This window comes from Panthera pardus, unplaced genomic scaffold, assembly GCF_024362965.1.
Source record: "Panthera pardus isolate Hobbes unplaced genomic scaffold, ASM2436296v1 HiC_scaffold_6, whole genome shotgun sequence".
Lineage (NCBI taxonomy): Eukaryota > Metazoa > Chordata > Mammalia > Carnivora > Felidae > Panthera > Panthera pardus.
Window position 1 is genome coordinate 61,277,788 of NW_026526991.1, and position 108,842 is coordinate 61,386,629.

The following is a 108,842-nucleotide window of genomic DNA, read 5'->3' on the forward strand; positions in this document are numbered from 1 at the left end:
GGCTTTGGGCAAATCAGCGAACCTCTCCAAGCCTCAGGATCCTCATCTGTAAAACGAGGATCCCTAACTCATGCGGTTGGTGTGGGGATTAAGTGAGGGAACACTTGAAAGTGGCTTGCGTAGTGCCAGGCAGGTGGGTGCTTGTTAATCTCGATTTCTTGCCTCTTGGGTGGGGCATCGCTATATCACACTACAGCGGGAGCTCCCGCGCTCTGCAGACCTTGCTGGGTGAAGGGCAGATTCTTGCCCTGCCAGAGATGGACCAGTCACTTCATGAAACCCCCAGCCTGTGATTTTTAGTCTAAGCATGAAAAGCTCCTAAACCCTTTTGTGTGGTCCTTTTTTTATTTTTTCCCTCCTGCATATGAGTCCAAAGTGGTGGTTTAGATTTTCCCTTCTCTTACCTCTTCACTGTTTGCAAAGGGTTCTCATGGGTATCTGGGAAGAGATGTAAACAGGTCTCTGATTGCCTCACCAGAGCTTAAGGGTCTCTGTCAGGGGTTCGTCTGCTACTCAGGGCCCCGGGGGAGCAGGCAGTGAGTGGGCGGATGGGAGCACGGTATCTCCACCTAACTCATCTCTTCTGTCTGCTGGCTGGCATGCCCCTTTAGGAGGACTGGGAAGGTGAGTCAGTTTGGGAATAGGATGGGTCTTGAGGCCATCTTAATGACGAACACACTGGTTGGACTCCCATCTCCTGGGACAGGGCATCTCCGGCTTTCAAAATTAATAAGATTTTTACTATAGGGGAACCTGGCTGGCTCGGTCAGAGGACCATGTGACTCATGATCGCGGGGTTGTGAGTTGGAGTCCCATGTAAGGTGTAGAGATTACTGAAAAAAATATACATATAAAATAAACTTTAAGAAACGTGAGGTTTTTGTATAATAAAGACTTTTTTTTTGGTATACTAAAGAATTTGGCTGTTGTCCTTGGGTCTTGGGAGGGAGTCTCTCAGTCCTTGGAATTTCCCAAGTAATAGGAGTGTCTTTGTTATTCATGGAGTGCCCCTCAACCACACCAGAGGCTATGCGGAAATTGACTCTGGATGAGGGCTGACTGTGCCAGAAAGGCCAACCATTTGATTAGAGGGTTGGGGCTATGAGCTAGGTGATACCAGCCTGACCTGGGTGGGGGGAGGTTGGAGTGAGGGCTGGAGATTGAATTTAACCAAACGGTCCATGATTTCGATTGATAATATCTCCGGAAGGGCGCCTGGGTGGCTCAGTGGGTTGAGCATCTGACTTTGGCTCAGGTCATGATCTCACAGCTCGTGAGGTCAAGCCCCACATTGGGCTCTGTGCTGACAGCTCGGAGCCTGGAGCCTGCTTCGGATTCTGTGTCTCCGTCTGTCTCTGCCCCTAACCTACTCTCATTCTGTCTCTGTCTCTCTCAAAAATAAATAAACATTAAAAAAAAAAAAAGATAATACCTATGTAATGAGACCCTAAGGAAAACTCAGGACACAGGTTTTGGTGAGCTCCCTGGCTGGTGAACACATGGATGCAACAGCAGGGTGATGTGTCCTGATTCTGTGGGGAAAGTACATAGAAGCTGTGTTTGTGATTCACTCAGACCTTGCCTTATATATCTGTCCACTTGGCTGGTCCTAATTCGTATCCTGTATAATAAAACTTGTTATAAGCAAGTGCTTTCCCGAGTTCTGTGAGTCATTCTAATGAATTATTTGAACCTGAGGGGGTCATGGGAACCCCTGAATTTGTAGCCAGTTAGAAGTGTACTTTTTTTTTTTTTTAATGTTTATTTGTGAGAGTCAGCGGGGGCGGGGGGCAGAGAGAGGGGGACAGAGGATCCAAAGTGGGCTCCGCACTGACAGCAGTGAGCCCAATGCGGGGCTCGAACTTGAGAACCGTGAGACCAGGACCTGAGCCAAAGTCTGACACTTAACCGACTGAGCCACCCAGACACCTCCAGAAGTGTACTGACCTGTGGCCTGGAAGTACAGGTCTCCTGGGGACCCCTGAACTTACAGCTGGCATCTGAAGTGAGGGCAGTCTTGCTGGGGACTTGGCCTTAAGCCTGTGGAGTATGTGCTCCCTCTGGGTAGTTAGCATCTGAATTGCATTGCACTTTTGCACCCCCTCATGCCTCTGACTCCTTTCCTCTGGGCTGTCAGTACCGTGGTGCTGAGTAGTTATCACCACATGTGGCAGAGCACTAGATTAGACACGGAAATAAGCGCACAGAGATTGTTCCCTTATGTGTGTAGCTGAGGTAGTCAGAGAAAGCCTTCTGGAGGAGGTGGCACATCACATGGCCTGAGAGACTGGGAGTTTCGGAGAGCATCGTTGTTATGTTCAAGGGGTAGCAGGTAGATTAGTGCGGACTTGACCTTGTTGGGAGAAGCAGCTGGAGAGGTAAACTGAAGCCATCTTGTGAAGGGTCTCGAATGCTAGACTCATCTTTGAGTATTTGAAGTCCAGTGCGGAAAGACATGCACAGAACACTCACATTTAAAAATATCCAATAGGGGCACCCGCGTGGCTCAGTCGGTTAAGCGTCCGTCTGTTGATTTCAGCTCAGGTCATGATCTCACGGTTTGTGAGGTCGAGCCGCCTTCCTCGGGTTCTGTGCTGACCGTGAGGAGCCTACTTGGGATCCTCTCTCTACCCCTCGTCTTTCGGCCCCTCTCCCACTCGTTCTTTCTCCTCCCTGCAAAAAATTAAAAAAAAGTTAAAAATCCCCAACAGATAGGGATGAAGGGGCAGGCCCTGTATAGGAGGCAGTGTCAGTGCAATGGGGTCAGAAAGGGAAAGGGGAGGGGGATTATAGGGAAGGTGTCCTCGTGGGACAGCAGAGGCTAGGTGGAAGTCTAGAATTAGCGATGGGAATCATGAAATGGGGTAGGGGTGGGCAGTGTGTAGGGACACTAGAACAGTAATGACCAGGATGATGGCTTGAAGACAGATGTGGCAGAGTCACTGCTGGATCTGCCTTCTAGTAGGGCTGCTGTTCCTCAATTCTTGGGCACGTCTTGTCAGCAAGAGACTGATTAGGGACCTGGGCCTACTTTTCTTAAGGACACTGTATCAGTTGGCCAGGGCTGCCATCGCAAAAATACCACAGCCTGGGTAGCTTAAACAACACATTTATTTTCTCACCGTTCTCGAGGCTTGGAGTCCAAGCTGCCAATGGCAGCGGGTTTGTTTTCTCCCGAGGCCTCTCTCCTTGGCTTGCAGACGGCTGCCTTCTCACTGCGTCCTCCCGTGGCCTGTTCTCTGTGTGTGTGTGCCTCCTGGTATCTCTTTTCTTATATTCCACCAGTATATTGGATTAGGGTTTTACCCTTAGGATCTCACATAACCTCAATTACCTCTTCAAAGGCCCTTTCTCCAAATCCGGTCATGTTAGGAGTTCTGTTTTTAACGTGTGAATTTGAGGGGCATGGGAGACACAATTTGGCCCATAACAGGCATCTAAAGTCATGTCCCTGCTTTTCCTGTCCCCTACCAATATCAACCTCTAATAAAAGAGGATACTCAGGAGTGCCTTCCTCTAGTCTGGGGTAGAGTGGTATAGTGGCTTAGCTACCCAATAGGGCTGAATCCATCAGACCAGCCCCTACTCCCTCAATTCATTCTAGAGTAGTTTTTTCAGTGCAAATCAGAGTGTCCTTAGGGAGCAGAAGCTACTGGGCCAAAGGGAAGGGAGACTGGAGCAGCTACACAACAATATTCTGAGAAGTATTTAAAAAATTTTTTAACATTTATTATTGAGAGAGCATGAGCATGGGAGGGGCAGAGAGAGGGGGAGACACAGAATCCGAAGCAGGCTCCGGGCTCTGAGCTGTCAGCACAGAGCCCGACGTGGAGCTCGAACTCACTGTGAGATCACGACCTGAGCCAAAGTCAGACGTCAACCAACTGAGCCACCCAGGGGCCCCTTGTGAGAAGTATTTAAAAGCCGCATTGAAGTGATTTGGGATCATCTAGAGTTTGGGCTGATATAGTAGCCACTAGCCACGTGTGGCTGTTTACGTCAATGAAGTAAAATTAAAAATTCAGTTTCTCCATCACTAGCCATGTTTCAGGTGCTCAACAGCCACACATACACCACAGATATGGAATATTTCATCATTTCAGACAGTTCTGGATAGCAGTGATCAAGAGATCAGTAGCGTGGTGCACAAGGGTGGCTCGGTTGGTTAAGCATCCGACTCTTGATTTGGGCTGTCAGTTTGTGGGATCAAGTCCCGCATGGGCTCTGCGCTGACAGCGCGGAGCCTGCTTGGGATTCTGTCTCTCCCTCTCTTGCTGTCCCTTCCTGGCTCATGCTCTCTCTCAAAAATAAATAAATTAAAAAAAAAAAAAAGATTCTCCCTCTGCTCTGCTCCCGTTCTCTCTCTCTTCGTTAAAAAAAAAAAAAAAAAAATCAGTCACTTACAACTCTGCCTGTGAATCAGAATTCGCCTGTGGAGGTTTAAAAAAGGCCCAGGGGGGCGCCTGGGTGGCGCAGTTGGTTAAGCGTCCGACTTCAGCCAGGTCACGATCTCGCGGTCCGTGGGTTCGAGCCCCGCGTCAGGCTCTGGGCTGATGGCTCAGAGCCTGGAGCCTGCTTCCGATTCTGTGTCTCCCTCTCTCTCTGCCCCTCCCCCGTTCATGCTCTGTCTCTCTCTGTCCCAAAAATAAATAAAAAACGTTGAAAAAAAAATTTAAAAAAAAAAATAATAAAAAAATAAAAAAGGCCCAGGTCTGAGCTACACTTTAAGAGCTTTTGATTTGAGAGGTCTGCAGTGCAGCCTGGAATTTGTTTTTCTCTTTGTGCTACAGATGTGCGGCCAAGGTTAGGCAGGATTGTACTAGGTGCCCTGAAGGCAAGGAGAGGGTCTCTTATATTCCATACCCCAGTAGGTAACCCAACACCAGGCACAAAGTGGGTGTTCAGGACAAATATGCAAGTAATGTGCAAATCTGGCTTTGGAGATCCACCCCCAAGGTGCCCATCCAAGTAACGTGTGTCCCCAGAGTTTGTTGCTTTTGCCCAGTGACGGTGACTGAAATTCTGGTTCAGAGGAGTGATGGAGGCTTAGAAGTCCCATTCCAACACATGCACATGCATACGCACACTCGGTGGTAAAGGCCGAGCTGTGCTTGGGGTCGCGGTGCTTCTGAGACTGAAGGGTGGAGCGTGTTGAGGAAGAAAAAGACTCTTCCTACTGTTTTTATTTGTATTTTTTTTCTTACTGAAACAGGATGGTGTAAAGGAAGATTGAGTCTTGCGTTTGACTGCTGTGTGATCCTTCACTTTCGTTTCTTAATTTGTCAAGCATTTATTAACTCGTCCGCTGTGTGCCATTCCCTGTGCTAGTCACCGTAGGGAGTGATAGAGGTGAATTACATGATTCTTTGCTGCCACGTTGCTCACTGTCCGGTGCTGGGAGATACAGGCATATAATTATAGTATCAATCAATGCGAAAATGTGTTGGGAACAACTTCTAAACCCAGCGCCCTGGGCGCACTGACTGTGGAAGTGATTAGCCCTTGGAGTGTAGGCAGCAGGTGCGTGTGCCTGTAAGAGAGGGTGGTGACTGCAGAGCTCCCTCATCACTTGCTGTCTTGCCACCTCCACTGAGTTCCTGTTCGAAAAAGGGGACCCCTGTGGCAGATCTCCAAGAATTTCTCAGCCCCAAACCACAAGGGGATAGGAAACAGGATGAGGGGAGTGGCTGGGGGCAAGGGATTGGCACAGCTAACGGCTGGGGGGGGGGTGCTCTGTGGGACACTCAAGAGGGGCTTCCTCTTTGATCTCTTGCTCTTGGAAAACTGGGTGTTTGGGTGGAAAACTGCAGCAGGTTGGGTCAGGGGGTGTCCAGGTGCGGGAGCAAAAAAGACCAGAACCCCAGCCTGGGCACAGCTGGGCAGAGAACATCAGTGGAATGAAGGGAATAACAATTGTGGCCCAGTCCAGACTAAGTCTCTACTCCTCAAATATTCTGGTTTAGGAGGAGGTAGGCCAGGTGTTTTGCTTTCTCTTTTTTTTTCCTAATGCCCCAAAGAAGGAAACAATTTCAGTTGGAGTATGAGACACTGAGGTTAGACAAATGGATAAACTTCCCAGCTATGACCATCAGGTGATGCAGAATTAAAGAGTTTTGGGGGAAGCCGAATTGCTTTCTTCTTCAGGAGCCTTAATGCCAGCCTGGCCTCAGCCCAAGCTTACCGGTCAAGGTTGAATTATAATGTATTCGGGGAAACTTTCCCTCCCTTCCTGTTTTGACCCTTATTCTGTCCAAAACAAAACAACTGCAATAGAATGTTCCTGCATATCTTCTTGCTCATTCTTCTGCCCCTACATCCTGCTCAAGGATCTCAGCCCGATGCCAGTCTCTAGGCCCAGCTTGCAGAGGGGGTGGCTGAGAGCCCAGAACAGTCCTTCACAGCGTCCTGTGCCAAGCCGGGTTGCCATTTCCATTTTCATTAATTGAAGCAGCTTGACCCTGATCATTTCAGGCCAGCAATTTCCTGTCTGCCGGTTGGGAGTGTGCGGAGGACATGCTCGGCAGGTCATTCTGTCCTTCCATCTACCTTGATGATGCTAACTCCTAGTCCAGGCTGCAAAAATCGGTCTCCCACTGATAGGGCAGAAGCCCAGCCTCACACACATGCCCAGCCTCCCCTCTTGGGATCTCAAACCTTCTGTTTTTAGGAAGGCCTTCCCAGTGTCTACCCTGAAGCCCACCTGTTGTAACTTGGGCTCAGGTTTGTTTGTGTCTTTGTTCAGTGGTAAGAAATTTGATGCCCGGTGCAATCGCCTCTCAGGACCCCATCTGATGATGCTTTCTGCTGTGGCTTGGGAGAACAAGATGTTTCTGGAGGAAGAGTGTACCTTCCAACCTGGAAAGGCACACAGTCAGGTGATTGGGGGCGTCATGGCCTTGCTCTGAGTGTGAGAGTGAATGTGTGTTTGGCTCTTTACCTAGCTTTAAGGAAGGTCTGTGTGTCACCCCGGGAGGCCACTGAGTCAGCATGATCTTGTTCCCATGTGTGGTACTGTCTGTCACTTTGTAAGAACCATTCCAAGGGGTAGGGTGATGTGTTTCTTCTGGAGGGTAGGTCCCCAGTGTATTCCCACATTTGCGGACTTTTGTGATCCACTGGATCGTTCTCGTCTCTTCACTTTTCACCTTCCAGATGGACACTTGTGTAATTTAGTGTGACCCATTTTTTTTTTTGCTGCTCTCGTGGCTTTGTGTGTCTGCGTTTCCGTGCGTCTTCAGGGGACTTGTTGTGTCTTTCTGAGTGTCCTCTGGCTCCGTTCGGGCGCGGGTGTGTGTGTGTGTGTGTGTGTGTGTGTGTGTGTGTGTGTGTGCGCGCGCGCGCGTGGGGAACAGGAGAGGGAGCCCAGACGCGCAGGGGAGCCGTCGGGGCGGGGTGGGGGGGGGGGAAGCGTGCGGGGAGGGGGCGAGCTGCAATCTGTGACTCGGAAAACAGATTTGCGGAGGAGGCGAGCAGCCCGGGCGTGCGGCGCGTGCGGGGCGGGGGCGGGGGGCCGCTCTGGCCCCCAGCTCCTCCGCAATCCAATTAAATAACATTTAAATGCATAACCAGCCCGCGCGGCGATGAGGCTGGAGATTGGAGCGGGCGCGGCGGCGGGCCGCGCGGGCGGCGTTTTGTGGAGCTCAGCGATTCTGGCGGCAATTTCCCCGCTCGGCGCGGCTTTTACGAGCCGGCTCCCGGCGCCCGCCCCGCCCCGCTGCGCCCGCCCGCGCCCGCGCCGCCGCCTCCGCTCGCTCCCCCGCCCCCTCGCCCGCGCCGCGGCCCTTCTGCTCCGTCCGTGCGCGCGGCTCCCTTCCGCGGCGCCCCTCGGCCCCGCGCGCCTCCCTTTGTCTCGCTGGTCCCTGCCCCCCGCCCGCCCTCCGGGGCCAGCCGCCTCCGTCTCCCCCGTCGCTCTTCGCCGCTCTGCCTCTGCCTCCCCGCTCTGCCCCGCCGCCGTCAGCCGGTGTCTGGCTCTCTGTGGCACCTCCTGTCTCCGGCTCGTGCCATCTGGCACCTTTTGCTTCTCTCCCCGTTTCTGCCTCTGTGACCCCCCCCCCCCGCCCTTTTCCTGGCCGGTGCCCTCTCGGCTTCTCTCGGGATGGCCAGCTCCTCAAGGGCCTGGTGTCACTGCCTCTGTGACCTCCCACAGCCTTCCCCTGGAGCTCACTGGCCCTCCCCGCGACTCGGGCGTGGGGCTGGGCCCTCTGGCCTCACCCCTCAGCCTGCCTCCACACGGGAGCTCATGGGGGTTGATGACCGGGAGCAACAAGGAGGGGCAGAGGAGGGAAGGGGAGTGGGGTGGACTGGTTGGGCCAGGCCCTCCTGGTCGTTGGTGGAAATAAGTAGTCATGAGTGAGTGACCAAGGAGACCGTTCTTCCTACCCCCTGTAGGAGCGCAGCAGGGAGGACCGCCACACTGGGCATCAGGCGGAGCATCAGGCATCAGGCCCATGGAGTCCTGGAGGGAGGTGATGTCGTGGGGCCTGCGGTTCTCCTGAGGGTCAGCAGAGAGTGGGGTCCTTCCCGAGGAACCAGAGAGGGGCCAGACCCCTCCGAGGAGGCAGACAGAGCGTGCGAGACAAGCCATTTTGTGTCTTGTGCGGAACCAGACTCGTTGTCTCCTCTTCCTCTTCACTCCCGTTCTCATTCCTGCTCAGGCCCCTCAGCATATGGATCCTGCCATGTACCAGGTGCTACGTACCCGTGCAGATTTCGGGGGGAAGAGCATTCCTGACCCAGGAGCAGCAAGGGCAGAGGCCCTGATGGGAGCCTGTGTGGCATGTTGGAGGAACAGCTAGGAGGCTGACGCGGCCGGAGCAGAGATAGTAAGAAAAGAGAATAGGTGACGGGCCTGAGAGGTAATGGGAGTCAGACCAAGATCTACCAAGCCGGTGCAGGGACTCATGAGTCACAGGGAGGCCTGGCTTTCGTGCTGAGTAAGGCGGGGAGTCACTGGAGGGTTTTGAGCAGGAGAGTGACATGACCCACCTTGTATTTTTACAGAAAATCCTTACTGCTCTGTTGAGACTAGGTTGAGAAAACAAGGGCAGGGAGCCCCATTAACAGCCTTCTGCAGCATCAGGTAAGAGATGATGGTGGCCTGGACCACAGGGGTGACAGCGGAGGTGGGGACAAGTAGTCACGTTCTGGATATATATCTCTTGCAGAGAGAGCCAAGGAATTTGCTGATGGGCCATATGGAGGGTGTGAGACAGAGAATGGAGTCTGGAGGAGGCTGGGGATTTGGCCTGAATGACCAAAGCCATGGAGTCCCCATGAAGTGACATGGAGACAACCTCAGCAGGAGCTGGTTTTCCGAGGGGATCAGTTTGGGACCTGTTAGGTTTGAGGTTCCTGTCCAGGCAGAGGTGTTGAGTAGGCGGATGGATTCACAGCTGTGGAGGTCAGTAGTGAAGGTCAGGCTGGAGACACAAGTTTGGGGGTCATCAGTGACACTGAATGAGATCCCTGAGGAGTGAGCACAGAAAACAGAGGACACCCAATGACTAAGACCAGGCATTTCAATATTTAGACGTGGAGTGGCAAAAACCAAAACAAAAATACCCCCTAAATGCTGAGACATCACGGCAGGAAAGATTGGGGGATGGGGTGGGTGGTGGCTCTTGGCTTCGTCATTTTTCATCATTCCCGGCCACCCTGGTGGGCAGCCCCTCCCTGGCCTGTATCTGCATAGTCCCAGTTCACTTACTGGGCCTCGGCTTCCTTCCCCTCCAAACTCCACACTCCGGCTGGACTGACCACCTCATGCCACCCCTGCTCTAGAACTGACCAGAGCTCCGGAGAGCTCAGCGTTCTGGTTTCAGGGCCAGGGAAAGAGAAACTGGAGTGAGAAAGGACTTGATCTTGGTTTGCCTTTATTGCTTTGCCAGTAGGGAAACAGTGTCTTGTCTAAGGTCCCTGTGTCAGTAGGTGGCCAGGGCCCCCAAGACGTAGTCGGGTGCACTTTATATCACCCTGTGCTGCTTTTTGGACCACTTCTCAACAAGCACCAAATGTTTACTGAGTACCTGGTTACACCTGCTCTGTGCAGGACCCCGAGGGCCCCGGTAGAAACAGATGATGCAATTCATGCCCTCAAGAAGCTTGAACGAAGCCCCCCTGAATAATTTCCCCATTTTTTCCCCGTCTCTTCCCTTTCGTTTCTTGTGACTCCTGGGCACCTAGGTTTGAAGCATTCCCCAGTTTTATCTCCAATGCCTAGCCCAGCACTTCGCACCCAGTGGGTGCTTATTAAATATTTATTGAAAGGATAAAGGAATGAATGAATGAATGTCTTAAGCGTCCAGCTTCCCTGTTGGGCCCCTGGCCTGGCCTTTTGCTTTCAAACTTTAATGTGTGTATGAACCATCTGGGGATCTTGTTAACCTGGAGAAGTGGATGGACCAGATCCCGACTGGGGCCTGAAAGTTTGAATTACTAGCACGTTTCCAGGGATGCTGATGCTGCTGGTTCTCAGATCACATTTTGAGTAACAAGGCTCTGAGGGGAGGTGTCTCTCAGACGGAAGGAACATTCCATCTAAAATTGAAAAAGAGAATGATGAAGATGGAGAGAGTGAAAGAGGAACCAGAAAGAAAGGAAGCCCACCACCACTGGCTTATGGGCTCCAAAGCCTCTCAGAAGCCCTCATCCCGATGGTCTCAGGAAGCCCAGAAGCACCTGCAGCATCTCCTGAAGCCTCTGTCTCCGAGTGGCCCCAGCCCTGACTTGGGGGAAGGGGACTCCGGTGACAGTTGCCAGCCCCGCGTTGGGCGGGGGCGGGGTGTGTGTGTCTCAGTGGGGTTCTCCCACTTCTGAGAACCCTGTGAGTCACAGAAAAGAAAGCTGGGTAGAGAGCAGGTTTGGAATTTTTGTTGACTTCCACAAACATTACCCAGACTACCTCGCGGCACCAGGCACACAAGGTGAACAAGACCTGGGAGACGCAGCTAGTGGGGAGGGAGACAGCTTGCGTGAGTGAAAGCAGCTGAATTGACTTTGACCTTGGAGGAAGATGGGGAGAGCTTTGATGAGCATCTGGGAGCCCCAGGGGCTGGTGGAGAGGGCACTCCGGGCAAAATGGGCTGGAAGGAGGACGGTTCGGGGCATGTTCCTTGAGAAGAAGTTGTAGGGGCTCTTCTGGGTCTGCACGAAGGAGGGCTCTAAATGCCAACTTGAGGAATCAGTACTTGGACGTGAATGCAGGTTTATTCTGGATACGTTAGGGAGCCATGGAAGGGAGCTCCATGAGATGTGTGTATTGGAAGAGAGGCTTCCAGGAAAGACTTTGCCTTCTGTTGGTTTCCCTGCCCTACCAGGGAGGGACCCTTCTCTGTGTGTCCTCTTGTTAGTCTGTCTGCGCTCACTGGAGGCTTGGTCAGGCTTTGAAGCTGACAGGGTGGCGCCTGGGTTTGGGAGGAACTGGGTGTTTCCCCCACCCCCACTGCTGGGAAGAGCTAATTTTGTTATGTGGGAAGTTTTATGAACTTCTGCCGTAATCCCAGGTTCTTTTGTTTTGTTTTGTTTTTAATGTTTATTTAATTTTGAGAGAGAGACGGAGCAGGAGTTGGGGAGGGACAGAGAGAGAGAGAGAGAGAGAGAGAGACAGATTCCGAAGCAGGCTCCAGTTTCTGAGCTGTCAGCAGGGCTTGATGTGGGGCTCAAACCTACGAACTGCAAGATCATGATCCGAGCTGAAGTCAGACGCTTAACCAACTGAGCCACCCAGGCGCCCCTCTTTTTTTTTTTTTTTTTTTTTAATGTTTGTTTATTTTAGAGAGAGAGAGAGAGACAGAGACAGAGCATGAGCAGTGGAGGGGCAGAGAGAGAGAGAGAGGGAATCCGAAGCAGGCTCCAGGCTCTGAGCTGTCAGCACAGAGCTTGATGGGGGGCTCAAACTCACAAACTGTGAGGTCATGATCTGAGCCGAAGTCAGATGCTCAAGCTCAACCGACTGAGCCACCCAGGCACCCCTGGGTTCTTTTAAGCAGGAGCCCCTGATGAGGACACGATCTGCTTCAGGAAAGGGACAGGGAGGGAAAGATAAGGTCAGTTTTTCACGGTGGCTGAGCAGGTAACAGCAAGGCTGGTCTGTGCTGGTGAATGCTTGAATGCACCAACTCGTCCAGGAGTGTGCTGCCATCTGTCTCACCAACCGCTCGGACCCCCCTCAGAGTGTTTCACGGCCTTGGAGTGGGTGCCCCTGGGCATGTTGCCGGTGCCACATGCTTAGAGGCTTTCCTGCTTAGGAACCTCCAGCACTGGCCAGGCCAGGCGCCAGCCTTCCTAAGAACCAGCTTTTACGTTTAACATGTGTGTATTTCATACACAGGCACAGATTGGGGTTCCCCAGGCCCTTTTCTTGCTGGCTGCTGGGGCAGGGGGAGCATTTTTGTGATTGTGGGAGGGAGCCCCACCCCTGCCAATCTGGAGTTTTCCCTAACAGGGATCCATGTCTCTCCTCTCTGTATGTCCCTGTCCTCTGTCACTCTCTTCTAACTTGTGCTCGTTCCTTCATCAGCTAGAAATTATGCCAGCAGGGAGGGCAGATTTTGTTTCCCTGGGAGAGCCCGGCATATCATTTTCCTCTGATGATCCCCATGCTGATGTGCTAATGAGCAGAAGCAGCCAAAGGCAGCCATCTCCAGCATTGCATGGAAGGTGGGTAGCTAGACGGGCAGGCAGGGACTTTGTCTCAAATAGGCCACTTAGGAGTGGGAGGGGGGCTGAAAGGGCTGTGGGGAGAGGGCAGGGAACCCGTTCGAGATCTGTCACAGACACACCTCAGCTGGGTCTCAGCTCTGGGACAACTTTGCGTGGGCCTTGCCTCTCCCTGCGTCCCATGGCCTCTGACTTTTATGTTCCTCTCTGCCCTCCAGCTCTTTCGGCTGAGTCCTGCCAGTTCTATAGCAGACGTGTCCAGAAAGGTCTGTGTCCTCGGTATGGGTCCCATCGTTGACCACGCATGATCCATGGATGCTCAGTATGATCAATGAACACGTGAAGGGGCTTCCGGGGTAGGGGAGGAGGGGTTTAGGCCACTACCCAGCCTCATTTATTGCCGGCCTTAGAACCCTTAGAATGCTGATAGCTAAGTTTTAGGTTCCTCTGTGGCAACTCTCCATCCTTCCGGCAACTCATCCCTCCTGGGGAACATTTTCTCACCCTCACTTGTTTCTCCCTTCTATTTCATGGGTGTTTTGATGGTTCCACTCTATCTGTTTCTTACCTGGTAGATCATCTCAGATCTTTGGGGGGAGGAAAGCGGGGGAAAAACAGCATCTCTGAAGATAGTCATATTTCTCTCCACCCTGTTTTCTTTTTGTTCTGGTGGGTCCCCAAATGAAGGGGCTGTCCATCAAATGCAGTCACACCAGGTCTCCTGCTGGTCACAGGGCGAGGCGGGGTGGGGGGAATGCCTAGAGAGTGTACAAACATCCAATTTGAAGTTTGGCGAGGAAGCATGATGGGAAGAGGGGCGTCAAGGGAGGACAAGAGAAGATGAGAGAATTAGAAAGAGGGTCACGCAAAAAAACGGGAGATCAGAGATGAGGCAAAGGCAGAGGGGCATAGGATCTAGACCTCAGCTTGTCATCTGTAAAATGGGGTTAATAGGGCTGTTGTCAGAAATAAGAGAGTTAACACAGGTGAAGTGCTTAGCGGGTAGTGAGCATTATAGAATTGCTTGACGATAATGATAATAATAAATGGGGCGATATTGCCTACATCACCGAGGCTGTTGTGAGACTCAGGGCTTGCACAACACTTGTGAGCTGCAAATTGTGAATGCTGTAGCTGCTATTATTATTATTCCACTCTTGCAATTCTTTCCACTGATGAGGGGGAGCCACCAGAAGGAGGCGAGGACCCCTGGGTTCTGTTCTGCTTTGGGGACTGTCTCCTTCCTCACTTTCTCGCCCCCTGGTGAGCAGAGTCCAAGCCCCTCACCCTCCCTGCAGCCTCATCTGCCCTGGGGCACAGTGCGGAGGAGGTAGAGGCTGGCAGGAGGGATATGGGAGGGGGGCGGAGGGGGGGAAGCCAAGCTGAAAATGAAAGCAGGGAGGGGGCAGCGGAGCTGCGTGGAATCATGTTTGCGTGACAAGCTGCACCAGCTCTGGCTTGCTGCTTTTCCACACAGAGCTCTTTCTCCTTTGTCTCTCCGCCTGCGCTCTGGTCTCCTTCCTTCTCTCTCCTCTCCAAGCCACGGCTCCTCATTTTCCTTGCCCCACGGTACTCCCTGCAGCCCCCTGCCCCCTGCCTCTTCCCTTGACTCCTGCCCTGAGGCTCCGGTTGGATAGGATAGTCGATAGTCGATAGTCGTTGTCCCTCCTGGTCTGATCCTGTGCCTCCCTATCTGCCATCTATTCCTCTCCCTGTAGGGTCTCCCCCCATCACCCAGCTCGCTCTTTTCTCTCAGCCTCCAGGTCTCCAGGTCTTACCTGCCTGCTTATTCCTTCCTCTTCCATAGACTGGCTCCCTTTCGCCTTAGGGACCCCTCTGCCCCCACCTCCAGCATTCACCCATGCCCTCCCCTCTTTCCCTGTCTGCTTTACTGCTTGGATTTAGGGTTCACTGTGTGGCCCTCGTTCACTTGCTGAAATGATGGTAAACAGCAATTCTAAAATGGACTGGGTGCTTCCTACGAGCAAGGCGATTTATGTATGAATTTGTCTCTCATGTAACCCTCTCAGTAACCCTGTGAGGTATTATTATCATCCCCATTTTACAGATGAGGACAGTTGGGCCTAGAGAAGTTAAATAACTTGCTGAAGGTCTCACGGGTAATAAGTGGTGGAACTTGAATGCAAACCTGACTGACTAGGGAGCCTGTGAGTTTAACCCCAGGAATCCATGCTGGCCCTGGACAATGCTGCTGTCACTTTCTCTCCAGTGAGCCTGAGAGCCCTCTGTCTTGGGGCGCCTGGGTGGCTTAGTTGGTTAAGCGTCTGACTTTGGCTCGGGTCACGATCTCATGGTTTGTGGGTTCGAGCCCCACATCGGGCTCTGCCCTGCCGGTGCGGAGTCTGCTTGGGATTCTCTCTCTCTCCCTTGCTCTCTGCCTTTCCTCCACGCACACATGCGCTCTCACTCCCTCTCAAAACAAACACATAAACTTAAAAAAGAAAAAGAGCCCTCTTTCTTGAAACATCATCTCAGCATCCCCAGATTCCTCCAAAGGTCATCTGGCCCCTTCTCCTTTCTCTGCACAAGACCAGATCTAACCTAGCCTCAAGAGCTTCTTCTCTGTGACAGCGAACAGTCCACATCACCTCATGTAATTGCCATAACCGCACGGTAGCTGCCCTCCTCATCCACGTTTCACTCTCGAAGAAACTGAGGCATGGGGAAGTAAGTGACTTGCCCACAGTCACACAGTTACTAAGTGGCAGAACCAGGATTGGAACGCAGGCATTTGGCTCCGGAGACCCTCCCTAACCCGTGACCCTGCTTCGCCCGGCTCTTGGGACGGCAGGTTTTGGTCTCTCCCCACGGTTCGCAGGCCAGCTGTTTGAGAGGCTCTTCCGTGCCTCCCATCCCTGGGCCGCAGCTGAGGTCCGTGGGCACTGCCCACTGCGGTGCATTCTGTGCCAGCAGCACCGACAGCCCTCAAGATTTGGTCAGGCCTCTAGCCCTAATCGGTGCCTGAGGGGATTTATTGGCTGCTGCCCCCAGGGAGCGGGGACAAGTGTTTTCCTCTCCAGCCCTGCTGTGCCGCTGCCCGGCCTGACAGCTCCCTCGTTCCGGCCCATCGCGGCGGCTGATTTACCTCGGTGGCTGGGGGATTTAGCTGCTGTCCTGGCTCCTACTATAAATCCCCAGGCAAATAACCGAGCTCTGCATCAAACCGGCCGACAGGGGAGCGAGTGGGAGCAGATGGCCGCTTTGGCTGTGGGGTGTAGAGGGCAGGGGTGGGCAGGGAAGTCTCCGAGGCTCTCTTGTCCACCCCTGGCCACGAGGCCAGGTTGCACCTTGCTCAGGCCCACAGGGCTCCCCCTTAACTGTCCAAGGATGTAACTGCCCTATCCTGGCATCTATCCACCCTCAACACCAGTAGGTTCTGGTTGATGTTGGGTCTTATGCCCACTGCCCCATCTGAGGTCTGTTTGCCTGACATCATGGGTGCTGGTGAGAACTGACTACCATCCCTGGGGTTGACGAGACTTCAAAGAGTTGAACATTGTTTGGCGTTCTGGGGCCCTGTTTGGCACATATTGGATGTAGGTTCTAGCCTCCCGGGAGAGAGGCTCAAACTGAAACAGGCAGGGGTAAGAACTTCCCAGTGGGAAGGGGGAAAAGGTCCCAGATGGTAGGTGACCTGACTGGCACTGATGGAGACCTCCAGAAAATAGGCTGAAGTAGATTGGGTGAACCCCAAAGGGTAGAGATACTTCGTAAAAGTGAAGGAGGGAGGGTTGTGGTAGCCATGGTCGGGACCCCCAAACCTTCCACACTGCGATCTGGACTCAGGAGGACAATATGGCTGCTCGGGGGTCCACACTGGAACTGGGGATGGTGGGACCGGGTAGGGGCATCCCTCCATCAGTGCCCCCTTTTTTCCCCCTGGTTTCCTTCTGACCCCTCTTTGATTCCACCAACATCTCTCTGCTGCTCCTGCCTGGTCCCCTCTGCTCCTTCCTATTTGCCTTATCTTTCCCATGGCGCCGTCTCTGTACCCGGAAAGCACTTTTCACTTGACTGACCAGCCAGCGCTGGTGGGGTTGGGGCTGAACCTTGGGGCTCTGGTCCCACTCCCCAGAACCTCTCTCAGCCTGGAGCCTGTCCCTGGTGTCCGTGCCATTTTGTTCTTCTACTCCTCATCCATCTTCACTGTCCCCCTCCCCGCCCCCCTGCCACGGCTGCCTCCGCCTGGGAGATTACAGACCCTGAATCAGCAGCCAGCTCCAGCGTTCTGCTGACAGGGGACTTTCTGCCTCTGAGGGCTCCTTGGTGGGATCAGGGCCCACTCCTGGAGCCCGGGGACTTGGGGTGAAGGGAGGCAGGGCTGGGGAGAACAGTGGGTGGAGAGGGAGAGGTGAAGGGCAGAGGGTAAAGGAAAAAGGAAGGAGGATGGAGAGATGGAGGGAATGGTGGAAAGAAGAACAGTTTGGAAGGAAAAGAAAAATCTAAGAAAGATGAAAATCCAGTGAGGGAAGTAGAAAGAGAAGCAGAGGGGGGGAAAGAGGGTGAAAGGGGGAGGGCTGGAGGGTATGGCAGCTCAGTGGGGGGTGAGCTCTGTTCACCAGCCTGCAAGCCTAGGCCCAGCTCTGCTCTCTCCTCCCCCACAGGCACCCACCCAGGCAGGACCCGTGGAGGCCCAAGTTCACTGGGACTGGGCTGCAGGGTGCAGGCTGGAGCCCACGGGCCCTGGGTCTGGGGCTCTGCCTTGCGCCTCCCTCTCTCCCTCTCACGTGGTGGTTTGTACTTCATCTTGTTTGTGGGGCGGCTGGGCCTGCTCTCGGGGTTTAATGATCTGTGCCATTATTTATAGCTTTGCGCGCCGAGAAACACACTGAATTTATCGCTTGCTTCTATAAATAACCCTGGCAAACGGGTGCCCAGGGAGGAGGGCGGGAAGGGGAGGGAGAAGCAAAGAAAGGAGAGGTGGGGGGGTAGGGCAGGGGAGGTCTCTGTGGACTGTGTCCCCAAAATGGGGTGACGTGTGCTCAAGGACAGCAGAGGCTTGCAGGACTGCTGAAGTGTGGGTGTGTGTCTAAGAGCAGGTTGATATAAACAGGACAGTGTGTGTCCCAGTGATGAGGAGAGTGATCATTTGGATGTTTCTGAGGGTGTGTGTGAATGGACTGTGCGTGCGTCTGCGTTTGTCTCTGGTGCCGTGTTGGTGGCAGTGAGGTTGAAAAAGCACAAGGCAGCCCCAAGGAACGGCTGCTCTATAAAAGGATGTCCAATGGGCTGAGAGGCAGCAGTGGCTGGAATCAGGCTCCTTTCTCTATGGTTGAGGTGACAGAAAAAGACCACAATGAGACTGTTTTTCCCAGAGAGGCAGCAGAAGGGAGAACGGAGGGTCTAGGAAGCGGGCTGTGTAGAAGTCTGTCTATGTCAGGCGGCATCAGTAGCGTCCTATGGAGCAGGTGCCAGGGTCACCTGCTCCAAGATCCAGAGGTCGCCAGGCTCTTGGGCTTGGTGGGTGGAGAGGTGGCAGTGCGGGATGTACACCTATCTACAGCATTCCTCAAAGGACCCAACTGGCAAGGCCTGATCCAAGGGGGGTGCTGCCCACCCAGATGAAGCCAAGGGCCAGAGCTGTGGTCTGCTGATTCTGCTGTGCCTGCACGTGGCCTTCACTCTTACCGTGGGCTCACCCCTACCTCACCCCACCCCCACCCCTGCTCAGGACCACCCAGGACCAGCCCTGGGGAATGAGGGCCCTGGCACCGCTCAGCCAGAGGGCAGTGGTCCTGCCACCACCCTCTCCCCCAGCCCGCAGTCTCCTTCTGCTCGGCATCCCCACACAGACAAGGCTGCAGCAGCCATTAGCTCCGGGAAGCGCTCTGCATCTCTAATGAGGGCATTTGCATATATAACGAAGAACCTTCACAGGTGTTGGCGAAGCTGCCCCTCCTCTTTTCCCTTTCTTCTCTCCTGCCAGCTGCCACCCTGACCTGTGGTCCTAGGGGTGGGGGTGGGGGTGGGGGTTCCTGCCACTCAGCTGGGAGACATGCTGAGGGGTCCCAGGCACAGGTGGGTTGTGGGGTTCCCCTCTTTGGGTCGGAAACAGGCAAGGTGAAAGCCCATTGTGTCAGTGTGCTTGGTACCAACTAAGTGAACATGAGCCTCCGCACACACAGAAAGAAGGCCAAGGTCAACATGCCCATCTCTGCCCAAGTGTATACTGCAGCATACCCAGGTTAGTGCAAGTATGCAAAACACGTCCCAGGCTGCCCCCCATCCCCACCCCCGCGAGATGCGCCATGCACACGGCTGCCAACACACCCTCCACATTCACACCCTGGCGCCGAAGCCGGCAATTAGAGAAAAACGCACCTGCACCCACACTTCTGCCATCCAAACACAGCCCCCCCTCCCTCCCTCTGTTTCTCCCTTCGAACCCTAACCTTACCGCGGTGTTTCTCATGGAGTCACCAGCCCCTATTCGGGCCAGAAATCGACTCCCTACCCCCACGTGCTCATTGGGACTTATTAAGCACACAGAAGGCCATTTTCCTTTGTAAAAAAATGAGTAAGAGGGGCCCTTGCACCCTAGAGAAGGGGCTTTGAAGGGAGAGAGAAAATGGCAAGGTGAGGGCTACTGGTGGGCTGTGGGTTAGGAACTGGGGGAGGGTAGAGGGGGGTCTAGGGAGGAGCAGAGACTGGGGGCTAAAGTCCCCACAAGGTCATTTTCGGGTTATCCCCTACAGCCCTCTACTCTCCGTCTGCAGACCAGCCAATCCCCTGCTCCACGGCCTCCCCCAGCCCTGCCGTTGGTCCTGCCTAGCCACGTGACCCTCCCCCTCTCTGGCAGCTGCCCCGATGATGGATGCAGGTGCTCAGCTGTACCTGTTGGGGGACAGGGACCGCACAGCTCCTAATTACCTCCTTCTCTAGTCTGGGCTGGGGGCTGGGCTGTACGACAGTTCCCCCTTTGCTCTGCTGGGGTCAGGGCTGACATCCTGAGCTAGAGTCTGGCCTGGAGGCAGGCATCCCCTGAACTGCTCTGGGGTAATGGGGATGCTGGGGCCCTAGCCTGGGGTTTGGAGTCAGAAGAGTGCTTCTGGAAGGCTGACAGAGGGAACCAAAGCACACTACAGCTCCATCAGTGACCCAGAAAGCTGAGATAGGATTTTGAATAAATGACCTTTCTCCAAGTCTTTCTCACCGAGGGTGAGATTCAGGTGAAACATGGAGAACTTCCTGACAGTCTGGGAAAGGATACACTTGAGCAAAAGTCAGAAACATGGAAGCAGAGGGTTTGGAAGGCTTCTTAGAAGTCAGGGAAAACAGAGCATCGTTTTCCTGCCTGGTGGGAGGCCCGCAGCAAATAGCTGCGGAAGAAGTAGGCTGGAGTTCGAGTAACCGGGCTTGAGGGAGAACTTGGAGTTGTTTCTTGGAGGGGTACGGATGGGTGGCCCTGAATTGGATGTTCGAAGAGGTTGTCACTGATCAGCGTGGGAAGCTGTGTGTCTGGGCTGGCTTGGGGAACGATGGAAAAGGCCTCGGGATGATAAAGATGGCAGAACTCTCCCAGCCTTCCCCATAGGGGCACCCGAGGTCTTAAGGGGCAGATACGTGCCTTCGGCAATTTGCCAGGGCAGTGGGTGACTGGTGGGCTTGAGTGCCCAGGCTGGAGTTGGGAGAACAGATGGTTACAAATGGGTGGGACCTCTACAAGATTTGTTCTGACTCTGAGATCCTAGAAATCCCCAAATTAGGATTCTCCATGGGTTTTAAGAAAGGAAACCAAGGGGGCGCCCGGCTGGTTCAGTCGGTAGAACGTGCACCTCTTGATTTTGGGGTTGTGAGTTCGAGCCCCGCGTTGGGTATAGAGATTACTTAAAAGAAAATAAGTAAACTTAAAAAAAAAAAAAAAAGGAAGAAAGCAGCAATGCCTTTAAAGAAAAATTTAAAAATAAATAAATAAAAGGAAAGGAAACAAGGGATGGTGAGCAGAGAGCTGGTGGAAGTACCAGGAATCCTGGCTGCCAGGCCCCTCTGCCAGGGGTGATGGGTATGATGGTGTGGCTGTCATAATTGCTAATCGCTGTTCTGCGGGTCACAGTAATGACCGCCCCACCAGGATTCATTAGTCATAGTCCCCCCATATTTGAGGGTCTCTTGGCTGAGGGAAGGGAGTGGCCTGGACCCCTTTATACCCGAGTCCCAAAGGGGGACAAAATAAAACAGCTGTCCTAGTAATGCAGGTCCCTTCCTTACTTCAGTGAGAAGGTTGGCAGGAAGTAAGGGGCACATGGGCTCCTAATGCCCCCCCGCCCCGCCAAGAGACCCCTCTTCTGAGCGGTGCCCCCATCTCTACTCTGTCTCTCCAGGGCATTTCCCCCTCCTCTCTGAGTTTACTTGGGTCTTGGTTGGTTGAACTGTTCTCATCAGCAGCACCGCCACACCTGTCCCCCACCTGACTCTCACTGCCCTTCTGAGCTCACGGGCTGCTGGATGGTTAGCCCTGGGTGTCCTTTACTACCAACTTGAGATTTGGGGGAAGATGTCAGGTGAGGAGATGCTCACTCTGTTCCAGGTGCATGTCTGTTTCTAGGAGGGTTGCTTTCATGTGCACGCAGGGGTGTAGCACTCTTGCCCGTTCAGGGTGGTTGGGAGAGGGAGGGAGACAGAGGGGCGGGGAGCTGGTGATCCATCATCTCCCCCCACCCCCAAGCAGACCAGGGTGGTTTGTGAAACCAGACTTTCCTGATCTCAGCATCGTGCTTACGTGCATACGTGCATACAAGCCAGCCCAGACATACAGCGCGCGCACACACACACACACACACACACACACACACACACACACCACCCACAAGAAATGCACACCTAGAGACAGCACACCAGTATTTGCACTGACACCCTTGGTGTCTCAGGTTTTCTTTCAGGCAGTCTGCCATGGAAGCGGCTTCTAGGGTAAATTTCCAAATTAACCTCTTTGCTTGGGTCCCCCTCCTACCCCAGGTGAAAGCTTTTCATGATTCCCTGGTGCCCGTGGGATAAGGCTCAGACTCCCTAGGCTAGCATTCAAGGCCTTCTCTGATCTGGTCCCAACCTGACCTTCCAGCTTGGTCTCCCATCATCCTCCACCAGGAGTATCTTCCTAAAGAAATCCATGTCATATACACTTGCATTTCTCTTCCTGCCTGGATCCCCCGGAGGATGTGCCCTCTTCCCGTTCACATCTCTTAGAACTGGGTTAGGCTCCCCTCTTCCAGGAGGACTTTTTGACTGCCTCAGCTGATAGCAACTTCTTTCTTTGTTTGGTTTTTGACATTTGGAGGAGAAGTCTTTCCGCAGCTTGGGATGAGAGGGCCCCACGTTGCCACTTCTGAGCCTCTCAAGGCAGGGCCTGTATTTGTTCATCTTTATTTTCCCTGTGCCAACTTGGCGCCTGGCCTCTGTGTATGTAAATAGCTGAGAACCTGGCTCCAGGGAATAGCATGGTCTGAACTGGATCAAGTCCCTGCTCTGGCTCTTTCTGGCTGTCTGAGCCCAGGCAAGTAGCTTACCTTCTCTGGTCACCAGTTTCCCAATTGTACCATGAGGAGTTTAGACCTCCATATTCTCAGATTCTGTGTTTTTGCGGTGGTGAGGATGGGGACGAGCATCCTCAGATAGATGCACAGATAGCCTCCTTCAGCCCAGAGGGTAAGGAGGCTGGGGTGGTAAGTAGCTCGATGGCAATTACACTCAAGGGTCCAGAGACTTCTCACTCTCCAGGAGAAAGCAGATTGGTGTCAGGTCTAGACAGGTGCGTGTGATCCTAGACCACTTCCTTGACCTCTTGCACCACCAGTTTATGTACATGGAAAATAGAATTAATGTTGTAGGCTGCTTTGGGGCATTAGAGAACATTATGTAGGTGGGAGCTTAATTCATGCACAGTGGAGATAGGGACACAGTTATTTGCGGGTCTGGGTCCCCGTCCCATCTCATTTCTCCCTGTGTGGGCTCCGGTCTGTTTCTTTCCTCCTTGATCATTGCACAGGAGAACCCATACTCCCCTCTCCTCAGATCAGCCTGAGTGGCTTGGCATCAGGCCTTAGTGGTGTCCCTGGTCCATAGCCTGCTGGCAGGATCTGGACTGCAAAACACCCCATTGAGCTTCCAGTTAGCTCCTCTGGTGGACTTTCCTGTGCATATGCTGCTATGAGGGGATCACGGGACTTCCCATCACCCCAGATTCCCATAGTCCCAATTCCCCTGCCTCCAGGACATCCTGCCCCCAACTCACCCTGACCTCTGGGATCGCTCCCAGCCTGAGACATGTCCCCTTTGCCTCATCACCCTTCCCTGGGAATACTGAGGCTGGAATTGTCCACAGAGACCAGAAAAATTCCTTAGAATGTGAGGAAAGGGGAGGGGTCTTCAGTGAGGGGAGACCCCTGTCCTATATTTTGGCCTCTGTCTCCCCTTTGCTCCCATATCACCTTGGGGGGACAGGTTAGGATGAAAGCCCCAGTGTGCACCCCCAAGCCATTATGCCCCAACCTCCAAAGGACCTTAAAGGCAGGAAATCTTTTTTTGTAGAGAGCTGAAAGGTACCTGGAGTATGTTCAGGGTCTGGCTTCCCAGGCCCTACCCACTCTGTGATCTCCAAGGTCCTTGGGTGCCTCCAGACTTGGGAGCAGCCACCCTGTTTACGGTGTGTGGGGGTTATTCCTCTGAATGGGTCTCAGCCCAGGGCTCTTGATGGAAGAGGGGGTGGGCTGCGGGAAAACAGAAGAAGCAAGCCAACTTTGGAAGGAGGTGAGTTGGTGACTTTTCCCCTCCTTCCAACAGTGGGGAGGATCTAGTAAGATCTAGCACTTTCTCCTAGGAAAGAAGGACCCTAGAAAATCAGCAGGGGGATCAGAGCGGAAGCTGAGGGGAGAAGGGTCAGTAGTTTGTGGGGTTCTAGAGTTGCTAGAAGGTGCAAAGTAGAGAGGCAGTAACAGAAAATGTCAGTCAGCGGGTGCTTGGCTGGCTCAGTTGGAAGAGCACGCGACTCTTGATTTGGGGGTTACGAGTTTGAGCCCCACGTTGGGTGTAGAGATGACTAATAAATAAATATCTCAACTTAAAAAGAAGAAAGAAAATGCCAGTCAGGACTCAGCAAGATTTGTTTGTGAATGCAAGTGTCCAAGTATCCAGGTCATTGTGAATAAGTGTGTGAGGCCCTTGAGGCTGGGCTGAGTCACAATGTTTCATTTTTCTGCCCAGGACAGTCTCCTGCTGTGGGAGGCCCAGAGAGGGAGGAGGGTTGGACAGAGACGCAGCACTTGCCTCTGACCGGGGGCTGTCCCGGTCTGGCTGTCTTTTGCTATTAGTTTCCCAGCCACTCTTGATTTTTAAAAAATTATGTGTGTGTGTGTGTGTGTGTGTGTGTGTGTGTGTGTGTGTGTGTGTATTCTCCACTCTCCTCAGTCTCCCATGCTCCCTCCAACCCCTCTTCCCCCTAAATAGTTATGTGTGAACTTTGACCCCGGGAATCCGCTTGGGGGGAGCATTTTGGGAAAACATGATAGAGCCTCGTAAAGAACTCTGACAGCTTGCAAACAGCCTGCGCTAAATTGCCCCTTCAAGTCAAAATTAAAGCAAATGTCTGTTTTATGGCCATGTTTTCTTGGGCTGCAGCTATGGCGGGAGTGCGGGCCGCTCGGAGCTGGGAAGCGTGCGGAAGGTGGAGGGGCTCAGGGTGGCTTGTACCTGGGTTGTGGACTAGCTACTCTGCGTGGAGCCTTCTGGTTCACTCCCTGCATCCCTCCCTCCTCCACCCCTTTTCTGTGCAGTGAGGGTATGAAGACCATCCTATCCGCAGAAAGTCTCTCATCAGGTTCTTCCTCCTCTCCCAGTGTGGTCTGGAGAGTTCTTGCTCTTTCGCTTCCTAGACTGCCAGTGGAAGCCCTGAGATCATTCTGGCCAAGGGCTTGACTTGAGGTCTGGACACCCCCGGTCTCTCTGGTGGGACTCAGGGGTGGCTGCTCAGGCTCCAGACTACCCCCTGCCCTCGCACTAGTTTCTCCCCACCTAGTCCATCCTGGTGTATTGGCATTCTGAGTTAGGTTGCTTTGAAAAGAAATTCTAAGGCGATGATGATGATGATGGTGGTGGTGGTGGTGGTGGTGGTGGAGGAGGAGGAGGAGGAGGAGGAGAAAGAAACCACCGGTCTATTTTATTCCCGTCATTATTCAAACGAAGAAAGTGAGGTCCAGAGGGGACGTGTTGGAGAAGATCCTTGAATTCGGCCAAAGGAAATCTGATTCTGACCCAAATCAGTTCCCCTCTTCGGGTTTTAGTTTCCTCACCTAGACACATAAGTACCTAAAGATGACAACAATAGCCCATGTTTATTGACCCCTAGGATGTGAGGTCTTAAGTGTTATGCGTTTTCCATGGGCCATCCCATTTAAGATTCAATAACTTTATGAGCTATAATTATTCCCATGAGAACACTAAGGCAAGGGAGGTTAAATAAGTTGGCTGAGGTCCTTCAGTGGCAAAGGCAGAATTTGAACCTTGGCGGTCCCTCTCCAGGGCCCGGGCACTCAGTCACCACTCGCATGAGGACGGGATCCAGATGGGTCAGCTGGGAAGCGGGGGCTCAGCCCCACTGACCCCTGGGCCAGTGTTCATGCCACTGGGTCAGGCTGTGTGCTCAGCCAGGGCAGTGCGGGTCTTAGGTCGTCTGGAGGCTGCTGGGGTCCTCTGTACTCAGGGCTGTGACCATGATACTCAGCACATACCCTGGAGCAGGGAGCTTTGGGCCAGAGCGGGGCTTCCAGAAGGAGGCTTGGAAAGGCCGAGGAGAGCTTTTAGGTTTATCATGAGGGAATCCAGGAAGTGTAAGGGTTCTTGATCAGGGCCGTGACTGTACAATATTATAGAGAAGCCTCTCCCTGCTCCCCCCCACCCCCAGGTGGTGTGCCCACTTAGGAAGTCCTCTAGTAGGCAGCTCAGTCAGCAAAGCCATGCAGTGACACCCCCTCCTTCACCCAGTGTGTCCCTTCCACCCTGGTTATTCCAGCTTCTTCTCAGAGGCTTTACTGCTAGAACTAGATGTTGGATCTGGCTTCCTCCTCAGAAGACAATTTATGGCGACATGTCGGAGACTCTGTTTTAATGAAGTTGCAAAAGTAGGTTAATGGGCTGTGGGTGTTTTTCATTCCCTTCCCCCTGCCCCTTCTCCACCCCTGGGCAGATGAATGATGCCTCTCCCAGCACGACTCAGAGTCGGGCTGAGGATCTTGGGCCTGGACATGTATGCTCACATATCTCTTCCTTGGCCTCCACTGGAGCCCTCAGTACCCTCCTCCCTGCTGCTGGCAAGGTGCTCAGCACATCTAGCCCCCATCCCTCCTGCTGTAGCTATGGCCTGAAGATGCTCCAAAGTCTGCCCAGTGGGAAAGAGCATGGCATATTTGAGAGGCAGGAACCAGGGCAAGGGCTGGGGCAGGGCTTGGGACCCTGGGGAAGAAGGCAGCCAGAATTATGGCTAATGGATTTCTTTTGGATGAGACAGGCCTGGAGATGGGAGCTTAGCTAGCATGGACCTGGGGAATTCTGCAAGCTGACGCTGATATTTTGGGGGAGGAGCTGAGTTTCTGAGGACCTCCCCCATTGTTGTTCCTCCTTCTTTAATTCATTTCTGTGTCTCCTAGGGCCATGCCTGATACATGGCTGCCCTTGCAAATAGTCGCTGAGTGAATGATGGACACAAGAGTGAGTGGGCCTTTTTTCCCTGTCCCCAGTCTCTGGGGCTGGAACTCATCCCCATTCTTGCTCCCTTCCCACCTGTCTTCCCAGTGCTTGCCCCACACTGCCACCTCTGAGGACATTTTCCACGACTAAACTGCAAGAGTAATTCTCCATTTATGTGTCTGGGTCCAACATGAGGGTCTGTGATCCTGGAAGAGTGGGATCTCCAGGGAGAAGGGTCTATCTCCAGATTCTCCCCTAAGTGATCCCCATGCAGGGCTCTAAGATTGGGGTTGGGGCCCAGAGCCTGGTTGTACTTTAAGGCACACATACAGGAGGACCATCCTGCTGTCTAGGCCCCTCTCTCCAGTCCTTCCTCCCTATAGAAAGCCGAGAGCACTCATAGTCTCTGGCCTGTAGTCACTAACAGGGGAGAAGGACCCTTCTCCACTCCCAGCCCCCTCCTGTCAACAAATGAGGTTATTGGTCAGGGTTTGGGAATACCAGGATGGGGTACAGCAGGCCTCACTTCCCTGCAACGTCAGACCATCCCCCTTTTTTGGGAGCCTGGACCTCCTCTGTCCTCTCCACCCTTTGGCTTTCTTTTATAGACTTAGCTCTCTCCCCTCCCTGGGCCTGGGAAGGATCACAGGTTTGTGGCCCTCTAGACTAACGTTGTAGACATCCTGAGAAGCTCTACCATGATGCCCAGAAAAGCCCACCATAATCCCCAGGCCAGTTCTTTTTTTCTTTTTCTTTTTTTCCCGACCCAGATAGGACATTCTTCTCGAAGACTCCAAAGACCTCACTGGACCTTGCTCCATACTCAGTTTTGCCGTGGCAGAGGGAAGGACAGGTGCGCAGGGCTGGATGTGGGTTGGGGGGAGCTTGGGGGGTGTCAGTCAGGGTCTGGTAGAGGGACCCAGTTGTCTGCCACCCTGTCACAATCTCCGAGGAGCTCAAGCAAGAGACCTAGAGGGTAGACCTTGGGAGGCCTGAATTGCTGGGGTCCAGTTTTAATCAGGGATGGGAAAGCAGACTGAGGGTGTGACTTTTCTTTCACTCAGTTCCAGCCGAAGGTCTCCCCTCACCCGAGATGTTAGGGAAGGGGTCTGGGGGGCCAGGGAAACCCAGAAGTCATGGTAGTTTATGCCTGATGTGGGAATCCTAGGGCTTCTGTGGAAGTTTCCACTGAACAAGAGGTGACGGGACTGCTGGGTTCCCAGGACCATGGGAGCCATATACTGTATGTAGTAGAGACATCCGCTGATGTCTCTGGTTGGGCAGATCTGGTTGGGTCTGAGTGGGGAAGAGGGTTGGAGGGTTGGGAGGGAAGACACCCAGGCTCGTTCCCCTAGTGTACGAGAAGAGAGTAACACCCGGGAGCTGACTTAGCACTAGCTGGAAGAGGTTGTTCAGAGCAGGGAGAAACAGAGGGAAGAGAAACCAAAGGCTTCCCATTGGGAAGGCCTCGTGGAATGGGGAGAGTGGGCACAGGACTGGAAAGGAAGGGAAGGGTGGAGTGGTGGGCTCTCGCAGGAGGCGAGGGAGGGGGGCGGGTGTGCCCCCCTTGAAGGTCGGGAGGCGGGTATCCTGGCCAGGCGGGGTTCCACCTGCAGAGTGGCTGGAGGTTGGAATCTCTGTGTGTCAGAAGTTGCCGAAAACACAAGTGTAAACGTGGAGTTGGGAGGTTTGGCGACTCCAGGCCCTCGATCTTGAGCAATTCACACCCACTTCTAGTGTCTTCTTCCTCTAAGCGTGGAGGGTAAGAACATCAAACATTCTTGAGTGTTACAAAAGCTTCTCTGGTGGGTGAGAAGACCGCTGGGCAGGGCGGGGTGGGGGGGGGGATAGGCTATTCGGCCTCGATTTAGTGGATTTCAGCAGGTGTCAGGCCTCCGTTGTATGTGAGAGGGCAAACTCGGATGGGGGCCAGGACAGCACTCCGGCCCAGTTCTGCCCCTAGGTGGCCCCTCCTACAGCCCTGCTTCCCTACTTGCCAGACCAGGAGAGTTGCTCTGGCTGACTTCTAAAGGCTCCTCCCTCCATCTGAGACTTGTTTAATAATGTTCAAAGTCCTTGAAAGTATCAGTTGAGATCATGGATGCTGAGAAGCTTTGCCAAAATAGAAAGCATGCTCTCAATGTGAAGGTTTGAGGGGCTGCTGGGGGCGGCCATGGGCTGCCATCCATCTGGACTGGGACCCCTGGAAGGGAAATGCAGGTAGCCTCGCTCAGGTTTGTGCCCACACCATTCCCTTCCCGCTTCCCAACCCAGCTCCAGGCTCTGGGGACCAAGCCCTGCTCAGGATGGGGGTGGGGCTCCCTGGGGCAGGGGCAGAGAGGGTGGGAGCCTCCCTTCCAAGTGGCTCCGAGCTGGAGCACAGCAATTACGCAGGAGGATTTATGTCCCTTTGCCTTTAATCGGAAACTCCGTGTCAAGAAGAAAAATTTGCACTGTCCTCCGGCCCGGCTTCCTGCTTTATCATTATTATTGGAGGAAGGTTGATTTGGAAACTTAAAGAAAAGTGGGGTTGGGGGTGGGAGCCACCAGGGAAGGGGAGTTGGGGGGCAGAAGGGTGGCCTTACTACTGTTGTCCTGGTTTGTCACTGGAGGGGGACAAAAGGCAGGTCAGAGGCTGAGGGTCCTAGAGCGCAGGTGAGAAGAGACCAGAGGGACGCTAGGGGAAGGGTAGGGGCTGGGGGCCATGGAAGGAAGGGGCACCCAGGAGCTGGAGGGACACCACGAGGGAGGGAAGGGGTGGGAGACCACAAGGGACAAGCAAGGGTTGAAGAGACTTGGAGAGAGAGGAAGAGAACCAGGGCTCCTAGTGGAGGAAAGGGGCAGCTCCGTGTGGAGGGAGATGGGGGAGGGGGACAGTCAGGGGCTGTCAGGGGGATGCTGTGGGAGAGGGACAGCATGGGGTCACCAGAAAGGCCACAGGGTGGGGAAAAGGAGGGCTGGGGGGTAACCAGAAAGGATAGCCAGGGCCTGGGGGGGTTGGTCCAGGGGCTCTGGGACTATGGCTGTCAGGGGTCTATACCTGCTGACCTACCCCCACGAAGGCCATTCTCCCCTGGCCCACGCAAGACCCGTGTCTCCTGGCCTCCTGGGTGGAGGGCACTGGCCTCCCACAAAGCCCTAGGTTTCCCTTTCTCCTTCAGGAGCTGTTTCTCTGGATGGTGGGTATAGTGAGTGGTTATATGCTGAGGGAACCCCTTGGCTCCGGACCCTGCACGTATTGCAGCAGAAGTGTCTGAGGGAGAGGCCTGCGCTCTGGGGAAGGGGAGGGAGCAGGAGAGAAGCCATCTGTCCTGGTGTCCCCCTGCCTCTTTGATGGAAGCCCCCCGGTGTCTTACCAGCTACCCCTCTTGTGCCCGTGATGTCATGCTGATGTGTGGAATGGGCACCGGCTCTGGAATCGGTCCCCGGCACTGACTACCTGCGTGCACCTCTGTGAACCTCAGGTTTCGTGTCTGCAGTGCGGTGACAGTCGTATCTCCGTGGCAGGGTGTTGTCAGGATGAGAGATAATTAGGTAAAAGATCCAACGTGTAGTAGGCCTTCAGAAGACACCATGCCCTTCTGGGGGTCGGGTCCAATATATGCAGCCTCTTTTGTTTACAAAGTACTGATTAAAGCGGGCTCTATGCCTTTCCTTATCTGATCCCTCGTGACAACTCACCGAGGGAGCTGGGTAGGTGTCCTTATCCTCACTGATGACGGGAACCATGGTGCGGAGCCCCCCAAGTGACTTGCCTAAAGCCACACACACGTCACTGGGCCACCCAGCTGAGAGAGCCCCATAACACCTCCTAAGGAGCTTGGAGAGCAACCCCTGGGCCTCCTTCCTCCATTCTTCCCCCGAGGGTCCCACACGCAGCCCCTCACCCCTGGGGTCTGGGGGGACTTTGGGATGATGGCTCAGCTTCCGATCCTCCTGCAGCCCGGGCCATGCCCACACTCATGTACCTCCTCCCCGGCTCAACTAAGAGGTTTTATAGCCGTTTACGAGCAATTTCTGTCCATATATCACCGGAGATATATAGCCAGGCAAATATTAGGGACCCAGGCGGAGGTTTTAAGAGGCAGGTCTTACTGCTGCTGAAAGGAGGCGTGATCGACAGCCCGCAGACACCCACCTCCCTCTTGCTTGTGGCCGGGCGGTGGCAGCATGGACTGGGCTTCAGCCTGGAGAACTGTCTGCGGAGCTGGAGTGTCATGCGGGTGCCCCGGGGGTGTCTGGTGGCCATCCAAGGCTGGGCTCTGTTCTTCAGAGAGCCCTGCGAGGAGGGGGTGTGGGGGGGGGGCGGTGGTGTGAAGGAGGCTAAAGATCACAACACAGACTGGCCCGACAGGACCCCCTCTCCACACCCAAGCAGGGAGACACTGAGTTCCAGCGGGTTTGATGCGCAGAAACAGACGGAAGTGAGATACCAGGGAAGTACTGCCTCCCGAAGGGCCATGGGAAGAGACAGCCACACTGCTTTTTTGATGGAGGTCTTTAAAAATGGTCTGAATGAGGAAACCCCTGGCCGGAGGCAGAGGGCTGGACGCGTCGTCTTACACTCTTGGGCCCCAGCCCTGGGGACACTGGAAGAGGTCTGTAGAGGAGGTCAGCCTTGACCTCCTCCACTGCTCTGGCCCCAGCCTGGCCCCTGTGCCCCCTGCCCTGTGTGGACTGCTCACCCTGCCTTGGGTGAGCGCAGAGGGGCGAGGAGAGCCTTCTTGGCTTGCGGCATATGGTGAGAAGATGTCCCGGGGAATCCTCGCTCCTGATTTAAGCGGCTCCGACAGCTTTATGGCGCCTCCTCGAGTGAGCCCCCAACGTTGGCCGTTTAACTTTTTAGCGTCGTTTAACGCTTAGGCTCCGGCGGACAGGCAGGCCCCTCGGCCCCAGAGGCAGCGGTACTAAATCAGGACACTCTGAGGCCCCGATAAATAATTTTTACAGGGCACGCAGCCCATAGATCACCAGTGGGGGTGGGGGGAGAGTGGCTGTGATATTTCAAACGATTGTCATATATGACTACCCCGTGCTCTGATCCAGGTCGTCCACATGGCAGCCGGCTTCATAACCACAGTCAGCTCCAGGGCCCTCTGCATGGGGCACGGGAGGAACAGTGGAGACACAGTTCTCTGGTGGCCCCACAGCCAACAGATGACCCATTGCCTGCCCTTGTCTACTGACGTGGTGCCCCAATCCAAGTTTCCTCTGGCACTGGGATAATGGGGTTGCTGAGAGCAGGGTGGGCGAGAGGAAGAGAAAGAACTTTGTGTAGTCAAAAGGTCACTTTCGGACCACCTTCCTGGTCCCCAGACAACTCCAAGCCTGAGTGCTCCAAGAGACCTGGTGCCGGGACTGCGCCCAGAGGGAGGACAGACCAGAGGGCTGGAGTGCACAGGACCTGCGGTCAGCTCCCTGCCATTCGCACCTCTAGGGAAAGGGGCAGGGCGGCAGGGGGACAGAGGAGAGGGGAGTGTGGAAGGACAGAGACTGGAACAGCGCAGGGAGAAGGGAGGGAGGAGGACAGAAGAACAAAGATGGAAAGGCAAGAGAGAGAGAGAGAGAGAGCCAAGGGAGATGGACAGGGACTCACCCATAGGGGACACTGCAACAGACGGGGTCTTTTCCTAAAGCCTGGTGCCAAGCTGGAGAGACATGGTATGGACAGACCCGGGGCCGCAGTGTCTGTGCCCTCTGAGGGCGCCCTCCAAATGGCTCCAGGCCCACGTTACTCTGCACCAGCTCCGCACTGCCCCCCCCCTTGCCCCTCCCTTCAGTGCCCTTGCCCCGTCCCCTCATCTGTAAGATCCTGGGATTTGCAGGGACACTTAATCCATATGGAGCTGATTCATTCCCATCTAAATCATCTCCATCAGCTTCCCTAAGAGCCCTCTGATGTGCCAGCCGCCATTCCTCTCCCCCGGTGGTGGCGGGCTGGGGGCTGCCAGTAAACAAACCTCAGCGGCCATCCATCAGTCCAGCGGAGACCATTCGTCTCTCCAGCCCCGCTCCCCCTCCCCGCTCCTCCAGTCCCTCCATCCGTTTGTCTGTCCCTCTTCTCAACATCCCTCTCCTAGAACCTCCACGTCTCTGCCTCGTCCAGGGTAGGATCTGGAGGGGTCATGTCAGCTGCCCCCCCGTCTTCACGAAGACAGGAGACTTACCCCACCCCTGGCTCAGCAACATGGAGGTTCACCGCCTTCCGAGAAGAGAGGCCTCCAAGTCTGATGATACTGCTACACGGCATGGACAACCCATACGTAGGGACGTTCTTTCCTCTGTCTAGCTTGTCTGTCTGAGATCCACGTAGGATCATATGTCTGAGCAGGAGTGAAGGTAAGGTGATGGGGGTTTTGTACGAGCACGGAAATCTCCAGTATCTGTAACATGCTCCCCCGTGGGTTAGTGTGGTATATGAAATGCAAGACCAGCGAAATGGCCCTCCTTTGCCCCATCCACCCCAGCGGAGTCCACCCAAGCACACAGTGGGTGCCCCGTGCCGATGGCTTGCTGGCCATAATCTTGTTTATCAGCTCCAGTGAGTCTAATGGCCTTCCGTGCATCCCAGAGAGGTGTCCGGTGGAATGACCCAGTGGGTCTGATTGTGGCCCTCTAGCCTAGCAGGGTTTGCAGGGAACACTAAGGAAACGTCTCTCACTTCTGCCCTCCTACCCAAACTTCTTAGCCCAGTCCTGGGGGGCCAGCTTGCGTGAACGACTCTGTATTGGCAATAACGGGGCTGGTGAGGAGGAGGACGAGCAGCAGGTGGGGTGGAGCCTTCCATAGCACCGAGGTGGAACCCTCGCGTTTGGGGGGAAGCCCTCATGTTTACATGCATGAATGAGAGATCAGGAAGTGTTCCTTCCCATGATGGCCCTTCCCCTGTCAGGTTCTTCAGGTCATTCTGGGAGTGGTGATTCTGGGAAAGGGCTGGGAGTCCACTAGCCCCTCAGGAGAAGATGGGGTCTGGTTCTTCTGGTCCCATCTCAGTTTCTCCATCCACAGCACCAGTGAGGGTTGGGGACAAGTCTACCTCTAGAGTAGGGGAGTCTGGGTCAGACTCTAGTAAGCCTGCAGGGGGGATGATTTGGGCATAAGTGAAAGGGTTTAGGGAGGGAGAATTCACAGGGGAGGGGATGAGCCTCACTTAGATTCCACAGTAATGAGGAGCAGGAGAGGCAGAGGAGAGGAGGTGGGGAAGAAGAGTCTTCAGATGCCCTAGGCAGAACTGGTGGCCCACACTGCCATTCCCTCTGAGAGACCCAGGACACTTGGTTGAGCGTCTAATCACCCCCCTCCCTGGCCCAGATAAGACCAGACCAAGTAGAGAATCCCACTGCATGAGCTCCCCTAGCCCATGATTTCCCAGCACCTCTTCCCCTTGTCACCGGTCCCCTCAGGGAGTCGCTGTGAGTGCACACAGAACATGTGGGGCTCTTCCAGCTGCTATCCAGCTGTGAGGACCCCTGAGCATGCCCCGGCCACCTCCCAGTGGGAGAGAAGACTCTAATTCTAGTCCGAAAGCTGAGAAGGGTAGCGGGGAAGAGGGGCCGGAGGAGGCCATGGGGAAGCTAACCATGTACCCCAGTTGTGTGGACATATGTGCGGGAGGGGAGGGGCTTGCAGGTGTCGAGGCCCAGCTTAAGAAGGATGGAGTGTTTCCTAGTTCTCTGAGCTAGAGACATATGGGGTATATAACACCAAGAAAATGAAAATTATTGCCTAAGAGAGAGAGAGAGGATGTGGGGGAACAAGAAAAAAATCCAAGCCAGGGAGACCAGTGCCATCCACCCCCGTCACCATCATGACCTGACTATCTGTGCTTGACGATGTCAAAGTCTCAGGGAAGGGGGAGCTTGAGAACTGACCCTCGGGGCCTCCCGGAGGGGGGAAGCTAATCCCCCAAATGTGCATTTCCCTGCTGTTACACAGAGCAGGGGAGCTGGGAACAGTGCTCAAATTCTCCAGGTGGGACAGCTGCTGGGGCTTTTCCGCTTTCCTTCCCTGTGCCCTCCCTTTTCTCTGGGCTGTTGGGGGAACCAGCGAGCTCTTCTCCCACTGGCCTGTCTCCCTCGGGTCTCCCCGGGACTGGGCCCTCCTTGTCCTCTCAGTGGGTTCCACCCTGTCTTGTCTCCCCCAGATCTCTTCGTGCAAGAAGCTTCCCATATTTTGTCGCTCCCCACACAATCCCCTCCTTTGAAAATAGTCCACTTACCCAAACTTGTGGCCAAAGGGGGTCCTTTAGGATCCACTTGTAGGCTGGTGCCTTCGTCCAGCAGGGCCTGGAGTTTCGTTCGTCTGTCCAGCCTCCTTCACGCAACATCCATGTGCCCAATATGGGCCACGACCTCTACGACGCAGGCAAGGATTCTAGAAGCGTTTCTGTGCTCACGGGCACAGCTCCAGGAGCAGCCTGACTTTTAATGGAGTTGGCAGCCCTTGGTCTGATTCCAGGAGAGAGAAGTGTCTAGAAGGATGCCAGTGGGCTTGGGTGTGACTGATGCCGTTTCCTTAGGGGAGGCCACCTCCTGTGATAGTGGTGACTGAGGCTGGACAGCAGGAGGAACTTCTAAAGACTCAAAGTTGAAGGAAAGATTTCCAGGTTTCAGTGAAGCTTTTGGGAAAGGATGATGTTAACCTTTTCAGGCTCTGTGGGAGCAGAGGGGTCTGTGTGTCTGGAAGGGTTTACTTTGACCCAGGTAGGACTGACCCCAAAGAGGGATGGCCACTTCCTCTTTCCAGAACCCTGACTCATCCACACTCAGGGCAATCCCACTCACAATTTCTCAGATGATTGTTTGTTCCTTGGCCAGAAATCTGGTTCTTGAACTCCGTCTCCTATTCTTTTCATGATCTGGGAACAAACCATCTTTGGGAACCAAATGCAGCTTCAACTTATGGAGCCAAAAGAACAGAGAGGCAGAGTCATTTCTAGACAGTGACACTGCAAACCTGCAAGGAGCTAGGAATGTCCCCTTATGGGAATGCCATCTTCTCTTTTTTGCATGGGAAGGGAAAGGATGTGACCCTGGGGGGAAAGGGCACGGTTGGTGAGAGCAGAGAGTGGTATCAGCTAAGGAGCAACCCCCCCCCCCCCGCCCCCGACCTCCGCCCAGCCAGCCCGGATCCAAACGTGCACATGATGGAAATGTCTTCACAGCCAAGGGCCCCTCCTTCCCAAGGAGAAAATCCCACAAGTGGGGAACATCTGGATTAAACCACAGCCATGAAAGCACAACATCAAACGAGGGTTTCCCAGCGACCCTCCCCGCAGGCCCTGCTCCAAGAGAAATTGCAGATCTTCCTGCTTGAAGCTTTTAAGTGTCACAGAACCCCCTCAAGTTTGGGATCACTCCTTATTCACTGGAGACAGATGTCCCTGAGTGAGCATGGTTGGGTTTGATTACCCCCAGCGGGAGAGGGTGTGTGTGACCTGATCCTGGCCGTGTTGGGGGGTAGCCCGGGATTTAAAGCCGTGATGAGGGGCTCCAACAGTTCAGGCTGGGGGCTGGGGAGAGACAGGGGACAGGTGGGCCTTTTAAAACGTGCCTACATCAAAGGTTTGAGTAGGCTCCCTTCCCAGCGTCGGCGCCTGCAGGGCAAGAAAAGTGCTGATTTCACCACATAACTGCACGTAGGATGGATCTCAGTCTGAGAACTTCTGGGGAATGTGGAGAGGGGAGGGAGGGTGCTCCCGAGAGGGGAGGAGAGGCCAAAGGGGGTTTCTCATTTCCAAAATAGCCTGCCTAGGCCAAGGGAAATGGGACCAGAGTCTGCCTCCTTCCTACTCAGCCCCTGCAGAGGGAGATCAGGAGGGAGGGGTGCGTTCTTCCAGGGTGGGGAGGCTGGAGCAGCCGCAGCAGTGGGAGGTGGGCCCGGGATCACAGATGGAGGTCCAGGCGGAAGCAGGGCCATCTTCCCCAAAGGTGTGAAGGAGGAAGGACCGCAGACCATGTAATTCTAGGAGACAGTAGGCTCTTCCCTCTCTACCACCCAGGGTGCTTCCAGACCCAGGAATCAGAGGGCACCCGGCCATCATGTTGGCAGCGTGGGATGGACTGCGGGGCAGACAGGTTGCGGGGGAGCACCCCAGGGCCGGAATCCCAGTTCAGATTTGAGTAATCTGCCCAGAGGATGTGTGAGAGAGTGTGCTGGCACGTGGGCACCCCACTGTGATCTTGGTTTAAGAAGCCAATGGTTTATGCTTATGGTGGAAGGTGACCTTCAGTTGGGAGGGGTAAGGAGAAGAAGGAGTACCATTTGCTTCGTTATATTAGCCACCCCCCACCCCCCCATTTCAGGATGCCTTCCCCTCCCCTTTCCTCTCAGAGGGTTAGAAGTGTGTGTGGTGCTCTGGTGATGCCGGGTGTACCCATAGTGTTGGTCCCACTTGCTTCATAAAGGTCTATTTACAGTTTCCTTTCCCGTCTGGGCTGAGAGCACCTTGAAGGCACAAACCCCCTTACTCTTCCTGTGTTCCTGGCGCCTGGCGCAGTGCGTGTTCCTAGCACCTGGTGCAGTGCCTGGCAGAGAGCGGGTGCTCAGTGATGTTCCCCGTTTTCCCAAGGCCATTGTTGGGAAAACAAAGGACACCCACATGATGATTCTTCAGCATCCTGGAAGCCTCTGAGGGGATCCTAGCTCCTGGCCTACCTCCTCGGGGAGGATTCTCGCTGACAGCTCTTTCTCCCACCTCTGAAATTTATTATCCATAAAGTTCACCTTCATGGTCAGGTTTATTTTATTCTTATTTTTTAAAGTTTATTTATTTATTTATTTAGTTTTGAGAGAGAGAGAGACAGATAGACAGACGCAGGGAGAGACAGAGAATCCCAAGCAGGCTCCACCCTGTCGGCATGGAGCCCAACTTGGGGCTCAAACTCATGAACCCTGAGATTGTGACCTGAGCCGAAATCAAGACTCCGACACTTAACCTACTGGGCCACCCAGGCGCCCCTATTTTATTTTTAAAAATCTGGGATGGATCTGTCTCTTTTTTGTCACATACGACCCAGTGCTCTTTGGGACCAGGCTCTTTGCCCCTACTCTTTCTATGGCCCTCTGTACCAGGAGGAAGAAGGAGTTCAGTCAAGGTCGGTTAGCTATTGACTGGCTGACCCTCTCCTCTGAATGCCGGTGTCTCAGTCTTTGATGTTGTAGCTCATCGGGGGCTCTGATGGCTGAGCCTCTGTGAGCTGCTGAGGTGGGGATGTCTTGGCCTGATGGGGTGGATAGGACACATGAAGGAGCCCTTGTCCCAGTCAGGGAAGGACACGGGGGCCTGAATGACCACAGGCTGAGAGAATGCTTGAGGGGGATGTCGTGGAAATGACAGAGGTCAGTAGGTTTTATTCCGAAAGACTCTTTGGGAGTGGAGAGAATGAATGCCCAGAAGGGCGGGCGAGGCAGAGCGTGAAGGAGGGTATCCAGGTGGGTTAGGCTTGCAGAGGGTGCGGAGGCTAAAGCAGCTTTGCCTGCTGGTGAAGGCCCACGTGTGAGCCTGGCAGGCTTATGTCTGGGAGGGACAGGGCAACGGTCAACATTCCTCTACACCGTGAGGATTGCACCCACCCCCTCCATTACCTGCTCACACCCCTCCCCAGGCTGGAGCCCAGACGGGATCTCATGTCTTCCGGTGATTTCTAGGCCCAGCCTCACCTGTACTCAGGCGACTTCACCAAGTTCGGGTCAGGCCAGCTTTGCTCCATACCCTCGAGTGAGCTCCTCCCAGGGGACGGAGCTGCCTTTGAAGTCAATGGAGAGAAGATTGGTGAGCTGTGTGCCGAGCCTAGATCTCTCAGCATCGGTGAGGCAGGGAGGGTCTCCCCTTTGAGTCCTTTCTCCGGGGGGGTTGAGGTGTTGACACATTAGCTGTCAAGAGGTAGGTGTTTCACCCTTGAATGCTGTGTGAGGCTGCCTGAGTCCCATGCTTCTCTGGGCTGCAGGGTGGCCGCCCTGCTCAGCTCCGGGAGCCCGCATTCACTGCACTCCTGGAGCACAACTCTAGGTGGTGCCATTCACATAGAATTCAGGATGCACGGTGCCCTCCCCGCCCCCCCCCTCCCATGCCCCAAATTGTGTGATGGTGGGCCACGGTCATGTCCTTCTGGGGTCAAGGTTCTGTTTACCAGCTCAAGCTGGTCAACCTGAGGACTAGGGATATTCAAGTGAGGCTTTGCCCAGAGCCCCGTGTCTGGAATGATCTCTGAAGTTAAGTCCTCCTGGGAAGTGGGCACCAGGAAACCAGAGCTTCTCCTGGAACAATAGGGCCTCGGAGGAGCGTGCAGTCTTCGACTAGGTAGCAGGGCGTAGAAATGACAAATTCCATCCACCGGGGAAGGAAATGGCCAGATATGCCCGGATTGAGGAGGATAGCCCACATGCAAGCACCCGGTGCGGCCCGGCACTCAGTAGGTGTGGGGCGGGTCGGCACCAGTGTCTGTGCTCCAGTCTCTAGGTCTGGGGCTCCGGGAAGCAGGAAGACCTATAGCCTCCACCTCCAGGCTCGCGCGTGGGAGCCTGCTGAAATCTGAAATGGGATCCTGACCCAGATGGGGCTCAGGAATTTGTTTCCTTTTCTTTTTCTCCTTCTTAGGGAAGGCTTAGTTCACTGTTTAGGATGAAAAATAACAACCAGATGAACGAAGTCAGGATCATCAGGAATGATAAATAATACACTCCAGATGTGGCTCCAGACAACAGCCTTGGAAAGAGCGCACCGACTCTATATTCACCTTGCGCGGGAGAGCCCCTTAGCGCGACAAGGGGCAATGACACAAGTGTTGGTAACTCCTCTTTGGAATTTGTCTTCAGGGTGGGCGACTCCGTTTTTTGGATGTCCTTATTGGCGACAAACCTTAACTTGTGCTTTTTGGGGATCAGTCAAAAATTAATTTATAGTTAATAATGGTCATCTTGAATATTTTGTAGAATGGCTATAAAGTCCATCTCCAAAAATTTTTTTTAATGTTTATTTTTGAGAGAGAGAGAGACAGAGCACAAGTGGGGGACAGGCAGAGAGAGAGGGAGACACAGAATTGGAAGCAGGCTCCAGGCTCCAAGCCGTCAGCACAGAGCTCAACACAGGGTGCAAACTCATGAACTGGGGCTCAAACTCATAAACTGGGGCTCGAACTCATGAACCGTGAGATCATGACCTGAGTCGAAGACACATGCTCAACTGACTGAGCCACCCAGGCACCCCCATAAAGTCCATCTTAAAAAGAGGGCAGGGGGCGCCTGGGGTGGCTCAGTCAGTTGAGCATCTGACTTCGGCTCAGGTCATAATCTCATGGTGCATGGGTTCAAGCCCTGCGTTGGGCTCTGTGCTGACAGCTCAGAGCCTGGAGCCTGCTTGGGATTCTGTGTCTCCCTCTCTCTCTGCCCCTCCCCTGCTGACGCTCTGTCTCTCTCTCTCAAAAATAAATAAACACGAGAAAAAGAGACTTCGCAGAAGTGTTTTAATCAATAGAGGTACATGTGGAATAAGTATATGTCCTTCTGAGAACCTTTTGTTTGTTCTCCTGTGTTTGTTTAAAAAGCTAATCACAGATATATATCCCATATTGTATTCTATATAATAAAATAATGTAGTATGATGTGGAAGGCTGTATTTTAACCACTTCCTCCTTCTCTTCCTGTTACAAATTAATGCCTCTGATGATGTAGAACGCATTTGCTTTTGCCAAGGAAGGGAGGGAACAGAAGCATCAGGCAGACCCAAGGGAAGATTTGGTACAATGACTGGGGGAGAAGGTTTGGATCCCCATCTACACCCAAGACTTGCCTAGCTCTGCACTCCTCCCTGGACCAGCTCTGCGTTCATTTTTCCAGAAGATTTGGCCAACCAGGCAGAGTGTACTCAGCCCTTTTGTGTGGGGGAGGTTAAGTTTCTTAGCTTGGTTGCCTGTCATTCACCTGCAAAAATCAGCCCTGAAGTCTAAGGGAGGGAACCTGCTGCTTTGTGAATTACATAAAAATGTATTTTTCACAAAAATGGAGGGGGTGAGGTCAAAATGAATCTACACAGCAAGCCCCTCTATAACAATTATTCGTTAACTTGAACCAAGACCTCTCCAGTTGGTGAAGTTGCCAGAAAGTTTCCATTCCTGGAGAAAGACCAGGAAGAAGCGGGTGGCACCCGATCGGGGAGCCTGAGTGACAGTCTCAGGAATACTTGCCCTCCCTGAGCAGTGGTTTTCTGTCCATTCGGAGAGGCTCCTGTCTCCGGGCTGGAGTTGGGTGAGTGGAGATGGCGGTGGGCGTGACCACCTGGGCTGGGGACAGAGGGAGGGATGGAATGACCTCCAGGAGGCCTAGCCAGGCAGAACGCTCAGTGCTCCTTCGCTGATAGACCAAGCTGCAAATCAGGGATTTATTAGGAGCTGAGACTCATTTTCCCACCCTTTATAGCCCTGACGACTCAGAGCCAAACTCTGGCAAGGGGCTTCCTCATGGTTTTAATTAGACAATTAATTTTTTATTGGGTCGTTTGATTTCCGGAGCCGACTCCACGCTCCCTCTTATCTCCCACCTGCCTCCCAGCTGTGAACAGCCAAGGGGAGATGGGGGATTCAGGGAGGGGTGCACAGAAAAAACGCCTTGGTCTCCATTTGAGCTGATTTAGGAGTCGGTGGGTGGGTGGGTGAGGGGGCGGGAGTCCCTCTGCCACCCCCAGCAGGTCCAGCTCCAGAGACACTATCCAGAGCTCAGACCTGGGCTTGCGGGGTCCGCACAAAGGCATTCTTAGCTGCTCCTCCCAGGCTTCTCCCAAGCTGTTGGGCTAATTAGTAACACGGGGTGGGAGTGGGGGCAGGGAACAGTGCTCGAAGTGCATTAGCGGCATTTCTGGTGCTTAAATCCCCCTGGTGCTCCGAGACTGTTTACCCTCTACCCAGGGATTAGGAACCTGTTTGAGTTAGAAGGGCAGACAGAGGCCAGGGCTTGGCTCTGTCCCCCACCTGCTTGTCGGAGCTGGGGCAGGGGCGCTGAGCCAGCAGAAAAAAAAAAAGAAAGAAAGAAATGGGAGAAACCTGTCTCCAATCTATCTGCCTTATTGATCTCCCTGGCGTCCAGCTGCTGGCCTGCTTTTGAATCTTCATCCTCTCCACTCCTGCTTCACCCCTTGCCAACTGTCCTTGTGGTCAAATACCAACCTGGCTCGGAAAGGTGGGGAGGAAGGAAGGAGGGAAGGGACACACGTGTTAGCGGTGGGGATGAGCCCGGCGTCGGCGCGGGGGGGGGGGGGGTCCCCTATTCGCCATAGATGTTCTCTTGGAGGAGAGGGGAGTCGTCTCCCAAGATTTCGGACCCTTCCCGTACTCCACCCCGAAAAAGAAAAGGAGGCTAGACTCAAGAAAGAACTTACGCACTTCCAGTCGCAGAAATGAGTGGCTCCCTCTTTTAGACTTTTATGATTTGGCCAGGCCAATATTTTATTGAGAACGGCATTGCTCAGAGGCCTTAACATGGAATTGTGGGGAGAAAACTATTTCCTCAGGTGTCCTGTTGGTGGGGACATTGTCACTTGTTGTTCCAGCATAAGGACTCCTGAAAGCGTGTAGACAGACACACACACTGACAGCCACTCGGAAGCAAGCTGACAAGTGTCTGCAGACACAGAAGTGGGCTCGAGCGTCTGGGGACAGGGCTCTGGGGCCCTCACAGAGAGGACAAGCCCGCCAAATGAATAAGTCAGGATGCCATTCAAAGGGGCTGTGGCGACCCTCCTCGCCGCCCATGTCCTCCTCAAGTGTGAACACAACATCAGCACTGGGGAGAGTGCGGAACCCACCCCCCCCCCCCGCCCCGAACACCCCCAGTGGGGGCGGGGAGAGCACCAGCTTCCCTCCAGTCTGGTCCGGGACTGGAAGAAAAAATAGCGCATATTTACACTGGATTGTGAAGACGCAAAGATAAAAGGACCCAGAAATCAAAGGGACCCCAGAAGCTCTGTGTGAAGACCCCTGGATGTAGAATTTGTTCTGCAAACAGATTCTCTCTTTTTCTGGGAAAACTCACACTGAGCCATCCCTCTGCTAGGCTTTGAGGTGGTTCTGCATTGAGAGAAAGGGGGCAGCCCCGAAGTGGGCCTTCTTGGCACACAGTCCTGCCTCCCCCTGGGGCGTATGCCTGTGATAGCATGTCCGCTATCTCCCCAGCTGTGCAGAAACCCACAGAAGAAAGGTTGTGTGTATGGGGGTGGGGGCGAAAGGCAGAGCAGGCCTGAGGTCATCCATGACACTTGTGCTTCCGCGTGGCTCCCAGGAAGAAAGAATTCACACCTTCCAGGGCTCTGGCGCTGGGTTAGGGGTGGTGTGGCGTGTGTCCGTGGGGATCCCGAGTGGGCACCTGAGACACTAGAAACAAAGAGGGCAGGAGCGCAGGCAAACCTCCATCAGAGAAGTTAGTTACGTGAGGGGTAGGGGAGCTCAGCATCCATCATAGGGAGAGGGGGGAGAGAGAGAGACGGCGAAGAGAATGTGAGAAAGAGAAGAAATAAAAATGAAGGCACTGAAAGAGAGAGCAAACTAACAGAGACCCACACAAAGACAGGCAGGGAAACGTCCATGTGTGAGTCAGGGGAACGTGTGGCAGGCGGCCGGAGGCGGGGAAGGGAGAGTCGTGGGAGGGTCAGCGGCCAAAACAATTGGCTGGGGACAGGGACAGGCAGGCGGGGCAGGCAAGAGCTGCAGAGAAACACCTGCTGGCAGGGCAGAGGAGAGGGGTGGCTGTGGACCCCGCGTCTCCCAGCCCCCAAGTTTCCGGCACCCGTCCTCTTGCCCTCTCCCTGAGCCCAGGGACTGACGGGACTGCAGGCTCTCTGGGTCCTGGGTGGATTTGAATAATTAAGTCATCTGGATTCTTATGATTTACCATTTTCAATGATAAATAGACAGCGCCCAAGCCAGCCAGTTGGCAAAACTCTGGCTGCTAGTTATAATTTGTCAAGCTGCCAGCAGATTCATGTTTTATGCTAATGGAGAGAGACTCATTGACTGGGGGAGGCAGTGACCGGGTCAGCTCTTTCCTCAGGCACCCCAGAGGTCGAGAGGTCGGGGGAGAAAGGCCGAGGCTGGTATGGATTTTCTGTAAGGGTCAGGGTAATTTTATAATAATTCAGCGGGTACACACACTCTTGCATACACAGCGGGTCATGTATGCAGAGATATGTTCGGATCTGTGTGCAGCCTGGCCCCCAGCACGCACACGCACACACGCACCTGCTCCCGTGCGGGCGTCTGGGCCCAGTGCACACAAGCCTGGTGCAGAAATGCTTGTCCACCTCCCCCCCTTGAGCTCACTTGCATATGCACACCCTTGCTGTCACCTTCAGGCACGTGATTGCACCAAGGCAAACCCTAAGTCGGCTAAGCAACCCAGAGAAACACGTCACCCTGCACAGCAACAATGCACACCTCGAGGATGGAAAGGTACCTATGGAGGGCTCTTTTGCTGACCCTCCCAAACCCTTTATTTCAGGGCTTTCCTGTCTGCCAATCCCAGTGCATGTTTCTCGCTCCCCATTCTGGTATTTTTCCAGTGGGGGAAACAGAGGAGACCCAGGGCCGTCCTGTCTTTGCACCGACTGGGTCTGGGCAGCGGGAGTTGGGAAGCCAGGGGCTCTGAGACCAGGCGCATGGAAGGCTGCAGTCAAAATCAGCCTGAGTCCAGACTTTCTTTTCCATTGATTTGTTTATTTGTAGATCTGTCCACACACACACTGAAGCCTTATAGGGGCAAGAATTGCTTTCGACAGTCAAGACAAACTGAGTTAGGGGTGATGCTTTGCACATAGTAAGTACTAAATAAATACAGTAGAATGACCAGCTGAAATGACTGACTTTTAGATGGAGGAAATTGCTCATTTCCCTTCTGTTCTTCCACCTCCACAAGCCTTTATATCATCAATGGGTTTGAAAGGCCAGAGAAGAGGTGTGGGTCTGGGTAAAGACCTTCTATTCCTTTCTTTTTTTATTAAGTAATTTCTATGCCCAATGTGGGCTTGAACTCACGACCCTGAGATCAAGACTCACATGCTCCACTGAATGAGCCAGGCAGGTGCCCCAAGACTTCTATTCTGGGATGCTAGAAATCTGGGTGTGATTTTAAGATGCTAATTTTATACCAATTGAAGCAATCTGGTCTGACTTTGACCCCAAAAGGCCTTCAAAATGGATCACTGAGCAAGGGAGGACCGAGGAAGGAGCATCTGTCCTCCCTCCTCCCCAGAAGAGAATTTGAATTCACTGTGAGTAGCTTATGAGCAAGGCTGGAAGCTGGAGTTCATTACCGTCAGCAGCTAGAAGGTTTGGTGGGGGTAGGGTACAGGGAATGACTAGGGGAGTGGGGAGGGACATTTTATTTCCCTCAGTGAGGGAGAACACAACAGCACGCAGACATGGGCAGAGGCCGAGACAGCAAGGAGAGCGCAATGGCAGAAACTTCTTCCGGCGTCAGGCTCCAGAGCGCGGCTGTTCGCTCTGCCGGCCGAGATTCCGGATCCTGCGAAGTGAAGGAGGTTCCCACCTTCCCTGAGGGGCCAGTTGAGGCAAGGAAGCTGCGTTGGGCAGTCTGTATCCCTTCCACCAAGACCTGGAATGAGTGGCCTCCCTTCTCAGCAGAGCAGATGGGGATGGCTGCGGGCCTGGCTAATCAAGGGGTGTGTTCCTCGGAGAGATAGCCAAGAGCCAAGAGAGGAGCAGCCTCTCCATCCAAGGGAAAGAGGACCCCTAAAATGCATCGGGAATAGGGAAACAGGCTTTGCTTCTTTAATAGTTTGAGGCTCTGACCTGGCATCACTGACCTCTCTTCCCCCACCCCCAGCACCCCCATCTACTGAGGCAAGGGGAGCTCTTGGAGGCCCTCACTCGCCCTGGGAGAGAATGGCCTTGGGGACACCAGCAACCCCACCCCCGTGGGCAGGGGCAGGCCAGCAGATCGGTGAGGTGGGGAAAGATTTCCTGGGATGAGTCACTGGGATGTGGTCTCTATTAATCACAACTGATAGAGAAAACCAGTTGATTCATCCCGCACCTGATTAGCAAAGCTTACCCCCCATTTTGCCCCTCATCTCCCAGTCCCAGTACTGCATCCACATCATGAACTCCTGAGGGCAGGCCTCAGGTTATTAGCCTGCCTGAAGTTCCCACAGCAAAGCCTCAGGGCAGGGGGCACAAAGACAGTACAAGAGTCCCAGCCTGGGCTAGATGATAAAGGAAAGAGAGAACCTAAAGAACAGGAAGAAGGAGGGAAGGGAGCAAGAGAGAGGGGGGGAGGAGGAAATGAAGGAAAGAAGTAGCTTGAGAGAAGGGGAGGAAGTCTAGAAGCGCAGTGCTGGGAAGCACTGGACCGAGCCCCCCCCCCCCCCCCGCCCGAGAGGGGCTGCAAGGCTTACTGTGGACACCAGCTGGCCATGTGAAGGTCCCTCAAGCCCATCCCCAAGGCTCGTGCTGCCCTTGGAAGATCTGGGTGATCTCAGCCACTGTCCCCTCTGCACTCCTGGGAGTTCATTACCGTCAGCAGCTAGAAGGTTTGGTGGGGGTAGGGTACAGGGAAGGACTAGGGGAGTGGGGAGGGACATTTTATTTTCCTGTCCCCCTCCCCCCCGCCCCAAACCCCTCAGTGAGGCAGAAAACAACAGCAAGCAGAAACGGGCAGAGGCCAAGGCAGCAAGGAGAGCCCAATGGCAGTGTCCCCTCTGCACTCCTGGGAAACAAAGGAGTTACCTAATTGGCTTTAAGAGACCCTCTGAATCAAACTGGGCAGTTGTCCCCGGCGCAAATGAACGGGGCGTGGGAGTGTAGGCCCCACGCGCCACAGACACACAATAACCCCAAATTCATTCCTCTGCAGCGCAGTCTAAAGCCCCTTTGCCAATTAACGTCTTTGTGTGTGTGGTTCAGTGCTATATCCTGCAAAGCTCAACTCCACTTGCCCCTGTAGGAAACGTCCTCATTCTCTTTCAAACTGAGGTTCCTTCTCCGGTTCCTCCAGCACTGGACAACCTCATGCCGAGCTCTTTACAAGTTCACACAATCCTTTCTGGTGTAGAGAAACCTTGTGCCCTGGCAGGAAGTTTTCTGGGGCATGGAGAGAGAGAAGAATGGCAAAGGAGGATTTTTCTTCTCACCAATGAACATGCCCTTGCTGGGGAGGACCAGGCCTCATCTTCACCCCTCTCTCCCCCGCGCAAATACAGACAGGCGAACCAAAATTACAGAAGAACCCTCCAGCACAAAGGACACATTTGACCTAAGATCACACTGAGGCCCAAGGTCACAGGGCGGAACAAAAGCAGTCAGTCTGCAGCCAGCCTCTGCCAGCAAGGTCAGGGTGGAGGCTCTCGGGGCTGGGGGCAAGGAGACAAGCCAGGGCTGTGTGGCCACTGGTCACCCCATCTCTAAACCGCCTCTTCGGCTCCGCGTTCTGGTTTTGGAACCAGATCTTGACCTGCTGCGCCTCCAGGCCCGCTGTGCTGGGTTTGAGGCTGGCATGGCTGCAGGAAGAAGTCCTTCTTCCAGCTCAGTCAGCTGCTTCTCCTGGGAGAAGCTGGGCGCAAGGGGACGGCTGAACCCCCACCTCCCTCCGGGGCACCACTGGGGTCCTGGGCAGCCGGGGTGGGAGGCCAGGGCCCAGGTAGCCCCAGGGGAAGCCAGTAGGGCGCCCGGGCGCCTGGGAGACCCTGGCTGGGCCACCGCGGCCTGTCTCCCTCCTCCTTCCCTCCCTGTGCACCTCCAAATCAGGATCCCCTTTCTGTTAGGCTGGTTTCCGGCTCTCCTTTTCTTTTTCTCTCTTTATTTCTCATTTCCCCCCCTTCTTTTGTTCTCTTTCTGCCCCACCTTCGCTGTTTTTTTCTCTATATTCTTCCCTCCCTTCACCTTCCTTTTCTTTTCCCCTTTCCCCGCTTTCTCTTTCTGTCTTCTGTTGCTTTTACTTTTTTCTTTCTTGTTTCCTTCCCTTTTCTTTTACTTTCTAGCTCCCTCCTTTCACCCCTTTGCTTTCCCTTCCCGTCGTTTCCCCCCCTCACAAAACAGGCGAATCCTGCACCTTTGTTCTGTCCCTTATCAAAATTTTTTCATCTTCTCTTCTCTCCCACTCAGCCTCCGGGAGGCCCTTCCTCTGTCCCCAGCTCTGGGGCTTTTTCGAATCTTTTCTTCCCTCGCTGGTCTTTTATCTTTGTGGTTCTCAAATTTTCTAGTCCTTTGTGCTGTTTCCTCAACCTTCTTTCCTTTGTTTCTAAGTCCTCTCTCTGCAATGGAAATTTAGCCTAAAACTGCCCCCTCCCCAGGCTGGGGCTCTGTCCTGTGTCAGGCCAGCCATCCTTCATGCCATTCTGTGTTCACTTCCCCCCAACTTGGGGGCCAAATGCAAAGGCCCAGGAATGGGACGGTTCCCCCTAGTTGAGAAGGCAGGGCCGAGTCCACAGCCCCCCACTACAGGCTTAGAGGAGCCTTGCCAAATTGTTGTCTCTCCATCAATCCTAATAAAAAAGAGAAAGAGGAAGAAAAGAAAGGGAAGAGTAAAAGAGAGAGAGCCCCGCAGATTATGGGAGGAGGTAGGGTGAGTGTCGGGGCGGTAGGGGCAAAACAAGACTGGATTCATCAAGAGGGGGACAAAGCCCAGAGCCAGGCACCTCCTCTTGGTGCACCCAGCGTCTAGGCAGCTGCCCTATCAGCTCTGGGATTGGGGCAGCCGGAGACCTTCCGCTCAAGTCCTCTGGGCTGGAGAGGTGGTAGGGCCACAGAACGGGAGGAAAGAAAAGGGCTTAGTTTGGGTATCAATCACCTTCATGTCTGCCCCTGGATAGTCCTTCTCAAGACCAGGTCCCTAGGCAGTGCGGGGCTGCGACCCTCCTAAACCTCTTAGCCAGGAGGGCCCAATTCCGGGGGCTCGGGTAGGAGCAGGTGCCGGACAGCCAGCCGCTGCATCACCAGCAGAAAAACCCCGGGCGCAGCGAAAACAAAGGCCTGGGCGATTCTGCAGCTCCTAACAGAGCAGGGCCAAGCAGCCTCTGGAAGTTCGGGCTGGGCAGGGGCCAGGGACACCACGCGCTGGCGTGGGAATTCTCCCTCCTGGGATGCACAACGCCTCCTGGCCCTTTCCAAGAACTGGTTCAAATTTGCCCTCAGCAGCCTGCCCGGTTTTTTAGGGCAGGACGCACAAACCTCCGGTGCAACGGAGACCATCCGGTTTGGGCCAGGCCTCCCCTTCCAAGAACACAGGGCTCTGAGAGTTACCCCCCCCCTCCGCCCCGCCTTGCTAGTGCACCTGCAGCGGCCTCCACCCTCACCTGCTTTCCCAGATCACGCCGCAAGCCCCCGCCCTGGCTTGCCTACTCCCCCCACTCTCAATCCGGGGACCCCCAAGTTCAGTCGCGCCTTCCCGACCCACCCTCTGCAACTTGACTCCTTTTAGAAGAGCCATCTCTTCCTCCCAGGACTTCTCTTGTGTGTAGATGAGGGGCAATCTCAGCTCCGGAACTGGGTAAGGGGCTCATCTCTTTGCCCTCCCTTGAGCGCTGGAGAAAGTAGGAAGATTGTGCTGGGGGTGGGGGGTGGCAGGGAGAAGCACTCCTCTGATTTCATCTCAAGGAGATGGGTCTCTGGATCAAAATGGGTTTACAAGGAAAAGAAGAAGAAATGTGGGAGTTGTTCCCTCTCTCGTGTCATTATTAACTTAAAATAATGCCCGCGAAAGGTCCCGGGGCAGCAGGGGCGAGGTCTTCCCGAGCTGAGGCTCTAGACTGATAACCCCGCCCCCTACCCCAGCAGAGTGGGAAACTATTTTCGGCTAGTACTTCTCTCCCTTTCCGCCGGGAGACCCTGTGGGGATCTCCAAGCGTCTCTAAGAGTTTGCTGGGTGAGCAGGTTCGGGACACTGACAATCCACCCTGACTGGGAGATAAGCAAAGAGATCCTTCCTCCAGTATGGGGATCACCGCAGCCCTCCTTCCCACATTAAGCGTCAAAACCCCAACTCTACTCTCTTCTCCACCTTCCTTCAAAAAACTTTCCTGAAGTTTCCACCAAGTTGCGGTTGGGGAAAGAAGAAACCAGACTCTTTGGGTCTCCAGGCCCCCACTTTCTCTCGTCCTCCCCAGTTTCACAAGTAATCCTCCTACCTCTGCCAGCTGCCACCGGAGTCCCCAAACTCGGGGGAGGAAAGTCGCTCTGGACCCATTTATTTGACAGACGCCCTGCCCCAACCCAAATTCCTCCAAGGGTGGGCAGATTAGTATCTGCCGGTAGGGGAAGCGGGATGGAGTAAGGAGGAGAGAGACAGAGAGAGGAGAGACAGATTGTCCTCAGGCGGAAACGCACGCACCCCTCCAGAGCCCGGCTCACCTGCCCCAGACGGACTCCTCTTGATTTTTAATCCGTTCAAAAGTTTGTCCTTCTCTCAAACAGTCCCAGGAGGGGCGCAAATTTGGCAGTCGGGTTGCCCCTGAGGGCGCAGGCGCCTGATCCGGAGCGAGCCCCAGGGAAGCACCTTCCCCAAAGTGTGGGCTGAAGCAGTGATCCGGGGAGGATATTCAAGCGCCCGGGACAAGGGGCCAGGCTGCTTTTGCCCTGGGACCGCCGCGGGCCGAGTGGGCGCTGTAAGAGGGAGTGGCCAGCGGGGCCGGCTCGGCCCGGGGACTGGGAGGAGAGGACCCTGGGTCCCTGGCGACGTCTGTTAGCTTCCTCCAGTGTGTGCCCTCCCGGGTGTGTCCCAGCGAACAACATTCTTTCAACCCCTTCTGGGCCGGCCACTCAGGGCCGGGACAAGGCGAAGAAGGAGAGTGAGGGGGCGAAGAGACCCCCCTCGTTAGCCCCTCCCTAAACCCCGCGCCACCGGTCCCCCCCTTTCCTGCCCAGAGCCAAGGGACAGACAGAGAATTGCAACTAGAAATTCGATCGATTGGTACGAGGGACCACGTGGTCCAGGGTTGGCCAATGACCAGGACGCCCGGGATGAGCTAATAATGGAAGCAATTTGTAACTTTCAGTAGCTCTCTAGGCCTGAGTACTGGAGGGAGGGAGACGCGCCGAGGTGGGGAGGTGGGTACCCCTAGTCCTTGTACTCTCCTCTCTCGAGCAGGGGCACCCGGAGCCCCTATTCCTCTTTATCCCCAACACGCAGACACTCGCAGGGTCCCGCGCCCACTTCTGTACGGCGGCCGCCGCTCCAGAGCAAGGTAAGCCGGTCTTCCACCCCTGAAACACCCCCTCCCCCATCCTTTCTGGCACCTGCAAACTACGTCCCCCTTCCTGCCCCATTACGCAGTTTAAATCCGATTTTCTTTTTCTCGCAGTTGAAAGGAAGGGATCCTTTTATTTATTGTTTGTATAATCTATTTCAGATCTGGGCAAAGATTAAATTCGGATTAGTATAGTTTTCTCAGGGGAGGGTGGGTGGTACTTTTTAGATCAATTTTGTATTTCCTTCTTTTGGGGAGGAGCAGTCTACTTAGGGAGAGTTTACTTTTCTTTGGGGGTGAGTTACACCTTCTGTTTTTGCAAGTTTCACTTCTCTGATGATGTCAATTTCCCGCCTTTCTCCATCCCATTTTTCAATTTCAATATTTACCAATAATCAGTTAATGGATTTCAAGTTTCTTTCTTTTTTCTCCTTCCACACTCGTTTTTTAGCTGTTGCCGAATCTCCATGATTTTTTTTTTCCCCTCCGTGTGAAACTGTTAGTCTTGTGTTGATTTCTCTTTTTGTTTGGTAAATGAATTTATTGTTTGGGAAGCTCTATGGGGGTGTGAACAAGGTCTCTTTTGATTAATTCCAACCCCCTCCTCTTTTGAAGAATAATTTACTTGAAGTAGTTTATGCTTTATCCTCATTTTTGTTTAATCTCTCAATTTTGATGTATTTTACCTCCTTTTAAAACCTGACTTGTTCTTTAAATTTAATCTTTACATGTTAAACCGTTTTTAAAGTTTTTATTTAATAAACTTCACCATTTTATACATTTGCTTACCCTTCCCCAGCCTCCTTTGCACTCCTTTCTCCTTCATTTCAGGACCCTCACCCCCAACCTCCACAATTCCCAGCTTCAAATTTGACTCACCCTGCCAGCCAAAGAGGGACACCTAGGAAGAAGCAATGTCCTGCTTGGGTCAAAGCCTACATTCAGGGTTCTAGTTCTCCCCCCCTCCCCCATCGAGCCAGCAAAATCAGGGAAAGAAAAATTTCTGTTTGACTTTTTAGTCTAGGACTGAGCTCTTTCTCCTTGCCTTTATCCTGGGCAACTTTTTGGTACACAAAGTTGAAATTTTAATTCTCATCTTTTCCCTAAATTCTAAGAAAAGTACAAGCAGATCTTTGTACCTCCCCTAAATGTCAGCAGCTAGCTCAGGGTAAGCCTGTTGGGTTTCTTACCTTCTGGAAGAGGATTCCCAGAAGAAACACAATGTTTAGTCCTCTCTTTTACTTTTGATTAAGGTGGAGGTGGCAGGGATCAGGGCACCCCCATTTTGATCTCTGGCTCTGGCTTTGAACCGACACAAAGAAGGAAGGGCGAGCTGGCCTGAGACTCGATCACTTCTGGTCTGAGAGGTCTGGCTTAGGATAGTTTGGGGTAAATCTCACCTCTGAGGAGATTCTTATTTAGCAGTACTGTGAAGTAAACCATCAAAATGGTGTGATGAGGTTTTCAGCCTCTTTAGATCCAGTGCAAGTACAAAAATCAAATTGTTAGAGTAATCTGTTTCCCAAAGATCCACCTCCTGCGACTTTGTCTGTTTCCCGGAGGGAAACAGAACCCAACTGGGCAGAAGTAAAACTGCCACTGCCATTGCCCCTCCCCTCCGGGTTCTCCAGCTCCGTCATCACATTGACATTCTGGGCACATTTGGCCCAGCCCCCGTCCCCCGCTTCTCCCAAGTATGAATCTAAATTACTATTAATAAGGGGCCGCTCCAAGTTAATTGGCATTAAAAGAATTCATTTCAATTTGTTAATATTAAATGAACGCTCTGCACTTTAGCTCCCTTCTTCGCCCTGGATTCCCAGATGAGTGATGGCAAGTGGGGGTGGGGGAATAGAATGAGGATTTTATTTCTGACTCTCCAGCCTAGTCACTGCGGTGCCTCCCCAGGGGGCTGGAGATCAAGGCTCAGTGGGGGCCAGATTGGGGAACGTCCGGTGCTCTTTCTTTTTTTTTTTAAGTGAAATTCATCTGATTCTGTGGGAGCTGCAAATGTGGGAGAGGGCAGAGGGGAGCTGAGGGAGAGGGACAGTAGGGTTTGGGGGTAGTTTTGGTGGAGGGATGGGGGACTGTGGAGGGGTGGGGGTGGGGGAGTGGGGAGGAAAAAAGACAGAAATGCATGGGAGTCATAGGAGGATAAGGGTTGTGGGCTGTGGGGGTAAAGCAGATTTGTCAAGGAAGGTGCTAAAACCCACCTAGAGAAGGAGGAGCTGGGGGTGAGGGTGGGAGATGTGGGGTAAAGCAGCTAGGGGATCTGAAGCTATCTAGCTGTGTGACTTTCGGCAAGTTGCTTAACTTTGCTCCCTTAAGTTTCTTGATCTGTAAAACTGGAATAATATTAACAGTAGCTATCTCAGGGGTTGTTTGGGATTTGATGAAATCCACGTGATGTGTTTTCCACGGGGCTTGGCACCTGGAAACTACCAGTAAATGCTAGCTCTTATTATAAAAATTTCTTTCTAACATTTATTTATTTTTGAGACAGAGAGAGACAGAGCATGAACGGGGGAGGGGCAGAGAGAGAGGGAGACACAGAATCAGGCTCCAGGCTCTGAGCCATTAGCCCATAGCCCAACGCGGGGCTCGAACCCACGGGCCACGAGATCGTGACCTGAGCTGAAGTCAGACGCTTAACCGACTGAGCCACCCAGGCGCCCCGGTGCTAGCTCTTATTATAGCAGAGTGGTTAAGAGCATGGATTCTGGAGCCCGACTGCCTGGTTTTGAATCTCAGCCCTGCCTTAGGCTAGCTGTATGACCTGGGGCAAGTTACTTTACCTTTCCAGACGACAGTTTCCTCATCTGCAAAATGGAGTTAATAGTCCTAGCGCACAGGCTGTTGTGGAAGTGAAATGAGTCCATGTGTGTGACGTGCCCGGAACAGTGTCAGTAGAGTGGGCAGTACTGTGTCAGCATTAGTTATTATGGATGTTGCTTTTCTAACCTGAGAAGGTTGGAGATAGAGGCGTGGAACCCCTTCAACGTTAAGGGCTCAATGGATTCTCTAAGCCTGATCAGCTCAACCCACTGATCTAACAGCTGGGGTGTACACAGTGGGGGCAGGAGAGAATGAAGCCCTGGGGCTCTGGAGGCTGGGATGCCTGAGTTCTTCCCCAGCCTCTGCTGTGGCTCTTGGCTTGGCCGTCCCTCTCAGTGCCCAGAGACTTCAAGAGGAAGTCACTTCTTTTTTTCCCTGTGGCGGCCCATGCTGGGGGAACTACTTTCTCGGTCTCATACCCCCCTTGGGTCAAGAGTGAGTCTCTGGAGTGGGGGCTGGGGTGGGAAGTGGCTAAGTGGGAATGTTTTGGAATGCTTAGTCAGGGAAGACTTGCCGGAGGTGGAAAACACAGATCCAGGTGGGTTCAGGTGGGAAGGCAGTGAGGATGGGGGTAATGAAGAGGGCGGGGGGGGGGGGGGAGTGGTACACTGGCCAGGAAGGGGAGGGAGAAAAGGCCATGCAAAGGCTGGATGAGGCCAGGGGGCAAGGATCAGTTTGGCTTTGCTGGCGCCAAGTAAAATCGGTTACGTTTCTTGAGGACCTACTCTGTGCCCGGGCACAGGGTTATAGACTGGGTGTGTCCTGTTCGATGATCACAACAACCCTGACAAGTGAGTGTCTTATTCCTGTTTCCAGAAGAGTCTGTTGAAGCTCAGAGAGCTGCCCCATTTCGGGTCACACATTTGGTAGCTGGATTTGCCCGGCACTGACCCCCGTGCCTGAGCTGCCTGCAAAGCATGGCCTCCTCCCTTCCCTGGGACTCGCCTCCCATTCCTACTGTGTCCCCGCGTTTGTAGTCACACTTAGTGACTGGGAACAGAGGGTAGAGAATGGGACAGGACCATGAGAAAGCGGCAGATGGGCAGTGGGGGCAGAAGCTTGTCTCACATGTTTGTGAAGAAGATGGATGGAGGGGTATTCTCCCTGGAGCAAGGCCTCCAAGTCACTGTCCTGTGACTGCTGTTCTTGGCATGACGGCCATCGGGGAGCACAGTGACCTCATGGGGGATCACATTGTTTTCTGGACTGTGGTCTCTAGCCCCCCTCCTTTGAGAGGGGAAGGGGAAGAGGGTGGTTCAGGTGTGGGTCTGAGCCCTGGATGAAGACCACTAGTTGTTCAATAAAACCCCTTCTCTCCTTGTTGCTTGAAAGCAGACGGCCTTGCAGCTGGACACCCATTTCGTGGCTGCACTTGCTGCCAGGTGTGGCCAGAGGGGAGTGGGAGCCAAGTAATGTCATCAGAGCCTTAAGACATTGGGTAAGTTCTTCTTTCGCGAGCTGGACCCGATGCACCTGGGACTGAGCTTTGACCATGCACTTGAGGAGAAGTCCTTAAGAGAGAGCAAAGCAACCACATGGAAGGAAGCCACGTCTCTGACTGACCAGGTGGAACCGAACTGCCTGCCGTCGAGAAGTGCTCCACTGAGACTGTTACACGAAGAATAAACTTATTTTCTCTAAGTTCCTGTGTCTGGGGGCCTCTCTCTTACAGCAGTTTTGCCTTCGTCTTTCCTGACGTACCTCCTTACACCAGATTTGTGGTTCAGACTCACCGGCAGGATCACATCAGGTCAGGGAATAGTTACAATAATGACATGTACTGAGTGCCAGATATGACGCACATTAGTTAATATAACCCTCGTGACAGTCCTCCGAGAGAGGGATCACTATTATTCTCACTTACACGTGAGGAAACTGAGGCCCAGAGGAGATAAGTGATGTGCCAGTGGATACACAGTAAGTGGTAGAACTGGGGTCCCAACCTCGAGTGTGCAGAGCCCGAGTTCTCTATACGGGGCAAGTCCCCTCCTGCAGACGGAGAAGGACCGGGGACCTTGGAGATCATGTAACACTTGGCCAGACCCCTTCACAGTCATGACAGGGGCCTCGGCATTTCTCATCGCGCCCTCATTTGAACCCAAGAAGTTCAGCGGGACACCCCATGTTAGCTGTTGCGTTGCTACTTAAGATTTTGAGGGGCGCCTGGGCGGCTCAGTGGGTTAAGTGTCCGGCTCTTGATTTCGGCTCAGGTCACGATCTCCCGGTTCGTGAGTTCGAGCCCTGCATCGGGCTCTGCATTGATAGCGGGGAGCCTGCTTGGGATTCTCTCTCTCCCCCTGTCTGCCCCTCCCCCGCTCATGCTTGCTCGCTCTCAAAATAAATAAACCTTAAAGAAAGGATTTTATTTAGAGAAAGGACCCCATAGCTAAAACCAGTTTTGACCCCCTGATCGATTTCATCTCCCCCCCACCCCCCGCTTTGTTACAGATGAGGCCCAGAGAGAGGACGTGACTTGTTTAAGGTCACACTTCGTTTTTCTGTCCATTTTCTGAATCCAAGATGAATTCTCTCCCCACCCCATCAGCTGCCTCAACCAGCAGCAAGGACAGAAATAACCCAAACCAGGCAGGGGGCCTGTATCTCATCTGATATGCTTCGGGATAGCCAAGCCATGCTTCCCTAATTTCCCCTGTGCCCCTCCTGTTGGATATCTGCCTCAGAGACCCGCCTCTCTGGGCCTGCACCTCTTCTCCAGCCGCCTCCTCACGCAGATGGTCAAACATGCAGAGGGAAAGGAGAGCGGGGGCCAGAGCCAAGATCCCTGACTCCTTCAAGTCTTTCCACATTTATATCTCCCTCCTCCCGCCCAGGCCCCTTCTGAGTAGCCCACCAGGGAGGAGAAGGGGGAAAACTATCATAAATTTCCCCTATTTATACAAGAAGACAGAATGTTTCTTGTGCCAGAAAAAACACAGAGAGGGAGCTGTCAGGGGAGAAGAGACCCAGCCCCATACCTTCTGGGGCCAATTTATCTTCCCGAGTCGTGGCTTGGGGGCTACCATAACCCTGCCTGTGTGATGTGCAGGCTCTGGCTTGAGGGCGCAGCCAGGACTGACAGGCCTCGAGCTTTGTTTCTGAGCACAGCCCTCCTGCTCCCTCTCAAAGCCCCTTCCCCTCCTTGCTCGCTCGCTCGCTCTTTAAACAGGTTTCTTGAGAAATAATTCACATACCGTACAATTCGCCATTCAGGCGTATGATTTGGTGGTTTCAGTGTATTCACAGATAACATGCAACTATGAGCACAATTTGAGAACTTTCATCACCCCCGAAAGAAATCTCATACCCGTTACTTATCACCTCCGTGTCCCCCCAGACCCCCTCCCAAGCCCTAAGCAACCACTAACCTGCTTTCCGTCCCTGTCGATTTCCCTGTTCTGGACTTCCCCGTAAAGGGAATCGTGATGTGTGGCCTTTGTGATTGGCTGATCTCGCTTAGCATAATGTTTGCGAGGGCCATCCGTGCTGCAGCGTGTACGAGTACTTCGGTGTAGCTCAGTCCTTTTCACGGCCGAATAATATTCCATCGTATGGCTATGCCTCACTGTGTGGATCCACTCTCAGCTGATGGATATTTGGGTTGTTTCCACCCTTTACTCTTATGTCTCTGGACAGCCTGGATCACACAAAGTGAGGTCTGTGGGCAAGAACGAGTGTGTCTTACATGTGGGAGCACCCGATATCCACAAAAGCAGGGCCTTACTTAGGTCATGTCTTCTTTTATGTTAGTTACATACCCACTAGCTGGAATTTCCCTCCCTCTGTTAAGTTACTAAGAAGGGGCTGCTCCTTCCATTTGCCATCAATTCTTTTTTTTATCATCCTTATTTTGGTCACTTGCTGTATTCCTCAGAGTGGGGGACTCGAACCCTTCTCCAGGTCTTTTAGAGACACCTAAGCAGTTACATGGATATCTTCCCACTGGGGAAAAGGTTCCTGGAGTCTGGGCTCCAGTGATCTTCCGGTATCTCACAGCTGAAGGAAGGTCTGTGGAGGCTCCAGGTCAAGAGAAAGTTTTGTTCCTGGAGGCGTGACTGAGCCCAGAATGCAGGCCTCCTGCCCCTACCTCCTTTCAGTCTTTTACTTTACTTTTTAAAAAATTGTAATGTTTATTTTAGAGAGAGAGAGAGAGAAACAGAGCACGAAAGGGTGGGGGAGCAGAAAGGGAGGGAGACCCAGAATCCGAAGCAGGCTCCAGCCTCCGAGCTATCAGCACAGAGCCCAACGTGGGGCTCGAACTCACAAACCGTGAGATCATGACCTGAGCCGAAGTCGGACGCTCAACCGACTGAGCCACCCAGGAGCACCTGCCATTTCAGTCTTGCAGACGTGCCTTGGGCTCCGTCCATTCACTTACCTACCTAGCCAGTCTTCACTAAGTATCCAGTGAACTCCACAGACTCCACCACCGACCTCGTAAGCCTTGCAGTTCCGGTGGTGAGAGCCAGAAAAATACGAGTGAGCAAAATAACGGCAAGTTGTACAAATTCTGCAACATTTGCTGAATGAACGAACGCATGAACCCTTAGTATGTTCCCTGGAAAGAAACCATAAACATTGGAGTTATAAATCACTTGTGTCGCCACCACCTTTCCTGGTGTAGATAGATGTCAGCCCTTCTCCATCCCTCAGAGGGGATGGTGTGCGGATAATGCAAAATGTTAGCTCAAGTGGCTGCCAGTTATTGGACTAGCCATGTACCAGGGGAGTTATATATGTCACCGATGTTCACCCTTTTAATTAGGTATAATTATCCCCATTTTGAGGATGAGAAAAACTGAGACTCCAAGAGTCTTTGAAATCCCATAGGTAGCAGTATGTGGCAGATCATTTGTACTTTGCTCTGGGATGTGTATTTGTTCTCATTCCCAGCTCTCCACATTCAAGACAAACCCATTTCTTTCCAAGGCCCTGGTACAGAGGACCTGGCCGCCTTCCCCTGTCCTGCTCCTCCTGCTCAAAGGAAAGCGGGCTGAGACAGAGGTGTGTGTCCCTCTCTCACAGCTTGTGTCCACTGGCTATACCTGCCTCGCAGGTGGGAAGGGAAGGACCAGCCATTTCCCTTGCTCTGTGGGAAGGACCCGTGAGACGCCTGGATGTTGTCAACCAAAGACTTGAACAGGCCAAAGAGCTGACGACGTTGGCAAGAAGGGGACCTCCATGAGGCAGATAATCAGAAGTTGACGACTGGGGCACCTGAATGCCTCAGTAGGTTGAGCGTCCAACTTAGTCTCGGGTCATTGTCTCACAGTCCATGGGTTCAAGCCCCGCGTCAGGCTCTGTGCTGACAGCTCAGGGCCTGGAGCCTGCTTCAGATTCTGTGTCTCCCTCTCTCTCTCTGCCCCTCCCCTGCTCATGCTCTGTCTCTCTCTGTCTCAAAAACAAATAAAAACATTAAAAAAAAAAAAAGAAGTTGACGACTGACAGTCCTTGAACATCCCTCCCTGCTGCCTCCTGCTAAATCAGGCTGCTCCCGTGGTCTTGACGACAAATAACAAGCTTTCACACGTTCTAATTTTCACATACGTTAGCTCCCTGCTCACAACAGACCTGCGGGGTAGCTAAGGCTGGCCTTGTTCCAGAAAAAGAAAGTTTGTGGGGCTAGACCCCAAGCGTCCTGCTCAACTTCATGTAATGAAATTTATGTATGTAATGAATTATGTATGTAATGTATGTATGTAATGACATTATTTATGTATGGACCGTGTACTCTGAAATATTTCATGACTGTTAACCCATCTCCTCTTCTCTACTGCCATATGAGGTGGGCATGAGCGTTAGCCACAGTTTTTTAAGATGAGGAAACTGAGGCACAGTAATGGAGTGTCTTGCCCCAGGCCGCACAGCCGGCGAGTGGTAGAGCGGGGAGGCGGAAGCCAGCTGCCTGGCCCCACAGTCTGCGCGTAATCGCTGCACCAGGTGGGCTCGGCACAGCGACTGCACTCGGGAACTCTAGTTTGTTTTTCTGGTGACCCCCCTCCCCTTCCCCCTGCCTCCCTCAGTCTTTATGGCCCATTGGAAAAAAAGCGAGCCAGAGCTGTGGCTCCCAGGGTGACGATCCTTCAGCTGCCTCTTTGGCACTGTCATTCTGGCCTCCTATCTCTTGCCAAAGGCTCCAGCCGGGAATACCGCAGACGGTTTGCCATGGATCAAGGTTTCTCCGGAGAAAGAGCTCACAGGAAGGCTGCTGGGCAAAATGAAGTAACTTGCCGTTTCCCCCGTTGCCTCATCGAGAGCGGCCAAAGGAAGTCACTGCACGTATGAACACGTGCCATCAAAGCACAGCCTCTGGCCAGTTTGGAGACCTACGTGGGCCGGAGCGGCCAGTGACTCACTGGCCGCGTGGAAAATCTGAGGTGGCGGATGATGGAAATAACACTTCTCTAGGAGTGTGGCGTGTGACTCGCTCAACAGTGCTCCCTGACGAGGGCCCAGGGGTGTGCACCTGAGCTGTGACTAGGCTTGTTCATTCATGTACTTGTTATCCACTTATTTATCCAAAGCATTCTAATTCATGCACTTAAGAGGCGCTGAGCTAGCTGTGGAGGATAGGCAAGACAAAATTCCTGCCCTCCAGGGGCTCACCGTCTAGAGAGGGGAGGCAGGAGCAGGATCCAGCGGTTTGCACTAAATCCTGACGTCGTACGGTCATTTCGCCTCGCCACCTGACATCATCTCCCGCCCAGCTCTGTCCTGCTGGCCTCTCCCCACGCTCAGGCACAGGTCACGCCTGGCCCAGGCAGCCCTCCTTCCTTCTACCTTCTTTCTGCCTGGATCCGCACCTTCCTTGTGAGCCAGACCGTTTCTGTCAAACGAGGAGTCTTGGATCTCCTTCCCTGTCAGTTACTGTTGGTCTGCAGGCAGGGACAGAGGTGATGATAAAGCAGCAGAGATAGGCTTCTCCATCATATGGGGATCCCAGGTGGGGCGGGCGGGTTATTTTGTTTGCCCCCTGTGTTCTCCGGGCTGCCCTGGGCCCTGGGGAAGCAGCCTTAAGCAGACCGCATCACCTGGGCTCCTGACCTCCTGATTTCTGTGGGGTTTGGCCAGCAGGGGTCCTGGCAGGAAAGGAGAGAGAAGCCACTGTGTTTATTTCCCATCCCCTGCTGCCTGCTCTCTCTCCTGCCTGAGTCCCAGCAGGGGTTCGGGCTCCTCTGTGGCCACAGCTTTGCTGGGTGGCCCTTGGTTCATGACCCCAGCTCGAATCAGGCTTTGCTGCACATTTCCATTTCCTGTCTCTTTGGGGCTTTCCTGGTGCCTCATCGGCCCTTATTGGTTCCCCGAATCCTGTCTATACCTTGCAAACTGTCATATCATGAAACTCCCTTCCGTGAAGCCCTTCTGAATGTGTCTTTTGTTTCCCGCTGGAACTCTGGCCGGCCTCACCTGGGTGCAGAGGACTGGGTCCCCGGTGGTTCAGAGACCCAGGTCAGCTTTATTACCCCTCTTCTCCAGGGGCTCCCCCGGGGAACAGAGAGGTTGAATGAAGGACAACGCTCTACCAAGGGTTTTCACTGAGGGATGAGGAATCCCTGCCTTCCTGGAAAGCAGAATCAAGGGGCAGTGTGGGACAGGCAGCCGGAAGCTGTGGTCAGGCCAAGGGGAATGAAACAGACTGGGGCCCAGGGCCCGCCTCTGCTGGCTGCTCTGCTCAGCTATCTCCTCAAGGCTTCCGAGCCCTGGAATCCCCGCACATACCTTACTGATGAGAAATCTGTGACTCAGAGAGGGAAGAAGGAGCCTACAGGAGCATCATTCTGTCTCCCTCACACTGGCAATCAAAGAGAAACCCCACTGGGTGATCAAGAGGTTGGAGGGTAACAGACAAATCTTGGCCGCGGTGGTGGCCCAGCACATAAAAAAAATCTGGAGCCAGACCGCATAGATGCCAATCCCGGATCCACCTCTTACTAGCGGTGTGATCTTGGACGGGGTACTTGACTTCTCGGGGCCTCAGTTTCCCCATCCATAAAAATGGGGCTGATGAGAATAGCAACCCCCCACCTCATAGGGTTGGGGAGACAGTTAAGCGAGTTTGTGGTCACGAGGCCCCTAGGAACAGCGCTGGCACACAGGGAACACTGTGTAAGTGCTAAAAATCGGAGCTTCTCCCATTCTGCCCCCAGCCGTCTTTTGATTGCGCACCTCCCCTGCCTCCTTTCCAATGTCCCGAAAAAGGGTGAACAACCACCAAGGGAGCCCCTTGTCAAGTCTACCATCACCAAGCCTTTTGTGAGCACGAGCCCTGCCCCGAGGGGTCACCATTCTGGGGAGAGCAGTGAGGACAGGACGCACCCAGTTGGCTCACTCACCCCAGGTGCCTATGCCCAGTGGGCTCAGCCTCGATGCGTGCAGAACGGCCTCTTCCCCCAGCCCCCTCAACTTCCCGGAGCTGCAGGGGGCCCGGGAGCTCTTGGTAACAGCACATTAAGCCCCTGTTTGTGGGAACTTTAATTTAAACACAAATTAGAGACGGCAAATGACTCTGGCAGCCAGATAAGCCATCCCAGGAGAGCAAGGAATAAGCCAAGAGAATCAGCCGAGGTAAGGCCTGAATTTAAACTACCGGAGATTCCCAGAAGCCTGGAATGGGTGAAGGCTGGAGGTCCTCAGTGAAGAACCCCAGAAGCCCCACGCCCCACGGGCCCTGCTCGGGCTCCATGCCAGTCCCCTTTGCCTCTATTCTATTCTGCAAAATTCCAACCCTCCCTGCTCCCGCCGCACTGTTTTGGAGAACTCAATTTCTTCACTCCGTCTTCTCCTCTTCTGTAATCCGCCATTCTGAGAAAGTCCTACTTACTCTCTAACCTCCATCTACACTATCACAGCTGGAACATGATACATCCTGCTTATTGGTGGCTCAGGGGATTTCTATTCAGGAAGCAAACGTGGTAGAGTGGAAATAACCTGAATGCTGATAGACCCGGGTTTACTCCTCTATACAATGGGGGTTTCCTCATCAGTTTCCTCATCTATACAATGAGTGTGTGAGAGGATTTCTAAGTTCCTGGGAGCTCTGACTTTTCACAGGAGGACTTGAGGGCAAGAACGTCCCAGGAAATCTCTAGTGTTCAATAACCCAGGAGTTTCCCACTGTTCTAGATACATTGTTGGTTATTTGGGGGCAGGGGGGAGAAGGGAGAGCAGTCAAGCCTGTCTATTCCTTTGTGGGAAGGGTCTCCAGGCTTTGCTTCTCCCCCTCCACACACAACCCAGGCCCCGGGCCCAGGCAAGAGGCTGCCTTTCCAGGTCTGTCAAGGCCTGCTGAGCTCAGCTCTGTGGGGCTGTGGCTGCTGAGATGTTGTTACTGTCCTCTGGGGTGGGAGCAACATATGTTCCCTCTGTCACAGCACCTGTGAGGGTGGCTGAGGGATGCCAGCCCCCAAGAGGGCAGAGTGCCACCCTCTGCAGCTGACCTTGAGAAATCTTAGCCTGTCTTTCTGGGGAGCTTAAAGTGAGGGCAGAGGGGACAGGTCCCAAACCCCCACCAAATGGGAAGCCGCTGTCCTTCAGAGGGTTAAAGAGCACACCTTGGCTACAGCAAGAGGGAAGAGGGCAGAAGAGTTCTGCCCCACAGGCAGAACTTGGGGGTTGGATGCTAGAACAGACTAGGACTCTGAGAGGTCATCCGAAAGGACAGCCCCATTGCCTTTGGTCTCAGAGGATGTCCGTGAGGCCTGGATCCCAGGAGGTGGTGAGAGGACTGTGACCCCAAAGGTCAATGCCAGCTCGTGACTCAGGAGTCAGAAAGTCCCTGTGACTGGCATAGAAGGACCTTGGCATTTTTTCTGGCCCAAGGCCCTCAGACAGAGGTGGACAGCTGCCATCGGGGCCCAGGGCCCAGCTGTGCCCCCACTTTGCCTGCCTCCCCCCTCTTGTGAGCCTGGCTGCCCCTGGAGCCACAGGCCTGCCCGCCATCTGGGCAACTCAGAGGAGAGCCCACTGCCAAGGGAGTGCCAGCATTGATTTATAGCCCACAACCTTGGCAGGCTCGGCTGTATGCCCGGAACCTCCTTTGCTCAGGAAAGAGGCGCGCCTCTTAAAGGGGCAGTGCAGCGGAATGCAGGGAAGTCCAGGATGTAAGCCGAGGGGTCTGGGGGCTGGCGAGGAAGAGCCCCACCCCTCAGGACTCGGGGTGACCTGTCTTGTCTTACGGAAGCTTCTCTGCTGTCCATCACACCCCTCATCATGCACCTCTCCTTTGTAGGCTTAGCCCAACCTGGACAATCCAATTCAATTGGTTTAATGTCAGTCCCTCTTGACAGACTGCATACTCTATGAGGGCAGGAAGCAGAGCCATGGTGTTCATCCCTGCAAATGCAACACGCAGCACAGTGCCTGGCACCTAATAGAGGCTCAGTAAGCATCTGTCAAGCATAGGAAAGAATAAATAAGTGAAGAACTTTGCCCATGAGGTGCGGGGAATGGTTTTCGAGATCCTGCAGCACCTGCCCCTGCCCGCAGGACCTCTCCCTCCAGGCCCCTTCTCCACGCCTGACACGTCACCTGGGACCAGTGAGGCCAATCTGTTACCCAGACACATTTGCCTCCCTCCTTTCCCTGGGTCTTCTCTCCGAAGTCCTTCATACAATGTTCCTCCCAGTTTCCTTCAACCAAGGAGATTTTGCTAATTGCCTTTCGCCTCCGCTCCCCATTCAGATTACTTCTCAGCATGGAAATGCTTCATTCATTCATTCATTCATTCATTCAGCAATAGTCACCGCATATATGCTGCCTACGAGGCTCTGGGTACTGAGAATTCACGAAAGAACAGGCCGGTCACGATCCCTGACCCCAGGGCCTACATTTCAGGGGATGAGGCAGACCAAAAAAAGGAAGCAAATGTGTTAAGTGCAAGTCGTGGCACCTATACTGTGAAGAGGGCTGAGGTGATCACAGATTTAATGTGGGGACCCATTAAACTGGGTGGCTGGAGAAGGCTTCTCTGAGGAAGTGACATGTGGCTCAGATTTGAAGGGCAAGAAGGAACTGTGTGGAGAAAAGGGGACCAGCATTCCAGAAGTGGCTCCTGCGCCTGGATGTGAGCAGGGGAGTACCTCTGTGGCGGGGGGCAGGGGTGTTCCAAACTATACTCCCCCATCTCTTCCAAATTCTGAAACTCGTACCCCTTCCTTATGCAGGCGCATTGTTGAAAATCCGTGGAGATCCAGCATGGGCTCCGCCTGAGAACTGATCAGAAAAACAACGCCAGGTTCCACTCCAGATCTACTGTGTCAGAATCTGCATTTTAACAAAATGCCCAGTCGTTGGGAGGCACGGCGATGTTGGAGTAGCACCGATCTAGAGAACACCTCAGAGGTGGAGCAGTGCGAGAACATCACTGAGGTGAGTGTCGTGGGAGGCGGCGGTGGTTGCTGAATAGTTCAGATCTGAACCCGAGATGAGGTGTGATAGTGGCTGTGGGTTTATATATGTGCTTGTGTGTGTGTGTGTGTGTGTGTGTGTGTGTCTCCAGCCCTGAGGACTGTGAGCTATCTGGGGCTTGACATCTCCTGGCCTTTTTCCACACCTGGGGATACATCTTGATCTCACTGTGACAACACCCCCCTTTTGTACGTGCAGCTGCAAGTCGAATGGAATCTGCCAGCCTCTGGGTGGTGGGGGACACCTCTGAAGCAAGGCAAGGCGAGGAGATCCCTTGTTCCTGACCTCCGGCAATCCATTTATCTGACCTGAGTCTCATAAATGCGTCCTGATGAGCCCAATCGCTTGCTAATGGTTATGAGCTGAGACCTGGGGATTTATGGCTGAGGCCTCAGCGGCCACGGACAGGAGCCGGGCTGCGTGCAGGAGACCAGGCTCTGCGTGGCTTCAGTTCATGACGGTCTGTGCCCAGAATCATACTGGGGACACCCCCACCGCCTTCATTTGGGACAAACAGCACTGCCCTGGGTAGGAACGGGTGGGCCGAGGAGAGGAAAGACCTCTGACTGATGTCCTAGGGATGAGGTGTGAATGTCTGGGAAGCGGGCCCGGCTTGTCCGTGTGTGTGTTGAGGGCAGGGGAGTGGATATTGAATCAAACACTGGAATTGGAGCCAATCAAACTGGGGTTCAAATCCTGGACCTGTTGTTTACCAGTGTGTGACTCTGGACAAATCACTTCTCTTCCTGAGCCTCGTTTTCCTCATCTGTAGATGGGAATTGTAAAACGACCTCACAGGCAATGTCTGCAGAAGGCACTTCAAGTACTAATCGTGTGTATTTAAGTAGGGCAAGAGATTGGGATTCTAACTCCCGCTTTTCTGCTAACTTGCTGGGATTCTCACATCGGCTCTGTCACCAACAGCCTCACATACAATTTCTGGGCCTCAGTTGCCCCGTAGATATTAAAGAAGGGGCGAGACCTGTTGTTCTGTTGGCTTCTCCCAGCTCTTATATTTTGTGATTTTGACGAGGAGTCCTTCAGTTGGAAACAGAGAGTTGGAAGGGCGTGGGCCTCATCCTGGCCATACAGAGGGGGTCCCTGCAGCTGTGGCCTCAGGGACCAATGGGGGTGGGGGTGGAAGCTGAGCCAGAATAGCCCCTCCCTCAATGGTGCTTTCTTGTGAGTTCCACTCCTGGCAGGGTGCTGGGCACTGTGTTTGGGAAGTCTGGGACAAGAGAAGAGATCAAGAAGGGCCCTGCTGGGGGGTACGGGGTTATCGATGGTTATCGATGGAAATGCCTGAATCACTCATGCTTTTTGCATGGGTAGATCTTCAAATGACCTGTTCCCCTTCCCCCTGCTTCCCTCCCCCACCCAAAACACATAGGGACACATGTGTGGGTGTGTGTACACACACACACACACACACACACACACACACACACAGCAGGAATTTTGAGGCTGACCTGATTGGAGTGTGAGCCAAATGGAGTAGAGAATCCCACCCCCACTCCCACCCTGAGAGCTCAGGTACAGATCTAAGGATTCCTATACCACAGTGCACGACAATGTTCTCAGCTATCCCCCCCCACCCCTTTGCCCCATTCCGGGAACATCCTGGAGCCGGTCACCGTGGGAAATGGACATGACCCCCAACCCAGCCTCACAGATCCTGCCTCTCTTCTGTGCTCTGTCCCACCCTCCCCCCATGTGCTTGCATGGAAACCCTGGAGACCTCTAGGAACACAGACAGCATCCAAGTCAATGACATTTACTGAGCACATGCTATGTGCCTGGCACTAAGCCAGGCACAAGGGCTATGTAGGGAAATTTGACCTGGTTCCTGTTCTCAAGATGTCATAGCCTAGTAGGGGGACAGACTTTAAACCATTTAATGACAACACAATGCGCTAAGGGACAGTAATGGACAGGCCAACAGGTCTATGGGAGAGGGAGGCATAAAAGGAAGATACTCGAGCTGCTTTCTAAAAATTTTTGGTAGAAAATTGAGAAGATACACATATAACAAATCCTTGTGTCCTCATCACCAGCTGCAACGACGATTACCTTGTGGTCAGACGCGGTGTCACTCCCTCCCACCCACAGGGCACCATTCCTTTGGACGGTTTGGATGGAGGGGCCGCAATCCCCCGTGTGGGCAAGCACTGGAGGGACACTGCAGGCAGAGGGGGAACGCAGCGTCCGCGGGCGCCAAGCAGGGCTTCGTGCTGATGCATCAAATTCGAGCTGGACCAGTGGGGCGAGACGCTGTGTCCACCGCGCACGTTGGCTCCGGAGCCATATTTCGCCCATGTGACTTGTCACTGTTTATGGAACTAGAAATCTCTCGAGGCAAGCCTTCCGCAGCGCCCAGGACGAGAGAGCAGGCCCTTTGAGAGCTGGGAGTGAGGCGGGTACAGTGAGGCCCGCGAAGGGCGCGAGGTGGGGGGGGGCGCGGGGGGAAGGCGCGCACCGCACTGACGGGCCCCGCGGGCTCAGCCGGGCCCTCCGCCCCGCGTCGGCGCGCGGCCTTAAATATTACCCCGGAGTTTTCAATTATCTCTTCTTAATGGATTTGCAGGGGCTCTTTCATCAAGCGCGGGGTGGCTGGGTGTGGGGGTGTGGGGAGCGCGCGGCGAGGGCTGGAGCTGGGAAAATGGCCCATATTTCAATATTAAAGCCCTTTACGATCGTCAGCAGCATGAAAGATGCTGCAAATAAAACGGAGCCGCCCGCGCCAGCCTCTCCATCTCGCAAGTTTTAATTAACGCTGAGGGGGAGGCGGCTGCCGGGCGGGGTCGGAGCCGGGCCCCGGGGCGGCTGGCGGAGCCCGGTCCCGGGCGCGAGCCGCGGGGATGTCGCCGCCGGTCTGCGGACGCGGAGCGCGGACGGCCCGTGCGGCTGCGGAACGCGCCGGCCGAGGTGGCGGAGCCGGAGGGGAGGGAAGCGCTCGGACGGTTTCGGAGCGTCCGACCGGGAAACGAACATCGCGTCACTGAAGGCAAATGGCTCTTGTTATCGAAGGGGAGGGGGCGTGGGGCCGGAGGACTGAGCGCCTCGCTCCGACCCTCGTTGGGCGTCCTTCCCTCTGCCCCTTCTTCCGGCCCACGGCTCCCGCCCCCACCCCCAGAGCTGGTTCCATCCCCCCACCCCTGCCCGCCCTCCGCGGCTCCCCGCCAACCCCCCTTGCTGGCATCCCGTGGCCCTCGCTTCGCGTGACCCAGCGGCCGCGGGTCCCCGCCCCTCGCGGCTCCTGCTCCGGGACGTCTGCTTTCTCCATCACTCCCGCGGCCTTCGGGGCGGCTCCACTCTCCAGGCGCGGAGCAGCGCGCACAGAAGCGCCACTGTTCTGCCTTGGCAGCGGCCCGGCCTGACAGCTTGTGCCTGAGCAACAGACCCATCCGTCAGGCGGGAAGGATGGAGCGACGTCCGGCTGCCCGCTCTGAGGACTCCCCTGGGAGCCACCTCTGGCCTTGGCCCAGACTCCTCTCTTCCCCTCTCTCCACTCCCCAACCCTGCCCCAACTGCCAGCCCAGTATGTATGTCTGTCTCTAGTCTGGCTCTTCCCACTCCCCCCCTCCCCCCACCTCCCTATGCACACAGCCAGGAGCCTGCCGCCTGGGAGAACCTCCTTCTCTCTCATGGGTCACGCTTAAAGGCCCTTCTGCTACCTACATCCACATGGCAGGGTGTAAACTCTTTAGCTTAAAAGGATCTGGGGATCTTAGTGGACCACAGTCCAAACCCAAGTCAACCAATTAATACTCAGGGTTTAAGCCAAGGACTTTGGGCAAACCCCAGGAAGAAGGGGGCGGAATAGAAAAATAATAAGTGTAAAAGACATGGTCTTTATTCCTGTGTACTTACAGATACTTAATGTGTCCTGAAGTTTTTGCAGAAATCAAATTCTCTTCCCATTGTGCTAAGGAGCTTGCAAGAACCAAGATGACAAATTCTACATTAAAGCAGCAAAAGAAAAATCCTCCTCTACTCCCTTTTTGGTATGTATTTTTTTTTCTTGTCAATTTGTGATAATCATCTGTCAATCCTGCTTTTAAAATAGAGCTTGCTTGGGGTGCCCAGCTGGCTTGGTGGGTAGACCAGGCGACTCTTGATGTCAGGGTGGTAAGTTCCAACCCCCATTGGAAGTAGAGTTTACTTAAATAAAATAAAACAAGGGTGCCTGGGTGGCTCAGTCGGTTGAGCGTCCAACTTCAGCTCAGGTCATGATCTTGCAGTTTGTGAGTTCAAGCCCCCGCACCTGGCTCTGTGCTGATAGCTCCGAGCCTGGAGCCTGCTTCGGATTCTGTATCTCCCTCTCTCTGCCCCTTCTCTGCTCATGCTCTGTCTCTCAAAAATGAATAAACGTTAAAAAAATTTTTTTAATAAAAAATAAAAATAAATAAAATAGTGCATGCTTATGCAGTATGGTTAGGAAGACAGAATTCACATTTGAACAGTTAGGAAACAAACCAACGCTGTTGGGACAGAGAGTAATGGGAGAAGGGGGTGAAAATGAAAATGAAAACATCCTGAGTTTAAGGGAGACTTTCTGGAGGAGACCTGATTTGGAAGTCGAATGGTGATATGAATTAGAAAAGAAAGTTCCAGATGGGGAAACACTGGGCCTGAAGTAGGATAGATCCTGTATTTTATTTTGGGTTGAGGAACAGGTACACATGGCTAAAACACGCCTCTGAAAATAGGTTAAGATGAAACAAAACTTGTGTGATAGCAGGAAGAATTCACAGAAGACGATGGGATCTCGATGATGCTGGAGACTGAAGTGAGTGGGGAGGGGCCCTGAGCACCCCTTCTCCCAAGGAGTCCTCCTGTACTTGGGATAGGCCAGGGGAGAGATGCCCGGCCCCGGGGATTCGGCCATCACCTTTTGTTGTACCTTTAGAAGGTCCAGGAATATGGCCATTGGAGGCAGGGCTCCACAGTTTCAACCACCAGCCCTGACACAGGGGAGGAAGGAGAGAGAAGCAAAATCCTTTCCCTGCATCCAGAGTGTAAGGGGGAGAAACAGAGGTCCAGTCACTCAAATCGACAAGTTTTTTTGAGCACCAATGATATGGGTGCCAAGCACTATACAAGGCACTGAGGGCCGAGAGGTGACCAAGGCCCAGTCCTGGTCAACAAGATGCTCACAGTTTGGTGGGGAGGACAATCCACTCATTCAGAAAAAGTGCTGAGCTCTTATCAGGCAGTGCCACAGGCACTAGAGATACAAGTGCAAACCAGACAGACTCCGTCCCTGCTTCTCAGAGATCACTGTCTGCTGCAGAAGATAGGAGCAGAACCGGCAGTTAGAATTCAGGGTGATGTGTGCTCTGCAGGGGGCTGGACCGTTGCCATGCGCGGCGGGGGGGGGGGGGGGGGGGCGCATGGGTGGGACATCCACCCTAGTCTGTGAAAGGGGAAGCGAGGACGATGTAGAAAAGGCAACACTAAATCTACCTCAAAGGATGCACAGAAATCAAGGGCAGAAGACGGGGGGGGGGGGGGGGGGGGGGGGGGGGGGGGGAGGGAGGGGCACCTGGGTGGCTCAGTCGGTTACACGTCCAACTCGTGATCTCAGCTCAGGTCGTGATCTCAACGGTTCGAGGGATCGAGCCCTGCGTCAGGCTCTGTGCTGATAGCGGGGAGCCTGCTTAGGAGTCTCTTTATCTCCCTCTCTCTCTGCTCCTCCCCCTCAAAATAAATAAACTTTAAAAATAAAAAAAAAAAAAAAAGAAATCAAGGGCAGAATGGCATGGGGAGGATGTTGGGGGCCCAGAGTTTGTGGGTCTGTTCGGCATCCCAGCAAGGGCTGTGGTCACAGCAGGCCCAGGCCATGTTTCCTTCCTCTAGGCACAGGATGGCACTGGCCTGCATTACCGCAGCTCTTCCAACAGCTGCAGGGAGAGCCAGACGATAATCCCAACAGAGCCAGACCAGGGAACGAGTTTATCAGTTTTCCTTATTCTCCCAAGAAGCTTCTGCCTCAGGGCTAGGCTGTTTGGGAAGGCTGGAGGGCAGGGGGGCTCTGTGGAGGGTCTTACTCTTTCCACATCCCCCTTACTGATAACAGTTTTGAAACAAACCAGATTTTAAATAACAAGAAACAAAGTGATCGTCTCTCTGGCTGAAGCTGAATACAAACCAGGACAAGAAAGAATTGTCCTCTCTAGAATGTTTCTGCCTCCCCAGTCCTAACCAGCTCTCTACACGAGCCATCCTCACTACCCCACTGGAGCTGAGTCTGGAAGGGCAGGGGTGAAGCAGCAAAGTAGGAAAGGCACTGGGAGAAGGGCCTGGGCAAAGGCCCAGAGGCAAGAGCGCCTGTGGTCTCTTTGGGGAAACCGCAGGTCCTCCAGTGTAGAGAGGAGAAGTCGGCACAGGCTGGTGAAGAGCCAATTTGTCAGGCTAAGGGGGTGGGGACAGTGAGAGGCCCTGGAAGTATTTATGGTTTAAATGTTGACAAGTTTTTCTATACTCTTGTTCCCGCTATCCAGAATTGAGGTTTTATTAAACTATTATTAAACTTTAGTCAACTTTGCTCTGAAGTTTTAAAAATAAAACAAACAGGTCACTACTGATAAAACTAAAGCTCCCTTTCCCCCCTCCCCAGTATCATTCTCCTCCCTCCCAGAGGCACCACCATAAATTTGGAGTTGTTCATCCATCCAGTCTATGTTTTCATATTTTTAACACACACATAGTCCATTGCTTCAGTGCTTTTTTTTTTTTTTTTTTTTGAGACAGAGAGAGAGAGCAGGAAGGGGGCGGAGGGGGGGAGAGAGAGAGAGAGAAAGAGAGAATCTTAAGCAGGCTCCACACTCAGCATGAAGTTTGACACAGGGCACAATCCCATGACCCTGGGATCATGAGCTGGGCCGAAATCAAGAGTTGGATGCTGGGAGCACCTGGGTGGCTCAGTTGGTTAAGTGTCCAACTTCAGCTCAGGTCATGATCTCATGGTTCATGAGTTTGAGCCTGGTTTGGATTCTGTATCTCCCTCTGTCTCTGTCCCTCCCCCATTCATGTTCTCCCTCTCCCTCTCCCTCTCTCTCTCTCTCTCTCAAAAGTAAATAAACATTAAAAAAATTTTTTTAAATGGGCCCCTGGGTGGCTCAGTCGGTTAAGCGTCCGACTTTGGCTCAGGTCATGATCTCACAGTTCATGGGTTCAAGCCCCACGTCAGGCTCTGTGCTAACAGCTCAGAGCCTGGAGACTGCTTCGGATTCTGTGTCTCCTTCTCTTTCTGCTCCTCCTCCACTCATGCTCTGTCTCTCTCTCAAAAATAAATAAACATTAAAAAAAATTTTTTTTTAATTAAAAAAAAAAGTCAGACGCTCAACCGACTGAACCACCCAGGCACCCCTGCTCCGGTGCTTTTTAAAAAACTCTTCAACTATTATGATATAATTTACAACTTGATTTTTTTCATTCCACATAAAAAAAAAAGTCTTCATTTGAGGTTTTTGGCAAAGCACTGACCAGATCTGGGTTTGTAAGATCACTCTGGCTACCAAGTGGAGGACTCCAGGTGACAGGGAGGACTGAGGATGGTAAGAGTGGAAAAGGGGGTAACAGATGTTCAAAAGGTAGAATCCACAGCAGAGGTCACTGATGGCGAGCCTGGGAGGCACGGGTTTGTTTTGTACATGCTGCTCTTCAGCACCATGAACAGGGCCTGGTTGATTGAAGATGCTCAATAAATACTTGTTGAATCAGAGAGGTTGATAGGGACGAAGGAATCCAGATCGACTCCCAGATTCTCATCCCAGGGTGACTGATGGGATGATGGTGCTAGTATCCAAGATGAGGGTCCCAGGAAGAGGAGCTGGATTGCAGGGAAAGATTAATCCAGAAGCTGTCTTTCTGGGCCGGAGGAAATGGGGCTGCATTGCACAACAGGGGTTGATGATAGGGAGCAGAACAGACTCCCACTTCTCAGGACTGAGGGCAATGAAGGATTTGAAGCGATCCAGAGACTGGAGGGGGGGAAAGTTTCAGTCATGCTGGAGGCAAAGGGAGAGTTGAAAACCAAGCGAGATTCAAACACCAGTTTCCTCAGAAGGCCAGGAGGGCAGGGCCCCGCTTCCGCGTTACCCACAACCAATGCCTTGTTGCCCTTTGTGTGGCGAGTACTGCAGCCCATTAGCCAAGGCAGAGGAGGAGGAAGAAGGTGTAATAAGTGATTCTAGAATCATAAAGACCTTGTCAGGTGCCCACACTCCCAACTTTGCTCCCACTCCATATTCATCAACAAGATGGACGGGCAGGGTGCTCACAATTGCTTCCTAGGGACTTGTTCTTGACCAAATCCAATCTCTTTATTCAGGGAAGGATGTGAAATATAACCTGCTTTCCTGCTCTTAAAACCCAGAGTTCTGGTCATCACCTCGAAAGGATGCCCCCTCTGCGAAGAGCTCCCTCAAAGCTACTGTCCCTCCTCCTTCCCTTACCCCACCCACCCCTGCCCAGGCCCAGCCACCTCCCACCCTCCGCTGCCAATCCACCTTTAAACAGTCTCTCGTTTGTCTTCTCCTTCTCTTTCTCTGACACACTCCCCTCCCCTGGAAGCCTTCCCTGCCCCACCCTCCCCTGCACCCTAGCACTGATTTCCTGAACTGAACTCTGCAGCTCTCAGCTCCAATCTCATCCGTCTTTGTCCCTCTTTTCAGCCCTCACCTGAGCCTTCCATGGCTTGGCCTCAGAGTTCTTTGGGTCCTGGGTATGATTAATGGCATTTCCCTATGTCATCCCTGGGTTCTGGGGCTGGAATGCCTTTACCATCCCCGGTGCTCCTCTTGTGGGGGGACCAAGCATCACTTAAGTTTTGTTTGGCAGAGTAAGGCATTTCCTTCTCTCAGAATAAGAGCCATTGTAGATCCACGTCACTCGATGCCCTTTCCTAGGAGTACTTATAATTTAGACTTGTTCTTTATTCACGGAGTTTTAAATATCACCAAGAAATGGAGAAGGCAGAGGGGGAAATCTTGGAAGAGCTGGTCAGGGTCCAGTCAGCCCACTTCTCCATGAGCCTGACATGTGAAGGGGTGCTGGGATCCACTCGAAAGGCCTTTTGTCCTCTGGATCCAACCCCTAAGAGTCACCAAAGGACCAACCTAATGATCCTCAAACCATGCTGTGACCAGTCCCCTCCCACCTTGAACTTGGGCAGGCTTCTGACTTTTATCAGAGCAATACACCCGGCAAAATACCACCTCACTGAACCCCTACACTGACCAGAGCTCTAAACCGTCGGAGTCACACTGTGTGACTTAAACAGGTAGACACTTAACATGGATACCCCAAGTCACGTGCCCTCCCCAGCTAACCAAGGTTCTTCCTTGGCAGGGAAACTATTTGGATTCTTTTTCCTACTTTTTCACTATCTGGACAGTTAAATTTCTCTGCAATCAATATATATTACTTGTGCCATTAAGAAGAAAGTAAAACTTTAGAAAGACCAGGAGTTAGGAAGTATAGCTACAGGAGGTGTATAGCCATGGAGGTGGCTTCTGCTGAGTTGGTAACACAGCCCGAGTTAGGTGTGCGTCTTGTGGATGTGCTAATGAACAAAGGGCCACCCCACGGCAGCCTTGAGCCCTGGGCAGCCCCACACCCGGCCAACAGGGGCACCTGCAGGGGATGAGAACGCAGGTAAAGAGAGGAAGGGTCGACAAGACCTGGACGGTCGAATTCCTTTCACAGCCATAAAACTTAAAAGATCTAAGTGACAGGAAGCTTTGGGGTTTTTCTGTAAGAATCCAACTGATTTTAAGTGTTATGCTTTGCAGCCTTCTATAAAGTATGCTGTTCACCCAGTTGATGATTAGTGGTTCAGCTAGTAATTATTAAACAGGAAGGAATCAGGAATAAGTTGCTGTAAATTTAAACTGAACACTTCATGTTCTGAATGCTAAACTTGAAGGTTAAACATTGGGCAGGTGGGAACAGTAGTGTGGTTTGTATGTTTTGCTCTTTTAAAGAGTAACAAAGTTAGAAACCCTGGCTCTTGTCCAGGCTCTGTCCCTAACGTAAAGATTCTCAAACTTTTCTGCCAAAGTCCCTTTGATATTAGAGAGAGGTGAGTGAATGGACCCCAGCAGTCTGGGGACTCAGCTTGAAGGGCTCTGGCCAAGGACCAGGCCTCTTTTGAGGCCTTTGGTTTTATTTTTTTTATTATTAAAAAATTTATTTATTTGAAAAAAATTTTTTAATGTTTTTTTTAATTTTATATTTGAGAGAGAGAGCACACAAATAGGGGAGGAGCAGAGAGATGGAGACAGAATCTGAAGCAGGCTCCAGGCTCCAAGCTGTCAGTACAGGGTTCGACGAGGGGCTTGAACTCATGAGCAGTGAGATCATGACCTGAGCCAAAGTCAGATGCTTAACCAACTGAGACATCCAGGTGCCCCCCAAAATTTATCTTTATTTTAATTTATTTTTGAGAGAGATAGAGAGTGTGAGTGGGGGAGGAGCAGAGAGAGACAGAGACACCGAGTCCAAAGCAGGCTCCAGGCTCTGAGCTGTCAGCACAGAGCCTGATGCGGGGCTCGAACTCACAATCCAGACCGTGAGATCATGACCTGAGCCGAAGTCAGACGCTTAACTGACTGAGCCGCCCACGTACCCCAGGCCTTAGGTTTTAGCTTTAAAACTATGCAACCTGGGCATTTTATTATATAGCATATTTTGTGTGTGTGTTAAAATAAAAATGATGTTTTAAAATATTTGCCATCAAAACCTCTGTGGTACTCAGAGAAGCTTCTTATGTATCCTGTGACACCTTTACCATGCGGCCACTGCAGTGTGGCCCTAGGGCACCGGCGCCCCGGGTGAGCAGTGCTTCTGTGTGAGGCCCCCTAAGTTCCTTCTCTGATTCTTTGATTTGTCATACTTCTCCGCCACTGTCCAAAGTTACATCTCTGATGACGACCACTTAGCGAGCACTTCCTGTGTGCCAGGCTGCATGCCAAATGCTTTATATGCATTGTCGTTTAAATTGTCACAGCCACGTGGAACTCGGCGAGGTGAAGTGGCTGGCCTAAGGTCACACAGGTGTCAAGGGGCCAAGTGAGTATTCCGACAGCAGTCTGATCGACTCCAAGCTGCCTCCCGCTGCCTCAGGGAGGCTGGAGCCCCTGGCTAAGTGAGTGGCAGCCTGCCTGGGAAGGAGATCGTTGTGGTACATCTAGAAAGAGCGTGTAATATAGGAAGCGTTATTTTCTCCAAGTTTCAGCGATAAGGAACTTTCTCTGAAGGGACGCCAGGTCTTGACCAAAGATCACCTCTCCATTTCCCTGCTGGGCCCTTGCAGCCCACCCTGGAGGGAGTTTCCCCCAACAGGCGGGGCTTCCTGAGCGGCCAAGATGCTGTGGGCGGATAGGCTCTCTCCTCCTGGGCCCTTTCCCCCTAAGCCGGAGTCCCAGGCACCTCTCCCAGTTTGGAAAGCAGATTATTTATGGTTTATTTTTGACACCAGATCATCGCTGCCCAAGTTTCATCAATTTGTCACTGTTTTTATTGTCAGCAATTGCCCATAACTGGAGCACATTTAAAATGTCATTGATCTTGGTATTACAGTGTCATAATCTGACAGTAATAGGTGTAGCCAGCACAGGAAGCCCAGGCCCTGAGATTGATGGCGTTCAGCACACCAATTATATTCTGTCCATCTAAGTGATAAAAGAGTACGTAGGAGGCATTCAATAGATAAATTAGATATCGCTCCCAATTATGTCCCTTTATTTTATGGAGTCATATGTTCCCCTTAGAACTTTTTTTCTTCATTTGGCTTGTAAAGGGAGCGTTACTTGACCCCCCAAAGATGAGGGCTGCTCCCCTGCCTGACCCACCTTAGGTTTCTCCCTGGTCCCTGTCTACCTTCTAGAAGTTTCTCACCAAGGCTCTTCCTGAGCTCACCTAGGAGGTGCCTGGCATGCAGTGAGTGGGCAGAGGAAGGAGGTAGAGGTGCCCCAGTGTCTTTTGGGAAGGACTGGGAGGTCGGATGGTGCCTTTTGTTAATGTGACCCTGGCTGATAAGTCAGATGGGGTGGGGAGCCATTGCACAGGCTACCATTCTGCAGTCCCAAACCAGCAGAGCCTTCAAATTGGGACAACTAGGGAATTGCTAGGACTGGGGAGGAAGAGGACGGTCAAAGAGCTTTCAGTCCTCGGGAAGTGAATTCATCCAGCTCCTACCTCCACTCCAGCCTGAATTGAGCCAATTCAAACCTTTCCTCAGAAGAACCCCCAGGGCCACCTGCAGCCCCGTTCCAGGCCGATGGCTTCCTCAGCTTGACTCCCAGCACCACCACTGTGCCGGGAGAGTGAGGCAGCTCTCCTAGGGAGGCTGCGGGCTCCCTGCTGGAGAGCAAGCCCCACAGGCTGCTCTTTTTTTCCAAGACGGAGTGCGTGGGCAGAAATGAGAGACAGGGAATAGAGGTGCCCAGCGTATAAAGCCCTTAAACTCTGAGGACAGCCTTGGCCTGATCCAGACCCCTGTTCCCCAAACTCCATGTCCCCCTGAAGCCGGAAGGAAAGACACAAGAGGCCGAGACATCAGGTGGTAAACAGTGTGCCAGGTCCATTTATTGAGCTTTGCAAGCGGAGGCATCCACGGGCCGGGTGGCTCCCCACAGCCTGTTGCCACCTCAGCTGTTATAAATAATCCTGGCACTAAGTGCCCTGTTACACGGAGGGGAAGTTGTTCTTACAGTGTGAAACCTGAGCATATGGGTCAGGGGAGGAGGGATGATGGGGGGACAGGAGAGAGAGAATGGGGAGTCATTGCCCCGAGGCTTCTCAAGTACACCCCCGAGCTGGTGATAGATGAATTTCTGGAGCAGCGGATGGCATTTCAAGTGAAATGTTTATAGGAAGCAAGTGTGATTTAAACAACGTCTTGGCCAATAAACACCAGCCAGATGGGGGGAGAGGGCAAAGCGAGGGGTAGAGGAATCAAAGGCCTGGAGGCCCCCAGTGTTAAGTAGCTGTCTGAAGCTCTGCTCAAACACACACACCAGCTTTGGTCTTAACATGTTTTTAAGAGCTGGTTATGATTTCCTTGAGGGCGGCTCAGATTAAGCCTAGAGTAGAGCCCCAGCTGAGCGCCTTCAATAACTGTCCATCACGTCATCTTTAAAGACAGCAGCCTCCTTCCTCCCCTCGGCTCAGGGAGCCTGAGACCGGCGGAGGCTGCCAGGCTGCCCAGCTTGTCAGCCTGTTCCTAGGCAGCACTGGGCCATCTGCCCTTGAACGGGTGCTGCCCCAGGTGCCGGGGCAGATCCTGGGGCAGGAATTGAGCCCCGCCCTCAGAAAGCTCTCAGTCGTCCAGGAAAGAGAAAACACACAACCTGGAAAAAAAGAGACAAAGTGAACAGAGCAAAAGGACGGAAGCCGAGGCAGAGAAAACGGTCACCAAATCCAGAACCCTTGTCACCGCGTGCACTGCTGCCACCTGGTCTGAGCCACTTGCCTCTCACGTGGACTAGTGCAGTAACCTTGCCACAAGCCCCCTGTATCTTCTCTTGCCCTATGCAAACCATTCCCAATACAAAAGGCAGAAGGACCATTTAGAACTTGGCACGGCATGTCTTTCCTCCCTGCTTCCCTAAGAGTGAATGAAGATCAAAGTCCTTAAGACAGTATTCAAGGCCCTGCATCATCATCTCGCCCCTCAGTGCTGCTGTCATCCTCCCCCGCTGTCCTTGCTCACGACTTTCCAGCTACTCTGGCCTCCAGGCTCCACACACTTGCCAGGCACGCACCTGCCCTAGGGCCTTTGCACCACCTGCTCCCTGTGCTTGGAACACCCTTATTTATAATATCTGTGGGCCTTACTTACCCCTTCACCTCTAAGTCTTTGTTCAAATACTATATTCTCAATGAGACCCCCGCTGACTCCATATTTGAACTTGCAGACCTCTCTACCATCCTGTTTTTTTAAATGTTTATTAAAATTTTTTTAATGTTTTTTTTGAGAGGGAGAGAGAGATACACACACAGAGTGAGAACAGGGGAAGGGCAGAGAGAGATAGAGACACAGAATCTGAAGCAGGCTCTAGGCTCTGAGCTGTCAGCACAGAACCTGACCTGGGGCTTGAACCCATGAACTGCAAGATCATGACCTGAGCTGAAATCCTAAGCTTAACCGACTGAGCCACCCAGGTGCTCCTAATGTTTATTTATTTTTGAGAGAGAGAAGGCATGCTTGAGAGTGCAAGCTGGGTGGTCGGGGGTGGGGGGGGAGGGTGCTGGCGGTGGGGGAGAGTGCAAACGGGGGAGGGGCAGGGAGAGAGGGGGACAGAGGATCTGAAGTGGGCTTTGTGCTGACAGCAGAGAGCCAGATGAGGGGCTTGAACTCTCGAACCGAACTCTCGACCGGCGAGATCGTGACCTGAGCTGAAGTTGGACGCCTAAACCACTGAGCCACCCAGGTGCCCCTGGCCCCTGGACTTCTCCACCATCCTGACCCCGCTTCCCCTGATCTGTTTTTTTTTTGTTTTTTCTCTTAACATTTATTTATTTTTGAGAGACAGAGTGACAGAGCATGAGTGGGGGAGGGGCAGAGAGAGAGGGAGATACAGAATCTGAAGCAGACTCCAGGCTCTGAGCGATCAGCACAGACCCCGATGCAGGGCTCGAACCCACAGACGGCAAGATCATGACCTGAGCTGAAGTCGGATGCTTAACCGACTGAGCCGCCCCCCGCCCCCCGCCCGGCGCCCCAACCCTGATCTGTTTTTTTTTCTATACCCCTATCACTTTCTAATATACAATATGGTTTACCTATTTAATAAATATATTGTGTATTATCTGTCTCTTCTGCTAAAATGTAAGCTCCACAGAGGCAGGGGTCTTTGTTCACTGATGCATCCCAAGGACCTGGAATAGTGCTCAATAATTGCTTAGTGAGTAAATATGAAGGATGAGGTTAACCAGGGGAGGGTTTGGAGAGGAAGACAGGGGGAGGCCATCCCAGGTGTGGGGTTAACTTGGGCCTTATCTCACTACCGGCCATGTGTGAGGATCTGGGAGTCAAGGAGATGGGTACGGTGCAAGATTGGGCCAGTGCATCGCCCAAAAAGGAGAGATTCAGTTGCCAAAGGGACTGGCCTGGATTTACCCCCTGCTGGAAGACTTGGCTTTGGGTTGGGATTTCCTTAACTCCACGGCCAAAGTGTAATTTGGGCTAATAATACCGAAGGGATGTGCCAAGCAAGCATGACGTGGTTGGCAGTAATGGCTGGGCCAGGAGTTCAGAGGCCTTCAAGGTGGGGAGAGGGTGGCTGATTGCGTACGTGGGGCGGGGGAGGGAACCAAGTCACCATCTCCAAGAGGAGGATCCCCCCCCCCACACTGAGGGCAAAATAAAAGATCCCAGGCTGCACCTGGAGTAGAAGGAAGTGGAGCGAGGCATCAAGAAAGACTTGCCAACCGTGCAACAGGTGGAAGAGGGAAGGTGTGGAGCCGTGTGCGCTGGGGATCCCGAGCAGGCTAGGCTGATGCCGAGGGCCCTGCAGGCCTGTGAGAGAGACCATGGGGTGGCAGGGTGGAAGGCCAGGCCCTTGAGCAGCTTCTGCCTCTGCCCGGCCCCACCCCTCCCTGTCACCTGCAAGGCTTCCAAGCTCCTAGGGCATGGGAGGGGAGACTGACAGCATTTGGTGGCCCAGACCCCACTGGTCCACGTGTGGGCCTTTAGCACTTCTCCTCAAATCCCCAGTGCTCAGCTCAGCTTTGCGGTGACTTCAGGGGACAAGCCGCGCGAGGTAGAAAGTATCTTTGGAGACGGATACAAGATAGTGGTTGGTGTGGTAATAATGGAGACAGGACCCAGGTGGCCTGGGAGTCCCGAGGATGGGAGGGAGACTTACTTGTCACTGTATCACTTTTGGTGCCTTTTGAGTTTTCAACCACGTACATATATTTCCTATTCAAAAGACATAAAATAATTAAAACAGGACAAAACAACCACAGCAGCAACAAAGAATAGATCCAGGGAAGCGGGAACCTAATGCCTGCGATGGCTACGCTGAGGACGCTGACCTAGCCCTTCCGTCCCCTCTGCACCCTCCTCCTCATCTGGTATCTCCGTTCTCTAGAGGGCCAGAGAGGGGTGTGGCTGGTCTGATGTCACACAGCATTTAGGGGCTAGCAAACGTCTGTGGCCAGGTGTCCAGACTCTGGAAAGTTGACAGGGTCAGCTTTCTCTCTTGGTCTTCAGTGGTCTGTCCTCCCCCTTGACCTGTCCATGTTGTTTGCAAGGCTGTGCATATGCTACAGATCAGCCTTCAAAGAGGCATCCTTTTTTTAAAGATTTTTTTTTTTCTAACGTTTATTGATTTTTGAGAGAGAAAGAGACAGAATACAGGCAGGGCAGGGGCAGAGAGAGAAGGAGACACAGAATCCAAAGCAGGCTCCAGGCTCTGAGCTGTCAGCACAGAGCCCGACCCAGGGCTCAAACTCACAAACAGCAAGATCATGACCTGAGCTAAAGTCCAACGCTTAACCTACTGAGCCACCCAGGCGCCACCACCCCCTCCCCCCAAAGAGGCATCTGAAAAGGTGCGTGGTCTTTTTTTTTTTTTTTAATTTTTTTTTTAACATTTATTTATTTTTGAGACAGAGAGAGACAGAGCATGAATGGGGGAGGGTCAGAGAGAGGGAGACACAGAATCTGAAACAGGCTCCAGGCTCTGAGCTGTCAGCACAGAGCCCGACGCGGGGCTCGAACTCACGGACCGCGAGATCATGACCTGAGTCGAAATCGGGCGCTTAACCGACTGAGCCACCCAGGCGCCCCAAAGGTGCGTGGTCTTAAATGCCATCTTTCTCAGAGTGTTGCGTGTTTACGGAGCTCTCCTCTGTGCCCCACTCCCCTCCATGTGCATCTGATAGTTTATTCCTTCCCTTCCTGCCTCCCTCCTCTCCACCTCTCCCGACCACCAAAGTGGCTCTCCACTGCAATTCAGCCCTGCCCGTGACAAGACACGTGACCCTGAGCCAGTCATTTAACCTTTCTGTGCCTCTGTTTCTTCATCTATAAGCGCGGAGCGTGACCTTCCTCCCACGGCTCCTCATTCATCCATTTGTACAACAAGCGTGTATTCTGTGCCAGGCGCTGAACCCAGCACCGAGGATCACACGAGACAATATGTGTGGAATTAGTACAGAGACACAGAGAGTTATTGCCAAGGCCTCCTTCCTTGGATGCTTTGCTGGGCTGGATGCTCTATGTCCTCGTCTACATGCCCCTGGAAGAATTTCTTCAGTCTATGCCCAACCTCTCAGCTTCCAACACCGCTCCTGACATCCTCCTCTGGAGAAAGTGTCAGGGGCTGCAGCAATAGCCTTTTTCCCAGGCGTTTCCACTGGACTAGATCCCGAGGGCCTCACTTTGCCTGCAGTAAGGAATAATGCTGAAATTCGCCTGTGGGTCTTGGTCTGGAACTTGAAGAGTGTCCACCTCTCTTGCCCTCTGGGGGCCCCATCCCTGATAATCTGCTCATTTCTCTCCCTCCTCTGCTCATTTCTCTCCCTTCCTGAGCCTCACACCGCCTTGGGGACTGGCACAGAGGCAAAGATTCTGGAACTGGAAACTCTCACATATGCCTCCCTCTAAATCTAACCTGGGCTGTGGATGAAAGCTGGTCCCTTCTGTCAAACAACCACCACAACCTCAGAGCATAAAAGAGAGCTTGTTTCAGATAGAGGAAAGAGAAGTTTCCAGAGCTCTTGGAGAGAGATTGTCCCCACTCGCTGCCTGGCCATTGAAGATTGGGTGAGTATGACTTGGAGGGAGGGATGTTTGTGGAAAAGTTGTGCCGCTTCGGCCTTGGTCACGACAAAATCTCAAGTCAAGTCAAAGCGATGATGCTGGACAATGGGGAAGGAGGGAGACACATCCTGTTTGTTGGGAACAGGCTTGAGGAGAGAGGTTTCGTGAGGGGTTCGATGGAACCACTCAGGTCCCCCAGAGGCAGGAGGAAGGAGATGACCTGAGCCTGCAAAGGATTTGGGGATGCCATGATGTCGCAGGGACTGTGGGGAAGCCAGGGACATGTCAGCTCATCTGTGTCTAGAGCACAAACCCCAAGGACAGGGACCAGGTTCTCTCGAACTGCACAAAGCCTCACACCGGGCACTGGAGAATCTGACTGAGGAGGGCAAGTCCTTCCCTGGAAGATGGTGCCAGCCCCGCCCTCAGGAAAGGACAGCTGCTTTAGAGTCCCAGCAAAAAATGATTCCAGACTGTGGAACCCGAAAGTGCTTCATGGACAAGTTCCTCAGTCCTGCCTACCACAGCCTGCTTTGATCTCACAGTTACCGTGGGATGTCGCCCATCCCCGGAAGACTAACTGAGCAAGGAATAAGGGTCTTGCTTTCAGGTCTAGTCTGTGGACCACGGGAGGCAAAAGAAGTTGGCCAAACTTCCAAGCACCTGTCTCAGCTCCTGGGGAGCCCCATGGAGCATGAAGGAAGGGGTTCCTCTATGGAGCTGCCACAGGCCATGAGGATGGATGCAGAGCAGCAGAGGGCAAGGGGGGTGGAAAGGCCAGAAGAGGTGGGGCTCCTAGAACCCCTCCTGGCTGCAGGTGAGGGAGCTCCTCTGGGTGGTCAGGCCCCTTCCCCCGGCCCAGGACAGACTGCAGCTTCTGGAAGGCAGGAGCTGGTCCTGCATCCTTTAGGCAGCCCCGGTGCCCAGCACAATGCAGACACTCAAAACTCATGTATTGACTGAATAAATGAGCCTGGGGGCCAAAAGCTAGGCCAGCCAGCAGATGGAGTCGGCCTTGGATACGGGCTCCCCCCATTTGGGCCTCAGTTTCTCCATGTGTAATGTGAGGGGGCTTCCGTAGCTTATCCCTAAGGTTCCCAGCAACCTGTTTGCTCTCTTTTTTCCAAATTCTCCTCCCCCCCCCCCCCAGTAAAACCCTTCTCTCCCACGAATTCTCTCCCATTCTCTGCACCCCTGCTCAGTGCCTCCCCCCACCCGCGCCAGCCAACTTGTTCCTGTTTCGCCCTTTACAGGTGTTTCTCTTTCTGCTTCTGGCCATTCCTCCCAGCATGCCCCGGCCCCCTCCCCGGAGCCTCCGTATTGGGGCTCCCCTCCCTGCCCCTCGCTGGTTCTAGCGCCCCCTTCAGCGCCCTTAGGCTCCAGGGCGGGAGCTGGGAGGAGGGGGGTCCCAGAGCAGCCTTGGGGCCTGCCCAGGTCCCCCTCCCCGCAGTGGTGCCAAAGCGCGCCCTCTCCCCTCGCTAATGCGATCTGGAGAGACCCCGGCGGGCGGCGGGCAGTCTGGGCTGAGCGTCCCGGGCGGCGCTGATGGATGGTCCCCTGACAGTAATCGCGGAATGAGGACGCGCTGGCGACGCTCTCGCCCGAGGCCGGCTGTTTGGCTAGCCCGGGAGTCCCTCCTCCAAGGCGCGGGGGCCCCCAACCCACCTGGCTTTGGAGAGGCCTGCGGCCTCCGGGTCAGGGCTGAGATGGGGTCTCTCCCTGCCCTCTTTCCCTTGGAGACCTCGGTTTCTGTTTTGAAATCATCCTTGGGTCCTACGCTGCAACTGTGATTCTGAACAAGCCACTCACTCATCTGTCTCCAGCCTCAGTTTCCCCTTCTGTATAATAGGAAATAATGGTCTTTCCAAGCCTGGATGGAGAGTGTTAACAGCCAAGGAGAAAACACTGGGGGAAATTACCATCTCCCTTAAGCTGAAATTGATTTTCACTTTTAGTTTACAGTGCTCAGAAGAATACAGGCTAATGTACTGCTCGGAATGAGAGCTGGGTGGATATCCACACACAGAACATATGTTTATGCACGTCCGCATGTCATATAATGTTTTGGGGTGTCTAATAAGTACACCTGAAAGTAAGAGATGGCAGTCAGCGTTGCTAACGTGTGTTTAAAGAGAAGCACAGCAGCGCGACATTTCTCCAGGGAGGTGGCCGCCTGGAGCAGGACCCTTCCTCCACTCTACTGAGACCCGCCCACTCACCGAAACCTCATTCCTTATCCTGTCTTGGGATCCCCTTCAATCCAGGGCTAGGCTGACTCAGGGCTGTGAGGAGAGAATCCTTCTTGGGGAAATGTTCTCAGACGATTTCCCAGCCCCCTCACCCACTTCTGGGTGACACAGAGTTCTAAGGCTCTTCCACTCCTTCAACCCAAGGGATCCCCATGGGGGGGGCGGGGGGGGGGGCTGGCCCTGCAGAGGGGCCCGGGGCAAGGATCCAGAACCAATTACAATTCTGAGAGCACACCCAGACGCCTCCTCACTCCCTTTTAACCTTTCTCTCTCGTCAGGAACCAAATTGAGTTAGTCTTGAGTTTTGATTTAATTCCCGAAATGGAGTCATAATCTGTTTAGTGTCCTTTTTCCCAAGTCCTGGGTACTGAAGTGTGCGTGGGGGGTGGGGGAGTTAATGAGAGAGTTGCTCTGTGGCCTGTGGAGAACCCTCACACACACTTAACCTCCCAACACCACCAAAGAGCAGGAGACACCAGGAATGCCACTGGTGGTATAATGGTGATGGTGATGACAATGGTGATGTTAGAGATGCCGGCTAGTATTTACTGGGCGCCTACTGTGTGCCAGTACTGAGCTGGGCCCTGTACATGCATCTCTCCCAATGACCTTCCAGGGAGGTACCATGAATGTTTCCAATTTACAGATGTAGAAACTGAGACTTCGGTTAATTTCAGGAGCTTATGCTGTGTCCACAGCTATTCATTGAACAGCAGAGCCCCAATGTAAAACCACACAGTCTGTGCTCTTCTCCACTTAGCTGGGTGAGACAGAAAGTTCTACAAGCCCCAGCTCCCTCATTTGCACAACACAAACAATAAATAGGGATAATAACACGCTCCTTTCATAGGGTTGTTCTGTTGATTAAATGAGATACGTATTTGCTGCATTCAGGGTAAGCATTTAATTGCTTAAGTGCCTTCAACACTGGGGTGGATGGAGTAGGGCAAAGGAATGGGTACAGTGCTGGGGGGGGTGACTGTTTATTATAAGTTGTTCCTGCTGATAATAATAGCATGTATTAGAGAACGTGCTGGGCACAGGCAGTCCTACAAGGAAAAGATTGCTACGCCTGTTTCACAGATGAAGAAACTGAGTTTCAGATAAATTAAGTAAATGGCCTAAAGCCAACCGGTTAATAAATGGCAAAGTGGTGCTTGTATTCAAACAGTGGGCCCTTGGACTCCCAAGCCTGCCACCCCCGGTGCCCCAGGGGAGTCACCAGAAACTGGCCTCCCCTGGAGGAGGTGGGGGGGGGGGGAGGGCAACACCCTCTACCACCTGCAACCCAATTTTCTCCAGGTGAGCAATGTTTCCTTAAAGGAACAGGAGGAAAGTCAACAACGAGGCAGCTGAGACAGGTTCTCCCTCCCCCAAAGCCAAAGTGGAGCCTCCCTTCCCTCCCTCTCCTCACTCCCCTGATTCCTCTGCGCTCAAGTTTGTGGCCATTAAATAGAAGAGGAGAAAGTTTGAATCAGGCATGAAATATTTATCAGTTAATTACAATATGCAGATTCTGTTCCTGGGGGTGATTTATCTTTTTGGAAATATAGGAAAAGATCCTGGAAACTTGTATCCTAATTGCTTGGCCTATTATTGTAGCAACCAGGTAGAAATTCCATTTACTATGTAACTACAAATTCTCCTACTGGCTGCCTCTGCCTCTGTCACTGGTGGTCTGGGACTGGATGCTTTTTTGAGGAGAGAGGGGCCTCTCCGAGGTCAATCTGTCCATTCCCCTGTTTCCTCTTGGGGAGGCCCCTTTCAAAACCCTAGTGATGGTAGGAAATGAAAAAGATGAGAGTCTCTAAAATTCTGAAGTGTCCAGAGAAGCCAATGCTAAGTGGCACCCTCCCCCAATGAGGCAATGAGGGCTGAGGCTGTGAAAATGCCCCCACTTGGAAGAGCTCTCAGCTGGCAGCCTCTCGCCTCCCATATCACCTCCTAGGGCCCATACCTCAACCCCAGGCTGCACATTAGCATCACCAGAAGAGTTTTCCAACCAGATGCTTAGGCACTACTCCAGGCCAACCAAATCAGAATCCCTGGAGGGGGGGACCCGGGCATCAGTATTTTTTAAAGCTCCCCAGTGGGTTCCAATGTGCGGCAACAGATGAGACCCTCCGGGGCTAACAGGAGGGTATGGCTCCCTGGTGAGGGGGCCCTGCTCCTCTGTGTGACTATGTAATTTTTATCACTCCCTTTCAGGTGGTGGAGGGGACAATCCCTTCACTTTTATTGGAATCTGAAGAGCATCCTTTATTCCCCTTACCAGAAGCTTCTAATATTAATAACTACCATTTATCAAGCCCCTGCTGAATGCTCGGATCTATGCAAATAAAATTTAATCGGATCTACACAACTCTGTGAGGTCAGTGGGTATGTCCATTTTATGGAGGGCTCAGGGAGGTGAAGGAATCTGCCTCGGGTTCTACAAACTGGCAAGTGACGGCTCTGGGATTTGAACTCAGAGCCTGTGCTGTAACCACTGTTACAGATTCTCCCAGATTCTCCGGGCTGGAAGTGCTTCAAAGCTAGTATGGGAAGGGCCTGGGGATCATCTTGGGGAGGGGAAAGGCAAGGGAGACAAGAAGGGGGCATGTGGATGGAGCTCGGAGAAAAGAGGGCTGTGGGGGGAGGGGCCGGGGTGTGTGGGGATGACCGGAGGTACCAAGAGGAAGAAGGTGTGGCGAGGGAAGGGGGCAGTGGTGGTGGAGAAAGCTGGGGGAAGGGGTTCAGGAGCGGGAGCTGGCAATCAGAACGCTGGGAAAGGTGAGTTGTGCCCACCGAGGACCAGGACTGGGTAGCTGGAGAGGGGGAGGGACCTTGTGTCAGAGGAGGGGTCTTTGTGAGGCACGCAGCAGTGAGGAATGCCCGCCATGAATACTAAGGGCAAGAAGAAGAGAAAGGGCCAGAGGGGGCTGGGTGATGTTTAGCGGCCGGGGTGATTAATGGGGGGTGAACGGAGGGTGAAACTCAAACCCTTCGAACGGAGATGGTGGGGAATGGTTGTCCAAGAACAACAGCGCACTGTTTCATCGAGAAAGCCAATGTCCAGAGGAGGGGCGGGTGGGGAGGGCGCCTGGGCGCAGTCGCTCCTTTCCTTTTTCCCAAGGTCTCTTTATTTGCCATCAGACAGTAAATTAAAATATGCTCGCCAACTCCCGGGGACTCTCCAGAGGGGCTTCCTACCTGCCTCCTGGCTTGGGGGAGACCAAGGATGCTGGAGTGACTTGGGGAAAGAGCAGCTGAGGTCTGGGATGGCAGCTGAGATGTCTCCACGGTCTGCTCCACTGGGACATGAAATGGCCATGTGCTGGCCGGGCCACAGGTCCCCTCTGGACCAGGCGGGCACTGAGCAAGTCACAGGGGCTGGGTCCCCACACGTCCTGTGAAAGGTGGCGGTGTTCTCAGAGTAAAGTTCTCAGGGCAGTCACAGCGTGAGGGAGGCGTTACCTCCATGAGGCAGAGTTGGGGGAAGGAGGAGGGAAGGCCCTGGATTGGGGTGCGGATCTGGGTTTGAGGAACAGAGGTTAAAACTCTCAGGAAATAGGAGGTCTGAACACCCTCCTTCATTTTCTACCTTCTGCCTTTCTCTAGATGCAACTTTGGGAACTGCCTCTGCCTCCACCCCCCCCCTCCACCACCCCTATCCCGGTCAGCATTCTCAGAGGGCAGGGAAAGAGGGGAGAGGGAATGAAGAAAATGTCTCCGTGCAGGGGGAGGTGAGCTGCAGGCAGGGATTCGGATGGAAATTATCTCACAGGAGACAATTTTCTCCCTCTCTAGGCCCTTACAGATGTGAAACAACGGGCAGATCCCACTCCCCACCCCCAAACATCCAAGAGCATGGTGTATCTTGAAGCCTTTGCCGCCTCAAGGGAGTGGGGTAGGAGGAAAGGGAGGCCAGGAAAAGGAGGGGCCAGTATTCAGGGGTCTCCGGAGGGCTGAGGGAGACCAGCTTGTCCTAGGGCAGGGGAGGCAGGAGGTCCACCCTTGATCCCAGATCACTTGGATTGTCGCACCTGGGTGTCCTTTGCCACCAGGCCTTACCCCCTGTCTCCACACACAGCTCGGCTAACCTGCTTCTCTCGTTGGAGTCTTACTCACAGTCTCCACTCCACCTTTCTAGGAGCCAGGCCTACAAAGCGCTTTGAAATCTGAAGTTAGTGGGTGGTGGTTAATGGAGCGCAAACACTCTGTGAGGTGCAAACATGACCTGACTGGTAATGTGGCAACCGTTCCACACAGGGGCCGAGTTCAAGGGCTGCCTTCCAGAGGACCAGGCCTCAGTTTGCTTGTTCTGAGGGCAGGGGCTAACAGAGGGTGCCCTGTGCTTCACAGAGGAGAAGGAAATAAATGAGCCCACTGGAGAACAACGGCCACAATCAACGGTCTTAATTATGAATTAATAATTCATAATTATTCCAGACTTGCAGATAAGCACAAGCCCGCTGAAATTATTTCCCAGGGAGGAATTCAGTTGGAGGGGGTGGGAAGAGGACTGCATTGCGGCCATTACTTCTAGAGGCCCTGAAGATCATTCCTCTGCTTCCCAACCAGAACGTGGAAGAGATTCATGAGCTGCTTGGTGGGTTCCCCCTTACGGCTATTACCCGCCCCCCATGCTTCTAAACACAGGGCCACACTTCCTCCCCATTCTACCCTGCCAAAGGGACCTCAGAACCTAGACCCTGGATTTCTGTGGTCTCTCTGGCCCCTGCTGCCTGTCCTGCTTTTTATACAAAGATGGGTGTCTCTTCTCCCTCTCTCTCCTCCCTTCTCATGGAGATTGTCTAGGAGGCCTCATGGTGGTGGAAGGTCTTCCAGTTCTAGGTGGGAAGAGAAACAGGGAGTACCCCTTCTAGTGTGGATGCTGTTAGCTCCAGGGTCTGGGTTCGAGGGGCTGACGCTGACCTACTGAGAAGACATCATGGGATGTCTTGGTGGTGGGGCCTAAACAGGGCCAAGGAGGCATACCCACCCCCAGACCCAGCTCCCTGCTGCTCTCCTCTCCAACACCCATAATTCCAAGTTCCCATTTTTTAAATCTCTTAAAGGAAGCTCAAAGAGCTACTCAGACCCTCACAGCTCCAGATCTCCTCTCTCTCAGGGAATCTGAAAAGGAGAGATTCCTGTTTCTCCCCAAATTCAATGCCTTAGACCACAAAGGGGCCTTATTATCTTCTGGCCATTAGGAGACCCTTGACCACCATCTCTGCTGTGGAACCACCTTCTTCAATATTCTAGAAGAAAGAAGGAGCAAGTGGCCAGTGGCCAAGAGGATCTGGCATTAGAAAGAATTTTCAATCCCAATTCTACAATTTTCCCATCAGCCTCAGCAGTTGCACCAAATCTGCATGTGAGGCTACATCTCAGGATGAAGGGAGTTGGCACAAGCGGACCTAAAGCACTCTTTTCCAAACCTGTGGGTGCAAGGATGTGCTTGAAAATCTGCTTCTGGCCTAGGTGGATGGTCAGCGCAGCACACCCAGGGGGGACCCACTGCCATGGGGACCACACAACCACCCTTCACTTCAAGCTCCTTCCCTGGCCCCACTTTTGGTCTCAAGAGAGGGATCAGCTAGGCGTGATCCAAATTATCCAGATAATTAATTGTGGAAGCACGACTTGCGTTCTCTTAAAATGCCACTCCTTTGGCCTCCAGAGATCATTAAATCCCTTCCCTAGCTCCTCCTATTCTCTACCCGCCTCCCCAACGTACTCCAAAATCTTAGCTACGAAAAAATCCTAAAGTAGGGGAACAAACTTTCCTGATCTACCATTTTTTCCCCACCTGCAACTCCTGTCCCCTCCCCCCAAATTTTCTCTCTTCTGAGCCTCCGCTCTTCGCTTCTTTAAAAAAAAAAAAAAAAAAAAAAAAAAACGAAGAAGAAGGAATTTTCAATAGTCCCACTTGTCAAGCGAAGACCATCTTTTAACCTTCAACAGCAGCGAAAGCCGTGTGAACTCTCGGTGAACCAAGATTGAAGTCATAAATCACGCGTACAAAGGCGGCTGCGGAGGCTGGCGCGGGCTGCTGCACCTTTAACGCTTTCTGGGGCTGACAGGCGGCGGCCCAGCTAAAGTTCACAGCGCCCGGGGAGGGCCCGCCCCCGCCTCCCCTCCCCCGGCCCCGGGCCCCGGCCTCGGCCCCCGGCCCGCCCGGCCCAGCCCGCGCGAGCCTCGCCCGGAGGCCCCGAGCTGCTCTCGCGCGCGCAGGAGGGGGGGACATTCTCTCTCCCGCCGCCCGCTCGCTGCTCGGCCGCTCGGCCGGCGCCCCCACCCCGCCCCGCTTGCTGTATTTAAATAGGCAACTGGATCCACACGGACACAATAATTTAGCTTGTCTATGGCATTTTCTACAGGACCCCAAGAGATGGACCTTCCACTCCCCCTTTTCTCTCTAGAACTGGCATCTTTCATCTCTGTCTATACGGGCCCAATTATACAGATCCTTGGGGTTCCAATAGGATCTGAAGCATTGGAACCAAGAACACCTGGCCATAATTAGAAAGGATTTTCTTTTTCGTTACCTTGTCTTTCTTTTCCTTTTTTCCCCCTTTCCCTTAAAAATTCTATTGTTTTAATTTCAGGTATTTATCTGCTTTTAAGAGGGCTAGAATTAACCACGGTGAGGGCGGGGTAGGTGGGGTGGGGGGAAAGTCCAGCCTTCAGCCCCTTGCAGAGATCGCCAGGCTTCCGAGCCTGCCTCGCCTCGCTTCCTTTCCTTGGCCTTCGGCCTCCTCCTCCTCCTCAGATCGTTTTTTTTTTTTTTTTTTTCCTCCCCCCACCGTCTTCTCTCCGGTTTAATTAAAGTTTAGCGACTCCACTTGCCTTTTTTCTCCTCTCTCCGAAAGCGGAAACCAGACAGACCAGCGGCCATGGGCCAAGCAGCCCCGTGGCCCCAGCACAATCTGGGCCCGCCACCGTCAGGGCCTCCCCCTCGCCCGCCACCCTCCGCCGCCGCCGCCGCCGATGGCCTCCTGAACTGGTGCGCAGCCCCTCCACCATCCTGCAGGTGTGCAGCCGCCGGCCTGAGGGATCTGAATGACCGGGGCTGGGGTAGGGGTGTCCTGCCTTCCCCTAAACCCACCCCTAGACTTGCTCCAGAAAGTTTGGAGGGTGGGTACACCCCGACTGAGGTAATCAGCTCCCCCAAACCCATGGCTGACTAATATGATATGACAAAAGCTGGTGATGGATTTGGTATATGTTAATTCACAATGCCCTTTCCTCCAGAATTTAACTATAAGTTAATACACACCGGAAACCACGCGCATACACGCTCGTTAATGGGCTTAGGTATTAGCGAGTCCTAACGATGCATACAAATGTGCTCTGCGCTCTGTAGGCCCCTCAAGATTTATGGGCCTTGAGCTCTCTGAAGCTGTAAACAAGGAGAAAAAAAGAGAAAGAGAGAGAGAGACTGGGGGAAAGAGACAGAGGCCTGACTCACCCCTCCAGGTTGTGGGAGAGAAGGGATCTCTGCAAGTGGGTTCTTACGTATTTTGCTTTCCTTACAAGCTCGGTGTCTGTGGGTTTCGGCATGGGGCTGGGGCTGGGGCTCGGGTTGCCCTGAATGCTGCTGGGATGCGTGGGCAGTGTGGTGTTTGTGTGCTGGGGTAGGAGGACTCCTGCCTCCCAGGCCGGGGCCTGCATCTAGCAGATATCTGTGGGCGTATACCTGTGAGTGTGCAGTGTGCTAGGTGTGTGTGTGCATGCAAGTGCATGTGTGAGAAGCAGGCCTCCCTCTGGGCCTGGCTGCTGTCCCCTGAACCCGGTGAACAAATCTCTAACAACAGTCATAATAACAATAAATAATAAATAACAATAAAACAGTAGTTAACAGTCCCTCCCTAGCAGGGTAACAATAAAATGCAAGAGGAGATATTTTGAGGAGGGGCCAGGGGAAGGAGTCATGATCACAGCATCTGAGGGGAAGACAAGGAAGGGAGGGAGGGAGGAAGGAAGGATGGAAAGAAGGAAGGAAGGAAGGAAGGAAGGAAGGAAGGAAGGAAGGAAGGAAGGAAGGAAGTTAGCTTCTTCCTATGCCCTCGGGGGGCTGGGTTTGGGAACCCCCTCTCCAGACAAGGTCCTCTGGCTAGAGGAGGAGAGGGAGAGCCAGGAGGCCACTCTTTCCTGCTTCTTTTACTCTGGCTTTTGCTTTGTGCGATCAGGGGAGGGATCCCACATATGGGGGTGATTAGTGGCTTTGGGGTCTCTGGAGCCCCTGTTTTAAAGAGAAGAGCAAGCGGACAGGGTCAGACGAGGGGGCAGAGATGGATGAGGCGATGGCCAGAGCCAGGGGTCCCGGCCAGTCGGGCCGCAGAGGTGCTGGGGGAGGACCTGCCGCCGGGTATGGACAGAAGCAGAAAAACATTTATGGCCGCCTGCAAGAGAGAGGGGAGAGCAAGGCCGGGTTTCCGGTAGGCCCAGGGAAAGTTCCCTTTCTAGGGGCTTTTCAAACAAACAAACAAACAAACAAAAACAACCACCACAACAGCAACAACAACAAAAAAGGAGAAGAAGGGAGGGGTTGAGGCGCGCTGAATTTTCCCTCGCGGTCTTGGAGCCTGCGGATTTCCATAAAAGAAGAGAAGACCACGCTCCCGGATCCTTCCACATCTGCCTCGTTTTCTCCAGGTACAATTTTCTGGTAATCTTATCTATGTATTTATCGTGTGTGGTGGGGAGTCACATGTGTAGGGATACGGCGCTCGCCCAGAGAGAAAGCCGCCCCACAGTTTCGGGTCTAACGAAATCCACCACCACCACCACCACCCTCCCCCCTTTAAAAACAATTGTATCCCCCAAAAAGGAAAGAAAAAATCAAAGAGGAAATATAAAAATGCAAATTAGCCAAGTTTTTAAAAGAGAAAGGAAAGAAAAGGACAAAAAAAATGACCATAACAAACAAGCGTTGAGAACTTTTAAAAGATTTAAGTCACAAACCTTTTCAGAGGTTTTGATTCTTTTTCAACAGCCGGTGACCCATCTGGTCTGAAAGGGACGGAGAACTACACTTGCCACTGAGTCACTTCTTTAAGACCGGTGCACACACAAAGATTCGCAAGAGAACCCGGGGCGTCCTTGCATTTGAACACCACGCGAGGCGGAGGATACTGATAACCAGTCGGACAAAATACTAATAAAATAAAATGAAATCGGGGGAAGCGCTGAGTGCAGGGCGAGCAGCGAGAGGCCGGATCTTGGGTTCCAGGCGGCCCGGGGCGACGGGGGGGCGCCGAGCGGGGCCAGGCTCCTGCTGGCGACCCTGCTCCGTCTCGGCGTCCCCAGCCCGGCCCGCGGCCCCCTTCTCTCCAGCCTCCGCGCCCCTCCTGCCCTCTCGGCTCAGATGCCTGGTTCGGCCTCCCTGGTGCGAGAATTTGGGACCTAAGAAGGGGCAAAGTGACTCAAGCCAGACTCTCCATTTTTCTCCCCTAGGCCTCTCCACTTGCCCAGGCGCTCAGCCACCCGGGGACCGACACAACAGGGGCTTCTGGGCCGCTCCCTACCCACTCCTGTATGGTTTCCCCAAAGTCTAGCGACCTCCAACCCTCCTTGTTGGGGGGGGGGGCAAATATCAGTGGCCAGACTCCTCTGCACCCTGTCATGGGTGACCTCACTTCAGGAATATCTTGAAGGAGAAGAAAAAGAAGGCCGGCTTAGAGCCGTGTTTACATCTAGTTCTACTGATCTGTTCACATCTGGAGAGTTTATTTATAACCCCCACTATAACTCTCCCTGTTTGGAGGCACTGATGTCTAGAAAATATTGCTCTATCTCTAACCATACCTAAATGTGCTGTGCTTGTATTTACAGATTTATGCTCGAGGAAAATATAATTATTTCCATTGTATTTGTGCATATACAATAGTTATAGAAGTAGATTTATATATGAGAAAATATACGACTCTCTTACAGCCATCCAGTTTTATGGACATTTGATATCCTGACAGATTTATATCTCCGAGCAGCTATATAGATAAATGTATATCGTTAGAATTATGTATCAGGAGATATATACTTATTGATTGTGATATAGAGTAGTTAGAACATTCACTCAGAGCCATATATGGCTGTGGAGATATTTCTATATTATTATCACTATATATAGGCATCTCTATTTATAACTACATAGTTATAAAAATAGACATAAGTAATTATAGTCCTATATGTACATGCTGCTATCTCTCTGTAGAGTTATAGACACTTGTGAATATAACTCTGTAGAGATATCTGTATGTATATAAGGGTGTAATTACCTCGTGATGTGTGTGTATTGGGGCTCAGACCAGTCTATCTCTGTACAGACATATTTATATGTAGGGGCTGAGAGAGACTTATTCACAGAAATATTTCCAGAGAGCCAACTGAAAAGCAGGATCGGGCCATCTAGGAAATCAGCTAGCAGAGTTCTTTACTTACGGGGAGAGGGCCACAAGGTAAACAGAACATAGGAAGCCTTGAGAAGAGGAGGCAAAATGACTGGGGTGTGGTGGGAACAGTCAAGGAGGACAGCGGTGAACCCCAGGCACTGCCTGAAGACAGGGAGCTGGTTTTGTGAGGGGCAGGTACAGATGGTCGTGGGCGCGGGTCTTGTGAAAGGGGAGGCCGGGAACAGTACCACAACCTGGAGGTACACTTCAGCTCCGCGGCCCGGGAGCAGGCCTTGGGTTTGGCTTTCATGCACTAAAGGCCAGCTACCACCTAGCCCCTTCTGCGTTCCTGGCACATTGCTCTTGAACCCCAGTTTCAGGGTCTCAGAAAGGTGGCTTCGGAGGTCAGGAGACTTAGGGACAGGACAGGGAGGGGTGCGCTTTCACTGCCTTTGCTCTCTGGGGCTAAGGCCAGGAAAGCCAGGGACTGTGGCCAAATAAAGCTTGCTTTCACCGGGGGCCTCCTGTGCCCCTGGGGGGGCTGTGTGGTAGGAGCCTGTGTGGTAGTTTGAGGGGTGAATTTTCAAGTGTTGGGCTTATTCTGATGGGAGTTTCGGGAGGCCTTGCTCAACCCCCTTTTTTGGAGGCCCAGGCCTCAGGAGCTTAATCCTGCTCCATTGGGTCACTCCTCTGTTGCTCCCCAGCTTGGGGTTCCCTCCCTTCTGGGTACAGAAGGCTATACCCTCCAGCTTCCTACCAGCACTGCCCTGGGCCTTGAGGGGAGAATTTGCCTCTAATGTGTGGGGAACGTGGATCGGCACCTCTAGACCTCATTTCTCCCGCTCATATCTACCTGGCTCTCTCTCCAGCCTCCTTCCAGGTGCCAACTGGGCCCGGACTCCACAATTCTTCCCCTGCCACCAACCATCCCAGGAGAAAAGACATTTTTCCCCTGGCCCCCGTTCTTTCCATCTTTCTTTCTTTAAACCAGGAAGTCACAGACCTCTTTGCTCAATGGTTTGTTTGAGGGAGTTTCCCTGCACTCAGGATCAGTGGCCGGTCAGGCTTCCAAGATCTCTAGGATTCTGGCAAGGAAGTGAAGACCCCTGGGCTGGGGTTAAATGCCAAGTGCCACCCTCCACACACCCCTGCCCACGGGATTGGAGCTTCTCCGGGACAAGGACTCTATCTTCTGCCTGACACAGAGGGGTAGCCCGATACGTGCTTGTGGAGATAAACCGAATGGCGGTCAGTGCAACAGCTTTTGGTGGAGAGAATCTCACCTTCTGTGGCCACTGCTGAGAGCTAGCTAGCAGGCACCTGGGGGCCCTGGCTGGAGCCAGGCCAGGAGCCCATGGTGGCTGGAGATTAGTGCCCAGCAGAGAGCAGCCTGAGCTGAGACAGGCGAGTAGGGGGTAGAGTGAGGCACCGAAGCCAGGATCTGCCCCCATAGAGTGACTCCATCCCCCACCCCAGCCTCCTGGCTCCCCAGACCCCCAAACACATGAAAACTAAACCAGAACTGAGACCTGGACTGGGAAGGAGCTGCCTGTCAGCCTGAGGGCTCCAAAAAGGAACTACCACTTGGTCCCTTAAGAAAGACATAAATAGGGGTGCCTGGGTGGCTCAGTCACTTGAGCGTCTGACTTCGGCTCAGGTGACGATCTCACGGTTTGTGGGTTCGAGCCCCATGTCGGGCTCTGTGCTGACATCTCAGAGCCTAGAGTCTGCTTTAGATTCTGTGTCTCCCTCTCTCTCTGCCCCTCACCCACTTGCACTCTCTCTCTCTCAAAAATAAATAAACATTAAAAAAAAAGAAATACATAAATAAAACAAAAAATAAATCAGCATGAGACAGGCACCCTGGTAGAAGGAAACCCCTCAGCTGGGCTCCAGGGATACTACCAAATGCATCAGAATAAATATTTTAAAAGTTTTTTCACTTAAAAAGTTCACAAATTTTCTGATTCGGTAATATTCTCTAATTAGGTTGTTTCATATAGTTCTTTTTTTTTTTTTTAAGTTTATTTATTTGTTTTGCGGGGGGGGGGGGGTGCAGAGAGGGAGAGAATCCCAAGCAGGCTTTGCACCACCAGGGAAGAGCCACCAGCACAGAGCCCAATGTGGGGCTTGAACTCGTGAACCTCGAGCTCATGACCTGAGCTGAAACCAGGATTCGGACACTTAACCGACTGAGCCACCCAGGTGCCCTTCTTTTTTAACCTGTCATCACTCCCTGTAGATTTGGTCTGTGCAGAATAGGTCCTGGAGTTTGGGGAAGGCAGGTCACCGTGAGTGTATGGGGTGAGTATAGGCAGTTTCTCTATCTAGTGAGGATCTAGGTCTGCAGGGAAGGGTCAGCCTTGCCTCTCCCATCAAGGCCTGGAGCAAGGAAGACTCTCCCAAATGCGATTCCTTTTTTCCATAAGAGTCTTTAGGGGCAATCTGTCCTGTGCCTGGGTGAGGGTCCAAGATCCAGAGAAGGATCTAAGTTAAACCTTAATTCTAGCCCCAGACTCTGACAGTTTCCTCCTGAAACACCCAGCCCTTCCCTCCCCAGAACACCTAATGCCCATAGAGATGGTGGGTGCTTTGCCTAAAGAAATGCTGAGTGGGAGAACGGAGGGTCCGGCATTTACATGGGTTTGCCTAAGCAGGACTCTGGGCAGGTGCCTGGACTCTGGCCAGGATCGGGCTGGGGTGGGGGCAGTTGCTGTAAACCTCAGAACCTGTGGCTTCAGACAATGATTGTCCTTGGCCAAAAGACGGGAGATGAGAAACCCTGGCCATACATCATTAATCCTGGAGAGTCCTAGCTCTCTTACCTGGGCTGGAATGGCTCCTAGCTGTTTCTGGGTCCCAACCTCCTTTGAGAAGCAGATAAAAACAATCTGCCCTCTCCCCACCAAAATGTGCATACCCACAGTGTTGTTGAGGGTTGCTGGGCTCATACAGAGACCAGGAAGCCCATGATCTCTGGGCTGCGTCTCCCTTGCTTCTTGTGACCCATCTCCAGTTATCTCCTTTTGCTTGTACCCTCCCTGAGTGCCTCTGCTTAGGAGTCAGGCAGTTCTTCTCTGCCATTCTTGGCAGAGCTCTCTTCCTTCTTTCCTTTTCTAGAGCAGGCACCAGGCACAGGCCTTGCTTATGCCGAGCTCCCGATCGGCTCTCCTGCAGAAACGAGGAGAGTGGCTATTAACTGAAGCCTGGTCTACACTGCCCTACTACTCCACTCATCTGGGGGGGGGGGGGGGGCAGGGGGAGGGATCCTGAGGGCATAGTGACAGCATGGAGGCCTGGCTATAAGGGGTCTAATTCCCATTTCTAGTGGAAACTTGGATGCAAGGAGCAAGTTGCAATTGCTATGATAATAGTCATAATAATAACAATAATAATTTATTTAGCATATCATTAGATGTGTATTTACTGTCTTCCCTCTGCTTTTTTACAAGTGTCTCCTAAGGAATTCTCACAACACCCAGGGGAAACAATAATAAGCTAATTACCACCCTCCGGCTCCTCCTCCTCCCATCCACGGAGCACTTACACAGCCCCTCTTCGTGTTTACACCTATTTAGCACAGTCTCCCCTTCCCAATTCTCCTCTCCCATTCCCAGTTTTTCCCATCCCTGTTAAGGGAATTTCCCCCTAATCTGGGGTGGGGGGAAAGGTTGGGGAGGAGAGTAGCTGAGCCCCAGAGAGTTTTGGGTATTAATGTTGTTTCCCTGGCCTCACAGCAATGTTTAGGATGATGTGGGAAGAACCAGATTCTTCTCTGATTGTGCGTTGGGGGGCAGAAATTGCCTGCACATCGTTTAGAGGCAGACTGGGTTAGAGAGGGGACGGGTGCCTGCATGATGCCAGAACATCGGAGTCAAGTGCAGGAGAATGGCTGGTCCTGCAAATGTAACATCGGTATCAGGGGCTTTCAGACTGTTCAGGCCAGACCTCAGAGATGCCGGGCCCCATCTATCCCCCCGGTCTCTTTTGGCATTGAGAAAAGAAAAAAAAAGGGAAGGGAAGGGAAGGGAAGGGAAGGGAAGGGAAGGGAAAGGAAGGAGACATGTGCATATATATATATATATATATATGTGTGTGTGTGTGTGTGCATATATACATTTGTATATGCACACATTTTCGCACATATATTTTTCCTGAGTGAATAATCATGACCATGGCTACACTTTTTAAAATACTCATTTCCTTCCACTTTAAATAAAAAATCGTATCTTCTCAGAGATTACAATGAAAACACAAACCAGACATGAGTTTTTGGATGACGGATTGCGAGTAGTCTCTTGGACCACCTAAAAAGCCCCCTGGAGTCCCAGTGATCTGTGGAGCTCACTTCCTCAGCCCCAGCCCAGGGTGGAGAGCCAGAGTCAATGTCATGAGAGTCTTCATCACAGACGGAGCAGCTTGGCCTGTCATTGAGATCCTGGGTGTTGCTGCCCAGATACCCAGACCCTGAGGTCAGCCTCCACCTCGCTGCCCTGGTGGCATGATAGAAATTTGTGTGAGGGTAGTTTATGTTTTTGTTTTTTTTTAAGTCCCTATCATGGAGGCAGCCATCCATCCTCTCTGTGGATAAGGCTATCCTCACCCCGAACCTAAGGTTTCCAAGATGCTTAGAGGAATCCAGAACTCTCTCTCTGCATCTTTATTACTGATAAAGTCATATTACAGTAATATTACTGATTACAGATCTTGAGAGATGAAATGAAGTTGGAAAGAAACTGGATTCATCCAGGTAAAAAGAACATTATGCACAATTTATCACGATGTGAGCTTCTGTTTGTTCTGAACATGGTGGTCATTCATTCCATGACTTAGTTCCAATTTATGGACAGTGTCTTGAAGCCCCCTCAATACTCATAACCATAATCGCTTCCATTTAGAGAAGATGACTATATGCCAGGTGCTTTATACTGAATTTGATGAGGAAATGTAATCTCAGAAAGGTTAAGTCACCTGCCCAAGGTCACATAGCCAGGTTTGAACCAGGTTTCCCCATCTGCTATGTTTTAACACTTCCAAGTCATGCCTCGTGGGTTAGATAAACAGCAGATAGTCATGGCAATGAAACTGATATTTAAAAAAAAAAAAGTTTTACATCCTATGGACATACCGGGGGGCGGGGGGGGGGGGTGGGGAGGGCACTTGTACACTGGCTCCTACAGTGGCCAATCCAAATGCATGCACACTATTGGCATTTTTCTCTCTCTGAATTCAGTGTTACTGGCAGCCCCTGTGATTTCTCAGCATAATGACTGCCCTCACCACTTGGAGTCCACCCCTTTCCCATAGCTGAGGCCTCTGGGTTCTAGGGGAGCCCTTGACTTTCCACTACCCCAGGCAGAGTCTAGCTTTCTCACCAGGGTCAGCCAATGTGAAACTGAGAAGTATCTCGAGATTAATCTTCAGAACCCCTCACTCCCTGAGCATCCCTCCCCCAACTCCCCAGCAGTGCTTTTCTTGTTCTATCCTTGTTTGATAAACTACCCCAGCGGTGCTTTTCTATTTGAAAGGATGTGATCTGCAGAGGACCGCACTTAACACCTCGTGCTCTAATGGTGGAGCTCACGGCATTTCAGTGGCAAGATAATTGGGGAGGGGGAAACAGAGTCTTCCCAGGGGCTTTAAACTGCATCAATGCATAAGGCTGATCCTGCACCTCATTATCCATTAACTTCAGATGAAAGCTATCAAATTGGATCCCTTATTCTGATATTTGAAACTGAGCAGACAGGGGGCTGATTTCTCTGCTTTCACCTGACTGCTGGCACCAGGCAGATACCCTGCCATTGTCCTGCCTCATCTTGCCTTTGCCTCCCTCCCCTGGGGGGCAGGGTCCCTAAGGGACACAGCTCCCCATGGTGTGGCTGCAGGGGCCCTGTGGAAGAGGTTGAGTTGTCAAATGAGGAGACACCACAGCTAACACCCCCTCTCCCCCACCCCCCACCAACTCTGGAATGAAGATGGAGAGTTTTCTGTGCCTGGTTTGGTTCACGGAGACACATAGTCCATCATTTGATTTTCTACAAAGAGTATTCCTTCCCTGCCCCCCAGCATCCTCTAGTTTTTTTTCTCAGAGCTGGAAGGATCTTAGTGATGTCCTAATCGAACCACTTCATTGTGAAGGAAGGGAAACTGAGGCTCAGACAGACACCAGGACCCAGGTATTTCGATCCCTAAGCCGTGCTGCATCTAGCTCTTTGCACTTCAGCTGAATACTTTTTTCACCGCTCCCTCTAAACCCCAGGATCCAAGCTTACCTTCCATGGCAGACTACACAGACACCAACAAATGCCATGATGGCGGAGCCCTCCCAGCCCAGGAGCGACCACTTTTGGGCACAGGCTTCAGCATACCCACACCATGCTCCATAATCCCGCTAGAGCCCATCTGTAATTTCTGTGAAGTTAAAGGGTTTCTCTGTTCCCCTGGTTTCTGCCCCACTCCCCAGAGCTGGCCAGGGCCTGCAGAGGGGCTGGAGGGCTCAGGCAGAGAGCAAATGGGTAAACACAACTTTTGTTCCTCGAAGCCTCACGTGAGGACCGAGGCTGCTTTGAATAGAGAAGTTTCCTTAATATGCTGTCAAAGGAAAGAAACCTGTCTCATCGTCCAACTCTGATGACTGAAGCCCAGGGAAGGGAGTTGAGCTTAATTAGCGTTAGGAATGCTGATTCCGCATAAGAAAGAACTTGCCAGCCTGGGGAGAGTCGTCTGATGACTGGGATCTCTGAATACACCAGGTAAATTCTCATCTCCTCTCCCCCATATAGTCAAGTTAAGCTCACAGGGTTCCTTCCCGTCCAAAGATTCTGGTTACTTTTCCCAGTATTTGGTGGTCTGTCTAATCTTAGATTCCTCAGGCAGTGCTCCCTCAGTTTCCCATTGGGCCTTGGCCCTGGGAAACATTTTTAAAAAATTTTTTTTCAACGTTTTTAATTTATTTTTGGGACAGAGAGAGACAGAGCATGAACGGGGGAGGGGCAGAGAGAGAGGGAGACACAGAATCGGAAACAGGCTCCAGGCTCCGAGCCATCAGCCCAGAGCCTGACGCGGGGCTCGAACTCACGGACCGCGAGATCGTGACCTGGCTGAAGTCGGACGCTTAACCGACTGCGCCACCCAGGCGCCCCCCTGGGAAACATTTTTAAATCTCACGTTGGTCCTCAACAACTTCCCCATCCTTAAGAAACCAAACAAAATCGAACCAGTTCAGGAACAAAATCCGCCAGATCCCTTATCAGTCTGATGTGGGTACAACAGCACTGGCCCGGGAGTCCAGAGTCTTGGTGTCTCTTATAGGCTGAATTATGTTCCTCCCCAAATTCATAGGTTGACGTCCTAACCCCCAGTACCACAGAGGGTGACTATATTTGGAGGCAGGGCCTTTAGAGAGGTAATTAAAGTAAAATGAGGTCATATGGGTGGGCTCTAATCCAGTATTTCAGGTGTGCTTATAAGAAGAAATTAGAACACAGACACAGAGAAAAGACCACAGGAAGTCAGGACCACGTGAAGAAGACCATCTACAAGCCAAGGAGGGAGACCCCGAAAGAAACCAACCCTGCCAACACCTTGATCTTGGACTTCTAAACCTCCAGAACGGCAAAAGAAATAAATTTCTATTGTTTAAGCCACCCGGTGTGTGGTACTTTATTAGGGCAACCCCAGCAAACTAATACAGTGTCTAAGTATGTCTCAGCCATTGATTTGATTTGCCGGGAGATCTCGGACATTTAAAACTCTCTAAGCCTCAGTTTCCACATGAGCCCAAAGGTCCCATCTTGTGAGTCCCGGTAAAGGGAAAGCCCTGCTTATACTACACAATGTTTACTTTCATGTCATTGTAAGTGGGCACAGTTCCAGATACATGTCCTCATCCAGTCACACACACAGCCCTGCATCACCGCCTTATCCTTCCAAAATCGTACAGTCAACGTACACAGCCCGTTCCCTAGCCGAAATGCCAGTGTAGATTCAACTTTCGATGCAAATGTATTTGGGTCCCCTGACTCAGAGGCTGTGGCTGCTCCTGCGCCTCACCAAAACTGGTTGAAATGACCATATTTTAGTCAGTTGACTGGTTTTGGTGAACTTGGTGCCACAGAGTCCCACTGGTCTATCCCCACTTAATTGATGGATTTTATTTTTAAATTGTCAGATTCTGGCCATCTATTCCCCCCCCCCCCTTAAGCATATCTATTTATTTTTGAGAGAGAGAGAGAGAGAGGACAAACAAGAGAGGGGCAGAGAGCGAGAGGGAGAGACAGAATCCAAAGCAGGCTCCAGGCTCTGCGCTATCAGCATAGAGCCGGATGTGGGGCTCGAACCCACAAATCGTGAGCTCATGACCCGAGCCAAAGTCAGACGCTTAACTGACTGAGCCACCCAGATGCCCCGTGGCCATCCCTTTTGATTCAGAATCACTCTGTGGCCATGCAAGGCCTAGTCAACCACCATCTGATCCATTGAGCAGCGTCACCTTTTTTCTTTGAATGGATTGGCAAGTTCACTCAAAAGAGTCAAACTCAGACAATGACAATTGACACAGCCTCACTCAGGCCCTGAGAAAGCACTCTCGGGTCATGTCTAGAAGATGTCACAACACCCACCTGGGTTAACCAATTCAGTGAAAAATCAGTCCAACCTATACCTGTAATACAGCATAGGCAAAACAATGTTCCTTTGTCAGCCTGAGCTGACTTAAAGTCTGTATATGGCCCATGTCCTTCCCCCTTCTTACTGAGCTGACTTCTTAGGACAAGAGATGTACGTTCATATGGACACACAGTACTCTCAGTCTTGTCTTTTGAGGAGAGAGGACTGGGCAATAGAGAACTTGTGCTGTCAGGGGCAGTGGGAAGACCTTGGGATGACTTATCTCAGGGGCATGTCTATGTGAACATGACACAGATTGTAGCTTTGGCTGCTACGTGACCCGTTTGATGGGAGGAGAGGGAAGGCGCCAGCTAGAATGGACCTTGGCCATGTTAACTGGTCCTGAATAAAAGCAGGCCAACGTGTATTTGCATGCATCCCGGCTTTTGTATTTGACTTTCTGTATTTTTGTACCAGGGCTTAGTTTGTATCCCTGCATATTCACACATGTCTGAGCGTTTGGATTTGTGTCTCAGCATTTTCCCATGTGGTTAAGTCCGCTGATATGTACTTGGACATTTGCATCTGTCTCTGAGCATTTGCATGTGTTTGTACATGGCCTGTGCATGGATTTGCCTGTGCCTCTGTCCGTATCTTCTTTTGGGTTTCTGTAGGAGGACGCTGTTACGTGTGCATATCTGCATGTCTTTGGAGATCGGTAGCTCCAAGGAGACTTCAGACATTGTAAAGTCTGTGCCTGGCAAGCCAAGGATGAAATCTGATGCTGGAGGATGGTCAGGCAGGCCCTCTGCTCAGATTCTTTCTGGCTCAACAACTATTTTCCTCCAAAATGAGGTTTGCAGTGTTTTCCACGGGCCCCTTCTGGCAGCCTCCACCAGCTCTAGACCTCCAGGGTCCCCTCTCAGGCCATTTTTTAATGGACCTAATGAGTGGAAGGGAGTGTCTGGAGGTGAACTGAGAATTTAAGACAGGAATAGAAGAGGAGACTTTATAATTTCCTGCCCATTCTACCTTTTCCCTTCTTAAAAAAAAATTTTTTTAATGTTTATTTATTTTTGAGAGAAAGAGAGAGACAGAGCGTAAGCAGAGGAGGAGCAGAGAGAGGGAGACACAGAATCCGAAGCAGGCTCCAGGCTCTGAGCTGTCAGCACAGAGCCCTATGCGGGGCTCGAACTCATGAACCGTGAGATCATGACCTGAGCCGAAGTCGGACGCTTAACCAACTGAGCCTCCCAGGCACCCCATCTACCTTTTCCCTTATTAATATTCGTCAACTCTGAGCACGAGGCACAGGGGAGCCAGCTGGTCTGAGTTATTAAAGCCCTTTCTCCACTCTTTGAAAGCTAATTTTACTAAAAAAATTTTAGGTGGTTATGAGAAGCATATTGTGGTTATGCTGTAAAAAAAAAAAAAAAAGTCTTCATCTTTTACAGACATCCATTGAATTGTTCACAGAAAAAATGACATGACGTCTGAGATTTGTTTCAAAATATATGAGATCGTGTTGGGTTCGATCTAGATAAAAATTAGATTGGCCATGGGCTGATCGTTGTTAAAGTGAGGTGACGGGTATATGAGAGCCTGCTCATATTATTTTCTCTGCTATCCTGTTTGGACTTTTCAATAGTAGAAAAAGAATCATGTCCCCTCAGGCATCTCCTACTATTTTCCCCCTGCGCTCCCCATCCAGAGATGTAGCTCTAATTGTTTCCCCCCATTACACAGGTGAGGAAGTGAAGGCTCTCGCTGGGTAAGGGATTTGCCTGAGGCAACCGGGAGCAGAATTCAGGCAGCCTGACTTCCTACCAAAGGTTCTTCTCATTGGATCCTGCATAAACGTGAGCCTCGTGCAGCCACAAAATACAGAATTTGTGAATAAATACCTATTATGTTAATGAAACAACTAAGACTCCGCTTGCTCATACATTTGCACGGGGCTTACCCAGACAAGTATCTGGACCCCCAAGGGCTCCCCACCTCCGTTCACACAGCTCTGCTTTCCTTTGTTGTACGCTTGTAGATCACTTATTTTGAAAAGATGTGTTAGACACAACGTGTGGGGTGGAGGGGGCGGGGAAGAAGGGGATTGGATCGTTACATCGGTTCTGTGTTCTCGTGTGAAGATCTGGGCAATTTACATACCCTCAGTGAGAAGGTACCGACAGGGGACCTGGAAGGAAGAAATGTTTCCCGACAATGGATGGATCAAGCCCCAGGACCACAGACACGTGGAGAGTTTGTCAGGCTGGTGCCCTGTACCTCTTGACAAAAACTGCAACTCTGTGCGCAGGTACAAGATAGTTTTCTCCTCTCATACACAGATATGTTCAGATAAATATAACCGTCACATATGCTTCCTTAAAGAGTTCGTGCGTGGCGTACATCCACGTTCGGTACACGTTACACAGCCGTGTCTCTAGAGAGAGGGGTTCTGAGTAGGTCAGTGCAGGTGTAGGAGTTAGAAGGCAGGAGTTCTAGTCTACTCTCCACCACTTGCTGAGCATAGATCTTCAGCAAGTCACATCACTCTCTTTGGCTCAGTTTCTCCTCCTGAAAGACAAGACTGATATTAATAGCTAAGCTGCCCATCTCAAGCGACGCTAAATGCAGGAAGGCCATTTTTTGCCTATAAATTTGTATTTTACCCCACACTGTCATACTAAAAATGATGGCGATGAATCTGTGACATACATAGCATATATGTACGTATGCATGTATATCTGTTCATCGAATCCATGGGACAGAAAAATTGAATCGACTGCCTAAGACAACACATTCCAAAGACATCATGGAATCGTGAAATGATGATAGGTGTTAGAGTCAGAAACACCACTAATGAGCTAAAACGGTGTCCAATATAAGTGTTATGGAGTGGCTTCTGCTGGTTAGCTCAGTCAGTTCGATCAGTGTTTCTTAAAATGTGGCCCAAGGACCCCTGGGGGTTCTTGAAGACCCTTTCAGGAGCTCTCAGAGCGGTCCCTCCTCTTCCAACTACCTATCTGCGTGAGGCTATGTACTTCGTATACTTCAGCCAAAACAATGAATGTATTGCAGCAAACTGAATGCAGAAACAGGCGTGAGAATCCATTCGTCTTCTCAGCTAGACATTAAAGAGATTTGCCTAGGGGTGCCTGGGTGGCTCAGTCGGGTGAGCATCCGACTCTTGATTTCGGTTCAGTTCATGATCTCGTGGTTTTGGGGCTCTGCACTGAGTGTGGAACCTACTTGGGATTCTCTCTCTCTCTCTCTCTCTCTCTCTCTCTCCCTTTTTCTCTGCCCCTCCCTCCGCTCTCACTCTCTCAAAGTAAATAACTAAGCTTTAAAAAAGAAAAGCGATTTGTCTAAATGCGAAACGAGGACATCCTTTTTACTAAATTGTTTTGGCAAATATAGTTATTTTCCCCAAAAGTTAGTTATGTTACCATGTAAGAGCTTTATTATCTTTTTTGAGAAGATTTTTAGAAGGTTTGAGTTTTAATTCTAATAAGGGAAATCCTGAGAGATAGTATTTTTAAAAGCTCTTTGAGATTTCAATAATTTTTAAGAGTGTAGACAGTGTACGAGTGTGAAGACCAAAAAGTTCGAGAACCACTGGGGTTAGAGCCTGTCAATGGCAAGAACCTGAGGTTACTGTAGGCCCTGCCTGCGCCCAGGCTGGCGCTGCCCCACAACCTCACCAATGGTCCCTGCCAACCTCATGCCATCCTGACGGCCAGTGCCCATGTCCATCACGAGCAAAGAATTGGAGGAGTTCAGAGCACCCACCCTGGAAGTCCAGCAAGTCTAACTGGAGTCCTGGCTCTGCCCATGGGGCATATCACTAGCCTCCTGGGCCTCCCTCAACTTCCCCTTGGGTAAAACGGGAATACAATAGCTTCCTTACAGTGTGGTCATGAGGCTCAAGTAAGATAACAAATTTAGCACAGTGCCTGCTCCATAGTAAGCACTTAAGAAAATGCCTATTATTGTTAATAATAATAATAGGAAGAAGGAGGAGGAGGAGGAGGAGGCGGAGAATAGCACTCATTGAAAGCTCACTGTGTGCCAGGCACTCTTCGAAGTGCTTTTCATACATTAACCCACTTACTCCTCCAATGCCGCTGTAAGGCAGTTAGCAACCCCAGGAGAGAACTATTCTGCAGTCGCTGCTGTTAGTGTGGCTGTGGCAGTGGTTTCCTAGGTCCTGCCTCCGAGCAGAGTAGTGCAGACTAGAGGGTTAGATACATGTTTGTGGTTTTGATTGAACTGTGAACAAGTGAAAGTATTTGGTGAGGAATCTGATCATCCGGAGGCCTCTAACTCCACCTGCCTCTATAGCCACCCGAGGCCTAAGGAGCCCAATTGCAGGATCAAGGGTGAGTCCTCAGGCCACAGGGTCTCCAGTAAAGGAACAAGCCTTTTTGAGCAGCATGCGGGGAACAGGGGACAGCAAAAGCCTCGATTACCAGGGATAAGTCAAAAAAGTTACTTCATAGGCGCTGTACTTGGGATGTTATTGTCTGTCACAAATCACCTCCACACACACACACACACACACACACACACACACGCACGCGCACGCCTTCAACAAAGTCACCCACCCACACATGCAGGAACAGAAGAAATGAATGTGTTGAGGTCCTAGCATGAATCTGTCATGAGTGTTTTGAGGGTGTGTCTGTAGGTAAACGTGTGCAGAGAGAAAGGACTGTGTGAAATTACAGGCTGGAGGGAGGGACTCTCTTCCCAGTCTTTCCTCTTCCATCCCCATTAGCAAAAATTCCATAACAAAATACAGACTCCCACCATCTCCTGTATCTTTCTTGGGTCAGGTTCCCCCAGAGAACATTCTGGCTGGTATGGGTCTATCCAACCAGTTGAGGGACAGGGGGGAATACTTCAGTTGCCTCTCATTGCCATGGAAACTGAGTGGCAAGCCACGGGGAGCATGAATCTGGGGCTCTTGGCCAACCACTGGTCTTCAAGGACAGAAGAGGGAGCAGGATGCCAGGCAAGGCTAAATCTCGGGAAGGAGCTGGAGGGAA

The 108,842-nt window shown here is 52.6% G+C and overlaps 1 protein-coding gene and 6 long non-coding RNA genes across 16 annotated transcripts in view; 5 read left to right on the forward strand and 2 right to left on the reverse strand.

Annotated features, from left to right (window-relative positions):
- Positions 1–1,648, forward strand: part of SMUG1 (single-strand-selective monofunctional uracil-DNA glycosylase 1) — a 7,452-nt gene extending 5,804 nt beyond the window's left edge. For all 4 annotated transcript variants that reach the window (XM_019419601.2, XM_053895016.1, XM_053895017.1 and 1 more), the window contains exon 3: positions 1–1,648. This exon is cut by the window's left edge and continues 1,050 nt beyond it. The gene's annotated coding sequence lies outside the window, so the exon portion shown is untranslated.
- Positions 1,649–44,030: 42,382 nt separating this feature from the next.
- Positions 44,031–49,814, reverse strand: LOC109249236 (uncharacterized). The gene is made up of 2 exons (XR_008419541.1): positions 49,701–49,814; positions 44,031–47,836 (listed from the first exon to the last, which is right to left on the reverse strand). It is a non-coding gene; the product is annotated as an uncharacterized LOC109249236 (long non-coding RNA).
- Positions 49,815–50,209: 395 nt separating this feature from the next.
- LOC109249235 (uncharacterized) lies at positions 50,210–55,012 on the forward strand. The gene is made up of 2 exons (XR_002072496.2): positions 50,210–50,533; positions 54,707–55,012. It is a non-coding gene; the product is annotated as an uncharacterized LOC109249235 (long non-coding RNA).
- Positions 55,013–66,822: 11,810 nt separating this feature from the next.
- LOC109249234 (uncharacterized) lies at positions 66,823–79,260 on the forward strand. Its single transcript, XR_002072495.2, has 3 exons — positions 66,823–67,191; positions 68,647–68,778; positions 79,115–79,260. It is a non-coding gene; the product is annotated as an uncharacterized LOC109249234 (long non-coding RNA).
- Positions 77,339–93,862, reverse strand: LOC109249233 (uncharacterized). 3 transcript variants are annotated; one of them, XR_002072494.2, is made up of 5 exons: positions 93,761–93,862; positions 80,653–80,708; positions 80,391–80,558; positions 79,568–80,303; positions 77,339–78,132 (listed from the first exon to the last, which is right to left on the reverse strand). It is a non-coding gene; the product is annotated as an uncharacterized LOC109249233 (long non-coding RNA). The 3 variants fall into 3 exon arrangements; XR_008419433.1 differs by having other exon boundaries at positions 79,568–80,558; XR_008419434.1 differs by lacking the exons at positions 79,568–80,303; positions 80,391–80,558.
- LOC109249231 (uncharacterized) lies at positions 91,057–102,836 on the forward strand. 5 transcript variants are annotated; one of them, XR_008419432.1, is made up of 6 exons: positions 91,058–91,826; positions 97,247–97,392; positions 99,425–99,683; positions 99,738–99,937; positions 100,716–101,942; positions 102,640–102,836. It is a non-coding gene; the product is annotated as an uncharacterized LOC109249231 (long non-coding RNA). The 5 variants fall into 5 exon arrangements; XR_008419428.1 differs by having other exon boundaries at positions 91,057–91,826; positions 99,738–101,942; XR_008419430.1 differs by having other exon boundaries at positions 91,057–91,826; positions 99,425–99,659; positions 99,738–101,942.
- LOC109249232 (uncharacterized) lies at positions 92,745–94,667 on the forward strand. Its single transcript, XR_002072490.2, has 2 exons — positions 92,745–93,451; positions 93,792–94,667. It is a non-coding gene; the product is annotated as an uncharacterized LOC109249232 (long non-coding RNA).
- Positions 102,837–108,842: the final 6,006 nt, after the last annotated feature.